This window comes from Mus caroli, unplaced genomic scaffold (genome assembly GCF_978045245.1).
Source record: "Mus caroli unplaced genomic scaffold, Mus_caroli_1 scaffold_11, whole genome shotgun sequence".
Classification (NCBI taxonomy): domain Eukaryota; kingdom Metazoa; phylum Chordata; class Mammalia; order Rodentia; family Muridae; genus Mus; species Mus caroli.
This window is the reverse complement of record NW_028227266.1, coordinates 42,785,152-42,924,045: the sequence shown is the minus strand read 5'-3', so window position 1 is coordinate 42,924,045 and position 138,894 is coordinate 42,785,152. Positions and strand designations below refer to the sequence as shown.

The 138,894-nt window shown below is 44.3% G+C and overlaps 5 protein-coding genes and 1 pseudogene across 10 annotated transcripts; 4 read left to right on the top strand and 2 right to left on the bottom strand.

Moving 5' to 3' along the window:
* Window positions 1-33,007: 33,007 nt before the first annotated feature.
* Window positions 33,008-43,775, top strand: Cd3e (CD3 epsilon subunit of T-cell receptor complex). 2 transcript variants are annotated; one of them, XM_029481790.2, is made up of 9 exons: window positions 33,008-33,057; window positions 33,174-33,275; window positions 35,409-35,426; window positions 37,076-37,090; window positions 40,101-40,118; window positions 40,538-40,753; window positions 41,755-41,922; window positions 42,419-42,465; window positions 43,302-43,775. In XM_029481790.2, exons 2-9 carry the CDS (start codon window positions 33,227-33,229, stop codon window positions 43,356-43,358), a joined length of 588 nt encoding a protein of 195 aa, XP_029337650.1. In that variant the 5' UTR covers window positions 33,008-33,057; window positions 33,174-33,226; the 3' UTR covers window positions 43,359-43,775. The 2 variants fall into 2 exon arrangements, with proteins under 2 accessions (XP_029337650.1, XP_085684385.1); XM_085828259.1 differs by having other exon boundaries at window positions 33,013-33,057; window positions 33,177-33,275.
* Window positions 43,776-55,620: 11,845 nt separating this feature from the next.
* Cd3d (CD3 delta subunit of T-cell receptor complex) lies at window positions 55,621-60,247 on the bottom strand. Its single transcript, XM_021173099.2, has 5 exons — window positions 60,137-60,247; window positions 56,874-57,092; window positions 56,321-56,452; window positions 55,939-55,982; window positions 55,621-55,768 (listed from the first exon to the last, which is right to left on the bottom strand). The coding sequence occupies exons 1-5, from the start codon at window positions 60,189-60,191 to the stop codon at window positions 55,697-55,699; spliced, it is 522 nt and encodes a 173-aa protein (XP_021028758.1). The 5' UTR covers window positions 60,192-60,247; the 3' UTR covers window positions 55,621-55,696.
* Window positions 60,248-61,671: 1,424 nt separating this feature from the next.
* On the top strand, window positions 61,672-72,819 carry Cd3g (CD3 gamma subunit of T-cell receptor complex). Its single transcript, XM_021172988.2, has 7 exons — window positions 61,672-61,815; window positions 67,082-67,105; window positions 67,945-68,172; window positions 68,698-68,829; window positions 71,009-71,052; window positions 71,516-71,598; window positions 72,482-72,819. Exons 1-6 carry the CDS (start codon window positions 61,761-61,763, stop codon window positions 71,579-71,581), a joined length of 549 nt encoding a protein of 182 aa, XP_021028647.1. The 5' UTR covers window positions 61,672-61,760; the 3' UTR covers window positions 71,582-71,598; window positions 72,482-72,819.
* A 7,257-nt stretch (window positions 72,820-80,076) lies between these two features.
* Ube4a (ubiquitination factor E4A) lies at window positions 80,077-122,383 on the top strand. 5 transcript variants are annotated; one of them, XM_021171814.2, is made up of 21 exons: window positions 80,077-80,194; window positions 82,229-82,324; window positions 85,653-85,813; window positions 92,897-93,070; window positions 93,912-94,024; window positions 95,068-95,220; window positions 96,062-96,221; window positions 96,918-97,120; window positions 97,662-97,853; window positions 99,546-99,879; window positions 101,118-101,238; window positions 103,202-103,506; window positions 104,997-105,129; window positions 106,144-106,331; window positions 108,129-108,229; window positions 108,332-108,445; window positions 110,559-110,733; window positions 112,510-112,690; window positions 113,535-113,682; window positions 115,792-115,949; window positions 119,517-122,383. In XM_021171814.2, the coding sequence occupies exons 3-21, from the start codon at window positions 85,693-85,695 to the stop codon at window positions 119,641-119,643; spliced, it is 3,201 nt and encodes a 1,066-aa protein (XP_021027473.1). In that variant the 5' UTR covers window positions 80,077-80,194; window positions 82,229-82,324; window positions 85,653-85,692; the 3' UTR covers window positions 119,644-122,383. The 5 variants fall into 5 exon arrangements, with proteins under 5 accessions (XP_021027473.1, XP_021027472.1, XP_021027471.1 ...); XM_021171813.2 differs by having other exon boundaries at window positions 92,897-93,091; XM_021171812.2 differs by having other exon boundaries at window positions 92,840-93,070.
* On the bottom strand, window positions 89,223-91,023 carry LOC110301378 (phosphatidylinositol N-acetylglucosaminyltransferase subunit A pseudogene; annotated as a pseudogene).
* A 2,399-nt stretch (window positions 122,384-124,782) lies between the features above and the next one.
* Atp5mg (ATP synthase membrane subunit g) lies at window positions 124,783-132,279 on the top strand. Its single transcript, XM_085844599.1, has 3 exons — window positions 124,783-124,935; window positions 130,730-130,890; window positions 132,060-132,279. The coding sequence occupies exons 1-3, from the start codon at window positions 124,884-124,886 to the stop codon at window positions 132,156-132,158; spliced, it is 312 nt and encodes a 103-aa protein (XP_085700725.1). The 5' UTR covers window positions 124,783-124,883; the 3' UTR covers window positions 132,159-132,279.
* The last annotated feature ends 6,615 nt before the right edge of the window (window positions 132,280-138,894 follow it).

The window sequence follows — 138,894 nt, the reverse complement described above, 5'->3', positions numbered from 1 at the left end:
CCAAACCTACTCATTACTCTGGAGAGCGCAGGGGCTGCCCCAGAGGGAGGTCAGCTGCGTGCTGGCACCAAAGCGCTCCTGTAATGAGTGTCTGGCTCCTTCGCCAGCCTCTAGGACCTAGAGTCTAGGTCATTCTGAGCAGCCCAAACTGAAAATTCTGGGTTGCTGAGTGGCACTTACATGGTGGGCAGATGTAGCCTTCCCTGTATGTAGGTCAGAAAAGGGTCGGCTCCAGGAACCCCGGGAGTAGGGAGGGGGGCGAGTTAAAGAAAACTTCATCTTGGTTGGCTTTCGACTTTGCAGAGAAACGCAGTTCCAAACAGAGAGACAGAGCCAGGGAAAGGTTAAGTTGACAGCAAATTGCAAAATTCAGTGAGAGGTGGAGTTAACTGAAGAACACACTGAAACAGCAGGTGAGGAATCAGGGCAGGAGGCAGTGAACAGAATAGAAAGCCTGTTATCCAAGCAGAGGAATTCCTCCCCAGTCAACAGATGCCCTGAAAGCTGGCAGCCAGCCTTGCTCTGAGGGGCACAGCTGCCCGGATCCCATTCCTCAGCCCAGGTCAAGTTTTTGGCTTTGTGCTCAGCAACGCCCAGTTCCTTCCAGTTAACAGGAGAGGCTCCAACTATCTCACTGTTCCCACCCTGGGCGAAGAAGGAGACTGAGGGTTGAACCTGTTAAGAGAAAATGACAAATAAAAAAAGAGCATTCATTGCCCCCTTGGTATTCCAAAGATGCCAGTGTGCGGAACTTCAATCAAAACAAGAGACATCTGAAGCTAGCCGAAGAAATAGTTTATATCTGGGCAAATGAAAAAGAAACAAAGAGAGAGAAAAGGAAAGGACATTCTGATGATTAAAAGGAAGTGTTCAAAGACACTGCTTTTCCCTTTAACTTGCCAGAGAAGAGTCCTGGTCATCATTAAAATTTGTAACATTGTAACATTGCCTCAGTCCTAAAGGAAGCAAGAACATCTGTTCCAACTGTCTTCCCAGTAGCTGCAGGATATTTAGATCTTCGAAGGTAGGAAGCTCACTGGAGGTTCAAAAGGCATAAAGACACTCTCTGCACCAATTACTGGTAAAAACTTATATTTCTCAGAATCCTAGGCAAAAACAAAACAAAACAAAACAAGAAAGCCCCAAAACAAAAACACCTGCTCCTTTCAACATCAGATGACGTCAGCACTCTGTGAATAAGGAAAAACGTGTAATTTAGCTTTTAGGATTGTTCAAGTGAAGTCTTTGTTTACTCAAAGGTTTCTGTCAGGGTCCTACTAAGAGGAAAAAAGGTATTAGAAGGAATGTCTAGGTAAATAATTACATTGTGACTTTTGAATTTGGTCCTCAAAAGATAGGGAAGAATTCTGAAAGGAAGAAGAAGAAACAGAGCTTTCCTGTTGAGGCAGATGGATGGTCTGCAGCAACTCAGGGACCAGGGGCTAGCACCTCTCAAACCTCAAATACTGGGAGGAGCAGCAGACCAGGTGAAAAGCCAGGCTGCTTGGGTAGTAGCATCCTCACTGGCCATTCAAGGGGTGTGGGCTTGGTCCCCACAATTGTCCCAACTGAAAGTGGCTAACATGTAACTTAGTAGCACAGTCAGACAGAATATGGAAGCTCCCCGGACCTTCCATTCATCTTGCCATATGCATCTCTTCATCTACAACCTTTATAGCATCCTTCACTCTAAGCCAGGTGTGTGTGTGTGTGTGTGTGTGTGTGTGTGTGTGTGTGTGTGTGTGTGTAGGAGTCTCTCTAGGGTAGAATTACTTTGCTCTTTCTCAGAATAATAAGAATATTGAGAGCTGGAGAGATGGGTCAGTGGTTAGGAATGTTTGCTGCTCGTTCAGAGGACCAGAGTTCTGGTCCTAGCTCCCCCACCAAGTAGCTCACACCTACCTGCAACTCCATCTGTAGGGCATCCAACATCTTCTTCTGGCTTCTTCAGGCTCTGTACTCACATGCACAAAGCCACACAGAGACATATGTAGATATGTATGTCACAAATTTAAAAGAAGAATTTTTTATATCTTTTTTAAAATGAAATGAAAAAATAAGATCCAGGCTTAGGCTATAGCTCAGTGGTAGAGTACATGCCACAATGCTTGACATCCTGGTTCCAATCTCAGCTCAGAGGAAGTGAGAAAGGAAGAAAAAATGGACTGAGGTGGGCAAGGAAGGAGGAAACTTAGGTGCCAGCCAACACTTGGTCTCTCGGCTTTGTCCAGAATGAAAATGTGTACTTTCAGAAGACTGGAGGATTCCCAGCCTTCTCTGACCAACAGCTGATGACTGCAGCATCCTTGTCAATACTCCATTGCTTCAAAGAGCATGTGCAAGATAAGGAAGGGAACCTGAGATGGCAGAGTTCTAGCTGAGAAGTGGCCTCTGTGCCCCAAAGAATAGGTATGTTTCCTTCCATCCTCTTCCTTGCCTTGGGTATCCTAGACAAAATCTAAATAAAGTCTGTGTCTTAGTCAGGGTTTCTATTCCTGCACAAAACATCATGACCAAGAAGCAAATTGGTACCAACACAGTGGGGTATTCCTGTGACAACCTGGATGTTTTGGGGAGGAGTGTGGAAGGACTTTGGAACTCTGGGCTAGAAGATCCATTTGGTGTTAAGAGCTCTGTGAGATGTTGTGTAGGAACTTGGAAGATGATCTTGAGAACAGTGCAGAAGATGGAGGCCTCGATTGTGAAATTTCAGAGGGAAAATTAAGACTCTTATCTGGGCTGTGGCTATTTTGATTGTGAAGATTCTGTGGTTGTAGTTAGCTGGGGCTGAAAAATCAGCTGTGATTAACAAGATACCAGAACTACTAAGATGAAAACTTTGCATTACTAGGACTATTGATGCTGGTTAGCTGGAGTTAAGAAATTAGCAGTGATTAAGAAGAGACCAGCATCATTGAGGTGACAGCTTCTGGAAGTGTTTTCTGAGTACACAGAGGCTGTGTTTCAGAGATTGTACCTTGTGCTCTGGCTACACTTGGTAATGTGTAAGAGTCACCCAAGTGGTACTGGATTTGAAGGCATGAAAGGGTCATGAAGAGCAGCTGAGGCTCTGCACTTTGAGAGGACACAGAAGGCCACTGATGAAGGTGTAGCCTCAGTAGCAATTGATGGCCCAGGACTGAAGGGGTCATGCAAAGGAGTTGAGGCTTGGCACCATGAAGAGAGCCTATGAGAGGATATTAGTGAAGCCTAGTTGCAGTGGAAGACAGAAATGTTTTGGAGATGCCAGTACCATGGGATGACCACCAAGAACAGCAGCAGCAGTGGAGTACAGGCAGCTGGAGCCTAGAAGACAAGGTGTTTGCTACAAAGAGCAGAGCTAGAGAAGTGACCCAAGCCATTGGAGGAACCCAAAAGATTGTGAGTGGATCCCAGACATTGGACAGTTGGAGTTTCATTTTGCTTTTGATTGTGACTGTGCCCTGATATTTTCCCTCTTGAAGGAAGAAAGTATTTTAGTGGAGTCCACATTTAAAAGACTTTTAATTGTAAAAAGACTTTGAATTTTAAAAGAGATTGAATCTTTTAAAGGGATTTAAATTTTAAGAATCTGCAAATACTGTGGAACGTTTAAAGTTATTTAGACCTTGGGAATAAATAAGAAAGTAAGGGTTGAGGCTTAATAGTGATGTGTTTGTGTGTCAAGATGACAAGGGGTCAATTGTACTGGCTGGTTTTGTGTCAACTTGACACAAGCTGGAGTTATAGAGAAAGGAGCTTCAGTTGAGGAAATACTTCCATGAGATGCAGCTGCAAGGCATTTTCTCAATTAGTCATCAGTGGGGAGGGCCTCTTATGGGTGGTACCATCTCTGGACTGGTTGTCCTGAGTTCTATAAGAAAGCAAGCTGAGCAAGCCAGGGGAAGCAAGCCAGTAAGTAACATCCCTCCATGGTCTCTGCATCAGCTCCTGCTTCCTGACCTGCTTGAGTTCCAGACCTGACTTCTTTTGGTGATAAACAGCAACATGGAAGTGTAAGCTGAATAAACCCTTTCTTCCCCAACTTGCTTCTTGGCCGGTCATGATGTTTGTGCAGGAATAGAAACCCTCACTAAGACAGTCTAGTCTGAGGCTAGACTTTATGTGTCCATGGACAGCAGAAGGAGGGAACTCTATCCTACATTCTTGTAGCCCATAGTTTACAGTCTCTCTGGTAAAGCCTTGGGCTCCTCTTTTAATTACAGAGTAGAGACACCGTTCCCTTACTATTCAGCTCAAGGAAGAGACTTGGAGATTTAACCTTTCACTTACTCCTGAAGGAAGTTAGACGGATGCACAGGGTGGAGAGATAGGTCGTCTTTGAAGATAACTTGATAACTTGGAAGAAGCTCTCTGAGCGTTTGTCCACGCACTGACAGCCATCCATCCATACTGCAGTGAAATGGCCAGTACTGTCATTACGCCTTCACTATTTCTATTCTTGTTAGTTACTGTATATTGGTTATGGTGACCAGCTTTGATTCTTAGGAAATCCATTCATTTCCCAAAGAAAGCAAGAACTGCTTCCCTCCCCCTCCCCCCACCACACTGAACTGTAGGAGGCCTGAGCCAGCAAAGCTGGGGTTGGATCTACAGGGGTCCAGATAGAAGCTCATTTATTCGCTGTGTGACTTCAAGCATTTACTTAATTCTCTGATCCTCATTTACCTTAGGTATAAAACGGAAAAAGACAATATGTGCCCACATAGGCAGGTCTAAGGATAAAGTGACATATGTTCTATGCTCAGAGAACACAGAAAATGTTCCAAAAATTTCAGCCATTTATGGTTTTACTTAGGGAAGATGCTGAGAAACGTCCCTGTGGCCTCTTTGGGGAAACACCTAACATGGTATTATAGAGCTAGACCTACAACCACTGCAGCAATCTTATCCCAAAGTGTTTACCCAAGAGACACGTGGGAATCTTTTATCAGAAGGAGACTTTCCAGAATATTCATGGCAGCTTTGTTCATTAATATTCCAAACCAGAAACATCCCAGGGGACCATCAACACAAGGATGGATGAGTATATTATCAGATATTCCTACAGTAAATGCAATTTGACAATAAAAATGGACAGACTGATGATACCACAATCATTTGGATGAATCTAAAAAAATATGCTGAGCAAAATTAGTAAGATGCACAGAGCTCTGGTGCCACTTATAGGAGGTTATAAAATGATTCTAGAACTTTTGGTAAAAGCCGAAGTTGGTGATACAGGCTTATAATGCCAGCATTGTGGAAAACAGAGGCAGGAGGATCAAAGTTGGCAGCCTGCTTGGACTATAGAGAGTTCAAGGCCAACCTGGGGTACATAGTAAGTTCAAGGTTAGACCAGATATGTAAAAGATAAAAAAAAGAAAAGAAAGCCTTTTTGGTGGGAAAAAAACTCATGTGTTAAATGTTTGTTCTTGGAGGAATGTGAGGCACATATTGATCGGAGAGGCTCTGAAGGCGTGAGGACTTTCTAGGGCAATCTCAGTCTTCTAGATTTTGATTAGCCTTTCAGTTACTACACTGGTCATTTCTTATTACTTTTAGAAAGCATCAGGATGGTGGCTCAGCCAGTAAAAGCACTTGCGGCACAAGCTTGGTGAAATAATTTCGAGCCCTGGAACCCACATAAAAAGCAGGATGCTGTACTGCAAATCCATGATCTCAGCTCACCAGCAAAGACAGGGTCAGAAGCCCCCAGGCCAGGTAATCAGGAGTGTGCTACAGAGCAGCAGAAACAGGATCGATCGTGCCTCAAAAGAAAGGTAGACAGTAAGAACTCACTCCCAAAAGCTGTCCTCTAACTCCACATGCATGGATGGATGGATGGATGGATGGATGGATGGATGGATGGATAGATGGATAACTTTTTTCAAAAACTGAGGAACCAAAAGAAGGTTTTCTTAGGCTTGCAGTTTTTTGGCCATAGTCACATAGGTTCCTTGCAATCAGGCCGGTAACAGCCAAACATTATGGATGGTGAGCGGGCCTGGGAAGCTGCTGGGCTCAAGGAAGTTGTCGGCTCTCCCAGAGCGTGCCCTTTTTCCTCTAACTGAATGCCTCCTCCTGCTCTCTACGACCTCCTAACAGCAGTATCCCCCTATGAATGCACACTGGGAATGATCCACTGAGTAGGCTGGAGGCTTCATGAACCTGTCATCTCTCCTGGTACTGCCAGGTGAGGGCCATGCCTCTAACACAGATGCCTCTGTGGGGGAGGGGAGCACTTCCTATCAAAAACCATAGTAGTTTTACAGCATTAGACACTGGTCAGAACACTTTAAAAATTATACATTTGGTTGACTGTAAGTTTTACTCTAACATTCAGAAACAGATTATAGCTGGGTATGGTAGCACACACCCTCAGTTCTCGTACTCACGAGGCAGAGGCAGGAGGATCTCTGCATGTTCAAAGGTCGGTCTGGTTGGTCTTCACAGTAAGTTTCAGGCCAGCCAGCACTACATAGTAAGACTGTGTTAAAACAAACAAAACAGGATTGTAAACAAATTCCAAGTCTTGTTAATTCTCAATTATCTAGGAGAAAACATGGTTACTTCTGAGTTAGTTTTAAAATTCATTCAAAAGATGAGATGGATGGGTAAATAAGTTTGTAGCAAAGAAAGCACAGTAGAATGTTCACTGTAAAATTCTTTTTTTTTTTAAAGATTTATTTATTATATGTAAGTACACTGTAGCTGTCTTCAGACACTCCAGAAGAGGGCGCCAGATCTCGTTACGGATGGTTGTTAGCCACCATGTGGTCGCTGGGATTTGAACTCTGGACCTTTGGAAGAGCAGTCGGGTGCTCTTACCCACTGAGCCATCTCACCAGCCCTCTTTTTTTTTTTTATGCAGGTTTTTAAATCTTTTCCATAATAAAATGTTGATGGGCAATCTCCTTCACTCACTAAGCCTTTTAGCGTTAAGTAAATGCTTGAGGTTCGTTATCTTACAGCTGATAAAAAATTATCACTCCTAAGTGAAAACTACCAGTTAGAAAGCACCTACTATGCACCCAGCACCCAGTGGGAAACATTTTACAAACACTGTGTCTTGTGTTCTAAACTGTGAGGTGAGCAGGTCCTCTCTATTTTATTAGACAAGGCTAAGAGAGATTTATCCCATTATTCTCTATTGCTAGGCCTTACACTGGGTGTTGTACAAGAAATTGGACTTCCCTTCAAGTTGATATCTGTTGGAAAGCGCAGTCAAATAAATAGGTGATTATAACACAATGAGACTAATGAGTTGTGGTGACAAAACTGCAGAAGAGACATCCTTAAGCCTCAGAGGCCCAAGGAAGCTTTCCCAGGAGAGGAAGCACCCAGTATAGTTGGCTAGGAGCCATGGAGTCTGCAGTCAGGTCAACACAGCTGGGAACCACAGCCTGTACCATTCACTCATTCATTCAACAATCACTCTTTGACCACTATGACACGTCAGGCATTTTTCGTGGTACAAGAAACACAGCCCCAAGCAAAGGAACATGGGGTGCTCGTGGAAGACCCATTGAACATAATGGCATTTGAGAAAGGTCTGAAGAAAATGAGGAGGAAGTATTCTGGGAAGAGGAACCCATGAGCAGAAAAGATCAGAGGATGCTTAGAGTGTTTAAAAAGTACAGAGGCCACTGAAGCTTGGACAGAGAAGAACAGTGGCCAGGACAGAGGACAAGGGAGAAGCAGTCCACACGGGACCCTGTGGACCTCACAAAAAGATCGTCTTAAACTGGGCATGGCAGCACAAGCCTGGAACCCTGACCCTCCAGGGACAGAGGCAGGCAGATCTCTGTGAGTCTGAGGCCAGCCTGGTCTGTATAGTGGGTAAGTTCCAGGCCAACAAAGCCTGCACAGCAAGACCCTGTTCAAAAAAAACAGACTTTGCTTTCTCTTAAGCAACCATTAAAAGACCATGAGAAATGTGTACAAGCCACATTAGATAAATTACAAACCACAACGAGTCCAAAATATGCCAAAAAAATCCTCTTATAATGCACAACAAAAGTGACTTGAAAATAGAAGTAAAATAGACAATTCTCTGAATAATATATAAAATAACTCATAAGCATAGGAAATCATCAGAGATATGAAAACCAGAGTCTCAAATAAATACCACATCCATTTAGATGGCTCTTATTTTAAAAACAAAGAAATTATTATTAACAAAAAGGTGAAGAGATGGGGCTGGAGAGATGGCTCAGAGGTTAAGAGCACTGACTGCTCTCCCAGAGGTCCTGAGTTCAATTCCCAGCAACCACATGGTGGCTCACAACCATCTGTAATGTGATCTGACCTCCTCTTCTGGAGTGTCTGAAGACTGTACTTACATAATAAATAAATAAATAAATAAATAAATAAATAAATAAATAAATAAATAAATGGTGAAGAGATTGGAATTCTTGTCCATATCTGACAGAAATGTAAAAATTAGTTTATCACTATGGAAAGCAGTTTGGTAGTTCCTCAAAAAAACAAACAAACAACAACAGAAAAGAGTCACACAGTGGTCTGGAGGGGTGGTTCAGTTAGCAAGAGCCTGTCGTGCCCACATGAAGACTGAGCTTCAGTCTTCAGAACCTATATACAAAGTGAGGACCTATGGTATGTGTGCCTGTGATTGCAGCTCTCGGCAGAAGCAGTCAGATCCGAGGCTCACTGGCCAGCTGGCTAGCTCAGCTGTGAGTTCCGGGTTTATGGGGAGTCTCTATCTAAAAAAAAACAAAGGTGGAGAATGTCTGAGGGAAACACACAGTGTTGACCTCTGGCTTACACACACACACACACACACACACACACCACATGCTGACTTCTGCAAGCCCATCACAGAAGGACCGACTCTATATTTGATTCTGCCTGTGAAGAAGGCAGATCAAAAATAGCCAACTTCACTGAGTAGACTGGAGCCTCCAGAAGCTTCGAGGAGAGGGAAGTACACAGTGGGTGTTTAATGCTTACAGAACTTCCATTTGGAAGGGTGGCACAGCTCAGGGGAGGGTGAAGAGTCCAGACGGTGGCGGTTGCCTAGCAGCGTGATTGTGTTTACTGCAATTTAAATAATCATGCTATTTGATTGTTGTTGATGTTGCCATCAATTTACTTATTTGGGGGCTGGGAGGCTGAGGGCATGACACATGTCACAGTGCACATGCGGAGGTCAGAGGACAACTTCTAGGAGTCAGTTCTCTCCTTCAACCATGTGAGTCCTAGGTCATCAGGCTGGGTGGCAAGCACTTTTACCTGCTGAGCCATGCTATAGATTTTTACTCCTCCCCCCCCCCAAAGAAAAGGAAAGAAGGAAAACAAGTGGGCAAGGTAGTTATAAGGCAAAGTAAAAACAAGCAAACTCAGGTGTACACCTTAGTCCCTGCACTTGGGAGGCAGAGGCAGGCGAATCTCTGTGAGTTCCAAACCAGCCTGGTCTACTCAAATCCAGGACAGCCAGGGCTGTTTATACTGAGACATCCTGACTCAAAAACACCAAAAGAAGGAAGAGGAGGAAGAGGAGGAGAAGGAGGAGGAGGAGGGAGGAGGAAGAGGAGGGAGGAGGAGGGAGGGAGGAGGAGGAGGGAGGAGGAGGGAGGGAGGAGGAGGAGGGAGGAAGGAGAAGGAGGAGAGAGGAGGAGGAGGAAAGGAGAAGAAAAGAAGAAACAGACAAAAACCAAGCAAACTCATGTATAAAACAATGGCTCTGGCTGCTACCAGAGTCTCTGTGTCTCTGTGTCTTCTCCAGTAGTTAATGAGAGTAATGAAGGCCTCCCATGGAGTAAAGACCAAGGAAGACATCATTAAGTCACTTAACACATAATCACCAACTAGTTGTCTTGGAATCCAGTCTGAAGAGATGCACAAGGCCAGCGGTGGAGGTGGGGATTTGAGAGGAGATCCCAGGTACAACACAGGCAGGAAGGGAAGCAATTGGGAAGGTTGGATACAGGGGGAGGGAAAAGAGATAAAGGCCAGAGATGAGGCTGGAAATCTTATAAGAAGTCCATTCTAAAGTCCTCTGCCTCTGATAAGGGTCAGGAAGTTGAGCTTTATCCAGGAGCAGTGGAATGCAAAGAAACTGTTTAGGGGGTCAGATTTGTACATTAGAAGATCACTCAGCTGTGACTGGAGGAAGACATTGGAAAAGACAAGGTGAAGCAAGAGGCCACTTCCAGCAGACAGGGAGTGATTCTACCTCAACGGAGGACACTAAGAAATTCCAAGATCCTAAGGACCTAGGATGGAAGGGATTGGTACACAGGATTGAGAGTGCACGGCTATGGAAGGCAAGTGCCAGGGGCTGAGCCCTCAGTTTCAAGTGCAGGTCAAAGGGGAAAGGCCTTCTGCAAAATAAAGAATCTCAAGGGTAGTTGTATTCAGATGTTCCCAAGGGACCACCAGGCAGAGACGGTCAAACGAAGCTTATGAGAGGCCGGTACTTTGAACTCGCCTCTTCCACCAGGCCTGGCAGAACAGCAGACCAGACCAGACCAGACCAGAGCAGCCACTTAGTCAATCTCAGATAGGCAGTGGGCCAAATTTAAACCACTGCAACAGTCAGAAGTCTCCAGAATCAATTAGAAGAAATGCAACCAACCTGGGCCTGACACACCAGGACATCCCCTTCAGCCCTGCCCCATAAGGAAAGTACCTTTGAGCTAAACACTTTGGCTTTCCTGTTTCTAGTTCCTTCTGCCACTTTCTGCCTGTAAAGCCCCCTCTCCTGTGTGAAAGCCTCCAAAAACTGACTTCCACATAGACTAGTGATTACTACAAATGATGCAAGGAAGGTGCCCGATAGATCTTGAAATTGGTGGGCTGGGGAGAAGCCATTTCAACCAAAATGTCAGGCTGGCAGCTAGGTCACCTGGAGGCGGATTGGGAGGGACTGTTTACTGAGGAGATAACGTTTTGGTTCAAAGGACAGACCTTACAGAGCAGCTGGAAGGGAATGTGAGCTAGAGAGGAGGAGAAAGGAGGAGGTGGGAGCACTTGTCCAAAGGGACTTTAGCTTGTCCCAATGATCACAGGGACAGTCCAACAGCAAGAGACAGTGTGGCCCTTCCATTAGAAGCAGTAAAGACTGCTCTGGTTGCTTAAGCTGTTCCTGACTTAGAACTGTGGTTCCGATGTAATGTCTGACCGTATCCCGTTCACGGCTCAGCATGTGGTTCATATGGTCGGTGTAGATGAGAGAAAATCCAGAGTGGCTGTGAACATGGATAACTTAGAAAGCAGGGAGGTCAGGGCAGAAAAGTATGTGTGCTCATTTGGGAGCGGGGTGGGATGTGTGCATCTCCTAAATGTAGACGCTCCCATTTAATGGTTTCTATAGTGTTTTGTTTGTATCACGGGGAAGAAAGGTCACTGTAGTAAACTGAGGGGAGGAGACAGGGACAGACAAACAAACTCTTCAGGACAGAGTCTCACACGATTGTTAACTGGAAAGTGAGCAGAAGCTGACCAAAGTAGGAACTTGGAGATCAAGTAGTATAACCATGATAATGTAACTAATGACCCAGTCAGATTCAAAACCAGGTCTGCCTGACAGGCAAGTCAGCTCCTGAGTCACCTTTGCTTTCTACTACACCAGTCTCCCTTCTCCATAGAGTCTACCAGTCCTGTGTGCCAAGGAGTTCCCCTCATCCTACCCCCTACCTCCTCTGCTCTCTGGGGGCTCTTCAGAGCTAAGTGAAATAAAGATTAGGCTCCCTCTTCTCAGCATCTCTCCTAAAAGAACAAAAAAGGATGATGGGAAACTCTTGGGAAATTGTGTTCATTCTTCCTGTTACAGAAAACAAACAACAGCCGGGCGTGGTGGCGCACGCCTTTAATCCCAGCACTTGGGAGGCAGAGGCAGGCGGATTTCTGAGTTCGAGGCCAGCCTGGTCTACAAAGTGAGTGCCAGGACAGCCAGGGCTACACAGAGAAACCCTGTCTCGAAAAACCAAAAAAAAAAAAAAAAAAAAAGAAAACAAACAACAAAAACAGCTTCAAGCAGTTGCCAGGTGTCCTGCACTGGCCTCAGAATTCCAGGAGGAAGATGATACAGTCAGCCCCATGAGGGGTTCTCCAGCAGAAGGGGGAGGGGAGAAAGAGAGACAGAGACAGAGAGAGACAGAGACAAGAGAGAGACAGAGAGAAAGCCCCATTTCCAGGTGATCTGCATAAAGTGCACAGACAGGGGACAGACAACACAAGAATGTGGTACTCTGGAAAGGCTAGATACCTGGGAGTCCTGGGAAATAAAGAGGAGTTTACAAAAGAGCAGGGCCCCAAGGGCCAAGGCGCTCGATTAAAGAGGAAGGCAGTCAGGCCCTGTGGGATCCCTGTCGTGGACAAGATCATGGGAACAGTTATAACAACCAGCTGTCCCATAAATGCCGCTCAGTGTCTTCATATCTCACAGCCTTCTGAAGCACTTTATCAATCCTTTTACAGGTAAGGAAGTGAAGAGAGGGGCTGTAATGATCTGCCTGTGATCACCTTGTGGTCACGGAGTCCAACAGCCAAGCTTTAAGTCTGAGTCCCAGGACTCCTCTATGAAGGCAGCTTAGGGCTGGGGACACAGCCTAGTGGTAGAGCACTTGTCTAAGCGAAAGCCAGGCTCTGGGTTCAACCGCAGCACCACAAACAAACAAACTGAAACTAAACCCCAGAGTTTAAGATACAAGATGCAGAACAGCAAGGACACAGTGAAGAGAGCCTCTGATCCCATGGTGTTCAAAATTTCTCATCAAATCCTAGTAATTTTGAGGGCAGTGTAATAAGTAATAGGGTCCATTTAGATGGTAGATGCACATGAAAGAGAAAAGGAGTAGCAACTTATCAGGGGGGACCTAAGAGAGGTGAGGGACATCAGCACGGCGCCTCGCACACAGAAGGATTCAAGCAGAGCCAAGCAAACACCACTCCAACTTATGAAGCATTCAGAGACTCCAAACAATAGGCAAGGTGGAGGAGAATGTCTGTGGATGGAAAGATGGACCCTCCCTAGGCACCTTCCCTGGCTAGGCAAAACGGAACAAACATCTTGCTTCGTATACAACCCCCCTGGAACAGGGCATTTGCCTTTGAAAACAGACATCAGCTTTTGGAAGAAAGCTGAACTTGAAATTAGAGGGCGTACAGAATCACAGCAAGCCAAGGGAACTAAAGAAGCTCACAGCAAGTCGGGTCTTGCCCATCTCATCAGCAAGCTGGTGATGAGGTTCATCATCCTTCCCACCCCGGCCTCAGCCTCAACAGCCTTCTGCCCTGGGTCCTCCGTGTATGGGAACTCCTCTGATGGTGTAGTCATTTCTGGCAAGAAGGGGCTGCAGACACACTGGATGACAAGTGTCCCAGGCAAGTGAAGTGGATCATAGGTGGGAGACATAGGTATCTGTAATTCAAACCATAAGAAAGGGCCTGTTTCCAGGGCAGAGTTGGACGTTGGACGGGAGAGCCAGCATCCATGGTCATTCCTACGAAGTTCAGGAAGCCTAGGAGACTGATGCTACACTCGGACTTCTCAGGCATGAGTAAGATTACAGGGAAGAGTGGGCCTTATAGCATCTTCCTTATATCCAGGAACCAGTTTCTTAACACCTCGCTGTAACTGGCTTGGCAGGAATGAAGACATTCTGAAGAGACACTTGAGTCCCTCCCTCTAGCTATCTGACTAAGAAACAATGGCCTCCAAGAAGCTGGAATTTCCCCAGGAATCTCCTCTGAGGAGAAGGCTGAAGTCCTCTGCCAGCCAAAGTGGGAGCTGCTACCAAGAACGAGATTGCACATGTTTCTGACCACGTGTCAGAATAATTTACAAGAAAGACAGGAGCCAAGGAAATGCTGTGGTGGGCAAGACCGCATCTCTACCATGTTCCTCTGACCCTCTTCTTAAACCTAAACCTCATGGCAGGACACAAAGACAGACTTGGGTGATGAAGTGTAGGTGTGGGGTAGACCCCATCTCTGTCCCTCCTCCCACAGAGGTCACATTGAATAGATCTCCTTTTCCTGATTTTCTCTGTGAATTTACCTTTTTCATTGGCTTATTGAGGAAGGGTGCCGATGTCTGGCTTTGTTGGAGTGCCAGGGCACAGGGTCTGATCCAAATAACTCTGATGGCATTACCTCTAGATCGTCCCAGAACTCGTGTGTGTGTGTGTGTGTGTGTGTGTGTGTGTGTGTGTTGTTTGTCTCTTTGTTTGTTTGTAGGTGGAAATGGGACACACTTCTTGGAGGTCAGAGCACAACTTTCAAAAGTTGGTTCTTTCCCACCACGTGGGTCCCAGGGATTGAACTCAGGTTGCCAGCCTTGGTGGCAAGAGCCTTTACCCTCATCTTGCCAGCCCAATTTGTGATGTAAAAACCCTATGAATATTAACTGTGCTAGACCAAGTACATTGGATTTGGTGCAAGCAAAACTTATCAAAAGGTAAGATAAGAACTATCTTTTGTAGTGCATTGGTCTGGTGTTGCGTATATTCTCATGCTAAATACTGGCTCTCAAGATCTGTTTGCCCCTGGGGAACAGATCCTCACATTACAGCAAGTGATGCCATGTGAACCTTGCTCCCCAATTTAACTGGTCAATAAAGGCTAGAGACCATGGTTGGGCAGTGGAGGGAGACAGGTGGAACTTGAAGATGGAGTGAGGGAGTTGCAGGTAGAGGGAGACGGAGGTGGAGGAGGCTGCCCTGAGAGGAAATGGACCATGAGCACGTGGTCAGGGGAAACAGCAAGTGACAAGGGACTTTGCAGCTGAGAAATACGTTAAAATAGATCCAAAGCTGCCCAAAGCTAGGCTTATAGCTTATAAATAAAATACCTGGATTGTAGCCGGGCGTGGTAGCGCACGCCTTTAGTCCCAGCACTCGGGAGGCAGAGGCAGGCGGATTTCTGAGTTCGAGGCCAGCCTGGTCTACAAAGTGAGTGGCAGGACAGCCAGGGCTACACAGAGAAACCCTGTCTCGAAAAAACCAAAAAAAAAAAAAAAAAAAAAAAAAAAAAAAAAAAAAAAACCTGGATTGTGTGTCTGTTTTATGGGCCAGCTAGGATTATAAATTGAGAACAAGGACTCAAGGGAGACACACAGGAAGCTGCTTGATTCTGGAACTGTGCGTATTGATCTTAGTGCCTCCCACATGATAGGACTCCCTTTGTAGAAATGTGTTAGAGAGGCAGAGGCAGAGGCAGAGGCAGAGGCAGAGGCAGAGGCAGAGGCAGAGGCAGAGGCAGAGGCAGAGGCAGAGGCAGAGGCAGAGGCAGAGGCAGAGGCAGAGGCAGAGGCAGAGGCAGAGGCAGAGGCAGAGGCAGAGGCAGAGGCAGAGGCAGAGGCAGAGAGGATGTGTGCAAATAAAGGCAGGTGTCCTAGGAGGCCAGAGACATCAGAGCTCCCTGAAGCAGGACTTACAGGTGGTTATGAGCTGCTGTTTTGGTGCTGGGAACCAAACTCACATTCCCCAGCAAGAGCAGTATGTATTTTATGTGTGGGGGTGTTTTGTTTGCATGTATGCCTGTGCACCACGTGCATTCTTGGCACCCACAGAGGCCAGAGAGGGCATCAGATCTACTAGGACAGGAGTTACAGATGCTTGGGAGCCATTGCGGAGCTGCTAGCAATCACACCTGGGTCCTATGGAAGAGCAGCTGGAGCTCTTAACAGCTGAGCCACCTCTCTAGCCCCCAGCATGTAACTGTCTTGTAAAAAGACTGAAGTCATTCATGAAAGCAATTGGAGAGACTGTTCCTCTCCCATGGACTGAACACAGTACCCAGCTGAGAGCGCTAAGTGTTCAGTGAGCGTCTCTGAATGAGAACGCGGAGTACCATGACTTTTTGATAGCAGTGTAATCAACCCCCTCAAAAAAAAAAAAAAAGTCAAACCCCTCACTGCAAAGCTGCTACCGTCCTCTTGCTCTCCTGGCCATGCTACCTCCCCATCTCCACGTTCGTTCATGCTCTGTCCATCTGCTCCAAACAGCCAGACAGAATTTAAGCATGGCACCAGAAATTAATGACATTTTTTTATTGTTGTTTTAATGAACCAAGACTTTAAAATGTATTGCCTCCTACCCTCCTACAACAAAAACCTGAGAAACAAAAATGGAGTTTAGTAACAGAATCATTAGAAAGGAAGCCTGGCGTGTGAGAGCCCTGCTGGTTTTCACTTTTTTCCCGTTGTGTTGTTGTTGTGTTGTGGTGTTGTTGTGTTGAGGTGTTGTTTTGTTGTTCTTCTGTTCTCTACAATCCATATCTCAGGATTCTTACCACTTCCATTCTCGATTTCCCCTTAAGATAGGGTGTGAATGACCATATAATTTTACTGTCCAACCCAGGACACTTTGAAGACTAAAGTGGCATTTCTGGTATTTACACTGGAAAAACAAGTGTGACCAGACCTGTCCCAGGGAGGATGCAAGGTTACCTCATTTAAACTCTTAGGTCCCAGATTCCATTTTTGTGAACTAATGCGATTGAACTAAGCAACTTCTATGACCCTGCCGGCCCTTTACTTTCCAAGAGTTCACTGTTCTGAATAAAAGTGTGTCTCAGCCGGGAGTGGTGGCGCACGCCTTTAATCCCGGAACTCAGGAGGCAGAGGCAGGCCTTTTTCTGAGTTCAAGGCCAGCCTGGTCTACAAAGTGAGTTCCAGGACAGCCAGGGCTACACAGAGAAACCCTATCTCGAAAAAAAAAAAAAAAAGTGTGTCTCAGAGTAGGAACCCTTAAATCCTTATCATCCTTTTAAAATTATTTTTAAATGTATTTACTTATTGTGTATATGTGGGGGGCTGCTCACGTGACACTGTACACATGCCTACATCAGAGGACCACTTGTGGGGATTGCATCTCTACTTCCATCACGTGGATCCTGGGTGTTGAACTCAGGTTCAGCAACAGGCACTGAGCCATCTCGCCTACACCCCACCCCACCCCCACTGTCCTTAACAGCCGGTCTTGGTGAGGCTTTTTGGTTGGGCTTCACTGTGGATCTGCTGAAGGCAGCAGGAAGCACACTGGTGTTGTCTCAGGCAAGGTGTTCTGGCCTGGCAGGCTCCCCTCCACTTCCCTTGGATACCTGATGCCTTCCGGGGAGCAAGCAGGTTGGACTGGTCAGCTCAGAAGTGCTTCTGTGTGGAAAGGGAGCCAGATGTTTGTCCAAGCAGAGGGGATGAATCTTCTAGAGTGAATCAGACAGGGTGAAAGTGTTCCTGCCAACTCAGGCAGGAGCCACCCAGAGGCGCAGCTCATCTCAGTAGTAGCACTCTGTTGATCCTGGTGGCACATCTCCTCCAAGCACTGGTGTCTGCCTAGGTATGACGATGGTAGCCAATGGTAGCCGAGGGGGCTGAGTTAGGTAAGGACGCCGACTACCAAGCTAAGGGCCTGAGCTCCATCTCAGGGACCCACCTAGTGGAAGGCAAAACACAGACCTGCAAAGTTGTCCTCTGACCTACACACTCACAAGGTCACACACACACACACACAAAATAAATACAAATGGATTTTTAATCATCCATCAAGGGTAAGAAACGTTATTTAAGTGGCCACTTTTGGTCCATACTTGGTTCATTCTAACAAGGCTGAGTCATTTCAAACATCTCTAAAGTGATTCTGTTAGAATTGACTAAAAAGCCTGAATCATCTTTCTCTTTTTGTTTTAATCTTCACATCAGCAAATGTTCATGTTTATGTGGGGAAGAGCTTGATTTGTGGACATTTAAAGGTACATGGCTGAAATCCAATAGAGATAGAAAAGAGAAGGCCTTAACCAGGTACCGGCTCCGAAGACTTTGAAGTGTATAAATGGTCCCTAGGGGAACCTATGAAAGACAAAAGTCCCTTAAAGCCAAAGTGATGGCGACTGGTGCCTATACCCAGCACGTGAAAGACTGTGCCTGCAGGGCTGCCATGAGTTTAAAGATGGCTGGAGCTATATCTTGAGACCCTATTTCTAAAAGGAAACACACACACACACACACACACACACCTTGTATGTGAGCCAACTATAAAGGCCCTCCGCCCCAGAGTGACTTTAAGACCTCTTGCTGTAGTAAGTAGGACTTGCGGCTCTTTTCATTTTAAAGATTAAGGCCTTTCATGTTGCGGCTCCTGTTGGCTCTCAGCCCCTTTCCCACGTTCCGGTTGTGCTCACCTCCTTGTGCCTGCGCTTCCTCTGCTTTGTCTGTCTGATAAACCTTTATTCTCTTTCACGGTGTTCACTGAAGTCTTCCCTGATCCCTGGAGCCAGGGTTAATAGTCCCTTAGCACCTTGGGACATTTTATTACAGCCACTACACAGTCATTATTGTTTATATCTCGGCCTGTACGCTAGGCTGAGTTCCTTAAGGACAGAGACTGCGTCTTGTCCCTTTCTATATCGCCAGCACCAAACAGAATAAGGTACTTGCGAGTGAATGTGTAGGTTCTGAATCACTGGTCTCCACCAAACACCCACGGTAGAGAGCTCCCTCTGGTGGACCTTAAAGGAGCTGCAAGGATGAAGACTTCAGCGCCTGATCTCAAAAGGCTGAGATACTCAGGTTGAACAAGAGGCTAATGTTCAAATGTTTTCAGACTAGGAGCAAACACTGAAGTAAAGACTAAGTGAACTCTATAAGCTCTATACCTAATAAATTATATTTGAGCATGTTAACTAGTTAGTGTGATAATAATATAGTGCATACTATTAATTAGATAACTTAGCATCTATCTCTTTTTAGGATAGTCCTTGGCTCTTCCTTTTTCTTTTTTCAATTATTTATTTTATTTATATGAGTACACTGTCGCTGTCTTCAGACACACCAGAAGAGGGCATCGGATCCCATTACAGATGGTTGTGAACCACCATGTGGTTGCTGGGAATTGAACTCAGGACCTCTGGAAGAACAGTCGGTGCTCTTAACCGCTGAGCCATCTCTCCAGCCCAACATCTATCTCTTTCACTCATTCATTCATTATAAATTTTAATTATTGAGTGAATGATCAATAAGCCTAGAATTTGGGACATGCCTTCCACATATTTAATAAATACTGTTCTAATTAGACAAGAATACTGTGGCTAAACGCTTAAAGAACACCTGCTACATACTGAAAGTTTTTCCATCTTTTCTAAAATACCAAATTTGATTACAAGAAACTTGAGTCTGAATGCCCGAGTCTTCTAACTGCAAAGCATCCTAATACATGGTCTTTTTTAATTCTTGGTGTCTTGCAGAGGGGGAAACAAGGGTGGCAGAGACAGAGCAGGTACCCAGTTCATTCCGGTTCAACCCCCAGAGCCTGCTTCTAGATCCAAACTTTCTGTGTGAGTTGACACAGGTCCTCACAAAGGGAAGACAGCTTGGTCTGAGCTTTTAACTATGGAAAATTATGAACAAGCACAGACAGATAAAACAGGCACTGCTTTGGTCTGGCCCTCCTTGACCTCTGACTCTTAAAAACCTCTCTGTGTTCCCACTTTCTGCACTGGTCCCTGAGCTTTGTGGAGGCAACATAGATATTTATCAAATATAATATACATAGTTATTATTCTAGGATATGTCATCCACTGACTGGGACAACTTGGTTTTGGAGGAACAAGGATTCTAGCTAACTGGAGGCCTGAGAAAGAAATATGAAAGATAGAAAAAGCCAGAGAGTGTGTCCACATGTGCATGCTAAAATCCATGTGAGTTATGTTCATACTTCCTTGGAAATCAGTGTTGGTTTTATCCATCCTTTTCTCTGAAAATACTTATCTTTATTTTTATATAAGTAATACATATTCATTGTGGAAATTTTTAAACGTGTAGAAAAATATAGGATGAAAATCTAGACTGCGCTATTTATACTCACAGGCCATCTTTGGAGGCATTTGCTAGATTTTCTCCAATCAATTTTCCTAAATATGTATTTATAACTCACACAGTAAACATTAATTATACTGTGAAATTCAAGCTCAATATGTTTATTTTTTAATTTATAAGGCATGTCTATGTCTTGCTTTTCTTTAGGTAATATTTTTGCAGGATTACATTTTCAAGGAATCATCCCTTAAAACATATATAAACTTTCAAAAAAAAAAAATAAAGTAAAGCCGGGCGTGGTGGCGCACGCCTTTAATCCCAGCACTCGGGAGGCAGAGGCAGGCGGATTTCTCTGTTCGAGGCCAGCCTGGTCTACAAAGTGAGTTCCAGGACAGCCAGGGCTACACAGAGAAACCCTGTCTCGGAAAACCAAAAAAAAAAAAAAAAAAAAAAGTAAAACTCAGATCCAGATTCTGAAAACTGGCTATCCCCCGGGCCAGCCAGCCAGCACTCTCCCTCTCTCTTTCATTGTCAAATTGGTCTGACTTGGATGTTTCCTTTACAGTTAACTTATAAATTCCCTCTGCTTCTGTAATCAGACAAAAGGGTAAGCACAATAAGCTTATGCCTGATTTTATGTGTTTATCATCTTAAAAAGAATTCCCATGATGTCATGTCCTTCCTAGGGCTAGCCTGTGCTCTTCTTCACTCCTCAGCAGATCTCGCCTCCCAACTCCTACCTATAACCCAGTAATGCTTCTTGTTCTTCAGTGAAGAAACAGAAAGACAACACTCTGTTTAGATTTATTTACTTTTATATTATGGGTATGAGGACTTCCCTGCATGTATGTGTGTAAACCACATATGAGTAGAGCCCACAGAGGTCAGATCCCCTGAAACTGGAGATACATACAGTCATTAGTGACTGGGGATGTGAGAACCAAACCCAGGTCATCTGCAAAAGCAAGCGCTCTTAAGGGCTCTTCCTTCCAGCCCCAAAACATCAGTGTGAAGTGATCAGTGATCAAAACATCAGTGAGTGTGTGTGTGTGTGTGTGTGTGTGAGAGAGAGAGAGAGAGAGAGAGAGAGAGAGAGAGAGAGAGAGAGAGAGAGAGAGACCTCACTCTGCATCCCTGGCAGGCCTTAAATTTATTATGTAGACCAGAGGCAGGCCTCAAACTCACAGAGATCTGCCTACCTCTGCCTCCCAAATCCTGGGATTAAACACATGCACTCCCACATCTGGCCTTTTTTTCTTAATGTGTATGTGTTCCTAGGGCTAGCCTGTGCTCTTCTTCACTCCTCAGCAGAGCTCGCCTCCCAACTCCTACCTGCATGAGTGTCTGTATGTGCACCATGTGCAGGTACCCAAGGGAACTAGAAGTAGATGTCAGATCCTGCAGAACTGGAGTTACAGGTGGCTGTGAACGGTCTGTTATGGGTACTGGAAACTGAACCTAGGTTTTTCTTAAGGGTAGTAAGTGCTTTTAACCCCTGAGCCATGTCTGAAGCCCAAGGACAGCTTTTTAAAATCAACTGAATGACAGCTCAGTACTACAAAATCTAAACAACTAAAAACCTACCCTCTTTGGTCTGCCATTTACTTCAATATTGTTGGATAGTTTCCTGTGCATATATTTGACTGTGTTTGTACATGTCGTTCATGAAGCATATTTTGCTTAGAAGAAAATACACCCATTTCAAAGATTTGCTGGAATTTTGACAAATAATATACACCACCACAGTTAAGATGTTAGACATTCCCATTACACATAAAGTCCCCTCAAGACTGCTGTGATGACAGTTACCTGGCAACAGCCAGGTAGGCCTGGCCCACTATAAAAGGGGCTGCTTGCCCCTCCTCACTCTCTTGCCTCTCTTGTCTCTCTTACTCTTGCCTCTTGTCCCATTCCCTTTCCCCCTCTCTCCAGGTGCTCATGGCCGGCCTCTATTTCTCTACTCTTTCCTTCTCTCTGCCTCTACTACCCTCTTAACTCCCTTCCTCATGCCCTAAATAAACTCTATTCTATACAAAAGAAAAAAAGAAAGAAAGAAAGAAAGAAAGAAAGAAAGAAAGAAAGAAAGAAAGAAAGAAAGAAAGAAAGAAAGAAAGGAAGAAAGAGACTGCTGTGACAAGGCAACACCTTGATCCAGCCCCAAGCAACTAAAAACCCCTGCGTGCTGCAATAAAACCAATTAGTGTTGCAGAATTCCACCTACCCCAAAGCGCAGAGCATGGACTCTCAAGTCAGCCTCCTTTCGCCTAAAGCAGTCCTTGCCTTGTTACTGTATCTGTAGCTCCTTTTGTATGAGTGTGCTACAATTTAGTCTGTTGTTGGGGTTTGGGTTTGTTTGTTTCTTTCTTCAGGTTTAGGCAATTGTAATAAATGCTGAGTCAACCCCCCCCCCAGCCCATGTTATTAAGTTTTAAGAGTTCTATATTTAGAATATAAGTCCTTTGTCATCTTTGTGTGTTATGAATCCCACTCTATGACTCACCTTTTCACTTCATAGTAACTCCAGAACAGCACTAAAGCGGAAGATGCTGATGAAGTCTAGCTCATTCCTCTTTGCTTTTATGCTGCTAGCGTTGCGTCCTAAGGACGCTTCACTTACGCCAGTGTCACACAGTGTCACACTACCTTATGTTTTCTTCGGAAAGTTTCACAACTTTAGCCTCCACGTTTACCTTTGACTCATTGCAAGTTAGTTTTTGTTTATGGTTTGAGAGATATATTTAGTTTGTTTTGAAGACTTACTTAGTTTTGTTTTACGTCTGTGGGTGCTTTGCCTAGTATGTCTGGGCGTCACTTGCAAACAGAAGCCTGCAGAGACTGGAAGAGGGCATGGATCTCTAGGAACTGAAGTTAAGAGAGTAGTGAACTGCCGTACAGGTGCCGCAGGAACTGAACCTGGGTCTTCGGTGAAAGGCCAGTGCTGGGATTAAAGGCATGCACCACAGTGCCCCGCTTCCCTTTCATTTCTCCGAGGCCGTTTTTAGGACTACCGCCCTTCCTCTTCTGTGTTGTCCCGTCCCCTTCACTAAACATCAGCTAACTCTATTTTGGGGTGTATTTCTGAACCCTTTGTTCTGTTTCACTGACTTAAATATCTTTTCTTATGCTAACCCCAGCCATACATTTCAAAGTATCCCATAGGTCAAAGATAAATCGGCAGAAATGATAATATATTGTAACTGAATAAGTAAAATATGGCATGTTTAAATGCATGGAATGCAGCCAAGGGAATCTTTATTTATAGGTGTAAATACTCATACAGATGCCTCTCAACTTAGGTCCAAATAAGCTCGCTCTAATTTTAAATACTGTTCACTAAGCGAGCGTTTAAAATATCCGAGCCACTGAATGTGCTAGTCTGGCCTTGCTTACCGTAACCATGCTCAGAGCGCGTACACCCACCTGCGTACAGTTGGTCATAAATCATCCCAACACAAAGCCTCTGCTAAAGTGATGTGTTAGACATCTCGCATGCACGCACAGATGGGGATTTTAGAGGCATGATGGGATGTAAAAACAAAGCAGTCTCCCCAAACGCTGACAGCACGGTCCACAGTAGAGCATCAGTTCCTTACTTCATTATCATGGGGCTGCCACTGCCTCCTGCCAGCTCAGGAAAAGACCAAAACTGAGAACTAAAGTACGGTTTCTACTAAATATGGGTGGCTTTCGTTACCAGCAGATTTCTTCGTGGTGACTCTCTTCCCAATGGAAAGGGACACTTTAGCGGGACAAAACGAAGAAGAGCGTGGAAACTCCCTGCAGTAACTGGAGCACGCTGATCAAAGTGGGCGTGGCCGATCTATCTATGATCATCTTGAAAATCCCATGAGGATGGGTTGGGGGCCGGGGGTGACTCAGAACGGCAGTTCTATAGTGAAGCAGTGGGGGCTGGAGAGATGGCTCAGTAACAGAGTACCCAACATCCCTTGTGAAGGTCTAGAGTTCGGCTCCCAGCACCCAAATCAAGAGGCTGACAATCGCCTCTACCTCCAGCTCCAAGTGACCTGGCGCCCTCTACTGGACACCGAAGGTCTCTGCACTCGCACATAGTCTTACCCATCCCCCAACACATGCACATATAATTTGAAAAGATAAAAGAAATCCTTTTTTAATTAAAATAATGAATCCGGGGACTTTTGAGGATGCAGAGCATCGCTAGCATGTGCACGTGACAAGTGCTAAGTTCCCTGACACTTTACTTTCTGACATAGTTGGAAAGACCTAATGCAGCTTCAAGGATGTTTAACCACAAAGGGACATTCTATCAAGAGTCCGTGGAACTCCTTTCACATTACCAGAAGATAAAGACTCGAAGTTGGAGCCTGTGACTGCTGTTCCTGGTTGTCAACTTGACTACATCTGGAATGAACTACAACCCAGAAATGGAAGGCACACCTGTGATCCAGATCTTGAGGCTGGAAGATACAGGGCTTCTGTCCTGGATCTTGACATGGAGATCTTGAGACACAGTGACAGTGAAAAGCTTAGACCCAAGCAAAGAAGTGTGTGCCTTTAATCCCAGGAGACGGAGGCAAGCAGATCTCTGCGTTCAAGGTCAGCCCAGGTCAAAGCAAGTTCTAGATCCAGGCGTGGCGGTACATATCTTTATTCTGGACCACACCTTCTGCTGGAGGCGTATGTAAGGACATTTGAAGAAGGAAGATTCACTCTTCTTCCCCTGCTTGCACTTACTTGCCAGCACATCTGTTGCAACCTTACTTCTTCAGGATTTTAGCTTCTACAGAAGCCTGGCTGAAGCAACTAGCCTCGTGGGACTGAGCAACTGCTAGATTCCTGGACTTTCCATTCACAGCTGCCCACTGTTGGGTTAGATGAACCGCAGACTGTAAGTCATTATGATAAATTCCCTTAATATAGAGAGTGATTCCATAAGCTCCATGATTCTAGAGAACCCTGCCTGATACAGAGACCATCTATATTAGGGAAGAAGAGCCATCACAAGAAGAAATCTCAGGGGCCAAGCATAAGGGCAGACACTGTGATCCTAGTACTTAGGAGGCTGAGGCAGCAGGATGAAGAGTTCAGGGCCAGTCTGAGGCGAGTATCATCCATGAGGAGATTCCATAACTCCTCCCATGACAGTGGGGGGTGGGGCAAGGCGTTTACCAAAGTTATTTGCTGTAAGGAGGAATAGCAGTTGTTCAAAGAATCAGAGCCACAGAAATTATATAAAGTAAAGGGTTTATTTTGGAAGTTTGACCTTATGTAATTGAGAACTTGTAAGCTAGTGTCACTTTGTTAGTCCTGCAAGCCTTGTGAGGCTGTATGCACAGAGCAGGTGGCAAGGAAGGAGAGGTGAATGTCAGGAGGGCTGGAGAAAGGAGCACTGAGACCCCTAAAGCTTAGCCTGGGTCCTCAGCCCCTAGACCTCACGTTGACCTTTATCACCAGCCCCCAGGCTCCAGCCTCTCCTGCACAGGCATGCCAGGAAACACAGTACTGTTCTGGGCCCAGTTCCCAAAGAAGCAAAGGCAAGGACCCCATGAGGACTCAAGGAGCTGTAAGTCTATCTCTACCCAGACCCACAAGTCCAGCCTGTAAATCTGCTAAGCTTTGTGTGAGCTATGTTGAAAAGACCTGACCTACATCTGCCTTTGAGGTAAACAGCAATTGCTCTGCCTTCTGGGCCTTCCACCTCTGGGCAAGTGTTCTCCCGTGGTTTACCCTATTCAGCATACCCAATTTCAGCTTTTTTCTGCATGCTTGTATCAAGCAGGAAATAGACAGTTTAAGTATCATTTATAATAACATCAAAAACATAGTAGGGGGCTAGTGAGGTGGCTCACCAGGTGAAGGAGCTTGCTGCCAAGCTCAACAGCCTGAGTTCAGGACTGGGGACCCATGTGGTGGAAGGAGAGGACTGAGCTCAGAAATCATTCACTAGCCATTAGAGATTTGAAGTGGCATATATGCAACAGCACACATAAACAAACACAATAGAGAGATAGATTGATTAAGAGATGATAGATAGATTGATAGAGCTAAAGATAGATGAGAGAGAGAGATCTAATAAAACACACAATCTAACCTGATTCTAACTAAAGGAAATCTATACAAAGGGCTATAAAATATTGAGAAAGACATGAAAGAAATCCTAAATAAATGGAGGTACTAAATAATATGTTCCTAAAGTAGAGGATACAGTGTTTGGAACTTGTCCATTTTTACCAAGTCGATGGCCAGACTCACTGTAATGGTGTACTAATAAAATTTCAGTGTTTCTTTCACTAATAGAATTTGATTGTTCTAGACTTAAATGGAAACGCAGAGGAGGAAGAGGAGAAGAAGTGTTGTGTCTGGCCAGTAGATCACAACCTGGGTTCTAGCCTGGAAAGGCATTTTGGAAACCTGGAAGAGAAGAGGGGCTGGGCTGCGCGAGATAAGGAAGGAACCAAGACAAAGCTCTCTGCTCAAGGTTCAATTTTTACTATTCCGGCACTCCGTTATGAAGGAAGGGGGAGGGGGAGGGGCCCAATTCCCGCCAAATAATCTTGGGGTCCAGTAGCAGGGTGATCACGTGATGGCTTCAGAACAGCAAAGCGGCAGGTTCCAGCAGTGGGCGTGGCAGAACGATTGAGCGGGAAGCTCCACCCCTGAGCAAGCAGGTTTCAGGTTGGGGGAGGGGAGACTACAAAGAAGGAAAGAGAGAGGAGGGAAAACAAGATGAGGAGGTGGAAATAACGGGTTCTGGGTGGTTTATCACCAGTTACAAGAAGGGTGGAGACTCGGGGGAGCACCTCAGCAACACATGGAGGCTTTCCTCCTCTGCAGCCAGAGGGCAGACTGACTTCAGTCACAGGTCTTAATGTACACGGTGAATTTCAGGGAAACAAGGCATGATGACATCTGCCTATAATACTTGGACTCAGACAGAGACAGGAGGATCACCTCAAGTTCAAGGCCAACTTGTACTTGATCTAAGAAGTTACTTCCAGGTCAACCAGAGCTACACAGTGAGACTCTACCACGGTCCCCTCCCCCTACAAACCATCCCCCACCTCCAAAATAGGAATTTCAGAAGACATTATGGGGGTTGGATGAAAATGGCTCCCATGTTTGAATACTTAGTTCCTGGCTAGTGGAACTGTTTGGAAAGGATTAGGAGGTGTGGCCTTGTTGGAAGGTGTGTCACCGAGGGCAGGTTTTGAGGTTTCAAAAGACTCCTTGCCCTTCCTAGTGTTCTCTAACTCCACCCCTACCTTTAGATCAAGATATGAGCTCTCAGATGTTCCTGCAGTCATGCCTTTGCTCTGCCACCATGGACTCTGGCTCTAAAACTGTGAGCCCTAGGTTAAGGGCTTTCTTTTATAAATTGCCTTCATTGTGATATTATCACAGTGATAGGAAAGTGACTAACACAGACAGTAAATTCTGAGATAGGACAGTTGTTTATGCAGGAGCTGGGGCCATGGTAAGAAAAACCTGGACCCCTGAAACTGATGGGATGGCATAGGATGGGATGGCATGAGACAGGATAACATGAGATGGGATAGAAGGGATGAGAGGAGAAAGGGTAGGATGAGAGAGGAAGGGAGAGGAGGGGAAGAATGGGAAGGGAGGGGATGGAATAGGATGAGAGAGGAGAAAGAAGAGGAGAGGGGAGGGGAATGGAGGGGAGGGATTGGATGAGAAGGGATGGGATGCGAATCTTGATTTTCCAGATCGTCCTTGAACCACTAAGCCTACAGAATTGGACCACACATTTAAAGGCCTCACATGATGTGTCCTACAAGGCACCACTAACCCCATTCCCCTCCTGGCCATCAAATCCGTTACTAGAGCCAAATCTCAAGGTGACTCAACTGGGTAAGTGCTGAGGCTACTAGAGAGGTTAATGTGCCAAATACCACAGGCTCATGCTTTGAAGGCTCAGTCCCCAGTTAATGATATTGCTTTAGGTGGCTGTGGAATTGTTAGGGGGTGTGGCTAAGCTGTCAGATCCAGGAAGTCACAGGTTGGAGGGGGTACAGCAATAATCCACTGTGAGATAGAATGAATGAACTCTATGTGGGAGATGAATGCGGGGAGACACGCCACTGCTACTAGAGTTTATACCCAAGACTCTCAAGCTGTGGTGGTTTGTATATGCTCAGCCCAGGGACTGGCACTATTAGAGGGTATGACCCTGTTGAGTAGGTGTGTCATTGTGGGCACGGGCTTTAAGACCTCATCCTAGCTGCCTGGAAGCCAGTCTTCCACTAGCAGCCTTCAGATGAAAAGGTAGAACTCCCAGCTCCTTTGGCACCATGCCTGCCTGGATGCTGACATTCCCTTGCCTTGACGATAATGGACTAAACCTCTGAACCTGTACACCAGCCCCAATTGAATGTCCTTATAAGAGTTGCCTTGAGGGCTGGAGAGATGGCTCAGTGGTTAAGAGTATTGACTGCACTTCCAAAGGTCCTAAGTTCAATTCCCAGAAACCACATGATGGCTCACAATCATCTGTAATGGGATCTGATGCCCCCTCTTCTGGTGTGTCTGAAGACACCTACAGTGTACTCATATACATAAAATAAATCTTTAAAAACAACAAACAAACAAAAAAAAGTTGCCTTGGTCATGGTATCTGTTCACAGCAGTAAAACCCTAACTAAGACAGAAGTCATCTATCACTTCTTCACCCTCAGATCAGACTGTGGCTGGCTACATAACAGGCTACTCTCTGAGCAACGGCTGGAAGAGGAGGGTGAAGCTGAGCTTTGTTGTCAAATCTCACCTGAACACGTGAGTGAAAGTCAAAGATGAAAAGCTGCAAATGTGCAGCCCCACTCATGACTGAAGACAGCTGTGAGAGGAGACCCTCCCACTGGCAGGGACCCGGCATTGTACCTGATCATCTACTTTATATGGGAAGGGAAATGGCCTAACATCACAATAGGCAAAGGTTTGTGGGCAGCAATAAATGACAAGTGATAACAAAAGACTGGGGACAGAGAAGCCTGGGAAAGAGGGATGTGTATGACAGAGGGCACAACACAGAACAGAAAAAAATGACTTACCCAGTTAATGACAACTAGTTCTGCTGTGGCCATCTCAACACTGAATCAACCAAGCTTGTAAACAAAGGGTGGCGGCAATGCTGGAGCTATGTGTATATAGCAGTATAGCCTCTTACTCATCAAGTCTATCATAGCTCCTGCCACCACTGGAAAGTCCCTGTACCATCTAAGAATTCCTATAGCGTCCGATCCACAGCCATTGTATCCTACAAAGCATCATAACCAGGTACACTTCAGCACAAAAGGTATGTCAATGGACAGATGAACAAAGGCTTCACTGGTCCTATAATATGCCACATCATGCTGGAGCTGCTAGCCTGGTGGATTAAGAAAAGATCCTCTGCTCCTCACCTCCAAACCCCATCTAAGGCTCAGGGAGCATTGCAGAAGACTGGGCAGGAAGAATATAAGAGCTGGAGGTGGGAAGGGAAGCTGTGTAATGCTGTCTTCTGGAAGGGCATGGCTGGTGCACACACCCACTAAGTGAAGCTATGGTTACCTGCATAAGGGCTGCACAGGATCAAGCCCTGGGATTCCGGAGACCCTACTCCTTTTTTTTTTTTCTTTTCTTTTCTTTCTTTTAATTTTTTGTGTGTAAGCACACCATCACTGTCCTCAGACACACCAGAAGAGGGCATCGGTTTCCATTACAGATGGTTGTGAGCCACCATGTGGTTCCTGGGAATTGAACTCAGGACCTCTGGAAGAGCAGCCAGTGCTCTTAACCACTGAGCCATCTCTCCAGCCCCCCACCCCCACCCTGAGACCTCACTCCTAACTAAGGAGCTATTGACCAGTAAGAGAGGAAGAACCACTTTTCTTTGGGGGTGCCTGCTTGTAGGTTGGCCTTGCCCCAGTGGATGACTCTACACTCACTCACTTCCACACTCCTGCACACCTGATTAGGATTTATTGGACTCAGAGGACTAATAATAATAATTTATATAATAATATTAATAATATTTTTAAAGGAGGACATGAAATCCTAAGCAGGTTGGTAGGCCCTAGGGAAAATTGGGGAAGACAATTTAGGTGGATAAAATCTAAATACATTATATTCATGTTCAAAATTTTCAAAGACAAAATAAAAATTTTAAAATAAAACTTCTGGAGGGCTGGAGAGATGACTGACTGCTCTTCCAGAGGTCTAGAGTTCAATTCCCAGCAATCACATGGTGGCTCACAACCACCTGTAATGGGGTGTCTGAAGACAGCGACAGTGTACTCACATACATAAAATAAATAAATAAATCTTTAAACAAAAACAAAAAAAAAAGAAAGAAAGGAAGGAAGGAAGGAAGGAAGGAAGGAAGGAAGGAAGGAAGGAAGGAAGAAAGAAAGAAAGAAAGAAAGAAAGAAAGAAAGAAAGAAAGAAAGAAAGAAAGGAAGAAAGGAAGGAAGAAAGAAAAGGAAAATTCTGGTTAGAGAGATGCCTCAGAGGTTAAGAGCACTCGATGCTCATGTAGAAGCCCCAAGTTCAGACCCTAGCACCCACCTGGCAGCTAACAGCAGTCTGTAACTCCATCTTCCAGGATCTGATGTCCTGTCCTGGCTTCCTCAGGTACTGCACACACATGATATACATACAATGCATGCTGGCAAAGCACTCATGCATATAAAACATCTTTTTTATAAAAAGGGGTTGATCAATATCCTGAAGGGACTGTTTGAGGATGAGGGAAGCAGGTGATGGGGCACTGTCACCTGAACTGGATCTGTGTGACACTGCCTAGGACCCCCCAGCTGATAGGGTTGCTGCCCCCTGAGAGTGGCAAACAGCCAGACCATAGGTATCACCCTGGGGAGAGCCTATTGCCTCACCCAAGTCCACACCACCTCCCGGGAACAGCTTCCATCCAACTACTGGGTAACGTGCCCCTTGCCATGCCATAACTCAAGAAATCAGACACAGTGCTTTACTGCTCTCCTCCCTCCTGGTGGCTCTCATGCTCTTCCTGACCTCTCTTCCTCAATGTCTTTAAGGTTTTTAGAAGGAAAAGGTTTAATTATGGAAGTGATACACCATTGCTTCTCAGATGTTTGGCTAACATCAAGTGTGCATGTATTAAAACCAATGAAGAGCATAGGAGAGGTGTATAATAAAAACGCCACGCCCCACTCATCCCACCCCTATGCCTTTTCTCGGGAGCAGAACCACCTCAACGGACCCCTTCCTCTGGGCTTATCTTCACATCCCACAAAGTGCACAGACATCCTTTGAGTTCTCTGGGAAACAAACCTTGAGGTGGAGATTTGTGTGCAGGTGGCTCATGAGAATGCAGGACACCTGCAGGACACCTGCAAAGGAGGGAGGGAAGCCACATGGCAGACAGAGAAAGTCAACTTCAGGGAGCGGCAGCTCAGAGGTCTCTGCTTGGGCCTCTGTGCTCATGAGCTCAGCAGGCAGCAGGTAACTGCACTCAGAGGGTGACTTGGGGGGGGGGAGATTGGGGAGGGGAGAGATGTACCGATGTACCGGAGATGTCTGAGGGCAGGGAAAGGGAGAAATCGAGGTGGGTATGATCAAAATACATTGCATACATGTATGGAATTGTCGGAGAATAAATAAATCTTTTTTGAAAAAAGGGGAGAGAGAGCCAGAGAGTGAGACAGCAAGGCAGAAAGCAAACCCCAACTCAAAAACAAGGCGGAAAGGGGACTCCGACTCCAAACTAAGGTAGAAAGGGATGGAGAAAGAGCGCTTAGTATCCATCTCTGGCCTCCACAAGCATCTCACACGTCTGCACATTCAAACTCCATACATATATACATGAAAAGATTTTTAAATTTCCATTAATTAATTTATTTACTCATTTTACATCCCAATCTCAGCCCCCCTCCTCCAAGCCCCCCCTCCAAGTCCCCGCCCCTCAGATAGCCGCTCCCCCCACCCCTCCTTCCCCTTCCCATCTGAGAAGAGGGAGGTCCCTCTGGGCACTGAGTCTGATACTATCCCTTATCTGGAGATGTGGGTGGGCAAAAAGAATGTAAGAGTAGGAACTAGGGAGAAGGGCTGTGAAACACTGCCTTCTACGCCCCGCACAGCCCACGCAGGCATGACCTTATAGTAGCTGTGGCAGCCAGCCTTGGATCCACACGCAACTGGGCTTATCAACAGTCAATCATGCATTGGGGCGGGACTTCTGGGGCCCTGAGCCTTTCTACTGAACTATAGGTTATAGATGGATTCAGAAAGAAAGGCAGCCGTTTTCTTCAGTCCTGTACCCACTGAGGAGCTCTTCAGGCTCCAGTAGTTAGTTCCAAATCCACTGTCACACAGCTAACCCTCGTTAAACCCAGTAGATATATCAAGAAGCGGAGCCAGAGAGATTCCTCAACAGATAAAGTTGTTTGTGGTTAAAAACCTAAAGACCTGAATTGAAACCTGGGACTCACACGTTAGAGAGAATCCCTCAAGTTACCCTCTGACTTCCACACATGCTGTGGCAAGTCTATGCCCACACATATACACATATAATAAATAGGTAAATAAACAACGTAAAACTTTTTAATAGAAGAAGAACGTAGGAAGACTTGTCGAGAAAGGGAGATTAATCATCAGAAAGTGTGTTACACTTGTATGAAATTATCAAAGAGCAAAGTCAATAAACGTTTTTTACAAAGAAAACGATGGTTGCTTATAACTCAGGAAGTACTTCTGCTAGATTTTAAATAATAATGCTAAAAGCTACCCTAGTGGGTGCTTGAGTAAAGCCCCTAGCATAGCGGCAGGACAAAGACAGGAAGGAGCTGTGTGGCTCTCTCATTGTCCAGCAACTGCCCAGCATGTGCAATCAAAGGCCAGGACGGCTACATGCTAAGATTCTGTCTCAAAGAAAGAAAGAAAAGAAAAGCAAGCCCCTCGAAGATTATTAATGAGACGGCTCCACTCCATCCTGCTGCTCAGACCCAAGGGCACCCTAACAGAAGGCAGATACTGAGTGCTTCAACGTCTTCCTGCCTCCACTGGAGGGGTTATGCATAAGGAAGGCGCCCTCAGTGTGGAGGTGCTTTGCACAGGGCACAGGTAGGTGTTTTTCACAGCACTCTCGGGGGCTTTCTAGAGCCCCCCTTGTTCATCCTTATGGGAAGGCTGTGAGGCCCGGATTTCCTCAGTTAACCAAGGCGGAGGCCTCTGCCTCAAACATTTCCAAGTGACGTGGAGCAGGCGGGCCCTGAGTCCCCTCTACACTTCCTGTGTGGGGTTCAGACACCTGCCTCCCCTGCCTGCTTCTGGTGCCTTCTTCAGAAATGGTAAGTCTCTCCTTCTGAAGTGCCCCCCACTCTCCTTCATCCTACTATGGCAACCAATGATCCAGGGTCTTTGCATGCAGCCAGTGTGTTGAAAACCTCATCTGTTTCTTTTTCAGAAGTAATGAGCTGGCTGCGTCCGCCATCTTAGTAGAGAGAGCATTCTGAGAGGATGCGGTGGAACGCTTTCTGGGGCATCTTGGGCTTCAGCCTCCTAGCAGGTGAGTAGGGGAATGAAAGGGCGGTGCTTTCCCAGGCCATTGCAAGGTTCACCGTCTTGCCCAGTGCAGCTGGTGCCTCAGTGACTAGAAGATTCAAGGAACTGTTGGTGATACCGTTAGGAAGGGGGGACAAGGGCTGGGGACAGGAAAGAAATGTGACCCAGGTGCAGGGAGACAGTTCAGGAGACAAGCAAAGGAAATCAGTTGGGTTGATCTCATCAACTGAGAGAAGAGGTCTGTCTGTCGTGGAAAATGAGCCCATCTGTCTGTAAACGTAGCAATGCTAAGAACTAACACAAGGAATAAGCAGAGATAGTGCCTCTCTTGGTTTGGGGGAGACGGGAGGGTTAGACTCAGGCTCATCCCAGCTTAGTATCTTTGAGACACTTTGTAATTTCCAGTCTTTTGGAAGTGACCAAGAGATTCCAACTAGTTCATCCTTTTGGGGAAGTAAAGTGGGATAGAATTGGTAAATAATTGAGATCACATAAACAACATGCATGCGCGCGCACACACACACACACACACACACACACACACACACACACACACACGGCCTTTTGCTAAGTGCATGTGCTGCATGAAGAAACAAGGGTTAATCAGTTTGATTCTTGCTTCTTCCATGGAAGAAAAGTGGTACAGCTCCTGTCTTACGGATGAAGTTGTCATGCACGACTGAATAATTGTTCATTGTTAAACAGCAATTCTAGCAGTTGATCTGGGAAGCCAGAGATGTCCGTCGACAGGGTCTGTGCTCAGGAGGGCTGCATGCACTTTGTGAGGCAAATGGCTCATGAGAGTTTTATGTCAAAGACCTAGAAAATTGCCACAGCCTGGCTCCTCTCTCAGAACCACAGCCGTGTGCCTCCACTTCCTGCTTCACCTTGGGTTTCTCAAACTTGACTGTGCACACACCTTCACTGAGGGTCCTGAGAGAGTTGGCTGGCTGCTTGTGAGACAGAGGTTCATAAGACAGTCTAAGTTGACTGGTCTTAAACGCTGTGCCCTTCTGCCTTAGCCCCGTGAATGCTGGGATTCTAAGCTTGGGCCAGCACCTCCTTCAACATCCTGTATTTCTAACAAGCTTTGGGTTTATTTATATGGGACTGGTCCAAGGAACACACTTTGAGTCTCAAGGGGCAGACTATGACTCCTGCAAGAAGCAGTCATTAATTGTACTACCCCTTAAATTAAATAAATAAGTAAACAAATAATGAAAACATAACTTAAAAGAGAAAAGAGGAGAGGCTATGGGATAGTTGAGTGGCTGAAGTGCCTCCCATCAAGGTCGACAACAACCTGCATTCCCTCCCCAGGCCCTACACGTGAAAGGAGAGAAGCAGTTCCTACAGGTTGCCCTCTGACCTCCCAATCCCGTAGCACACATGCACACACACGCACACACTAAGTAAATGTAAACAAACATAATAAAGGGAAAGATAAAGACGGGGGAGGGAGGTAAGGAGAATGTTGAAGACTCAAGCACCGTAGATATGTGCTTTGTCTGCTCTGGGGATGCAGAACATCTCACCCTGCACTGAGACTGTTCATAAGCAAAACGCTCGCTGGGGCAGTGCAGGGGAACTGGCCACTGTGACAGAGCCAAGTCAGTGTTGATGAGGGGACCCAGGATAGTCCGATGCACAGGCTCTAGTTGCTGAGTCGTCAGGCTTTCAAATATCCCCACCTCTGTCTCAAGCAGAAAACAAGTGGAAATTTTGAGCTCAGCAAAGACAGAATGAGAAAGAATCCTAACACCTGCACCCACCAAGGGCTTGTTTTCTGTCTGAAGTCAGAGAGCAGTTTTGAAAATGGAGGGGCAGCTGCAAAGCTCTGTGGCTCTGTCTTGAGATGAGCCTCGGCTTTCTTGACCTCTGTTTGTTAAACACCGTGCATTCACATCGAATGCTAGAAGTTTCCTCGTCCCACTTCCTCCTGAATTGCCTGGGATCCTCTGCTTGATGCCCTGTAGGAAATGTCCTTTCCTGTGGTATAGAAATGACTGTTATGTGACAATGGGTGAAAAGGACTTGAGATACCAGTTCTGATCAGACAGGAGCACAGTTCTTTTTGTTTGGAATTTCAGGCATTCACAGCACGTACTAACTCATGTCTCTTCTGTTTGTTTTCCAGTTGGCACTTGCCAGGACGGTAAGATATGATTTCTTTCTTTGCTATGAAAGTTATGCCAGGACTCTGGACTTAGCCGACACACTAAATAACAGTGATCCAGTCTATAACTGATGGACAGCAGTGATCCCATGCAATTACAGTGGAGCTGGAAAGCTCCCATCACCTGGTATTTCACTGTATCTGTTTTGTGTGCGCATACACAGACACCATTTGTGTTGTGAGCGTCTGAGCATCTAATTACATGCTGCAGAGCTTTGTGGGCTGGACATAAATAACACTTTACACTGTATAGTCTAGGTGAATAGTGGATACAACAGTGGACACTCTATAGTCTAGGTGAACAGTGGGCACAACACGCTACACCATATGATTGAGTGAACAGTGGCCTCTGCCATGTAGGTTTGTGTACATGTGTGCCGTGGTGTTTATTCAATGACCAAATCACTTAAGAACACCTTTCTCAGAACTGACCGTATTTGGAGAACAGTCTGGTCAAGGCTTCCCTTAGACATTCCACGGGCAGCAGTGAAAGATTTTTTTCCCTCCTTTCTATTATAGATGTACCCCAGGTTAGAGAACCAAGAGAACCAGAAAATAATGTGTATGAACAATTTAAAGTTGTTTAAAAGTTTAAAGTAGAGCTGGGAAGGTGACTCAGTTGGTAAAATGTTTGCCTGGCAAGAATCAGGCACAATCCAAGCACTGGGAAGGCAGAGACAGGAGGATCCCTGGGGCTTCCAAGCAGCCAGTATAGCCTAGTCTTCAAGGTCCAGGTTCAGTGAGACACCTTGTCTCAAAAGCAGTAAGATGGAGAGCTATTGCAGAAGACACCTAATGTCTACCTCTACACGCGCACTCTCTCTCTCTCTCTCTCTCTCTCTCTCTCTCTCTCTCTCTCTCACACACACACACACACACACACACACACACACACACACACACACGCATGCACTCACAGGAATGCTAACATACACATATAAACAAAAAGTTAAAAGCATCAGACACGGTGGCTCATGCCTTTAATCCCAGCACTTAGGAGGCAAAGGCAGGCAGATCTCTGTGAGTTCAAGGCCAGTCTGGTCTACAAAGTGAGTCCAGGACAACCAGGGCTTGTTACACAGAAAAATCGAGTCTCAAAAAAAAAAAAAGTAATTATCAGTGGTTTTCATTCTTCTGCTTTTCCTGTTTGATATGAGGTTGGTAGAGGATGTGAGATTGGCCAGAATGCATGCATAGGGTGACCCTGGTTAAGCTTTGGAATGGCATCTGGGTGCACACTCATAATCACGTGCTCGAGTGGTCTGAATGTGGGTGTCTACCTGTGTACTAGCCCAAACTTTACTTTCTCAGGTAGGGAAATAGAGTCAAGGCCATCCCAAACCTGGAAGCCTCTCTGTCCAGTCATCACCTCCAAACAGAGAAGCAACATTGTGTTCAAAAGCAGCAACTGTGACAGGCTCCTTCCCCTTCACTGTATACCTGGTGCATAGCCAACAGATATAGAATAAAGATGTAAGGCTCCGAACAGTTTGTCATATGCAGTCAGAGGAACTTCAAGATCCACTGTGCTCTTAAGATTGAGGGGAGGGTCCTAACTCATGGAAGTAGGGTGGGTCTTAGTCACTGATAAGAATATTACTAACGGCTTCGTACTGCTTCCCTTTCAGATACCGAGGACATTGGTAAGAAGATTTGCTCTATACGGCCCCTCTCGGATGTAGAATAAACTAATGAGAAGGACCACCACAATGGGAACCACAGCTAAGAGAGGGAGACTGGGATGGTCTGTCTGAGATGTTTCTGATTGTGTTGCTAGTGTCCATGTCTGCTTGTGTGCTTCCCTGAGCATACTGTTAGGGAAAGGCACATAGACTTGTTTTTGTATGAACCATAAGTTCCTTGAAAGCCAAGACAGCATTTCATTTGCCTGACCTTGGTTCCTGGCCCACGGTGCGATGCTCTATGAAGTATTTGAGTGAGTAAATGAACAGAATATTAACATTTTGCTCCTTCTTTGTCCTCAAGAAGCCAACTGTCTTGTAAGAGACACTGGTATTTGATGCTGCAGTGTACTGCACACAATGAGTAGGTGCGGAAGGAAAAATGAAATATGAAAAGAATGGCAAACTCTGCAAAGCGTAACTGAGGCAGGCAGCAAGGGGCAGGTGGTTCTTGAACTCGGTTTTAAAGGTTTCAATTATACTTTAGGGCAGAAGGATGCTTGAGGCAGAGGAGATAAATCCTCCTCCCCTGAGGCTCGACTGCCAAGTTTGAATCCTGACTCAGTTTCCTATTTGTTGAGTGATAATAGATAGCTTACTTATATCTGTGCTGTTCGATCATTGTGTGGAAATGCAAACACCCTACAGCCTTGTTGTGAAGGCTTAATGATTCATCCAAGACTCTCACACAGTACCATAGAAGTCAGTAGATGGCATTTGGCAGTTCTATAGAAGTTTGCTGATTATAGGGAATAGACATGGGGGTGGGGGTATGTGGAGAGATGGCTCAACGGTTAAGACCCCTTGCTACTTTTTCAGAGAACCAAAGGTCAGTTCTCAGTACCCATTTCCATCCTCTTCTGGACTCTAGGAGCACCCACACATCTCTGTGCATACAAACAAGCAAACATACACATAAAATTTCTTTTAAATCTCTTTTTAAAAAGGGATTAAATGGGTGTGGTGGTACATGAACTTTAATCTCAGCACTCTGGAGGCAGAGGCAGCTAGAACTCTGAGCCGGAGGCCAGCCTAGTCTACATAGTAAGTTCCAGGTCAACCAAAGCTACATAGTGAAGCCTCTCTCTCAGGGAGAGAGGGGGTGTGAAGAGATGTATATCTTAGAAGCTGAGCACAGTCAGACCTCGTTAGTATTTGAATAGAAGAATGAGTGTTAAAATTTTGTTGAGCATATATGTTCTAACTATTGCCCTAAATAAGGGAGGAGAGGCTTAGAAATGACAGTCCAATCAATGAGGGGTAAAGAGTTTATAAGAAGCTCAATTTCTTAACCATTGTGAAATGCCATGGATGTTTGTAAAGGGGGATGTGTACAAACTTCACGAACACATCTGTTTCTATGCATGGGTATCCTGTTTTTGTATGAGCATGTGTAAACACTCTGGCATTGAACTTGGACCAATAGGGCCGTAAGCTCTTTTTTTTTTTTTTTTAAACATGCTTTCAAACTAACCTCCTAAACATAATATCACTTTATCTTATTTATGATTTTTGATTCACATAAGCTTTCTAGGAAACATCAATGGTAAAAATTAAGTCAAAGTAACCCTCTATTTTCATTGTACCCAGCTCCCAGCTGGCAGCTGGTAGAGCAGGATCTGTATGTACAAAGGCCCAGCCGAGTGGCTGCTGAATGGCTGAGTGTGAGCCCAGCACTGGTCTCCATGGTAGCAGGATCCCAGGGAGAAAGAGAGGCAAGAAAGCAGCACTTTTCATGAGCATCTGCTACATGAATCCATGTTCGACTTCAGGGTCCATTCGATTCTCTCAGATATCTCTGAGGCAGTCATTTGACCTCCATTCCCCTGATGAGGAAGAAGCTGGGAGCCATGGTATGCACCTGTAATCCCAGCACTCAAGAGACCAAGGCAGGAAGGTGGCATGTGAGGCCAAACCAGGTGACATAGCAAGACTCCTTCTTAATAAAGACTTTTTAAAAGAAACGAACAAACCGAGGCTCAGAGAGGTTCGGTGACTTGTTCTTCACACGGCCTAGTCTCTGTCTCTTTGTGTCTGAGCCACCCACCTCCATTTTCTCCCTTCCAGCTCAGATCCTGTCATAACAGGGCTCTGGTATATCCCAGTAGTGTCCAAGATCCAGCCATAACTCCTGGAAGGACCACCAGCCCACCTCAAAAACAACGCCTGCTATTGCCCACAGCCCTGGTTCCTCCTACCAACCAAAAAAGAGAATCCATTATACTCAGAGACAATGCAATGTCAGGTCATTCTTTACAGAAAGAGCCATCCTCTTAAACTGTGCACTTAAAAAGTGTCTTGGGTCATTCAGAGTCAATGTAGACATATATTGGACATATATCGAATAAGACATTTGATCTTGGTTACAAGCAGCTTCAAGCACTTTAAAGGAAAAAAACCAGAGGCTGGGGATGTGGCTCAGACAGCAGAACACTTGCCTGGCCTGCACAAAGCCCTGGGTTCGGTCCTCAGCACCACATGAACTGGGCATAATGGTGTGTACCTAGAACCCCAGAACTCAGGAGTTAGAGGCAGCGGGGTCAGAAGTTGAAGACTGCTCTCAGCTTCATAGCAAATTTGAGACTAGCCTTGACTCCATGAGACCTTGTCTCAAAACAAAAAGAAAAAAAATTATGAAAAATCTATAGACCTGAGAGTCAGTGATTCAAATTCACAGAAGACCCTGTGACAGCTGTGGAAAATGGTTCTGGCTGAAGCAGGGGAAACGTCCTCGAGTTTTCTGTCTGATGACTCTAGTTTCCGTAGTTCTGCCTTATGGGCACATGCTCCTGTATGTTGAATTTGAAGTATGTGGATTATACAAAAGCATATCTCCGGAGGCTGAATCCAGACGTCACCTCGGGGGCTTATGGTTCTTGATGGGTTGTTATCTATTCTGTCTAGAAGACGTTTACCTCAAATTGAAGTGTAAACCATTGTTCTTTTCTTACTGTTTCTTTTTCATTTGCAGATGATGGGGCATCGGCACGTGAGTTTACAATGTTTTATTTACACCCTGTCAGAAGATAGAAACCAATGGGTCTTGGGGAGAAAACAGATTGAGAGAGATCAGCCCCAAGAGCTGAGAAGTTCCTGTTATACTCTCATCATCTATTTTAGAAAGATTTCAAATAAGGAAGGACTCTTGTGGGGTTTTTCTTTACTTTCACCCTCCCTTCCCAAGTCCCTGTCTACTGCTTATATGCTAAAGCCAACTTCCAGAATGTTCTCTGTCCCTCCTCTTTTCACACATTCCCTCTCCCACCTTCTCCAGTCAGTCGGGACCACTCTCTACCAAGCAAATCTCGACACCCTGTATCTAGTTGCCTCTCACAGCACTAATTTGACATTTGTGAAATTTCCCTAGAGTTTCCCCTTCAATCCCCTTCCCTTTTCTTCTTTTCCCAGAATATAAAGTCTCCATCTCAGGAACCAGTGTAGAGTTGACATGCCCTCTAAACAGTGACGAGAACTTAAAATGGGAAAAAAATGACCAAGTACTGCCTCAGCAGCATGATAAGCACCTGCTGCTCCAGGATTTCTCGGAAGTCGAGGACAGTGGCTACTACGTCTGCTACACATCAGCCTCAAGGAAAAACACGTACTTGTACCTGAAAGCCAGAGGTAACTCGGGCTCCTCCCAAATCAGCCTTCTCAAGAACCCTATCATCTCTCAGCTCCTCCTGCACTCCACCCCAGGTTCTCCGGGGCCACACATTCAGTATTTTCTGAAAAATAGACGGCATGGTGTGGCCTGGAGTTGTCTAGGTAATTCCATTGGTACCAGTGTAAAACAGTAACTTCCCACAGATGAAGACTTGGGACACCTGCCTTGTAACGTACCCAGAATCAAGGCTTACTACTATCATGAGTTGATGGGGTCGCTTATTCAGAGACCCATTTTATTACAAGGACATCCAGAGAGACTCAGGGCCACTACCTACAAGTCCCAAACGCTGGCATCACAATAGACAATAGGAGCTCCATCTGTCGGGTACTGTATTTGTCTTTGGGTTGAGGTTTTGCTTTGGTGTTTGGTGTTTGTTTGTTGGATTAGGTTTTTTCTTTTGTAATAGTCCTGGTTATCCTGAAACTCACTCTATAGACCAGGCTGGCCTCAAACTCTCAGAGATCTGCCTCCAGAGTGCTGGGATTAAAGGCATGTACCACCACCTCCAGCCTAAGTACTGTATTTGTAATCCCTACACATGCCTCAGCTACTCAAGGGCCTGGGGAACACTAGGCAAGCCTTATACCTCTGAGCTCCACCCCGAAGGACCATACGATGGGATCCTTTCCTGCCATCCCCACATCAGTCATATAGGTTTAGCCCATTTTTATTCCCACTTTGTTGATATGAAAGCAGAGGCTTTGTGGCCTAAAAAATCCCCACAACTAATGAGTAATAGAGCTGAGACACCAGAGGCAATAATCATAATCACCCATATTGCTTCTTACTATCCTCCTCATTGGACACCACTGCAGGGAAGACTCTGGTGCTGGCTAGCATGCAGGTGTCTAAGGAAGACTTGTCTTCATTTGTTTCTTCCTCTTCTCCCACATCCTGGTATTTATTATCCTTTTTTGGGTCATTTCTCTCCCTCCCCCACCCCTGTGTCCTGCAGTGTGTGAGTACTGTGTGGAGGTGGACCTGACAGCAGTAACCATAATCATCATTGTTGACATCTGTATCACTCTGGGCTTGCTGATGGTCATTTATTACTGGAGCAAGAATAAGAAGGCCAAGGCCAAGCCTGTGACCCGAGGAACCGGTGCTGGTAGCAGGCCCAGAGGTAAAACCATCGAACTGGGTCAGGAGACATCTAGCCTGGACCAGGATGGGCACCAAGTCTACAGCAGATTCCAAATAGCTTCTTAAGCACATTCTAGATCCCTATCAAAGGTCCCCCATTCAAAATCATTCCTCTCCTCCCACCCTGAAAACCTCTGAAGACCAACCCTGACCAACCAAGCCAGCGGGCTTCCTCCAACGCCTGGAGTGCTCAGTAGTAAACAGATTCAGTCCCCAAGCTCAGGATTTTAGCTGGTACCTCCTCCTCTCCCTTCCCCTTGCAGAGATAATGGAAGAGTCACACGTGATGAGAAAGTGTGGGAGGCCTTAGGGATTGGGTGAAGGAAAGAGAAGGAAGAGTGGCTGGGTGGGAAAGGGGATTAGCAGAAAGAAAAGAAAGGATTGCCCTCCCTTGGGTTGGATCTCCTAGCAGCCATCTTTCCTGCAAGACTGGCATTCAGCATGGATACAGCACTTTCCCCCTCTGTCCTCTGCAGGGCAAAACAAGGAGCGGCCACCACCTGTTCCCAACCCAGACTATGAGGTAACCGGATATGGTGGGTGGCACGTTGGAGGGGGCTCCTCCTAGAGAAACCAGCAGGGACTGTCCATCTTATCTGCCAGACACTTCAAGCTGCTCTCTCAGGGCTCTCAGGACAGGCTCCCCATGTGCCTGCCTTCTCTGCCTTCTTCATGTTATAACGGGACTATCTCAAAGGCTGTTTGGCTCCCACAAGCATGTAGAGGAAAGGAGACATGCTTCTTTCTCTTACTTGCTGGGCTGAGATTCAGCCATGGAGGATACCACATTTGCAAATGTTAACCAGATAGATAGGAAAAGGATGGTGTCCCACTAGCATGCCCCAGGACAGTCAGACAGTTGTTAGGACGGCGCTGTGCTGGATTAATAATAGCCCCTAGTTTCCCTCCATCATGGCACACACAAGCACATGCACACAGCCAGGCACCACAGCCCCTCTCCACCAGGCTGCCATTTGGTTTGGCAGTTGAAGAGTTACTGCCTGGCACCAGGGTTTCCCTTGGTGTGGCTGTGCACCAGCAGTCCTTGAAGATTTTTTATCACATTGAATGAACCGTACAAAATTTAGAGCACCAGGAACGAGGTATTTAAAGATCACAGTAACTCCAGTGACCCTTAACAAAAGTCAGTGTTTGCAGCCTCCATGGCTGAGTTAGGGAAGCTGAGGCTGCCAGAAGGAAGAGACTGGCTTAAGTGTGCCAAGTTACAACTGGGCTCCTCCTGACTCCAAGCCCAGAGGTCTCACCTTGCGCTGCAGCCAACCAAAGCTCCAATGCCTATTCTCCCTTCATATCTCCTTCCTCCCACCGTCCTAACCACGCTTCCTGTTCCACCCTCAGCCCATCCGCAAAGGCCAGCGGGACCTGTATTCTGGCCTGAATCAGAGAGCAGTCTGACAGATTGGAGAGACATCGCCTTCTGTGGACCCAGATCCAGCCCTCTGAGCACCCTGCTACTCCTTGTTCTCTGGACAGACTGCAGACTCCACAGCTTGCTCTTCAGCCTCCCCGTGAACACATGTCCTAGAACCTTGCTCTCCTGCCTCCTCTGCTAGTAGCCAGTACTGGGACATTGCTGACTCAACAGCCTTTGAAAGATCATGGCTGCTCAGATTGTCTGCCAGCCACCTTGTGGGGATACTTTTTTCAGCTGCCCTGCTGCCATTCCCTGCCACCTCCCCGCTGCCTCACCAGTGTCCTCTCTGCCTTCAGTCCCTTTCCTCTCCTAACTGGCCTTTCCTACAGCTTTTTGTTTTTTTCTTTTTCCTTCTTTTTAGGTTTTCTTTTCTTTTCTTTTTTTATTCCTTTTTATTTAAGGAATTTTATTCTTTTTTTTTTTTTTTTTTTTTTTTACTTCCCGGCTCATCATCCTCCGACTGTTACACACCCCATACCTCCTCCCCGCCCCCCTGTCTCTACGAGGATGTCCCCCACCCCCATCCCCCACCTGCTTTCTGATTTTTGGGTTGTTTTTTTTTTTAACTCTGTGTTTTACACTCTTCTCTGGGATGGATTCTGTAATCATTGGCACAGGTCCTGCCCCATTTATAGATCCTGGCCCAGCCCCTGCCACAGGTGCCTCTCCAGATTTCCCCTTAGATCCTTGGATGGTCATCTCCATCTCCATGAATACACCAGCCCCCTCTCTGTAATGCAAAAGGCAATAAAGTGTATTGGCTAGGAAAGTTATGTCTCTTTTCTTCTGGAAGGTCCTTCAAAGCAGCCTGTGTCCTAAGGCAGTTCAGACCCTGCCCAGGCACTCAATGCAGTGTTTCCTGTTAGAGGAGGTGGACACTAGCAATCCTTCCACATGTATCGCAACATCAAAGGTGCAGAGAGTGATGGATGGGTCCCTGTGGAGTGCTTGGTCCTTAAGATGATTGAGACACACAGGGCACCTGAACGGCAGGTGGAGATACAAGAAGAGACGGGACGGTGAGGAAGGAATTGGGGCTGAGAAGCTGGTTTCCATCAGCTGCCAGGAAGTGCTGCTGAACAGAGCTAGGGAAGACGAGAAAAGCCGTGCGTGCGTGCGTGCGTGCGTGCGTGCGTGCGTGCGTGCGTGCGTGTATGCATGCATGTGGTTCCCTCCTGCCCTGGAGGCAGCTTCCTGAAGCCCCAAGTAGTAGTGGTTATACAACAGGATGTGGGCTGTGCTGGGAGTGAGGATGAGAGAGGTGTGGTGGTAGCCAGGGACCAGACACTGGAGGCTATCGATGAGAGAATGTGGTCCTTGGTCTCCCACACACTCTGCTTGCAGGAGAGAGGAATCCAGAGCCCAAGCAAGCCATCGGATCTCTTCTCCACCTTTCTGACCTCAGACACATTCCTGCTGACTTAAGGGCTATTTGTTATGTGACTTTAGCTTCTGTGCCTAGCAGCGGTCCACACACTGTCCATACTCTCTGCCTTGGACTTGTAACTACAGTTCCTGCTAGTTGGTCTCCACTAAACTGTCACCTTTTCCTCTCTAGGCATCGATGCTTATGTTAAAATGAGTCTTGATGATTTTGCCTATCACCAAACACTAATAAGCAGGTGGCAGATTTTGTCCTGCATATATTTGATGTGTCCAGTCAAGGACATTCATAGCTCAACATGATAAAAAGCATTAACATTTGGTGTTTACTGAGCATTTACCATGCTTCAGAAGTTGTTATAGCCCTATATGTGCTGTCTCATTTAATCCTTATAGAGACTCCACAAATATATGTTGTCATCTTCTATATAGTGGGCTCAGAGAAGTAGCATCATTTATCCATGTGAAGTGAAATGCAGGGCTACAATTAGCAGCTAGAGATGTCTAATTCTGGGGCACCTTTTTTTTTTTTTTTTGATACAGAGTCTCACTATGTAGCTCTGGCTGTCCTAGAACTATGTATGTATGAACTAAGCATGTAGACTAGAAACTATGTAGACCAGACTTGTCCTCAAACTCACAGAGATCCTCCTGCCTGTGCCTCTGCTTCCTGAGTGCCAGGAGTAAAAGTGTGCACTAGTAATGCTCTGCTTCTAACTCCAGCACTCTGGCACCTACCCACTATGACCGTGACCATGGCAATGTTCTTCCTCCTACCATATGCCTCTGGAAAAATGGAGGAGAGATGGAGCAGAAATCTAGAGTCTGTTTTCTATATGGGTCGGAGGCAGGATAAGATAGGATGAAGGCAGATGCTGAGTCAAGGAAAGTGGGGGTCATGCAAAGCACAGCTCTTACTCCAAATAGAATAGCGGTTAGTTTATTCTGGAGCCAGCAAGATGGCTTAGCAGGTGACAGTGCTTACCACCAAGCCTGAAGACCCGAGTTTGATTCCCAGAACCTACATGGTAGAAGAAAACCAACTCTTATAAATTATCCTCTGACTGCTAACCCCACCAAGCTAGAAGAGCACTACCATAATTTTTGAGCCAAATTTGAAGCAAGCTTTTTACTGGCCAAGATCCATACGCACTATCTATCCCCAGAGCTCCGGCCCTTTATAAGGCAGGGGCTATAAAGGCAAAGCCCATAAGACTACCAACTTCTTTCCACCTTCATCTAGTCAGGGACAAGCATACACCCTGACACACTTTCTGCCTGTGAACCTGCTGGCAATGGGTGACCAAGCACATCCTGTGCAGCTGGGGCAACCCAGCTTGTTTATAGAAGCAAAAACTCACGGCTTGTTATCTTCCATGATCAACAGCCCCCAGCATTCCAGGAAGTTGGCTGTCCTTGAGCAAGTGGGGCTTACAGGTTAGAGGCATTTTGTTTAATAGTTAGATCTCTTAAGCACAGTAATTTATACTTAAACATAATGTTAGCCATCATATTTCCTTCTTGAGTTGTGTATCCTGAGTCAAATCCTTGACTCTAAAGTAGGTAGCGGCTCAAATTAAGATCTAATAACCATCAGCTAAATGGCACCCAGACGGCAATTTACATATCTAGTTAGGATATTAATGATGCAAGGTTATTAGTAACTAGCAGAAACAGAAGGGCAAAGGCCTTGTGATGGCTGACAGCAGAACTACGACCTAGGTGGAGCCCAAAAATGAGAATGGGAGCCAGTCATTTGTCTCATCTTGGGGCCTGTTTTTCTGTAGGTTTGGGTTTGCTTTGTTTTGTTTTGTTTTGGAGGGGTTGTTTGTTTTTTTAGTAGATTCAGACTATCTCTTATGATTTCCTGAGTGGTTTGCAGAGAAGCAACAATTTTTTTAAAGCCAAGCAATAACCTCATTTTACATAGAGCAGGTCGAGTGTCCTATCATGTTCTATCATATTTCAGCTAATAAGTCTACTTGTTAATAGATCTGGGTCTATTTGGCTTTAGCAAGTATCTATCCTCATATGCCAATAGGCTCTATAGGTGCCTTTTGTCCTATATACCGTGGAGTTTCCTTTTAACCTAACCTTCCAGCCTTTTGTAGAGGGTAAAGGGTAATGTACTCTCTTCTCTAACTACTTCCTGTTGAAATTAGGACATCACTGCCAGGGCTCAGGAAGGCTGGAATGCTAGTCAAAGGCCAGGAGGGGATTCAGCAGAAGCATCGGGTTAGCTGGCCCACCTGAAGAGACAGGGAGCAACCACATCTGCGGGACTGTTTTGTCCATGTCAGCTCTCAACAAGTCCAGGGCTCTTAGTCACTTGGAACAGGTTGTGTAGTCCACTGCTGATTCCTGGATGGTGTTTGTCAGCCAAGTGGAAATTCAGCTGGGACAGATATAGACCACGGACAGAAGTTTACCAGTGTTTGTAATTTGTGCTAAAAATCCATGTTGTAGAAAGGGCAGCTGGCAGGTGTCTGCAAAACACCTGGAGTGGACTCATGCCTTTGAATCATAGAGAAAGCTTTCACTTAAAAAGCTTGAACGTTCTTTTCTCTGTCCAGGAGGTCTAGGTATAGAGATTGGACAGAGATAGTTTTAGCCTGATGCGAACGAAGTACCTCTAAATCTACACTTAGAAGACAACCAAAGGAATTTAAAATCTTGAGCTCGTGACTGATAATGGCGGTCAGTGCGTTTGCAGCTTATCAGAAGTCCACTGATCAATGTTAAAACTCTGAACGTTCGGAACCTCAGCATGATGACAACATAGCAAGAAGGGAAGGCACCTGAAACATTTCTCGTTCTTCGTACCCCTTGAGTCACTTCCTCGGACCTGCAGAACTTATTTAAGCTCGAAACCTTTTTACTTCTTCCTAATCGTTTCCCATGACAACGAGAAGTGGGTTACTGAGAGGAGCCCTTGAAAACCAAAGCATCTAAAATAAAGAAACAGTAAAAAGTTACATCGGAAACCTGTTTATCCTCTAACACGAAGCCTTAGCAAGGCAAACCTGGCTGCCTTTCTCAGCAGAAGGGCCTAGGAACTCTAGAAAGTGCAAGGCCTGGTGTTTACAGATGGAACAAACAAGGCAGCTGCAGCCTTGGGGAGAAGCTGGGTGCCTCCTGCTGCCACACTGACAAAGCCAGTCAGTCCTCAACACCATCAGAGATCAGAGAAAGATAAATTATAACAAGAAGTAGGAACCAAATGGCCTCTCTAACAATTAAAATGATAAAGACTTACTTGGACAATCACCCTACTAGGCTCCCGTGGTCTCAATAGCTTCGTTGGGCATCTGAGATTATAGGTCTTTGACTAGCACATCAAATGGCATTATGTTTTCAGCTGCTACACAGGACAGCATAGGCCTTCAGCGATCAAAGTCAGGAGGTCTGAGAGCTATTCCTGTGGATGAGGATTTGGGGGAAATTGGCCTGCCTTGACCTAGGCAGAGTAGAGCAGTCAACCCAACAGCGTCCACACTTTGTGCAGGGCTTTGGCATCAGGCAAGGTGTGGGGCAGTTTTTCCAAGTGTTTAGCATCACCACAACTCAGGTCTGTGCTCCATTCATCTCCTTTGGAGATCTTAGGGTTGCTTCTAAGAAGAGGCATTTCTGTCTGTCACAGAAAGGATTTTCTATGAAATATTTAAATGCCATACTCAACAGATCTCTAAAGAAGACCAGGATCTATTAAGTATACATGATTTTAAACAAACTTTATTTGTTTTCAGTTATTTGCTCTAGGCTTAATCTAGAAAACACACACAAGAAGCTAAATAAAAGTTATTCCTGTAATAAACTTCATTAGTACTTAGCATGGCTACAAGTATAGTTCTGAACATATTAAAGAATTTAATCGTTTATAAGGTGACTATTAACATGCATGTCTTAATAATCTTTAGCAGTTTATGATACCTTAGTAGCTTTTACAAGATTAGGATTATAAGGCTTTATTCCTGTTAGGTTTAGCCTTAAAAATAACAGTTTCTGAATCTAAGGGGTTTTTTGGTATCAAAATAAAACTTTAAATGATAAAAACAGCCCATAGGGGCACTGGTCCTTTCATAGCACACCATTACAGAATATCACAGCTTCTTGTAAGACTCAGCCTATCAAAATATCTAAAGCTTAACAAAGTTAGCAAAAACAAGATTTTCTTAAAGCAGCCTCTGTCAGCCTGGATAGACCTGCGGTAAGAAGAGACAGTCTGTGGGCTCTATGCCAGACTGCTTAGTCACTGTCTTGCTTTATCATAGGTAGGAATATCCAAGTTTCTAATGTTTAGTGTTTAGTGCTAATAGCTGTGGGCCTAACTCTTTAGCCTTTTGTTTATTTTGTTAAGATTACATATTAATAAAAGACATGATAACGTAACGCGTTTTATAAACAGTGCCAAGCCTCAGCTGCTCTCCATGACCTCGCCATGCCTTTTAAACCATTACCACCTGGATGACTTGTGTGTTGCAAAGTTTGGCTGCCAGCAGGAGGTACGTTATTGTATACAGAATACATGGAGGCACAGCTCTAATACCTTATCAAACAAGCATTGTTTTTTAATCCTATCTCTTAGAAACCTTGTTTTTAATAACTTTGTTTTCAGGATAAAACTTATCATATAAAAACCCATCCTAACCCAAAAATATCTTGAAGACCAGTTGTTCCCTCCTTGATTGGGTTATGCCATGTGGTCACCTTGGTCAAGATGATGGTGAAGTCACATGTCACTCACCCTTGCCAATCTTAACAAAATTATGGCTGCCAGCCATGTGGCAGCCTCCATCCCAATGGGGGACAGCAGTTAAGATGGCAGCAAGCCACATGTTGCTTATATTCCAAGATAACATCCTGCAACATGGTTCCTTTATGATTAGCTATGTATACATTTTTAACTGCCAACTTCTTGTATTATGAATTTTAATTAACTTTTTTGTTACAAAATTTACAGACTTTTAACCATACCCAATAAACTTACAAATCTTGAGGGCTGTCCTGCTTTGTTCTCTTTCCCCTGTCACAAAATCATGTGGCTTACCTGACATAGGACAGAGAGGAGATTTATAACCATGCTTGGGTCTGAAGAAGGGAAAACCACAACCCAACTCTAGAGCCAGCTTTTCAATAAAATAAGACAATATGAAACAAGTTCAATATTACTCACACCCAAAGATATTTGAATCCCTACTGTGGTGATTTGAATATGCTCAGGCCCATGGGAAGTGTCACTGTTAGGAGGTGTGGCTTTGTTAGAGTGGGTGTGGCCTTGATGGAGAAAGTGCCTGACTGTTGGGGGGTGGGCTTTAATGTCCTATGCTCAAGCTCCACCTGGGACAGAAGACAGACCCTCTTCCTGGTTGCCTGCAGAAGACAGTCTCCTGTTATTTACTGCCTTTGGACCAAGATGTACAACTCTAGGCTCTTCCAGCACCATGTCTGCCTGGATGCTGCTATGCTTCACACGATGGTGATAATGGACTTGAAGCTCTGAAACTGTAAACCAGAGCCCCAGTGAAATGTTTTCTTTTATAAGAGTTACCTTGGTCATAGTGTCTCTTCACAGTAATAAAACCCTAACTAAGACACCCTCTAAACTGAATCCAGTGACCAGAAGGTTCCGAGATTTAAAGAAAAAAAAATCTGAGCACTGTCCATGGAAGCAGCCATGGTAAACAGCAGCAGAGGTTGGCATCTGGAGGTGACAGGGACAACAAAAACAAAACCAATAAACACAGAACACAGAAGGTACAAGAGACAGAGACAGTAAAAATAAAACCAAAAACACAGAAACAGAAAGCTCACACACTCAATGGAGACAAGTCAGAAACAAAACATGTGCTGGCTGCCATCATTCATACATTCAATTAAACCTGGTCCATTTCCATCTTGATTCCCATGCTTGCAACAAAACTTCTGCAAAGACAAGACACAAAACCAGACCAAGAAACTCAGGTTGGCAGGTGCAACATCTCAGTTTTTTGCCTTGGATGGGAGAATATTTGGGTCCTACAGAATGCCTCCTAATCCCAGATGGGATCCCAACAGAACCAGATGTCGCAGAAAATTTGTTTTCAGGGGAGGCCTCCATAGATGCTTGCTGGCTTTCTCCACATGGTAGTTCACTCTAATAGTCCAGGAAACTGAAAGTACACTTCGGAGCCTTGGAACTTATCAAAGTGGGCACCTCCTGAGGTGGCCCATCATCCCCAGAGTCCCAGAGTAAGAGGCAGGCTTTAGAATTTGGATGAGTGGTCTGATCTTGCTGGGGCCTCCTGAAAACATTAATCCTATCAAGTGAGAATAAGACCACTACCACAAAATCTGAGCCAAATATGAAGCAAGCTTTATTAAATACTTAATAAAGCCAGGTTGATGGATAGTGGTCAGGTCCATACCCAGTATTCTCAGACTATGGCCCCAAGTTACATTAGTCAGGGGCTTATAAAAGCAAAATCCACACAAGGCTACATCCTTCCTACCTTTGTCCAATCAGGAGCAAGCATACATCCTGACATAATTGCTACCTATAGTTTTGCCATCTACATGTGATTAAGCATCTCCTGTGCAGTTGGGGTAACCATCTTGTTTACCAAAGCAAAATTTCATGGCTTATTATCTTACATGAACAACAAGCCCCAACATTTCAGGAAGTTATCTGTCCTTGAACAATTGGGACTTACAGGTTAGCACAGTAATTTAAATTTAAAACATAACATTAGCCTTCACATGACCCCCACATGTGCACTATGAAGTGTGTGATCGTGTGCCCATGTACACACACTTTTAAAATATGAAAAAAAGGGGGAACAGGATCTGGAAAGATAAGGTCAGGAGATACAAGTACTCGCTGCTCTGTCAGAGTATTTGAATCCTATTCCAGCATCCATGTGAGGCACCCATAACTGCCTGTAACTCGCTCCATAGAATCTGAAACCCTCTTCTGCCTCCTTGGGTACCTATACACATGCAACTCACACACACAAAGATACAAGTAAAAAATAAACCTTTTGACAGATGGTGGTGGTGCACACATTCAGGAGGCAGAAGCAGGTGGACCGCTGAGTTCAAGACCATCCTAGTCTACACAGTGAATTCCAGGATAGCCAGGGATATAGAAGGAAACTCTGTCTCAAAAAACAGATACTTGATGGCTCACAGCCATCCTTAATGAGATCTGATGTCCTCTTCTGGGGTGTCTGAAGACAGCTACAGTGAGCGAGTGGGAAGAAAAAGTGTCTGAAGGCAGCTGCAGTGTACATAATGTATTATAAATATAATAAATAAGTAAATATATAATAAGTAATATAATAAATACATCTTTTTAAAAAAACAAAAATAATAAAATGAAATAATAAGTCTTTTTTTAATGGAAAAAATAGAGAATTAACTCTCCCGAGTTAAATATGAATGCCACACCCTTGAACGTTGATCTGGGTTGCCCTGTTCCCCTAAGGAAACTGTGTGCAGGGAGGTGTGCTCACGTGTGCCATTAAGTCCAGAGCAGGACATCAAGTGTCCCCCTCTCTCATCTACCAGCTAATTGCCTTAAGACACTCTGGGGATCCACCTGTCTCTGCTGTAGCCATTCTCAGCTTTTCAAATGGGTGCTGGGGATATCAACTCAGGCTCTCATGCTTGCACACAAAGTACTGTTAACCACCAAGCCGCTGGCCGTCATTATTATCCCTTTGTAGTCATAAAACAAACCCCTAAATGCATGCATTCACCAAATGCATTGGTGGGAACAGCAGGTCGGCAAATTACAACAAAGAATCTCCAGATCTCAGATCCACTCTGATGACTTGCTTAGCGATGGGATTGGCGGAAGCATCTGGACCATGGATGGCCCAAGATAACGGTGGCTCTAGTTCTGCAACATTCCAGCTCTCCCCAACCACAGAGCTCTAATCAGTCTTCAGATTCTTCCACACAGATGCAGCTTCTTCAAGGAATGTGTTCATTCACAAAGATAGCAGGCTGTAGATTCGAAGGTTTTAGGAGAGCATGCGAGTCTATAGATCTGAAGAGGAGCCTCTCTCATCTTCAGCTGAAGACTAAGCATCAGCTTGAAAGGATAGGGAGAAAGCTTTGCAGCCATCGGGGCTGGAAATAGCTGCTCCAACTCCATAATACAAGGCACTGGAAAGAGCTGAAGGTTACAATGCAGAAGAGGCAACCACTCACTTAGAAACCTCTTTGGCAAAGGCACTAATCCCATTTGGAAGGGTTCTGTCCTCAGGATCTAGCCTCTCACAGTGGATCTGCCTGCTAATACCATCAACATATGTATTAGGAGAAGGCAAAGATAAAATAAAGCTGGGTGTGGCAGTACATTCCAGTAATCTCAGTACTTGGGAGGGAGGGGAAGGAAGATAGCCAAGAGTTCAAGACCAGCTTAGACCTTGTAGCAAGTTCCAAACCATCCAGGGCTATATAATGAAAGCTTGTCTCAAAAATAAATAGATAGATAATGAGAGAGGCAAAAATGATGCAAGTCCATGACAGTACGACAACTTGAAGGTCAATACATTTCACAGCCTAGATTAAACTAATACATTCCTTGAATAACATGATAAAGAAAATATTTCAGGGCTTCTAACATTTTCTTTTCTACTCAAGACACATGCCTTTTTGCCTAGGTAAATTTTACACAACCCTACATATAAAGGTATACAAATCAACTATTTACCAATGATAAATCATTACATTTCTATTTTAAACAATCTTGGGGACCAGCAGGATGGCTCAGCTTATGAAGATGTACACTGCCAATTCTGAAGATAGAGTCCCCCAAAACCCACATGGTGGAAGGAAAGAATCAACTCCTGCAAGCTGTCCTCTGACCTCCACATGTGTGTGTGGCACCTGCAAATATTTTTTTTAATTACAAAAATTAAAACAACTATTTGGTGTGGGTGTGTGTGTATGTGTGTATGTGTATCTCTGTGTGTGTATCTCTGTGTGTGTATGTGTGTGTGTATCTTTGTGTGTGTGTGTATCTATGTGTGTGTGTGTGTGTGTGTGTATGTATGTATGTATGTATGTTACCATTTATTACAGGTAAAAGATGAGGGGCTGGAGACCTGGGTCAGTGATTAACAGCACTTACTGCTCTTACACAGGAACTGAGTTTGGTTCCCAGCACCCTCTTCAAGAAATTCACAATCACCTATAACTCCAGCTCTGGAGCAATCTGACATCTTCTCCTGGCCTCTGATGGCATTGCATTCACATGCACAAACACACACACATACATAATTTAAAATAAAGATAAATCTTTATGTTTAGCATGGAAGATGAATATGCTTATTTACTTCTGAATAAAGAACTAAGTCTTGGCTAAATATTTTATTCAAAGGGCATATAGCATCATCAGTGTTTTTAAGAGTTGATTGATATTTTTGGCTTTTAGGGCTGAAAATATACTCGGTTGGTAGAGTGCTTGCCTAGTATACATGAGGTTTGATCCACACCATTGCACAAGCCAGGAATGGTGGTACGTGCTTGTAATCCTAACACTGTGAAAGTAACAACTCTCAGTCATTCTTAGCTACATGATATGTTTGAGGCTACCTGGGCTACACAAAACTCAATCTCCAATTTTTTTTATTTTATTATTGTCAATTCTGAGAACACTAATCTATATAAATATGTACTACAAAATAGCAATGTTTAGGGTCATTTCAAAATGACCCATTTGTTGGAACTTCTGTCCTGATCTCAAGCAAAAATCCATTTAATGTTTCTCTTTGAAACTCAACCAACAGCTCAAAGCAATTTGAAAATCAAGCATTCTAACACAGCACCAGGGTGTACTAATTTGATACTTACATGCCGAGGGAGGATGGGAAAATATTAGAAGTCTTTGTTTCCATACGAAACCACTGTGTTTCCACACCAACAGGAAACTGTACAATAAGAACAGTGCAGTTCATAGCACAGCACACAAGCCTCAAGCCTGAGCCGAGGCGGTTCTGAGCTGCCTCAGGCGGTTCTGAGCTGCCTCAGGCGGTTCTGAGCTGCCTCAGGCGGTTCTGAGCTGCCTCAGGCGGTTCTGAGCTGCCTCAGGCGGTTCTGAGCTGCCTCAGGCGGTTCTGAGCTGCCTCAGGCGGTTCTGAGCTGCTGCTGTGTGGTCTGGCCGTGGACAAGCACCTAGAGCAAGCACTGTTGGAGACTAAAGCTGAATGAATTCCCACCGTGCGAGTCAGGCAACACTGCCAGAAACACCTGGAATTCATCATGTTCATTATTTTTAATTAATTTGAGGATGAGCGCAGGCAAGATGGCTCAGTGGGTAAGGGTGCTTGCCACACAAGCCTCATGACCTTAGTACAACCCCCAGAACCCAAGAAGAGAGAAGAAAATCCTTGACAGCTCTGTCTCTGTCTGTCTGTCTCTCTGTCTCTCTCTGTCTCTCTGTCTCTCTCTCTCTCTGTCTCTCTCTCTCTCTCTCTCTCTCTCTCTCTCTCTCACACACACACACACACACACACCCTCTGAGCCCCAATATTCTTCTCTGCCACCCCCATTCATGATGTCATGGAAACTTCTTTGTGGCTCAGCTTCTAAACACCACAGCCTGCTTTGGGCTGTGGTAAGGCAGCAAAACCCCGGAAGTTGTTATGATAGGGACTGGAACCAACAGACAATGAAGCAGAGTGGCTGGGCTGACCCTGCCCACAGGAAACCCACAGGGTTAGAAATGCCAAGGGGCCAGGATGGGAAGCTGTCCCGCGTACTGCCTGTCTGGGTCTGAGGAGAGGAAGCCTGAAGTGAGGGGCCACAGGTGGGCAGAACTCAGCCAAGTTAGGACAACTCTCAATCCATGCTTTGGAAAACACAGGCGCCTGCTGACTGAAGGACACGTCTTTATTGGTTGATCACAGGGGAAGGCGCCGTTGCTATGGCATTCTGAGAAACCTCCATCTCAAGATCTCTTGTTTCGGGGCCAGTTCCCTCCAAGACGGCTGTACTGGGCATCTTCACGATCTCGAAGAGGCTGAGATGAGAGGCAAGATACCAAGTCACATCTGAACTGTTCTCCAGACATCCTCCTCCCTCCATCGCCCCCACCCCTAAGGACTACCCCCGCACATCTCACAACCCTTACAGTCAGGTCTCTTAGTCCTCACTCCCTCTCCTGTTCTTGCCTCCTCCCTCAGGGCTTACCTGATACAGCTGCTCATTCTTCAGCAGTGCTTGAACCTCAGCAGCTAGAAGCAAGGACAGAGAGTCATTGGGAGCTAGGAAAGGTGAGACATTGAGACCTAGGAACACTGCAGGGGTGGGTAGGTTCAAAAGTCAGTCACATCCTCTCTCACCCTCGGAAGTCTGCGTGAGCATCACAGGCATACCTGTTCTTTCAGCACCCTATAGTGAGTCCCTAAGACATTATCAGAGAAACTTCCAGATGATGTCAGCCCTACCACCATCCCACATCTTTCAGCCAGTTTATGAGTTCACACACACACACACACACACACACACACACACACACACACACGGGGGGGTGGGAGAGGGAGAGAAAGAGAGAGTCCTTCTGCTAACTAACCCCCAGAAGGCCTTCCGGTCTCATGTCCTGCAAAGCAGTAGACTCCCAAAGCCAGGAGCAGAGTTGCGATGAGGTCAATGATGATGACACCAGCCATGGTGCCTGAGTCTAGCTCCACACAGTTCTGGCACACTGGTGGGGAGAGGAAGAAGAGAGTGTTTAAGGTCACGGAACCATCTCTGGTCCTAGAAAGACCCTAGGCTCCTCCCGTTCCAAGACACACTTTAGTGAGACTGTAAAGATCTTGCTACTTCCATCTCCACCCTTATCCCAAGGAACTGCTGAAGAGAGACATGACACACTTCAGCTTTGTGGGGTTTTAACCAAAGAGTAGACTAAGTCCCTCCCCGGACTAGCAGTAACAAGCCAGGCCCTGCTGTTCTGCCTCACTTAGTTAAACTCTCCCCCAGTTCTGAAGCACTCCCCGACACATCTGGTTCACACCACCACGAGTGCCCTTTGTAAACTGGTTCAGCCCAGTCTGCTTTTAGCCAGAATGTTTTCACATGCACAGGGCCAGGGATTTCACCCCAGTGGGTCCAGGAGCACATACTTCGGTAATGGACTTGCACAGTAGACACCTCCTTCGCCAGCTGCTCTGTCCCATTACACAGATACATCCCTCGTGGGTCCAGAATGCCTTTGCCCAAGTTGAGTGTTTTATTCTTTGCAAACCATCCTTCCACTGTTCCATCTAGATGCATGACGCTGGTATTGCAGCTCACAAATACTTTGTCCTCATATTCTGTCACTGGTATCTTGAAGGGGCTCCCTGAGGTGGAAGACACTGTAGTCAGAGGCAGCTCTCTGGAGCGTAGGCAGCTCATTGCTCTGCATACTTACAGACCATTTGTGTAGTAAGGGACATGATGCCTAGTGAAAGGGACAGGAGCAACCAGAGAGAGATTTCAGGAAGTTCTCCAGGGACTCGAGGTTCATGAGAGATGTGGGGATATAGTCCAAACAGAAAACAGACTGTCCACAGTAGCTTTGTCAGCCTAGAGTCACCTAAGAAGAGAGTCTCTAATTGAGAGATCACCTACATTAGATAGGCCTTGCAGACATGTCTATAAGGGATTGTTTTAATTGCCTTAGTTGATGCAGGAGGAGCCCAGACCACTGTGGATGGCATCAATCCCTGGCAGGGGATCTGGGCTGGACAAGAAAGTTAACAGTGTAAGAATGAGACAGGAAGGGAGCCAGAAAGAGCGGTCTTCTGCAGTTGCTGCTTTGTGCTGCTGGTTGAGTTTCTGCCCTGACTTCCCTGAACCATAGGCTGACCTGAAACTATAACCAAATAAATCCTCTCTTCCCTTAAGTTCCTTCTGATCAAAGTGTTTTATTACAACCACAGAATTCAAACTAGGACATAGATCCTGAAGGATCTGGGGGCAAACGCAAAAACTATGAAGCTGTGTTGATCCAAGAACCTTCCAGAAATTAACTTTAGACCACCAGGTAGACTGCTGGGGTCCCCAAGAGACCTGAGAAGGCAGAGGATATTCTTAGCCTGGAGACTGTGCCTCTTATACTAGAGGCTCCTAATTCCTCTTCCTGGCCAATAACTCTCTCACTGTAACTTCTTGTCCTCGTCTCTGTTGTCTCTGTCCCGGTATCTGCCAGAGTAATGAGATGCTCACTATAAAAGAGTTTTCCAGAGCCAAATACCCCTGTGGCAGAGAGGAGTTGTAATGAATTACCAGCCCAGTGATCCAGATTTCCCAGAGTAAATCCTATGTAAGAAGATTCATTGGGAACATAGCCCAATGGTAGAGACATATGAAATGCCCTAGATTTGATCTCCAGCTCTGCATATATATATACATACATACACACACATATATATGCATGTATGTATATGTACATATGTGTGTATATATGTGTGTGTGTGTATATATATATATGTGTGTGTGTGTATATATATGTGTGTGTGTGTGTGTGTGTGTGTGTGTGTGTGTGTGTGTGTGTGTGTATACACAGTGACTTGGATCTGGAATCTCATAACTTGGAAGGCTGAGACAGGAGAAGGCCTGAGATAGCCAAACCAACCTAGGCTACGTAATGAGTTCCAAGACAACCTGGGCTATGGTGTGAGTGAGATTCCCATCTCAAAAAAAAAAAAAGTAGTTTGGTAATTCTGTCAGAGCAGAGGCATCTGGGACACAGATACTGTCACCACAAATAGCCTGAGGAGTTCCTTTAATCTTTGAGGAAACTTAACTCAAGTAAAACCCGATCTCCTCAAACAGAAAACTTTAACTTTATCTTAATATATTTATATTATATTAATACCAGGATATTTTAAAGCCCATTTTAAGCATGAGTGTTAAGAAAGACACTCCAGGATGGCTTCCCAGAGGGAGATGCACCATCTCCTTTACAACAGCCGCATACACCGCTTGGGTGGGTCTTGAAGTTCGTGTCCCCAGAGTTGCTAAGAAACCTAAATGAGTTCACAGAATAGTATGGGCATCAAACAGAATTACAATGGATGGAACAAATGTTTAGAGTTGGGGATGCCAGATGCAGGAGCTCTTCACAGTAAACAAAGAAAGTAGTCGTATTTATGAGGCTCTTAGAGAATGTTCTAGAGAGGAATGAGGCCCTGCCCAAGGTCATACACAGTCCAGCCTTACTTAAGCCTGGCTTAAATAGCAACATAGTAAAATACCCATATCAGAAAAGAGCAGCGTGTAGACAACTTATGCAGCGAACATTAATTGTGCTGAAATTCTCAAACCTTAGCTAGTGAGAGGCTGCAACTAGTTTCTGGGTTGAGCAGTTCCTGTCCCTCCTGCGCCCCTATAATTTTTACTGTCTTTGCCATGCTTGCTTAAGGAGAAAAGGCCACCAATATGTATCAAATCTGCTCCTGAGGCTCCAAGTACATCAAGTCTGGTGGGAGAGGTGGAAGGCTGTGGGCACAGTGAGCCTTCCTAGCCCAGAGGGCACTGCCATGCCTCATGTCTACAGCCAGCCTTCCCTGGAGTCTGTGTGTCTCTGAGCTTCATTACTTAGTCACTGATCTGAACATAAGAGCACCCTCCAGAAAACTCCAAAATGGCTGCCCCTGCCTCTGAAGCAGGAACATATATGAGCATGCTGGAGAAGAGAGGTGTATATAATTCTTCTCCTCTTAAAGTCCCGCCTCCTTTGGAGTTACGTCCAGTAGAAATCTCCGGTGACCAGGACAGCTCTTAGAGTAACCATTTGACCCAGTTTTCCTGGAACCGCTGAGCTCTGAGATGTGAGCTTCTCAGGGTTATTTTGGAGTTTGTTTGGTTTGGGTTTTTGCACTCCTTGAGTCCTACCCCTGTGTTATCTACCCAGCCTGCTTTTCTGTTTTAAAAGCAAACAAACTGAGAAGGAGTTGGCACTTAGGACTTACAGACTTTAATATAACATACCCTCTGCCTGTCCTTCCCATTCAGCTAAAGCTAACTTTTCTCTTAAAGATCACTTCTAAATTCTGAGCCGTGGCTCCGAGTGGTCATATGACCAAGAATCCTACTCCAAGAGGCCATTTGCCTTAGACGATGCAATGGGTATAACTTCTTTACTAGTTTTAGGCCTAGGGACACATGATATGGAACCATTTCCTACAAATGTCTGGTCCAAGGAGTTTGGGGACACCATCACGACCAATGTGAGTCTTGACTAGAGCAGATCAAAGCCGAATGCTTGTTTCCTATGCCCTAGCCTTGCCCTTCTATCCTCCCCAGCCTGGTAAACGAGATGCACTATCCAGTGGACTTCTCCCAGTGACAATGCCCCTCGAGGGTCCATCCTCCACACAGCTGAAGATGCCTCCCTTACCTTGGGGGAGAACAGTAGCCAGTATCAGACTAGCCAGAATCCCGCCGTGTTCCATCTTCCAGAGGGAATCATGCAACAAATAGAGGCAAGCCACAGGACGATCAGCCAGGGTTAGCACTATCCTCCGCCAACAGACTCATGGGTATTCAGAAAAAGGAAGAGTGGGGGAGGAACTAGAAGAAATCTGCCTCTCTACCTTCTGCCTTTGATGGTGTAAGACTGTCAAAGCAACAGTGGGCTAGGTGTGGGGTAAGACACAAACAGGTGCAAACTGCTCTTTCTGGAGCAAAGAGTTTGGGATGATTGACACAAAGCGGAGACTATGAGGAAAGTTTGTTCAGAATTCTAGCAAGTGTAAGGGAATTTAGAATAGCCTTTCCTGGTAACAAAAAACAAATAGCAATAGTCACTGGTAACAAATAAAGAAGATTTTGGGCTTCCTATGAACAATACAACTACATTTACTCACAAACAAGGAAGTGCCACCTCTTTAGATCCACTGAGAGAAGCTATTACACAAGCCACATTAGCAGATCCTCTTGTTTCTGATCAGTCTCAGGACCCTTCACAGGACACTCTGGGACACCACATCAAGCTGCTTCTAGCCAGTGGGAAGATGGACTTGAGAAGCCCTCAGCCAGACATCTGAATCCTAGGTCCAGCACATAGTGTACCCATGCATGGAGTGTCTCAGAGCTTGTCTCCCTCAGCATCACTCTAAGGATTGGGGGAGGAGTGTTTGCATGGTGCCACCCACATCAAGCCATCTCAGTATGAGAGTCTTCTTAACAATACAATCAATCCACTCATTTGTAGAATCGATCCTCCCCAGGAGACAATAGACTTTTCTACCATGTGCTGTGGGGATCTGACTTTCTACACTGCTATAGTCAGAAGGTCATCTGTCTGGGGACAAAATTATCCTTTGTGCCTGGTATCACATAGGAATTCTGTGAATTTCTGTTATGCAATGACTGGCTAAAGGAGACAATAGCCTGAGACCCTGGAACTAGCCCAGGGCCATGCACCAAGAAATAAGCTAGTTGTCCTGTTGGGATGTTCTCTTCTAGGTGGGTACCACTTAGATGTTCTCAAAAGAACAGTGTCAAAAATCTCTTAAGGAAGGTCTACTCTAAGATGCTTTTCCATTCAGAACTCCAGTCTCATACATGTAAAAGCCCTGCCTAAACCCATGAGTTCTGCGATCAAGTGACAAACAAGTCCAGACCTAGCAAGAAGAACAGGCAGGGACATTCATCACCGTCATCAAGAAAAAGGCTCAGCGGAGTCTTCAACCTATTGCGCATAGAGGTTCTAGGGGTAAAGGGGTTTCCAAGTGGGAATCTAGAACCTCACCCCCTGCCACCTGCTATCCTGCAAGCCTTAACAACAACAAAAGAGAAAACAAGAGATAAGTCAGGGTGTCAGCACCCCTGCCGGGGCCCCTGCTGCCCACACTCTACAGGAGAGGGTGGAGACACCTGGTATTGCCTCTACTCAGAGTCCCAGCTCAATGCATGCTGGGTGGAGCCAGGCCAGCTGCTACACAGACTGTCTGGGTGGCTGGGTGTCTGGGTGGCTAAGGGACTCTCAATACTTCTACTGGAGAAGCAAAGAGACTGACATGGAGCAGAGGAGGGGTCTGGTTGGCCTCTTCCTGGTGATCTCTCTTCTTCAAGGTAAGAGTTTACTCGAGTCTCTGACCACATTGGGAAGGCTCATGAGAAGAAGCCATGAGCAGGGAGGCAGGGTTATTGGAATCCTTATCAACCTTGAGCTATCATCTTAGAATTAAAAGAAGGAGAGTCAAAAGTGAAGCCTCCACCAGCTCTGTGCTGGGAAGAACCACAGGTCCAGAGAGCTAAACTGGCTGGAGAGAGGATTTCATTGCCGCCATCTTAGGCTTGAAAGCAGCTAAAAAGAGCTGGTGCAGCTGGAGTAACGGCTCAGGCAAGAGTTTGCTATGCAAGAGTTCAGTCGCCAGAACCTACTGCAAATGAGGGTGTGTGGCAAATTTTTATCGTCTCAGTGGTAGGACGGCAGAGGCTGATGATGGCTTCCTGGGCTTTCTTGTAGGCCTGCCAGCCTCAAGAAATCACCACATTCAAGTCATTTGGACACCATGCTCACACACACACACACACACACACACACACACGCGCGCATACACACACACACAGCCCAGATAAGGAAATTGGGAGAAAAGGGTGTTGTATACAGTGGACCTATGGGACATTTGTCTCCAAAGCTGCTTAGCTGCTCAACAAGCCGGGTGAGATCCAGATATCTGAGACTCCAGGGTAAAAAGATGAACAAAGACCTTCTGTTCTCAAGAGTCCGGAGTCTGGAGAGGTCAGTTTCAATGCTGACACACTGGGTACAGATGCAGCATAGGAAGGCCTGTTTGACATAGTCAACAGGAAGGAGGAGAACTAGGCTGACACCTGGGTACCCTGGGAGAAGCCAAAGTCAAGAAAATTCTTCTGTGCATTAGTTTGTCTGTTTCGAGTTTGAGTATGAAGGTGTGTGTGTATGCCATGGTGCGTATGTGGAGGACAGAGGACAATCTGAAGAAACTGGTTCTCTCCTTGGCCCATCATCAAACTCAGGTCACAAGGCTTGGCAGCAAGCACATTTACCTACAGAGTCATCACAGTGTTCTTCCCTCCCCTCCTTCCTAACAGGCTCTGACTGTGTAGCCCAGGTTGGCCTCCAACTCATGGGCAATCCATTTGCCTGATCCTCCAAGTACTGGTGTTATAGGCATAAGCCACTGCACCCAACTAAAGGCAAATTCTTGAAACTACAAAACTATTTTGTGATGCATTGGGAACAAGGAGCTGAGAAGGACTGAGAGTGTGAATGAGAATGAAACTGATAATGTTTGCTGGGTATACAAGCATCTAAACTCAGTACTCTGGAGATGGAAGCAGAAAGATCAGGAGTTCCAGAGCAACCTGGGCTGTATACCAAATTCTAGCAGCCTAGATTATATGAAACCCTGCCTCAAAACAACAACAACAACAAAAAAAAACAGGATATAAAATGTTGAATATAATCCACTAAGATAAGAATATATTTAAATTTTACATTTGTGGAACATGCTAAGCTGAAGCCCACGGGTGATTAGGACAGTTTCGGTGGCGTGGTGTGAGTGGATGCCAGACATGGGGAAAATAAACATGAAGGGTGAGTGGGAAGCATTGAGGGAGAGGCAGAAGAGATGGGGTAAGAGAGAACTAGAGTATAAGAATTTTAAAAATGGGTGAACATGTTCTTTAGCTAAAGGAGACAGCGATACATAGAACAAAGATCTGATCTGGAGTAGATGCTGGAAAGAGAGCTAGGGGCAGAGTCAAGAGATGAAGGCAACATCACCTTAACATAACAGAAAACAGAGTCAGGGGCTCTCACCATGGACAAGCTTGTAACCAGACAGGAAATGGAAGGATGGGGCCACAACAGCACCTCTACTCTCAAAACAGGGAGGGGAGAGGCAGGAGCCTCAGAAACTACACGGGTGACAGTCAGATGGGAGACTTGAACAAGATGGCAAGAGTGGGGAAGTCTCTGAGAGAAAATGGAGAAAGCTAGACAGCACAGGCTAGAGGGCAATACTGAAAGCCAGTGGGAGGCATCTGAAAACAGCACCAGGTTTGAGCAACAGAAAAGCCGAGCCTGGAGTAAGTTGTGAGCACTTGAACACGACTGCCCTCCGAGCTCAAGCCCCACGCCAGGCAATGGGATATTTGACCACCTGGGCTCTTGGGTCTCGAGAGACCACACTCAGATATCCAAACAGCAACAATGTTGCCACTGCTGCTTCTTTTCCTATTGACTCTAAGGAGAACAAAGTGTCTCCTGTTCTTTTTACACGACAGCCAGGTGATTAGAGATAAGGGCCAGTAAAAGTAATTTGTTTTGGGAACAGAAAGATGGCTCAGCATTTAAGAGCACCAGCTGCTTTTGCAGAAGACCCAGGTTCAAGTCCTAGCACCCACAAGGTGACTCACAATTGTATGTAACTCCATTTGCAGGAGATTGGGATGCTCTCTTCTGGCTTTCAGGTACCGGGCATGCACACAATACATATATACACGTGCAAGCTCTCATACATAAAATAATTTGTTTTGGTCTTGGTTTTTTTCGAGGGTTTCTTTGTGTAGCCCTGGCCATTCTGGAACTAGCTCTTAGACCAGGCTGACCTCAAACTCACAGAGATCATCCCAGGTGCTGGGATTAAAGACATACATTCCCACCGCCAGGCTCATGTAAAATAAATCTTTAAAATAATAATAATGATTTAACTGTTAGCTGTGACCATTTACCCATTCACTTCTGTAACCATTCTTCTGGCAAATTAAGCTCTTCCCAGGTTCTAGGCACTGGACTGCTGTCATCGGTGAACAGCATCAACCTGCAGACATTCTAAACTAATACTTCCAACTACTTCTATCAGACTGGGACTAATGACTAGCTCCCCCATCACTAACAGCTAGCCACACCACTTCCCCATCCTCTTCCAAATCTGTGTCTTTTTTTTTTTTGAAGATTTTGTAGCTTTATTTATTTTTTTTTAATTTTTAATATTTTTATTACGTATTTTCCTCAATTACATTTCCAATGCTATCCCAAAAGTCCCCCATAACCCCCCCACACTTCCCTACCCACCCATTCCCATTCTTTTGGCCCTGGCATTCCCCTGTATTGGGGCATATAAAGTTTGCAAGTCCAATGGGCCTCTCTTTCCAGTGATGGCCTACTAGGCCATCTTTCGATACATATGCAGCTAGAGACAAGAGCTCCGGGGTACTGGTTAGTTCATCATGTTGTTCCCCCTATAGGGTTACATATCCCTTTAACTCCAAATCTGTGTCTTTAATTAGATATTTTTTTTTTCAAGACAGGGTTTCTCTGTATAGCCCTGGCTGTCCTGGAACTCTCTTTGTAGATGAGGCTGGCCTTAAATGCAGAAATCTGCCTGCCTCTGCCTCCCAAGTGATGGGATTAAAAGTGTGCGCCACCACTTCCTGGCGTTAATTAGATCTTTTTTTCCCCTACCCAAACTGCCTTTCCCTATCTGGCAAGTTTTTATTTGTTCTTCAAAGATAGCCAAATGTCATTTTCTCTACTAAGCTATTTTCGTGGGCAGAGTCAATTATTTCTCTTCTCCTCTCCTCCCTCCTCCCCGCTCCTTCTCTCTCTCTCTCTCTCTCTCTCTATATATATATATATATATATATATATATATATATATATATATCTGTCCTCCCTCCCTCTTATTTCTTGTATCCTGGCTATCCTGAAACTCAATATGTAGACCAAGCTGACCATGAACTTTCAGAGGTCTGCATACCTTTCTTCCCAAGTGTTGGGGCCAAAGGTGTGTGCCACCATGACCAGCCTCTCTTTCATATTTATGAGTTTTATTAAATTTGTAAGACAGCCATCTCAAGACCTCCTCCATAGACAGTTTACCTCCTGATGATCTAGCCTTAGTTATATCTTACGACCTGTAGTAAGGCCCATACAACTATCACCATAGCAAAAAGGCACATCACTACATTCCATATGAGGAGGGGTAGCCATATTGGAATTGCTTCTGTAATGTTCCCACACTCAGATGGCCCAACATCAGTTGCATACCTTGCTACCCAAAGCAACAGCCATGAAACTGTTCCTCCCAAGCCCTAGGAGTCTATTATGCCCATGTTTAAGCACCAATGTGTTATGCTAACTTTTCCTGGAGAAGTGAGAGCATCTATTCACTTCAAGTAGGCCACTGATACAGATCGAAATAATAATTCCACCGAAGTCCAGCCTAGTGAATCAATGAATTTAGTTGTCTTATTTACAGAAAAGGGGTGAGGGGTTAGTTGCAGGAATGTGGGTAGTCTCAAACAGCTGTATCACTGCCAAGTCTCACCCTATTACAGATGACAAATTTATAAAGGCTGCATTGTGGAGTCTTCTATTATCTTTCATATGCATTTGTGTGAGCACCAGGGTTAATAGCAGCTTCAAAAATCCAAATCCTCCAGGTGGTTCTCAACCTGTGGGTTGTAAGCCCTTTGGAGGTCAAACAACCCTTTCAAAGGGGTCACTTATCAAATATCCTGAATTTTATGGTTCAGGGTCACCACAACATAAAGAGCTGTATTAAAGGATCACAGCATTAGGAAGATTGAGAACCACTGATCTCGATAACTTGACTAGCCCCATTCCAAACCATCTCCTTAGCATAAAGTCCGGGTAGCCAAGAGTCTACTATGAACAGCAAAGCTACATTCATCCCAAAGGGCTAGAGACTCCTACCCAAAGGGCTAGGGAGATGCTAAGTGTTTAAGGCACATACTGCTCTCGCAGAGGACCAGAGTTTAGTTCCTTTGCAAAGGAGGTGGTGTAGACCAGCATCTACACCAGGAAACTCCAGCTCCAGGGGCTCTTATGCCTCTGGCATCACAAGCAGCTGAACTCTCATGCACACGTGGACTTGTTCTGATGTCTATGCACAGATACACACAACTAAAAACAAGATAAATCTTAAGAAAGAGAGGAAGGAAGGAACAAAGGAAGGGAGGGAGGAAGAGAGGGAGGGAAGGAAAGAGGGAGAGAGGGAAGGAGGAAGAAAGAAAGGAAGGAAGGAGGAAAGGAAGGAAGAAAGGTAGGAAGAAAGGAAGGAAGGAAGGAAGGAAGGAAGGAAGGAAGGAAGGATGGATGGAAAGAAGGAAGGAAGGAAGGCCCACCCAGAAAGGTAGGACAAAGATCATAGTCATGTTTACTTCAGTTTGGTAGTTTGGACTCCATCCAGGAGAGAAACACAGACACAGCCATTGCCTTGACCATCATCTCTCTCCATCTTGACCTCACGTGATCATGAAAATACCTTGGCCCATCAGAACCAGTCCATGCCCGGCTGATCCTTTCTCTTTCTCTGTTTTCCAGGCACTGTAGCCCAGACAAATAAAGGTAAGAGAGATGGTTTCTTTCTATTCTCAAATTCTGAGTAATGCCACAGAAGTATGGCATCCCACAACGGTGGTCTCAGGGACAGAGGAGCTGGCCCTTAGGTGTCAGGAGCACTTCCTACTCTTCTAGAGGACCTAAGTTCAGTTTCTAGCACCCACATAGGATGGCTCACAACTGTCTGTTACTCCAACTCTAGAATATCCAGCACCTTCTTCTGTCCTCTGTGAGCACCTGTACATATGTTACACACACACACACATTCATTTTTGTAAAAAAAAAAAAAAAAAAAAAAAGCAATAGTCTCATGATTTAGAAAGGGAACAATTTTGAAAAGATGAGGTAGTAAGAGGTGAAGAGCTGACATTTCCATTATCAACCAAATCAATGTCCTACTAGGACCCATTCAGGGCAGCTTTCCTAGACCTAAGCAATGCATTATCTGGTTCTTGCAGTAGAAACAGGACCCTAGGAATGAGGCATGTCTCAAAATATGACTGAACCTGCAGCATTAACATCATCCAGGAACACATTCATAACAGATCTCACTCCCCAGGATTACTAAATAAGACCTGAAATTCTAACATGATTTGTGATTTGCGTGCACAATAAAAGCTGGAGAAGCCAACAGTGATGGCGCATAATCCCATCACTTTAATCCCAGCAGTGGGAGGCAGTGGCAGGAGGATCTCTGTGAGTTCAAGGCCAGCCTGGTCTACAAAGTGAGTTCCAGGACAGCAGAGCTATACAGAGAAACCCTGTCTTTAAAAGGGGGGAAGGGGGGAACAGTGTCCTGACGATTACAAAGACCCGTAACGGAGCCATGACTTTTCCCTTTTCAGCAAAGAATTTGGTACAAGTGGATGGCAGCCGAGAAGACGGTTCTGTACTTCTGACTTGTGGCTTGACTGGCAAGACTATCAAGTGGCTTAAAGACGGGAGCATAATAAGTCCTCTAAATGCAACTAAAAACACATGGAATCTGGGCAACAATGCCAAAGACCCTCGAGGCACGTATCAGTGTCAAGGAGCAAAAGAGACGTCAAACGCCCTGCAAGTGTATTACAGAAGTATGTAACCTCTTCACTGTGTCTGTCGGGAATCCAGCCGTACTTACTGTTCTGGTGGGCTTACCATCCAGGATGAGGTGGGAATTGGTGCTAAGCAGTTTGTGGGAAGAGTAGCTAGACCTCTTCATCTGGGGCTACTGTGGTTTAACTCAACATGTCTACAGCTTCTTGAGGAATCACGTCCCTGTACAACCTGCTTAACCTTTGGGTGCACCTCATGGATAAGAGCAGTTCAGTAGATAAATCAGTTAGGAGGAGGGGATCCGGGGTTGATGGGAAGCATAGAGGAGAGCAGGGTTATAGAAAGTGAAGACCAGGTCTCCCTTCTTCACCTAGTTCCTGAATGTAGGACTGTTTAGACTTCCTGGGACTTCCCAAAGATGAGAATGGGAGGGAGGGGCCTGCTGCCCAGAAGAGAAGCATTAGTGCTGGGGGACGGGGGACGGGGGTGGGGGGAGAAAAACATGCAAGAATACCTTCCATCCTGAAAGAGGTTTGTCCCTGCCTGTGCCTCGTTCCCCACAGTGTGTGAGAACTGCATTGAGCTAAACATAGGCACCATATCCGGCTTTATCTTCGCTGAGATCATCAGCATCTTCTTCCTTGCTCTTGGTGTATATCTCATTGCTGGACAGGATGGAGTTCGCCAGTCAAGAGGTAAAAGAATCGAGATGTGGTGGTACTTGCAAGGCAATAGAGCAATACCCTGTCTTAAAATGAAATTTGTAAAGGGCTAGGGCCTGGAGATATAATTCAGTTAGTAAAGTCCTTTCCCAGTTTGCAAAATGCCTAAGGTTCAGCGCCTCAAAACCACATAAACTAGATGTGGCAGCATATGCCCACAGTCTCAAACCTCACAACAAGAGAGCTGGAGAATCAGAAATTCAAGGTTATCTTCAGCTACATACAGAGTTTGAGGCCAGCCTGTCTGAAGAAGCAGAGGCAGGAGCTGGAGCTGCGACTTTGCTAGAAGAACACCTGCTTAGCTTGCCCGAGCTCTGGATTCAGACCTTAGCATTGAATAAATCTGGGCATGGTGTCACAACCCTGGAATCCCAGGATTTGAGAGGTAGAGACTGGAAGATTCAAAGCTCAAGGTCATACAAGAGTTCAAGCAGTGAGTTCAAAGTCAGTCTAGGCTACATGAGAACCTGTCTCAATAAACAAACAAACAGAGAAACAAATATGCTAAGGATATAGCTCAGTGTTACATGGCATATGTGTGAAGCCCTGAGATCACGTCTATGTACTGGAAAATACATGAAGTAAAAGAATGTCCTTTGCTAAGAGATAGGACCAACTAAAACCTTTGCCTTCCTTCTTATCAAAATAGAGCCAGTGGGGAGACTGAGTTGGTGTATATTGCTAATGTGAATAATCTCTGTGTGTCTGTGGGACAGGAAGGAAAGACATTTCTTATTGTCCCAGCATATTTGCCTGGCCTAAGATATGGCCTCTTTTTCTTTTTCTTTTCCTTTCCTTTCCTTTTCCCTTTTTCTTTTCCTTTTCTGTTGCCGCTGTTATTTTATTGAGACAGGATCTCATAAGATAGGCCTGGCTGGAACACATTGTATAGCTCAGGCTGATCTGTGGTGTTCCTTCCAAGGACTGAGATTACAGGCATGAGTTACCATGGTCTTCCTCTCTGTCTATCTGTATCTGTATGTATATATGTATATGTGTGTGTATATATATACACACACACACATGTTTTAATGCTATGTTGAAGACAGGCATCATGGAACACACCTTTTATCCCAGCACTCCAGAGGTAGGGGCAGGGAAATCTCTGAGAGTTTAAGGCCAGTGTTGTCTAAATATCAAGTTCCAGCCCATATCAGTGTTACATAGTGAAACCCTGTCTCAAAAAACCAAACTTCACAAAAAAAAAAAAAAAAAAAAAAGAATACCAGCCAGGCATGGTGACACACTCCTTTAATCCCAGCACTCAGAAGGCAGGGGCAGGCGAATTTCTGAGTTGGAGGCCAGCCTGATCTACAAATTGAGTTCCAGGACAGCCAGGGCTATACAGAGAAACCCTGTCTCGAAAAACCAAACAAACAAACAAAAAAACTTCTTTATTGAAGGCAGTCCACAATCCTAACACTCAGGCTCACATCTGCAATCCTAGCACCTGGGAAACTGAGACAGGAGGATTACTTTAATTTTGAGGCTAACCTGGTCTACAGAGAGAGCTCCAGGTCAACCAGAGCTACATTGTGGGGTCCTGTCCCCCAAAGAATAAAGAAGAAAGTAAAACATTCTTTAAAAAGAGAGGGAGAGTTTCATGTAGCTGAAGATGATCTCAAGCTTCCAGTTCATGTGCTATAACACCTGGTATATATGCAGTGTTGGGCATCAAACTCATGACCTCACACACGATAAACACTCAACCAACTGATTTATACCCCCAGTCCCTTAGGAAGAAGCCTTTTTATTGAAGTAAAACCTACATATAGAAAAGTGAACCAGAAGAACACAGCTAAAAAAATTAACAAAGCAAACATATTCATGGATCTGACACTCAGTTTAAGATCCAGAATACTCCCAACACCATAGATGGCCCACGGATGGTCACTTCCAGCCACCACCTGTCCCCAAGAAGAAGCACTGTCCTGACTTCTGACCACAGAGATGTTTTGCTTGGTTCTTGTTTTGCAGAAGTGGACTTTTGCAATACATATTCTTGTGTGTAGTTTCTTTTGACTTTTGGAAGTGGTCCGTATTCTTGTGCTCAGAGGATCCTTATACTACTTAGAATTCTATTTTGTGAATAATTCAATTTATTATCATTCTGTCTTTGAATATATATTTTGTCTGCTTTTTTTTTGTGCAGCTTCAGACAAGCAGACTCTGTTGCAAAATGAACAGCTGTACCAGGTAAAGACTCGGGGTGAGAAAAAGAGTGCTGTAGTCAGGTGATTTGAGGTGGACCTTTGGGATTGGAGGCAAGTTATTTGGAGAGCTGCTGTAGTGAGAAAGAACTACTTAAGGCATGCCGAACAATGCAATGGCTGCTGTGTGGGATTGCCTGGGAGAGAGGAAGACTAAGAGACAGGAATGAGGATCTCCAGGGGGGAAAAGCTGAGGACACACTGACTGAGAGAGCCACTCGAAGAAACGCCATGTGGTCTCCCTCTCCTCGTTCTTTTTTTGGCTCCTGGGGCTGTGAAGCAGCCATTCTAAGGTTTTCTTCATAAAAATATTCAGTGACTATATTCATTATATATAATAATATATAGAATAATAATATTATAGAATGATATTCAATATATAATAATAATACACAATGACATTAATTAATGACAGAACAATAAGTTGATGCTGCTACTGTCCTCTTTAGCCCCTCAAGGACCGGGAATATGACCAGTACAGCCATCTCCAAGGAAATCAACTGAGGAAGAAGTGAACTCAGCAGGACTCAGGGTACGTGCAATCCTCACCGCTGACCCTGGGCAGTGCCCCTGCAGGCTCTGCACCGCTGATCCCCTGCAGGCTCCACATGCTTCCTAGCTGCTGCCAAACCTCTTCTTCCAATAGGGATGAGAAGGGCCAGGGAGTTGACTGTGGTGTCTCTTTTTTAAAGACACTGGTACCAGGACTGACTGCCTTGACCTAAGAATGCACGGGTGCTGTGTGCATCTGTGAGTCATCTGAGAGCCGGGCCTCAAGCCCACAAATGCTGAACATTGTTCTTGACTTCATTAAGTTCTCTCAAACATTCATAGATTTTCTTTGTGATGAAGGACTGCCCTGCCCATTATAGCAACGTCCTTGGCCATTATCTACCTGATGGCACTGGTACTCACTCCCCATCCCCCCAGTGTGATAAACAAATGTGTTAGACACTACCTAGTGTCTAAGACAAAATGGCCATTAAGAACCAAAGACTGAAATGTAGGTGTGGTGGAACACACCTTTAATTACAGTCCTCTGAAAGCAGAGTTCTGTGAGTTCCTGGCTAGCTTCAGTAAAAAGTTCCAGACTCTCCCCACACCCACCCACATCCACCCACATCCACCCACACCCACCCACACCCACCCACACCCACCCACACCCACCCACACCCACCCACAACCACCCACAACCACCCACACCCACCCACACCCACCCACACCCACCCACACCCAAAAAAAGGGACAGAAGGAGAGGGAAAGAGAAAACTAAAACTAAAAACCTTTATTAACTTTTTAAGCAACCGATCAGAATTTCTTATTCTGTCAGTTCATCCCAAGTTTCAGTCAGGAAGACAGAATTGAAAACGTTAATGGGCTTTTTGGCCATTTGCAAATTTTCTTTCTCATTCTAGGTGTCCCCCCTTCTATCCAGCACCCAGAATCAAAGCAATGCATTTTGGAGAGAGCCCAGTAGAGAGATTTTTCAACCCTACAGGTTGACTGCAAGCAGAGAGGAAGAGCTGTCAAAGAAATTTTGGTCTTTTTTTTTTTTTTCCAAAATAAAATAAAAGCTTGGGGGAGCCAGTGGTGTGACTCAGAAGTCGAGCACTTGTCAACCTTGCTTGGGGCTCTAGGTGAGCTTCTCAGCACCCCCCTCCCTGCCCCCCAAAAACTGTGAAGGAAAACAAGCACAGCGTGGTGTTTGCAGAGTGCCCCCTACTGGGAAAATTGTAAATGACAAAATTAAAAGATCAAGTATAACCTACCTCTCTGTCCAAAGAGACATGTCTTTCTTTAATGTTTGCTGGGTTCTTACACAGGTCATAATTCAGTGGGCCAGTACGGCAGTGAGGTGGCACATCAGGAAAAAGTATCTGCCACACAAATGTGACAACCTGAGCCCAATCCCCTGAGAAGCAGAAAAAGAGAACCCACTCCACCACATTGTTCTCTTACCTCCACATACACTTGAAGAATATGCACACCCCATACATACGCATCACACACACACTATAATAATAACAATAAGTAAAAGCATAACAATGGTAATAATAACAACAACAAACAACTACTACTACTCAGTGAGTCACATATGCAGTGAAAGGTCTCCTTCCACCTGAGTGTCCAGCCACAGAGTAGCCTTCCCCACAGGCAAGTGAGTTTCCTACATATGCTCTTAGGTGTATCCTAAGCACATAAGAAAAGTTCTCAAGTACACTTTATTCTCCCTTCCCCTATGTCTCACACTATGATATAACACTATATATCTTGAACTTTCTCCTAATCCAACCTGAAGATTATGAAGGATAAAGTAGACAAGACCAATTACTGGCTAAGGATTGATTGATTGATGATTGGTTGATTGATTGATTGATTGATTGATTGATTGATTGTAGCGTTTTACTTAAAGCACAGTTTGTGCTGCCTGTTTGCCAGGCATGACTTCACTTGCTACCTGGAACAAAATGATGTGGAGACGTAGCTGAAACAACAAATCGTGTGTGGAGAACTCCCTTTGGAGGGCTGGAGCGAAAGCTCAGTGCTTAAGAGTGCTGGCTGCTCTTCCAAGAGACCTGGGTTCAATCCCCAGCACCTGCAAAAGTAACTTTTATTCATGTGATGTGATTGTTGTCTCTAAGCCTTACTGCCTCTGTCTGCTATCCTAGGCCTAGTCCTGGAAGCTTCCAGCCTCTGTACAACATTATCTAGGCCTAGAATGTTTTCAGCCTCTGAGACTTACCCCTGAAAAAGCTCACCCTTTCTTCTTTCTGAACTCTGGTGGGCTGGTTTAACTCAGCTGTTCTGGCTCAAACCCCTCTCCTAACTGACTGATTCAATCTTCTCCCTCCCTCTTTCCCTCTCTCTCCTCTCTTCCCCCTCTCCTCTTCCCCCTTTTCCCACTTCCCTCTCTCCCCCTTTCCCTCCCCTACTTTCTGTCCTCCCATCCCTCCTCTCCCACCTCTACCACTGTCCCTCTCTACCATCATCCCTCCTCTATCCAGTCTTCCCCCTCTCTCCTCTCTTCTCTCTCTTCGGTTGTTCTTCTTGGCCTCAAACTATCTTTGGCAATATGTTCTAATCTTCTAGTTCCTTCTTATTCTCTGTCTCCTTCTGCCTTCACCTGTGTCTAGCTTGTTCTCTCTTCAACCTGTCTCTGTAAAACTCTCCCAGTAAAACTGGCTCTTTCTCTTCTCTCTGCACTGCCCCTTAAGTAGTTCTCCTTTCCTCTCTCTATGCCTGAGAGTTGGACATATCCTATTCTGTTAAATCTTTCTCTGATTCATCACTTTGTCTTCTACTTAATTAGACATCGCTTTCAAACATGGCTGCTTTCTTCTACAAACTAACTTAATTTTCATTGTTTGGGATTAAAGGTGTGTACAAAGGGCATGTCTGTATTGCAGCCAGAGGCATTAAAGGTGTATGCTAAGGGCTGAGCCACACCACAACTAGAAACAGAGTTTTTTCAGTAAATAACACAATCTCAGGGTTCACAGTGTGATCAAGTATCTTGTATAAACACCCATAGGACAGCTCCCAACTGTCTGTAACTCTAGTCCTATGGGATCTGACACCCTCACACAGATATAATTGTAGATTAAACACCAGTGCACATAAAATAAGAATAAATAAACATTTTTAAAATATTTAAGAAAAAACCCTTCTTTTGTATGCAACCACACTATAAATTACTTAACCAGTCGTGTGTTGCTGATCCTTTACCTTGCCTCTTATCTTTCTCTCTTAAAACAAGGCTGAAAAGATTGATATTGTTAAGACCTAGGTAAAATATTAAGTCCTAGATGGAATGTTAAGGCCTAGGTAAAAATCTTTTTTTTTTTAATTGCAAAGCTTCTGCAAGGCAAAAGACACCGTCAATAAGACAAAAAGGCCACCAACAGATTGGGAAAGGATCTTTACCTATCCTAAATCAGATAGGGGACTAATATCCAATATATATAAAGAACTCAAGAAGGTGGACTCAAGAAAATCAAATAACCCCATTAAAAAATGGAGCTCAGAGCTAAACAAAGAATTCTCACCTGAGGAATACCGAATGGCTGAGAAGCACCTGAAAAAAATGTTCAGCATCCTTAATCATCAGAGAAATGCAAATCAAAACAACCCTGAGATTTCATCTCACACCAGTCAGAATGGCTAAGATCAAAATTTCAGGTGACAGCAGATGCTGGCGAGGATGTGGAGAAAGAGGAACACTCCTCCATTGTTGGTGGGATTGCAAGCTTGTACAACCACTCTGGAAATCAGTCTGGCAGTTCCTCAGAAAATTGGACATAGTACTACCGGAGGATCCCGCAATACCTCTCCTGGGCATATATCCAGAGGATGTCCCAACCGGTAAGAAGGACACATGCTCCACTATGTTCATAGCAGCCTTATTTATAATAGCCAGAAGCTGGAAAGAACCCAGATGCCCCTCAACAGAGGAATGGATACAAAAAAATGTGGTACATTTACACAATGGAGTACTACTCAGCTATTAAAAGGAATGACTTTATGAAATTCCTAGGCAAATGGTTGGACCGCATCATCCTGAGTGAGGTAACACAATCACAAAAGAACTCAAATGATATGTACTCACTGATAAGTGGATATTAGCCCAGAAACTTAGTATACCCGAGATATAAGATACAATTTGCAAAACACATGAAACTGAAGAAGAACGAAGACCAAAGTGTGAACACTTTGCTCATTCTTAGAATTGGAAACAATCACCCACGGAAGGAATTACAGAGACAAACTTTGGAGTTGAGACAAAAGGATGGACCATCTAGAGACTGCCATATCCAGGGATCCATCCCATAATTAGCCTCCAAACGATGACACCATTGAATACACTAGCAAGCGTTTGCTGAAAGGACCCTGATATAGCTGTCTCTTGTGAGACTAGGCTGGGGCCTAGCAAACACTGAAGTGGATGCTCACAGTCAGCTATTGGATGGATCACAGGGCCCCCAGTGGAGGAGCTAGAGAAAGTATCCAAGGAGCTAAAGAGATCTGCAACCCTGTAGGTGCAACAACATTATGAACTAACCAGTATCCTGGAGCTCTTGACTCTAGCTGCATATGTATCAAAAGATGGCCTAGTCGGCCATCACTGGAAAGAGAGGCCCATTGGACATGCAAACTTTATATGCCCCAGTACAGGGGAATGCCAGGGCCAAAAAGTGGGAATTGGTGGGTAGGGGAGTCAGGGGGAGGGTATGGGGGACTTTTGGGATAGCATTGGAAATGTAATTGAGGAAAATACGTAATAAAAAAATATTTTAAAAAAAGATTTATTTATTGATTATATGTAAGTACACCGTAGCTGTCTTCAGACACTCCAGAAGAGGGAGTCAGATCTCATTACAGATGGTTGTGAGCCACCATGTGGTTGCTGGGATTTGAACTCCAGACCTTCAGAAGAGCAGTCAGGTGCTCTTACCCACTGAGCCATCTCATCAGCCAGGTAAAAAAATCTTAAAGCCTAGCTAATTGTTACCTGGCTAGCATGCCATTTTGTGCTGTTGCTAATATTATAAGGAAACTTTCTCATATGCTGTCTTGGCTGTTGCGAGGAAACTTTCTAATGGCCAAGTTGGTTACATACTCTGTTGTGATTTTGTGCCCTTGGGAACAAACCACAATGGCAGTCAGTAGAACTGCTTTGTATGGTTAGCCACAAGAAGCTTAGACCCAAACCAACCACCCAGCAGAACTGCTTGCACCTTTATAGTATTTGTCTTTATAAGCTGCCCCTGGGATGGACCCAACATAAAAGAGAAACCTGCAATTATTTGGAATAAGGCTTCCATTTTGACTAGGGGTGGAGTAAAGTTTAAGTTCTCAAGACCTCCCTGGGAACTGACGTCCTACTTGGCAGAACAGACACATATGTGGGTAACTGACATCCTGGTTAACAAGTTAAGACATGAATGTTCGACAAGTCCCATTCTAGTTGACAAGTTAGGACATGAATGTTAGACAAGTCCCCTCCCACAATTGAATATCCCAACCAATGGGATATTCAACAACAACGTGCCTAAGGAAATCCCATACCCCTAAGTCTTGATTGGCTGCCTGTGAATCTCAGACTTAAGAAGCCCTAGAGGATCTTGAGTCAATGCAACAGTCAGCTCTTGGTCTGATTTGTGTCCCCGATGCATCAGTCTTAGGATGTGGTGTTCAATAAATCATCTCTATTTGACTGAGATCAGTGTTTGAGTGGTTTGTTCAGCGATTCCCAGACCCCACAGATATTGTATGTCTTTAAAATTTGCATTGAGCTGGACAAATGACTCAGCAGTTAAGAGCACCCCCATGTTGGCTTACAATAGTGTATAAGTCCAGTTCCAGGGATCTAACTCCTCTTCTGGCCTCATAAAGCACCAGGCATACATGTGATACACATACATGCTGGCAAACACCAAAACCATAAAATAAAACGTCAAGAATAAAGCCTGTATGATATATAATTAGCCTATAATATTTGCCAATTTTGAAGTGATTTCACCTGTTCTCAGTAGTTTTTAGTAATTTGCCCCATCAAAATTCAGGTTGAAAACATCACCACCACTGTTTTAATAGCCCTTATGCTGACTCTCAACCCCAAGCAGCCACAAATCTCTGTCTCTTCAAGTTTTCTTTTTCTTTATTCTATATGAAACTATATAATTTGAAGCAGCTGTATCTTTTAGCAAGTTTCCAGGGCTCAGCTATGTTGTGAGATTATCTTTATAAATCTTTTTTTTTTTTTTTTTTTTTTTTGGTTTTTTCGAGACAGGGTTTCTCTGTATAGCCCTGGCTGTCCTGGAACTCACTTTGTAGACCAGGCTGGCCTCGAACTCAGAAATCCGCCTGCCTCTGCCTGCCTCCCGAGTGCTGGGATTAAAGGCGTGCGCCACCACGCCCGGCTTATCTTTATAAATCTTTAGCTTGTTTTCCACCTTTAAAGCAGGGTCCTGCTATCTATCTAGCCTTGAACTCCTAGTATATGTGTATTTTGTTTCTTCCAGCTGAAAAGCCATTTCACTGCTTGTCCATTCCCCAGTCAAAGGACACATGATGGTTTCACTTCTCGGCTATTATAAGCACTGCTGCAATGAGGATTCTTTTGAAATGTTCTATTTTGTTTTTATTTTGGTTTTTTCAAGACTCAGTTTCTCTGTGTAGCCCTAGCTGTCCTGGAACTCTCTCTGTATATGAGGCTGGCCCCAAACTCACAGAGATCCATCTGCCCTGTCTCCAAGTGCTGGAATTAAAGGCTTACACCACCACAGCCCAGCTTGCAAGGCTCTTTATGCAACTATAATTTCATTTCTCTGGAATGAAGACCATATAGCAAATTCACTTTTAGCTCTTAAAGAAACAGCTAAATTCTTTTCTAAACTAACAGCATCATTTTACATCCCTACTGACATGACAGCTTTTTGTTTTTATGAATCTTGAATTTTCAACAATATTTGTCACTAGTTCAATATAGTCACGTTAACATTTATTTTGTATTATTTTTATTTTGTGTATATGAGTGTTAGGGCTGTAGGTCTATCTTTGCACAATGGGCATGCAGAGCCAATGGAGGCCAGAAGAGGGCATTGTATCCCTGAGAGTAGAGTTAGTGATTCGAGCAGCTAGGTGCATGCTGGAATCTGAACCCTGCCTCCTTTGGAAAGTAAGGCGGTGCTCTTAACCGCTGAGTCATTCATCTCTTCAGCTCAGAGCAATGGCTTTTTACACAACATATAATATTAATCTTTGCCCCAACCTCACTTTCTTAATGGTGACTTTTGAAATGCAAAAGTCTTTTTGATAAATTCCATTTTATAGGTTTTGTTGCATTTGGGAGGTCATGTCTGAGACAAGATTGTCTCCTGTCTCATTATTTGTAGGTCATTGTTAGGGATTTGGTCTAGCTTTAACAATAAATGTCACTTTGAATATATGTAAAGTATTAGTAACAAATAAGAATAAAAGGTATCATTGGAAAATATCTGAACATGTAATTTTATTAAACTAAATCTCACTTCATAGCAGTTATATAGATATACACTAACAAGTACAGCAAAGAAGTGCCTGTTACTCCCATGCATGTATGCTACCAATCTCTTGCTGAGGTTTTGAGCTGTGCCAATATAATTTTTTTAAAGGGGGGTATCTCAGAATAGGGTAGCGTTTTGGTTGGTTGGATGGTTGGTTTGAAGTAACCCTAGGTTAGTCCAAACTCACTGAATAGCAGAGGATGACTTCGGATGCTCAATTCTCCTGTCTCTATGTCCCAAATGCTAGAATTACAGCATGCCCCACGGTGTCCCACTCACTACAGTTTTAATTTTCGTTTTCCTTACTAAAACTAAGAACCAAGGCTGGAGAAATGGCTCAGACGACCAGATTCAATTCCCAGCACCCACATGGCAGCTCACAACTGTCTGTAACTCCATATCCAGGGAATCTGACATCTTCACAGACATACATACAGGCAAAACACCAATCAATGCTCATATTTTTCAAAATTAAAAACTAAAAATTAACCAGACTTGTAGGCTGTATACTGTTAGCATTGTATAAATAAATCTAAGACCAACCCAAAATAGCGCGCTGCCTGGCACCTAATACCTGCTCAAAACGTCTTATACATTGTCCTTGTTGGTATTGTTACTGCTTCTAAGCCACAACGAGTGAAACGGCTCCAAAAAGCCATAGGACAGGAGGGAGAGTAAAAAGCAAAAGGTCACAGTCTGTGCAGAGCCCGACACCACAATATTGTATCTGCCCTCAAGAGATGGATTTCCAAGGTCTAGCTTCATATTCCACAAAACTTCAAAACACGCAGTCATCGCTAACCCTGCCCCGCCCCGCCCTGCTGCCTAGCCCAATCCCAAAGCCACTTCCGGCCCGCCCCCCAACCAACGCTAGCTGCCAGCAAGCGTGCGCATGCGCCTCCTCGGTGTTTTCGCTGTCATTAGTGAAGCCCGACAACGCCCTACTTCCGGCGCGGAGTAAAGACACAACAGGCTCGGCGCTCAGCAATGATGTCAGCTCCGGTTGCCTTGCTGAGTCGGAAGTGAGAACCTTTTGGTCGTTGTAGCTGTGAGGTGTCGTCGTCCCTGCCCTTTCAGGCTCCGGTAAGAGGCAAGGTATAAAAGGAGGAGAGTGTTGAGGCTGCGACCCGGGTTTTCTCCTAAGCAATTGCCAGTCAAGGCCCCTGCATGCCTGCTGTTCTCCACTGCTTGCCTGACCTGGGTCCGTCTTGAACTTCGACCCTGTCTAATCTGGAAACACGGTGCTCCGGCGTCCGGTGGCTCTGCTCATTCCCTTCTTCTTTGCCAAGTCCCTGCTAGGAAAGGCCCGAGTGTGGGCTGTGGCTGTCTTTTGACTTATTTTATCTAGGACCTGCGCAGGGTGGGTGGGTCTCCCTGCTGCCTATGAATCTCTTACTGAACCCCAAAGGATAAAATACGAAGAGTGAACGACAGTGCCAGATGCCAAGGAGACAAAATGAAGCTCGACTCATAGCAATCAAACCAGTAGGGCGCGTGTAGCAAGAGGTTGACTTTTAAAGCAAGTGACGGCTTCCCAGCTGTAGCTCTTTGGATTCTGCTCGAGTTTTTCTTGGGTCGAGAAAACATTTCTCAGATTGAGTGACCATAGAGTCAGACGTTTTGTCTTTAGTATTTGTTCCTTTTAGGATTCATTTTTGTCTCCTAGAGCAAGAATGGGTTAAGTCTCAATGTCATTGACTTTTTTGGTCCCAGAGAGAAGACTATGTGACATAAAATGAGACCCAAGATGAAATGCCAGGGTTTGTTAGAGACGGTTTTGTTTGTTTTGTTGTGTTCTTTTTTTGTTTTTGGACGTGTATGTGCCTCACTTGATGAGATCCTAGCTTTCACATAAACGTATTGCAAGGATTTTTGTTACGACACCTAATGTAACACTGAAGGTATTTCCAGGTAGACATGTTACTTTGGGAACATTTTTAAATTCCAAAATAGAGACCTTTTGGAGTACGGTTTAATACAGCGTAATTTGGGCTTGGGGTATGGAGTTCCTGGGGTTATAAACTAAGCCCTGGTGCATACTAAGTGTTCTAGAACAGAGCTACACCCAACCCCACCTTAGCCATAGAACTTGGCTTTAGCAATCTGTTTTTCAGTGTTACCGATAGTTCTGCTTTAAAACTGGATTGGACATGATCTTAAAATATCTGTATGCTCACAGGAGCCAGTAGTGGCCTTAAAGGGTTAGCAGCACTCTATATAAGTAGAAGCTTGAATCAGGAGAGAATGAGAGAATTTTATGGGTCCAATGGTAGACACTTCCTAGAGATGTAGACTTTTGCAGCAGGTATGTAAAGTGAAGTTACTTACTAAAAATGAATCAAATCCAAAAGCCTTGGGGGGCTGGTAGTTATACCATCCCAAAAGCTATCAAGAAAGTGGATGTGTTTCTGTGTGACAACTGAAAACAAGGAATTTGGGTTTATTATTATTATTATTATTACTGTTTCTTTTTAAAGATAACTTTTTTAGTTTTACTTATGTCTCCATGTGTGTAGATGCCCACAAAAGTAAAGGGTATTGGATCCCCAAGAGCTGTAGTTACAGAAAGTTGTAAGCTGCCTGACATGGGTGCTGGAGTCTAAACTGTGGTCCTCTAAAAGAACAGCAAGTGCTCTTAACCACTGAGCCATTTCTCTTCCTTTCTCTCTCTCTCCCTACCATCCTTCTCTTCCTCTCTCTCTTTCTCTTTCTTTCTTCCTCTCTCTCTCTCTCTTTCCTACTAAAGAATCTATTTATTTATGGATGTGTACCTGTAAGAGTGTGTGGATGCCCACAGAGAGCAGGAGTTGTCAGGTCCCTTGGAATTGGAGTTGCAGGCATTTGTGAGCTGCCCTGTTTCAGGTACTGGGATCCAGACTCTGGTCCTCTGGTAGAGTCATTTCTTCAACCTCTTACTTATTTATTTCTGAGTCAGGGTCTCACTGTGTAGCTCAGGCTTGCCTTGACATCAAGATCCTCCCTTTTCATTTCCCAAGGGCAAGGATTACAGGTATGCACTACTCTACTCAAGCTGGGAAACTTAAAATAGGTAGAGTAAGTATTAAGCCAAACCAGGTATCGAGGGTCCATTTCACCAGACCTTTCTTTTCTTTCTAGGTACTTTTATTTTCATGTGTAAGCTCAATGACTAAGTCTAACCTGGATCTCCACCGAGGTTCTCAACAGCTGATCTGTGGGCCCTCATTTTTTCCTGTAAGTTGTCACATGATTTAGCCTTGCTTCTAAAGAAGGAAGTTCTCTATACCTATTTTAAGTAGATACGAGAACGATGACTTCAGTGGGGTAGGCAAAACCTTGTTTTGTTTGTAACGTTCTTTCTAGTCTTCTCTCTGTTGTCATTATAAACCACTATGACCAAAAGCAACTCGAAGGAGGAAAAGAATTATTTGTGCACTTGCAAGTCACATCCCATCACTGAGGCGAGTCAGGGCAAGAATTCAAGCAAGACCTTGAAGTACAACCTATGGAGGAATGCTGCTTGCCGGCTGATGCTTTGCTTGCTTGCTTTCTTGCTTGCTTTTTTTTTTTTTTTTAAAGATTTATTTACTTATATATATAAGTACATTGTCACTGTCTTCAGACACCAGAAGAGGTTGTGAGCCACCTTGTGGTTGCTGGGAATTGAACTCAGGACCTCTGGAAGAGCAGTCAGTGCTCTTACCAGTGAGCCATCTCTCCAGCCCCATTAGCTAGCCAGTCAAGACAATTCCCCCAAAGAAATGTCTGATCTGGGCAATCTCAAACCAGGCTTTCCCCTAAGATGACTCTAGGCCATGTCAAGTTGACAGTTAAAGCTGACTAGGGCAGCATTTGAGGTGATAGCAGGCTTATTTTCATTCTCTGTTCTACACATGCATAGGTACTGAAGAGCCACAGTGTCTGGCCTGGGAGCTTGGCCTGCTGCTGCATCTCCAGATGTAATAAGTCTGTACCTTGAAGTAGATCTCGAGGAATGGTGTAGTTACATGCCGCTCAGGAGTAATCACTTGGAAGACTGAGACTGTCCGTGAACATTTGCTTAAGCGTTGTGGTTTGGAGGATAGTTTCAGACACAGAAGAAAGAATAATCAGATATGAACTTGTACTTGAGGGTCCCAGAGGCTAGCACAGTTGATCTGCCAGGAGTGCTCTGTGGAAATTTTAAAATTCCATTATAAGCAGGGAAAAGATGTAATAGAAAGTTAGCTTGTGTATATAATGGAAGAGAATAGAATTTAAAAGGAAGTGATGAGTTGGGCGTGGTGGCGCATGCCTTTAATCCCAGCACTTGGGAGGCAGAGGCAGGCGGATTTCTGAGTTCGAGGACAAAGAGAAACCCTGTATCGAAAAACCAAAAAAAAAAAAAAAAAGAAAGTGATGCCATTTGTGGTGCTAAGCCCTCTCTCTTGATAGTTTTGAGAATATGTCCTGTTCTTCCTGCTTTCAGCTTTCTTTTTATATATATGCTGTAGATCATTGTCTCCTATCTAATGAGCTGGATCATTCAGTTGTATTTTTTTAAATATAAAATAACTCAAGCCAGGCATTGCGTTACATGCCTGTAATCTTAGCACTTGGAGACTGAGGCAGAAGAATCACTGTACATTCAAGGATAGCCTGAGCTACACAGTGAGGCTCGACTTTTAAAAAAACAAAAAAGGTCTGGAGATGACTTAGTGGGTGGGTAAGAGTTATTGGTGCACAAACAGAACCCGAGTTAAATCCTCAACACCCACATAAAAGAGCTAGATGTGTCCACAAGTATACCTGTAACCCTAGCACTATGGGGAGTAAAGACAGGAGGATTGGTAGTGCTGGCTGGCTGTCTTCTTGGCTCTAGGCTCAGTAAGCCCCCATCTCAAGGGAATAAGGAAAGTAACAGTATGAGATCCCTAGCATCCTCCGTCGGCCTCCATACTTCATGCATGTACGCCATATACCTGTATCACACACGCATACACCCTTCACACTGGCTCACGTAGTTTCAGACTTTGTCTGTACACATGGGTGCCACACGCTTATATCACTGTACACACATGTACATGTTTACAGACTTCACAGTGGCTCCTGTAGTTATGCAGTTAGCCTGCATACATGTGTGCTACACACTTATGCATGCACATCACACTGGCTCATGTGGTTATGGAATTTGCCTATATACACATGTGCTACAAACTTTTATTGTTGACTTTTATAACTGAAAAGTCTAAAATATTCCGTTTTCCTGTCTGGTTGCTTAATTTGGGGGTAGGGATTTTGTAGATGGTGTAACGGTGGCAACTCTGGGCTTGTGCTTTGCTAACCTAGCAACTAAGAGAAAAAGAGTTCTCCATAGAGTCAGCCCAAAGACATTGTTCCTGGTTCCCATAAGCCTGAGAGAGGGGTTGCCCACTCTCGGATCCATCCCTCTGTCCTCTCCGGCCCTCCTGGAGCTCATAGGTGAGATCAGCATCTGGACATATGTCTTGACTGGACTTGGTACTCAGAGAAAAACTAAGTGTGTCATATTAAGGGAGAAGGTGGTGATATTCCGAAGCCAAAGTGACAAGCATGCACTATACTTCTGCCGTCTTCTAGATCTCAGGATACTGTGGGGTGTCGAGAACAGCAGTAGCTTGCCGACAGTGAGACAGCTCAGGATGGTATCACATGCATTGGGGCGAATTAAACTACCCTCTGGTTGCATAGGCAAAAGCCCTCTCAAGAACTGTTAATTCCAACATAAAATATGATAATTTTTGTTAAATGCGATTAAATATACATAGCAAAAAAAGAAAGAAAAAGTCGCTGAGTCATCTCTCCAGTCCCAGATCTGTAGTTTTAAACCTATAAGTAGAGTTAGGTAACTTAATATGGATGAAAGACGCACATACCTAACAGCTAATCGGATTCTGGCCTTGATTCATTATTCCAAATCTGAGTATCAGGCCAGGCATGGTAGTACATGTTTGTAATCCTAGCATTAGGTGGAGGCAGAAGGATTAGGAGTTCAAGGTCCTCCCCACCTACAGAATGAATTTGTGGCCCACCTAATAATATGAAAACCTGCCTTTTAGAAAAGAGAAGAAAAAGGAGAGAGAAGGGGGAGGAAGTGGAAGGGAGGGAGAAGAAATCGTCATCATCATCGGGGTTTCTGTGCGGCTGAGGAAGCCCAGCTTCCACCTGAGCTGTAGCCGGCTGAGCAGGTGTCACTTTGTTTTCCCATGTGAGTGGAAATTAGTCTGCCAGCTTAAAAACGTATGGTAAATCCATAACTTTTGTCATGTCACAGTGCTACAGTAGTGCACTAGTCAAGGTATAGGCAATGGAAACATGACAGCCAGTCGGTGCAGTCAGTGTCTGTTAAGCCTTGTGAGTTTTAGCTGTGTCCAGTTGGTAAGCTGGTAACCATCTTGCCAAATATGTCTTGAGTTTGGGAACATGAATTGACATGTGTTACTCCAAAGCATGGTATTCGAGGATGGGAAAAGGAAAGATGGTGGGGATATTACAGTGATGGTGTTATCTGCCCCTCTGAGTCTAATGCCTGTCTTTTGCATAGCCGCTCCCCTAGGGCTGGATGGAGGATACCTTAAAGTGAAATGACAGACCAGGAGAATAACAACAACATCTCAAGTAACCCCTTTGCTGCTCTTTTTGGCTCCCTGGCTGATGCCAAGCAGTTTGCAGCAATCCAGAAAGAGCAGCTGAAGCAGCAGTCCGGTAAGTAGAGGAGCCAGTAGCAGCAGATGTCACTCCTAGAACCGGGTCTGCCCGGATCTTCCCAGAGGAAGGGTTCTTTAGGAAATGAACCACAATTAGAACTTAAGTTTGGTGCTGAAGTTGTTTTGCTTTTATTGTCTGTCTCTGTTGGTGAAAGCAAAAGTTGGCTTGATGTTAGTTGTGGCTCATTTTGTTTAGGGTCTTCCCCTCTGCTGTCCTCTCACATAAAGAGAGACTGGCTATCAGGTGAGTCCACAGGGCTCGTAGCCAGTTGTGATCCCAAAGCTGTCAAGTTGTTTAGTCAAAGGGGAAAAAGGGTCTGTTAGTAGCTTTTTAACATGGAAGACCAAGGTGATGTGGTAAACAGGCTGCATGCAGCTATAGAAACTAGAGATTTTTCTGACCAAAAAAAGAGTTATTAATTCCAGCACTTTAAAAGACCTCTCAGCCAGGTGTGGTGGTGCACACCTTTAGTCCCAACACTCAGGAGGCAGAGGCAGGCAGATTTCTGAGTTCGAGGCCAGCCTGGTCTACAAAGTGATTTCCAGGACAGCCAGGGCTATACAGAGAAACCCTGTCTCGAAAAACCAAAAAAGAGGGGCAAGTGTCCTTATTTGGACAGACACACACAAACACAAATAAAGTCAGTAAACAATTTAGGCCTGGCGTGGTGGCACACTCCTTTAATCCCAGCACTCGGGAGGTAGAGCCAGGCAGGTTTCTGAGTTCGAGGCCAGCTTGGTCTGCAAAGTGAGTTCCAGGACAGCCAGGGCTACACAAAGAAACCCTGCCTCGAAAAACCAAAAAAAAAAAAAAAAAAAGTGTATCTTTGGTTCTGCTGAGTGGCCCCCTTTGTAGCTCACTGCTGTTAGGACAGATTGCTGAGAATTGAATCCTTTGCCTTAACATGAAAAAAAGAAAGACAAAAAAAAAAAAAAAAGCCGGGCGTGGTGGCGCACACCTTTAATCCCAGCACTCGGGAGGCAGAGGCAGGCGGATTTCTGAGTTCGAGGCCAGCCTGGTCTACAAAGTGAGTGCCAGGACAGCCAGGGCTACACAGAGAAACCCTGTCTCGAAAAACCAAAAAAAAAAAAAAAAAAAGAAAAAAAGAAAGACAAAACTCAGAATAATCTCTCACTAGCCAGAAAAATGGCTTTCCTCGTGTGGAACTGAATTTAACATCGAGTACAGCTTCTTTCTGTGGATGTATTAGAATACATTTCTAGCACACATTGTCCCTGGGGATAGTCATAATCTTTTTTTTTTTAAGATTTATTTTATTGTAAATGAGTACGTACTCTATCTACATGTACACCTGCATACCAGAAGAAGGCATTGGATCCCATTACAGATAGTTGTGAGCTACCATATGGTTGCTGGGAATTGAACTCAGGACCTCTGGAAGAACAGCTAGTGTTCCTGACCACTGAGCCATCTCTCCAGCCTGAGTTATAATCTTTCAAGCCAGAAATGACCACCTCCTCCCAAAAAGTAGTGGTTTTTATTTTAATAAAAGGAAAAATAATTTGTCTTTGCTTCATTTATTTACAAAGTATATAGTTCAGGGGCATTGCTCGGCTTTGGTCTTGCTTTATGATTGGGATTGGATAAACAGAAGAAAAGCAAGACAGAGAAGAAAGGTTATAGATAAAGCAAAAGACAGTAAGTGCAGGGCTTTTTAACTGGCTGTAAGCAGGCTCGAAAGACTGGAGCTGAGAGCATTACTATCAGCAGGCAGTGGGAATGAGGCAGGCACACGCCCATCTGTTACTGTTTCCTACCTCGTCACCTTAGTTTGTCTACACTGAGTTCCTCATGCCACCAGGTCCAACCTGTTTGTCAACAGCAATTAGTATTCTGCCAGAACCTTTGGCCTCCTATTCTGAGCTCAACTCACACATAGAAGCATCTCTTACTTCTGAGAGTCTGGTCCAGATTTTCAGAAAAACATTTTGCCAAGAAAGAAAAGCAGTTGTAGACCCATGTAGTTCCTAGGGGCTAGCATTACACTTACCAGAGCATTCTTGCAAGTGCCCTCCTGAGAGGCAGTCTTTGAGGTGTTCTATAGAACACTAAAGGAATTCAGTTGATAAGGAAATGGGGGCTGGAAGACAAATGTAATAACCAACTTAAATATCAAATGATGAAAGTTTCAGTCTTACTAGTCTATAGAAAAGTGCCCGTTAAGGCTACAGTTAGGGGCTGGTGAGATCGTTCAGCGGCTAAAGGCACCTGCTCCCAAGCCTGAGGTCCTGAGTTCAGTCCCTGGGACCCCCGTGGTGGAAAGAAAGAAAAGACTCCAACAAGTTGTCCTCTGACCTTGTGTGTGCTCAGTAGCAAGCATGCAACCCCACATACACTCTCTAAATAAAAGTAATTTTTAAAAAATTAGATTTTTGTTTGTTTGTTTAAAATGTCATTCTCATCTTTATTTTTGGTCATAAACATGTTTTAACAGCCCCAGTCTATGTGTATAACTATAACATCAAAAGCAATACAATCTTTCTAAAAATTACTCAATGGTCACTTCACCTTCAAATAATTATAAGTAGCAGGGTAGAACAGTGTGTTTCCATGTGCACTAGAGGTAACAATCAAGATCAGGACACAGAAAACGTTGCTCTAACCTACATGCCATACATCACAACAGTAATCCGTAATTGTTTAAGTGGAGGTTTGTCTACACCTGCATCAACAGTAGTACCAGCCCCTAGAACTTAAAAAGCAAAATCTCTTCATATGCACATGATGATGGAATGTCCACCTAGGAAAATGCACGTAGCAGGATTCGAGTGGTACTTGGAGCATGTGACCAGGGCATTTTTCTCAGATTAAGTAGTTTGAACATTTGGGGCACTTTACAGTAACTAGCATTAGTGGCAGGCATCACCCAGTGCAACATTTCAAACAGAGAAGATGCTCAAAACATGCTGGCAGTTTACTCAGATTGGATGGTATGGTTACTGAGTGGACCCATGTGTGAAAGTATGATTTCAGGATCCAGTTCAGGTACATGAACCAAGAACTTGACTTAAAGTAGTTCATGTAACTATACCTCCTTAAAGAAAGCTTGTAAGTGCCTGGTGGATGTCAGATTGCTGGTATAATGTTAAGAGTGACCAACAGCAACCCAAGGCTTCCAAAATGTAATGTTAAAACGCCTCCCCTGGAAGGGTTTCAGTAATCTGAAACATTCACACCCCAGTGGTCAAACTCCTCCCTAAAGTCTAAAGCAGTATGAGGCGCTTCCACACTCAGGAATTGTGTGACTGTTTAGCTTTCCTCAGATGAAGCCGTGATTGCTACAGAGGTGCCATAACTTAACAAGTTAGCCTGGAAGCCCCAAAAGAGAAGAACAGGATAATTGTCAACTATATAAATAGAACTGTCTAACGTTTACAGTCCTGGCTCACTTCAGCCTGCTTTCGAATACCTTATCAACCTCATCTTTTGTATCAAGAGGACATCCTTGTGTCCAGACTCCCTTTTGGCCCAGTGGCACCTATTGCCACATCAGTGACAGAATCAGGAGTCACCCATCTCAGCATCATGAGGAAGAGATAGATGGGCACAGCCTATAAAGCAAAACTGGCCTGTAACTGGACCACAGTGAGAGGTGAGCTGGTTCAGCCTCCTGTGCATCGGCAGCATCCACCATCCTCTCAAACACCTCAGTTCCCTCGGCCACGTCCGGCCAGATGGAAAGCACCTTTACTGCATTGTGGATGTTTTCAGGAGCTGGCAATGTCCCCGACTTCACTTGGAAAATAGCTTTTTCTAGCCCTTCACACCAAGACTTTACTGAAGATTCACATAAAATAGAAAGGTTCTCGGATGCTAACAACTTGTAGACCACAACTGGTGGCTTCCAGGATCACCATGCAGAAGGCTTCAGACAGGAAGGTGTTAAGAAAAGTATGTCCTTGAATTAAGACATTTCTGATATCCTTGTGTTCTAAAGCTCCCAAAAGCTACACCCTGCATCTTTCCCATACTTCTAAACATTACTCTTCGATCCTTCTCCAATTAAACAAGTTAACTGGAGACATTTCTGGCAGAATTCAGGAATCATGCCACTGAGCAGTCCGATCCCTTTTCTATAAATGAATCTGCTGATGACAGCACTAGTTATTGCACTGCTGCACCTCCTAAGAGGTCCTGGGGTGAAGTCAGTAGGATCTGTAGCGTCAGGAGTGACGGACACTCTAGTGCTGCTTATAGTTCAGTGTTTTCCTTACTAGTGTAAGACACACAAATGCTGTGCTTTATGTCACCAGGAGACACAGAAGCCTCGTTTGTAAGCATAGAGCTGATGTCAGCAAACTCGAAGAGGGAGTAGTCTGTGAAGGTTGTTTGGAGTCTTGGCATGGAAGAGAGAGAGCATTATGGGCTATGGCAGAAAATGAACTGTGAGAATAGACAATTGTAATTCTCTCCCAAACACTTGGAGTTCATTCTACAGTCAGCTTTCTCCTTAGTGAAGGGTAGTAATGCTCAAATGCTTCCCTTTACTTTTTTTTTTTTTTTTTTTTTTTTTTTAACCTTCCTGTGGTTAGGTAGGCCTCTCCTCCATTGGTGCCCTCCTTTCAGTGTAGACTCCTCTATATCCTATACTGCCTCTGGAATTCTTTTTTTTTCTTTCTTTTTTTTTTTTTTTTTTTTTTTTTTTTTGGTTTTTCGAGACAGGGTTTCTCTGTGTAGCCCTGGCTGTCCTGGAACTCACTCTGTAGACCAGGCTGGCCTCGAACTCAGAAATCCGCCTGCCTCTGCCTCCCGAGTGCTGGGATTAAAGGCATGTGCCACCACCGCCCAGCTCTGCCTCTGTAATTAGATCAAATTTTATTAATAAGAGGGGCATTTTCTCATACAGCTAAGTGTAGATAAAAGCAGTCTCTCTGAGAATAACTTATGTTAACTTTCAAAATACTTAAGCTCTTTTAAAATGTTTAAATTACATTCAGTGTGTATGTGTGTGTGTGTGTAAGTCAGAGCATAACTTGCCGTGTTCAGTTCTCTCCTTCTACCATGTGGGTTCCAAGGACTGAACTCCAGGCACCAAGCTTGGCAGCGAACACCTTTATCCTCTAAGTGATCTCATCCACCCAGAAGATCTCAGGCTCTTTGAGCCAGTAGTTCTACTTTATGAATTTGTCTTACAGAAATACTCAGCTAATTGAACAAAAACAATTAGATTACACTCAGTACTGCATTACTTAAGATCATGAAACCCTGGAACAGTTCTCATGTTCATCTGATGAATGAACAGGGAGTATAAGTGGCTACATAAGTCATAATAAAGGCAAGAAATGCATGACAATGTAACTATTAAAAGGAATAAGGTGGGTGGGCCTGCTAGTACAGGCCTGGACTCTCAGCTCCTCAGAAGACGCAAGCAGGAGGATAAGAAGTTCAGGCCTTCTTTACCCACATAGTTAGTTTCAGGCTAGCCTGGGCAATATGAGACACTTTCTGAAAAACAAAAACTAGGGCCGGAAATACAGTTCAGTTGGTGATGTTCTTGCCTAGCAAGCACAAACCCACATAAAAACAGGTGTGGAGTGCATCCCTTTGATTCTAGTAACTTGGTAGTAGAGACGAGGGTTAGAAAGATAAGATCAACCTTATGGGGAGTTTGAAAAAAACAGGAGCCCATGTTTCTTTTTGTTGTTGTTTTTGGTTTTTGGAGACAGGGTTTCTCTGTATAGCCCTGGCTATCCTGAAACTCACTCTGTAGACCAGGCTGGCCTCGAACTCAGAAATCCACCTGCCTCTGCCTCCTGAGTGCTGGGATTAAAGGCGTGCGCCACCACGCCCGGCTTAGGAGCCCCTGTTTCAAAGAACACAAAACACACAAAGATCTAATAAACAGAATGAAGAAGGTTTCTGAATTACAGGAAAAATTGTTGGTGTTGATAAGTTAAAACTAAATCTAGTTGAGAGGCTTAAGAGATGATCCTGTGGCTAAGAGCACTGGTTGCTCTTCCAGAAGTCCTGAGTTCAATTCCCAGCACCCACATGGTGTCTCACAATGATCTATAACTGTAGTCTTGTGGGACTGATGCCCTCTTCAGTGTCCATACATGTAGACACAACACCCATGTACATAAAAATAAATCAGTACATCTTTAAAGCTAGTTGAGGGATGGTAAGATATGTCAGTGGTGAAGACATGGCTTCCAGTCCTGATGACCTGAGTGCAGTCCTCTGCTCTCACGTGGTGGAAGGAGAGAAAGGACTCCCCCAAACTGTTCTGTGATCTCCAAATGCATGTCATAGCACATAAACATCCATGCACATACAAAATATAGGGGAAATGTCTTAAAGTATGGTACTGATCTGTCATTAAAAAGATGGACAATGGCTCAGCGTGTAGATCCCCATACACAGAATGCATATGCACACATCATTTAAAAAATGCATCTTACTCCTGAGGAGGTGGCTCAGCAGGTAAAGGTGCCTGAGTAAAAGCCCCAGGACCCATATGGAAGGAAAAATCTGGCTGCTACAGGCTTGTGTGTCATCTGACCTCCACAAGTATACAAACACGTACTGCCCGCGCACAAAATAAGTGTCAGAGAGGGAGGGGCAGCTGAGAAGCACAACAGGGTTTTTGATAAAAAGCAATGGTAATGAATATGAGCACAGGAGTGTGGAACACTGCAGAATTAAGCAGTTATCTGTAGGGAACTGGTTCAGGGAGCACTTCTACAGGATATATTCCTGAGTGCCAAGTTACCAAAACAAACGTATTCTTTAGGGAGAGGCCATACATTTAAAATAGTTAGAGTCATTTGATCTACTTGGTAACTCTTTTTTTCTCTAAGGTTTGGGGTTAGGTAATTTGCTAATTTTGGCAGGGAGGGGTACAATTACGGGTCAAAGTGATAAAGTTTACTGTACAGAAGGCAAGATTTACAGCCGGGATTTCCAAATCCTAGAATACACTTGCCTTGGCTTGAGTTGCTCACTAATGAGATGAATAATTTGTTTCACATCTACAATTGTCCTTCTTGTGATTCATTCTAGGTAGTGTATTTGGTTCTGAGGAAGGAGCATTGTGTAACAGCTTACATGTTCCAGCAGATGAGCTCCCAGCAAGCCCAGATGACTCGGATAATAGTGTGTCAGAGAGCCTGGATGAGTTCGACTACTCCGTGTCTGAGATTAGCCGCTCCTTCCGGACACACCAAGAAATGTGTGAGCAACTCAACATCAATCACATGATCCAGAGGATCTTCCTCATCACCCTGGACAACAGTGAGTTGCAGGCTTGCACCAGTCAGTATCTAGTCTTCCCTCTTGGCTTGGGCTAGGGACTATATTCGGTTCTTAAAAACTGCTATGTCAGGCTGAAGAGATGGCTCAATGCTTAAGAGCACTGACTGCTCTTCCAGAGGTCATAAGATCAATTCCCAGCAACCACATGATAGCTCACAACCATCTGCAATAGGATCTGATGCCCTCTTTGGGTGTGTCTGAAGATATCCACAGTGTATTCATATACATAAAATAATTCTTTACAAAAAAAAAAAAAGAAAAGAAAACAGAAAACTGCTATGTCTAATGGTTAAACCGACTCCTGTATCCCCAAAACACAGGGTTTACCTTAGTAAGGCTTTAATTACTTAAAAACAGTATTTCAGTAGATGGAACTTCTGCTGCCATGTTGATGTCTGTTCTTCCTTAAAAGAGGAGGAGAAAGAGTAGCTAAACCCATTTTCCTCTTGGATGGATGCTGAAAGGTCAGAAGGGTTTTACCTCTGTGCCCTATCTGTAATTCAACCCTAAACTTAATGCTGGTGTCTGGAATTTTTTCCTAAATGTCCTACTGAGAATCCGCACAGTCTATGCTTTGTAACTACTTTGTGTATCAAGATCACTGTGGTTATTTCTGAATTCAAGAGACTTACTATCAAGATCAGTTGTTGGAAGCTGAGCACAGCAGTATATGCCTTTAGTCTCCAGGACTGGGGAGGCAGAGGCAGAAGGGACCACTTGAGCCTAAGTGTTGACTACCAAGCTAGGCGACATAGAAACAAAACCAGTGTCATGAGAGCAGGAGCGTTGTCCATAACCTGTCAGATGGAAACTTTCACAGGTGATCCAAGCTTGAAAAGCGGGAATGGCATCCCCAGCCGTTGTGTGTACTTGGAAGAAATGGCAGTAGAGCTGGAAGATCAAGACTGGCTTGATATGAGCAATGTTGAGCAGGTACCTCCTGATAATGTGCCCTCAGCAGAACAGCCACGCTGAATCCTGTTCATTCTCCGGAGAGACTTTGCCTCTGCCTCTCCATTGTCTGTGGCATTGCCTTTTGAACTCTTCCTATCCACCCTGGCCACACATCCAAATTCACCCATTGTTTAAGAACCAGTTCAGATGTCATCGGAGTTGCCAGAAAAGAGCTGTCATTCCCTCCTCTGAGTTCCTATTCATGTACATTTTATTATGTGAACTGTCACTGTCTCTTGTGGCTTTTTAATGAACCTGTCTTATCACTCCTGTTAGAGTCTTAAGTTCCTAAGACAAGGCCCACCTCTTTTTTACATACTTTCAAAAACCCAAAACTGGTCTGGGAGATGGTGCACAAGTTAGGATGCCCATCACCCACTGAAGCTAATGGTACCACGTGGGACAACAATCTCAGTGCTAGCAGGGAGCGGGAGGAGGGAGCAGAGTGTCTCTGCGGACTTGCTGATCATCCAGCCTGGATGGGAAATAGTGAGCTCCAGGGTTAATCAGAGTTCAGGGGCATGAGGCAGAGAGTGACAGAGCAGGACGCTCCATGTCCTCTGGCCTCATTCAAGTCCTCAGAAGATCAACTACAGAAGACAACATCTGTCAAGTACAAGTGTTTCTAGGGTATCAGAGCCCACAATAATCAGACTGGGTGTTTAATTAAAAATAATGAAGGTTTTAAAATATCGAGAGGAGAGACAGATCACTTGGCATTTCACTTTCACACTTCAAGTGTCTTTGCGTCCAGCAGGCACATGGCAGCGTAGATTTTACATGTAGGTTTCTCACCCATTCAGCACGGAACTGTTTGGTGCCTGCTCTGCTGTGACTATCCCAGACACTGGAGTCTTAATTACAGTAACGATGGATATAATTAGTTTCTAACATTCCTGAATAAGATTCACCCCACCCCATTCCAAACTACATCTGATTCTTGCCAAAGCATGTGTCGGACTTCTTATATGTGAGTGCTCTAGGATTTACCTTGTGAGCATTTTGTTTATTTTTGTTAATAGGCCATCTTTGCTCGGTTATTGCTTCAAGATCCAGGAAACCACTTGATCAGCATGACTTCCTCCACAACTTTAAATCTCTCTGCTGATCGTGATGCAGGAGAGAGGCACATCTTCTGTTACCTTTACTCCTGCTTCCAGAGAGCCAAGGAAGAGGTAAATGAATAAGCCCCATGGGATTTTAAATTATCTTAAGTGATGTTAGCATGTGTGTGTGAGAGAGAGAGAGTTGGCTCTCATGCCATAATGTGTATTTTATGGTATACCTGGCACTATTAGGTTGCCAAAACTCTTTGTCTCCTTTTTGTGGCTTGGAGTCCATCTCTCTTTGCAGCTAACTAATGTCTCCTGTTCTCTATACAAACTTCTCTAGAAATCACACCTTTAAAAAAGGGAAAAAAAACCAACAACAACAAAAAAGAAAACCAAACATCAGGTCAGCTGTGTGGTAGCACATGTCTGTGAACCATGAGGATTGCTACTCATGAGGCACAGACAAAGGATTGCTACAAGTTCAGAGCTAGCTGGTCTACATATTTACACAGTGAGTTCCAGGCCAGCCTACACTTTGTAGTGAGACCAAAATAAAACAACAGGAACCAAACAAATTCCAAATCTTCTAACATTTCCCATGAGGTGGAGATACTTAATTGGGCTTCAGGATTAGAATTTTAGCATGTGAGCCTGAAAGCCAAACTAAAAATCTGTCAGGAATTTTCAGTTCTCAAGAAACCAATACTGCCAAGTGGGGGCGGCGGCACACACATTTAATCCCAGCACTCAGGAGGCAGAGGCAGGCAGATCTCTGAGTTTGAGGCCAGCCTGGTCTATAGAATGAGTTCCAGGACAGCCAGGGCTACACAGACAGACCCTGTCTGGAAAAACCAAAAGAAAAGCAACCGATACGGTTTGGGATATGATGTCTTTCTATCCTGTGTACTGTACCTACCCTTGCTCCATGTTATAAAAGTCACATGCTTTTCTCTCTTGGTTGCAGATTACCAAAGTTCCAGAAAACCTGCTCCCCTTTGCAGTGCAGTGCAGAAACCTCACTGTGTCCAACACTCGAACAGTTCTCCTCACCCCAGAGATCTATGTTGACCAAAACATCCATGAGCAACTGGTAGATTTGATGTTGGAAGCTATTCAGGGAGCCCGTGAGTATAGAAGCAAGGTCTTTGACTGTCTGAATTTAGAATACCAATTTAAAACTCCTCTAATGGCATTAGAGGGTCTCAGAGGCATTATGATTCTGACAGAAGTTAAGGAGGGAAGCTTACACCTTGATCTTTAAGCCTCAATACTGCAGAATTCTCAAAGATAACATAGAGGGCTGGAGAGACAACCCAGCAGTTAAGAGCACTTTTAGCTGCCCTTCCAGAGGACCCCAGTTCAGTTCTCATCACCTACATGAAGGCTCACAGCTGCGTGTAACTTCAGTTCCAGGGGATCCACTGCACTCTTCTGGCCCCAAAGGCACTGCCTGCACTTGGTACACGCATGCAGGCAAAGCACCTATCCACATAAAATAAAAGTAAATAAATCTTGGGAGGTAGAGGCAGGCAGATTTCTGAGTTCAAGGCCAGCCAGGGCTACACAGAGAAACCCTGTCTCGAAAAACAAAAACAAAACAAAACAAAACAAAAAAAGTAAATAAATCTCAAAGAACCATTGTTGGGAAGTGGGTATCTAGTTCACTGGTCAGCAGTAGTGGAACATTGCCTAGCATTGAGCTGAACAAGTCTTCAGTTCAGTTGCTACATCACAGCAGAGGCAGACAGACAGAAAGCATGGAAGTGTAAACGCATAAAAACTGTCATGGCCTCCTTCTTTTCTCGTCTGTCTACTATTAGATTTTGAAGATGTAACTGAATTTTTAGAAGAGGTCATTGAAGCCTTGCTGTTGGATGAGGAGGTTCGAACATTTCCTGAAGTCATGATTCCAGTGTTTGATATTTTACTCAGCCGAATAAAAGATCTGGAACTCTGCCAGATCCTCCTGTATGCATATCTGGACATTCTTGTCTATTTCACTAGGCAGAAGGATATGGCCAAGGTAGGTCTCAAAGCATTGGATTCTCCTGGTGCTGACATCTTAATAAGTTGATGCTTCCTATCCTGAGGGCACTAGAACATTGCCTATTGAAAGCCAAGTGTGGTATCACATGCCTAAAATCCTAGCATTTGGGAAGTGGCAGATCAGTGTTATCCTCAGCTACACAGTGAAGTTGATGCCAATAGGCCAGGGCTGGTGAGCTGGTCCAGTGGGTAAAGGCCATAAAGTCTGAAGAGCTAAATTTGATCCCCAGAACCCATGTGGTGGAAGGAGAGGACCAACCCTACATACATACAAGTTGTCTTCTGACCTCCACACTACACTCATGGTGTACGTGTGTACACACACACACACACACACACTAAAGGAGTAGATAAATAAATGTTTAAAAGTTTTCTGTAATTTGAGGCCAGCCTGGATTCTACAAAACCTGGCCTTTAAAGGGGGTGGGGATTGTATAAGACTAAATTCTTTGAGACCCCTGCATCTTATCGCCTTTCTGTCATCATACAGTTGAGTAAATAGGATTTTTCTCTTGCAGGTGTTTTTAGAATACATTCAGCCCAAAGATCCCAGCAATGGGCAGATGTATCAGAAGACCTTGCTGGGAGTCATCCTGAATATCTCGTGCTTGTTAAAGACTCCGGGTGTGGTAGAGAACCATGGCTTCTTCCTGAATCCATCCCGTTCCAGTCCTCAGGAGATCAAAGTACAGGAGGCCAACATCCATCAGGTGGAACCGCCTCCCAGGGTGTCTGTCACAGCCCCTGCTTTGAGATGACCAAGGAACCATGTGGGGATAAGGCTGCTTCAACCTGTTTAGGAAAGCTAATTAGTCTGGTTGGCGTTTGTCATAAGAACATAACAAAATTGCCCCCTTATTGAGGGGGTGGGGTGGCACATGCTTGTAATCCTAGCACTTAAGAAGTAAGAGTCAGCCGGGCGTGGTGGCGCACGCCTTTAATCCCAGCATTCAGGAGGCAGAGGCAGGCGAATTTCTGAGTTCGAGACCAGCCTGGTCTACAAAGTGAGTTCCAGGACAGCCAGGGCTATACAGAGAAACCCTGTCTTGACCCCCCCCCCCAAAAAAAAAGTAAGAGTCAGGGGGTCATCCTGAGCTACATAGCCAGTACTAGGCAAACCTACACTATAGGAGAGAGGGTCTCAAAAATAATGGAAGGGCAGGGGTGGGGGGTGGTACACTTCTTAAACCCAGCACTTGGGGGCAGAGGCAGGTGGATCTTTGAGTTCCAGGACAGCCAGGGCTACACAGAGAAACCCTGTCTCAAAAAAAAAAAAAAGTGGAGGGGTGGGGGGAGGGGCGCTTGCAGGGGGAAGCAGCAAAGAAATCAGCCTTGACACATACCTATTATAATCTCAGCAGACAGAGACAAAGGCAGGCTTAGTCTACATGGTGAGTTCCATGACATGTGGAAAAATCCTGTCTCAAAAAAAGAAAAGAACAGTGTCACTGTCTTCAGGTCCTTCACTAAAAAGGGGATGATGGTTGGCGTGGGTGAGATCTGCCCAGTGTGACAGTGCTGCACACCCCTTCAGTCCTTGCCCTTCTCGCCAAGACACTGTTGTCACTCAGCTCATAATCCTTATGACTAGAGCCATCTATCTTATAAATCTTCCCTTTCCTCCCCTTTATGCATAGGCCTCTTAACAGAATTTAGCAGTAGTCTGATGAAGAGGCATAGATGGCCAAACAGGGCACAGTTAAGTGTCCCGTTACTGTTAAGTCATCACGGTGCTGTCAAGCAGGTGTTTAGCAGACTACAACAGTGGCCAAACTAACTGCCCTTGGTGTGTGTTTGTTTCTTATAAAGAAGGATTTACTGGGCCCATGGAGCTGGCTCAGTGAGTAAAGATCTTATCATCCAGTCTGCTGCCTCAAGGCTGTTCCCCAGGGCCACACAGCAGAGAATCTGCTCCCATACGTGCTCATACATGCTTCCTAGCGTGTTACTCCCACATACAACTACACTGACACTGAATAAATGTAATATAAAAACTAAAAACACTTACTGACTATAGCTATGTCTATCTGTTCCATTTATGGCTCAGTGTCATACTACAGTGGTAGAGGTGAGTAATGCTATGACAACCATTTGAAAAACTGAGCCAAAGGATTTATCACCTAACACTGTACCAAAAATCCCTACTGTGAAACCTATTAAATCTGTGCAATTTGGCAGCTGACCAGAAAATGTCTCCTCAGTATCCAGTAATACATATAATATCTATGACATGTAAATAAACATATATCAGAATCAGAAAATAAGGTACAAAGGGGGAAAAGGGAAAGGTTAAGATTAGCATTTATTTAAAAACCTGTATTTGCTGGGGCTTAGGAGTAAAAAAGAAAATACCAGGATTGTGAAATTGGAATGTTCTGTGGTTGTGTTTTCTGGCTAAACAGTTCATGGCTCAGTTCCATGAAAAGATCTACCAGATGCTGAAGAACTTGCTCCAGCTCTCTCCAGAAACCAAGCACTGTATCTTGTTCTGGCTTGGAAACTGTTTGCATGCAAATGCAGGCCGCACCAAGATCTGGGCCAATCAGATGCCCGAAATCTTCTTCCAAATGTATGCCTCGGATGCCTTCTTTCTGAATCTGGGTGCTGCCCTCCTGAAGCTGTGCCAGCCATTCTGCAAGCCCAGATCCTCCCGGCTCCTCACCTTTAACCCCACGTACTGTGTCCTCAAGGACTTGAATGATGAAGAACGAAAAATTAAGAATGTGCATATGAGAGGTAGGTGGGGAACTGGGCTCTTCAAAACAGTGAGTGTGTCTCACCTCTGAAGCATTTGCTCCCTTGGCCTTTGAGAAAGTGCCCCTTGTTCAAAACAGATGAGAACAAGTTAAATAACATGGAATTTTGAAAAACAGCACCTGTTACCTTTTAAATGCTAGGCCTTGTTGAGACCTTCTGTCTGATTCTGGCAACCTTGGATCTTCATTTCCTCGTCTTTTATAAAGTGCAGTCAGATACAGCTGCTGTCCTTCTTGAACTCAGAGGTTCCAGAAGAGGGCAGACGGGTAGGTTATCCAAGTAGAAACAGCAGTATGGTTGAACAACCAGTTCTGCAGAGCTGTTGTCTTCATGTCTCAACAGACAAGTCAGAGTTTACCAGGCAAAGGAGCAGGAGTGTAGAGACTAGCGGATGTAGAGGTGGCAGCCTGTGGAAGCAGCAGCGTGCACTTACTTGACAGGCAGAGGCAGGTGGTCTTGGAGTTTGAGGCTATCTAGAAAAAAAAAAATCTATGGAAAGAATTGATTGAGGAATAGTGAGAAGTTCCTTGTAGTTAGAGCAAGGGACGGGATTGGGCTGTGAAGAGTGTGGGGTGGGAGGAAGAAAGCTGGCACCAGACTGGAGAAAACGTGAATATGGAGAAGTGAAAAGGAATGGGCCCTGATCTGTCACTCAGAACAAATCTCTTGTTGGTTTTGATTGATTTCCTTCTAGGTTTTGGGGCATTTTTTTAGCCTCTTATAAATTAACAAAACCAATATCTGCACAAAGATAATTTATCTTAAACACTGAAAAAAGTTGACATAGCCAAGTGATAGTAGCCCATGCCTTTAATCTCAGCCATCAAGACACAGAGGCAGGTGAATCTTTGAGAGTTTGAGGCCTGCCTGGTTGACAGAGCAAGTTCCTTGAAAACCAGAGCTACACAGAAACCCTGTCTCGAATGAATGAATGAATGAATGAATGAAAGAGGAAAATGCCCCATTGCCTACCACTTGGAAAGTACATAGTATTATCACTCATTTTAGGTTTTTTGCTGATTTCATTGGTTCAGCAAAAGAGATTTAACTGTTTCTGTAGATATCAGGAGGCCAGAAAGTGTTTTTAGACAAGGAAGTCATTGGAGATATGTTACAAGGAAGATATCATTGTAGCAGTATGGAGGCTGAGGGAGAGTGGAGGCCAAGACTGATGTCTGCGGAGAGCAGTACATCACCATTCCTTTTGCTTCTTCAAGGTTTGGACAAGGAGACCTGTCTGATCCCAGCTGTGCAGGAGCCAATGTTCCCCCAGAGCTACAACCTTGTGACGGAGAACCTGGCCCTGACAGAGTATACCTTGTACTTGGGATTTCACAGGTAACTCCTTTGATGTCTTGGAAAAGAACGGACCCGTTAGTTGTGTTGACAGCTTGAAGGTGGGCAGTGAGTCTGAAGAGCCCTGTTAGGATGGCACAGGGAAAGTCACATGCACTGGTTTAAATTTACCTGAGTCCACTTTGTACAGTTTACTTACAGGTTTTTTTTTTTTAATCTCTCTTTAAAATTAACATTGTACTAATATTTTCTCCACATTTTGCCAACTTTTCAATCCCTGCCGTTTTGTTATTATCTAGGAAAATCTAATTACTGTCATTTTACATTTCACTCTTTACCATTGGGTTATTATTTCTGATGTCCAAAGAGACAAAACTTTCACAAGTTGAGAGACTGGTGTAAGGGACTCCAGATAGACAATCCGAGCACATAGGAGCTGCAGACCTGAGAGGACTGCTTCTAAAGACAAGAAGGCTGAGAGCTTGTGTAGACGTCCGGAAGTGTCCATTTCTAGCAAACCAGCCATATGCCACTCCACAGTTTTCCCCTTTGTTGAGCAGAAAATGATTTCCAGGATAAGGAGGAGAAATAACTCCTACGTCTCATCTGTAGAAAGAGTATTATGAATACTGGGTTTTTTTTTAATTGGTAGGAACAGGGCACCCATGCTCAGGTGTGATTTCGAAGCCAGAGATTGGGGTCAGGTGGCTTTCTCAGATGATCCCCCACCGTATCTTTTGAGAGAGGATCTTTCACTGAACCTGGAGCTCACTGATTGAGCAAGACTCCAGGATCCTCCTGTTTCTGTGTCCCAGCATTAGGACCGCAGGGCACACCAGCACACTCGTGTTTACATGGCATTAGGACTGTAGGAGCACACCAACACACTCGTGTTTTACATGGGTGCTGGGGATCTAAACACAGGCCCCCTTGCTCGCATATGCAAGCAGTTTATCAGTTGAGCCATCGCCCCAGACCCAGGAATACTTATAGTTTTTTGTTTGTTTGTTTGTTCAAGACAGGGTTTCTCTGTGTAGCTTTGGCTATCCTGGAACTCACTCTGTAGACCAGGCTGCCTCTACCTCTTGAGTGCTGAGATTAACAATGTGTATCACATGCCTGGCCTGAAATACTAATTTTTTTTTAATGCATTCTCAGGATACTTTAATGTAAGGTTTTGGTTTTTTTTTTTTTTTTTTTTTTTTTTTTTTTTTTTTTTTTTTTAACTCCTCCAGCAGAAAATTCATGGGGGAGGGGGATGAAAATGTCTTTATTAGACAGTGTTTCTACCGTTGTTGACATTTTAAATGTCACAGAAGTTCAACATGTGCTTGATCTGCTCAACAATCTAAATTCAGATCTAGGAATGCCTGGCATCTAGTTTCCTACTGTCACCCTAGTAGCTGTCTGCAAGATCCAAGGGAGTGATTTAGGATTGTACATGTAGAACCAGTTATCAGTAGCTTTTAGTTCTAGGTCTTCTTTTCAATATTAGAGTGAAATTTTGTGAAGAATAATTATCTTATTCTTCAGAAGGCTGGACGCTGCTCTTAGGTTGTGTGCCTCATGGTGGCTGCTTTAGGTGTGGTTGTTAGAATCAAGTCTTTTTCACCTGCTTAGTTTTCTCACTGTGCACAGATTATCCTCTGACCCCACCAGTGCACTCTAAAGCTTGTACTGGGCTGCTCATACTCTGCATCATTGAAATGTCTGTTTTCCATAATAACCACGCACTCTGCACCCTGCTCCTGTGAGCGGCCACTGACTCCCCATAATTAGCTGCAGATTTGTTGTGCACGTGGTAACGTTTTCTGAGAACAGTGCACCTCGCGTCTGGCCAGCTGGTAACTTTTGTGGGTACCTTCTGTGTCATTGACCCTGCAACTTTCTACAAGTATAGAACACTAGAAAAAACAAACAAGGATTTGCTTTTCAGTGTGGTCTATACTACACTGCCCCCACATGGGCCTCCCTGACCTAGTCTCTTCTGCTTTCTTGGGGGCAGGTTGCATGATCAGATGGTAAAAATCAACCAAAATCTGCATCGGCTGCAGGTTGCCTGGCGGGATGCTCAGCAGAGTTCTAGCCCTGCTGCTGACAATCTCCGAGAGCAGTTCGAACGCCTGATGACCATCTATCTCTCTACCAAGACTGCTATGACTGAACCCCAGATGCTGCAAAACTGCCTGAATTTGCAGGTGTCCATGGCTGTTCTGCTGGTTCAACTGGCCATAGGCAATGAGGGCTCCCAGCCAATAGAGCTAAGTTTCCCTTTGCCAGATGGCTACAGCTCTTTGGCTTATGTGCCAGGTAAGCAGCCTGTCCCTTGGAAACATCCTATTAATAGCCACCTAAGTTTAACTGGGTCACCTTGGAAGCTTAATTCTCAAAATAGCCTTCCTTAGTTATCATTTCATTGTTTTTAGAGAAGCTACTCAAACTTACAAGAATCTCCTGGCCAAATTATGGGGTCCCAGTAGTTGCTTCTCCAGCTTTGTGTCCCTGATACTGGGACTGTCAGAAAACAGCCTGCCAGAGATGAACTGCAGTCAGGGTTTTCACAGCTCTTAGTGTCTGTTGTTAATATTGTTTGACTTTCAAAGATTCAACTGCCTGTCTAACTCTCCCTGAGGGTTTTGGGTTTTTTTAGGAAAAAAAATCCCCTCTTACTAACTCAGAAGGGAAATTGTGTGTATGTATGTCAGTGAGGGGTCAGTAGATGTTGTTCACTAATCAGATTAAATGTTCTTGAACACTGTGCTGGTCTCGTATTGCTATGTAACAAGTTACTCCCCACACACAGCAGCTTAAAACAGCAAACACTATCTCACGCAGTCCTCTGCGTCAGAAACCCTGGAGCATTTGGCCATGTGATTCTATCTCAGAGTACTAATGAGGTTATGGTCAAGCTGTCGGTCAGAGCCATAGGATTCTGAGGACTCAACAAGGGCTCGAGGATCTACTTACAAGCCCAGTTGACTAGTTGTCAACAGGCCTCAGCTGCTTGCCAATAGCCTAACACATCTCTTAGTGCCTGCCACTCACGATGTGGCAGCACAGGTGACCAAAATGAAAACTGCAAACTCTCTCAACTAACCTTGAAAATGATGTCTCTACTGCATACACCCGGGTATGTCCCAGTCTAGAATGATGATGTCCTCCGCTGCATACAGCAGGGGTCTTCCTAGTCTAGAATGATGCAGAAAGAGACTTTGCAAAGATCTGAGTGCCAAAAGGGAGAGCAGTTAGAGGACCATCCTGGAGGTCCTTACTGCAGTCACCTAGTGTGACTAGCCACACCTAAAGGGTGGCTTAAACTGTGGCCAACCTATGGAGGCACACAGTGCTAGTGTAAAGAGTTCTGTGTCAGGCTGGTGAGATGGCTCAGTGGGTAAGAGCACCCAACTGCTCTTCCGAAGGTCTAGAGTTCAAATCCCAGCAACCACATGGTGGCTCACAACCATCCGTAACGAGATCTGGCGCCCTCTTCTGGAGTGTCTGAAGACAGCTACAGTGTACTTACATATAAATAAATAAATCTAAAAAAAAAAAAAAAAAAGAAAAAAAGGCAAGAGTCAATATTCAAAAAAAAAAAAAGAGTTCTGTGTCACTGCTGTCCATGCACTTCCTCAGATAAGAACAGAGCTTGATACGCATGTAAGAGATCCTACTGGCTTATCACCATCCCTGGTACATAAAAGAGTTAGACTTTTTTTAACCTTTGTTAATTTATGTGAAGGAGGTACTGGGATTGAGACAAATGAACAGATGTTTGGCTAATTCCAGTGAATCTTTTTCAGAATTTTTTGCAGATAACTTGGGTGATTTCCTCATTTTCCTCCGACGCTTTGCTGAGGACATCTTGGAGACGTCAGCAGACTCCCTGGAGCATGTCCTTCATTTTATCACCATTTTCACTGGAAGCATAGAAAGGTGATGTGCGGGACGCTTGCCCCAGTCACTGGCTAGAGCCACAAACATTCTGCCTGCTGTGGTGAGGTTTAATAAGCAGAGGACTTTGCTCACAGAATTTGAACCTGCATATAAGGTACCTAATAGGATTCCATTGCTGGTCCCTGGTTAAAATAGTTAACCAGAATACCAGAAGCTGGACCAGTGGCTGACAGATGCTGAACTTTTACTAATTATGTCAACCAAAGCTTGTTCCTGCAGCCGGAGTTGGGTAAGCAGTAAACCTGGGTTTATGTTACTTCTAGCCTGGTGGTTTGACTATGTTTACGATGTACTATGGTTTTTAAATTTGCTTTTGGGTGGGGGGGAGTGGAGGGTGTTATGTGTGGGGGCTAAAGGAAACAATTTTTATGCACAAAAGGGCACATTTGCTGCAAAATGAAAGTCCACAATTCTGCCATACATATCAATGAGAAGCCAACACTTCACTGAGCTGAGCAGACCTAAGGGGAAGTTGGCCACAAGCCAACAGGCATTGATTAGACTCATAGGACAGGGATCATGGAGCTATCAGATAATTATAACCTAATTATTTGCATTCAGAAAGTGTAGGAAGGCAAGTTTATTCAAAATGAACCTGTCAGAGAAGAGTACATAGTAACTAGTGCCTTTTTATAGAGAAAATTGAATGTCCTAAGCATTCCATGGGAACTAAAGTACTCCCTCATACATGGTTAGCTGTCCTCTCGAGAGTTAAGAAGACAGGCATAGTAGTGTACATCTATAATTCCAGCACTCAGGAGGCAGAGACAGGAAGAATGCTGCAGATTCAAAGCCAGCCTGGTCTGCATAGGGAGTTCTAGGAGAGCCAGGACTATGTAATAAAACCATCTCAAAACATGTTACATGGTATCTCCTGCACTGGAGTACTGACTTTACTATAGTGTGACTATTCTATATTTAGCTCCTCATGTAGAGTAGAATCACATCGGGGAGTTATGTCTTCCTGCTCATCATGCTTTCTGCCCTCTGCAGAATGAAGAATCCTCACCTGAGGGCCAAACTAGCAGAGGTGTTAGAAGCAGTGATGCCTCACCTAGACCAGACCCCAAGCCCCTTGGTGTCCAGTGTGTTCCACCGGAAACGTGTGTTCTGCAACTTTCCATACGCTCCCCAACTTGCAGAAGCTTTGATCAAGGTTTTTGTGGACATTGAATTTACAGGTAAAAGAGTCACGCAGCCTGCTCTAGAGCTGAGAACTAAGAGTTTCACAGCTTGGTCACTGTCGAGTGTCACAGAAACTCCAACCAGCATTACTTGAGTACTCACTGTGTGCCAGGCTTAATGGTGGGGGCTTTATTTTTACTATGTCACTAAACTTGTTTATCTGTATTGTTTTCACTTTATATGTAAGAATATAGATGCTAAAAATGTTTTGTTTGTATATATCATACACCTAAAAGTGCTAAAACCAGCTCTGTCTCACAAAATACAAACAACAACTAGAACAAAAAACATCCCACCTGCATACATTCTGGAAAGGCAAGCATGAGGACCTGAGATGGAACCTTAAAATTCAGGTTTTAAAAAGCCAGGTGCAGCAATGCCTACCCCTAATTCAGTTCTAGGGAGGCAGAGACAAGAACGGTGCCTAGGAATCTATGGTCAACAGTCCAGGCAAATCATTGACTTCTGCTTTAATGAGAGACTGTCTCTGAAACATAAAGTGGAAGCAAGGTGGTAGTGGCAGAGGCAGGAGGATTTCTCTGAGTTTAGGGCCAGTCTCATCTCTTGAGTGAGTTCCAGGACAGCCAGAGCTACACAGAGAAACCCTGTCCCAAACAAATAACAACAAAAGAGAGAACATTTGAAGAAGGCACTTGGTGTAGACTTTCAGCCTCCATGTGAGTGTACATGTGCAAGCCCACACACAAACATGTATGAACACATACCCACAACATATGTATACATTAAAATAAAAAAGAAAGAAAGAAAAGAGTACCAGTAGACAGCATTGTCTCCCTCTTCTGTCCTGATCACCTGAGTTTCAATTAAGCAGAGCTTTATCTGAGCTAGTAGTCAAGACATGTTAAGCAGATGCATAAGAGTCTTTTTAAAGGAGATTTCTGCTATTTGGTAACTTGGACAATTAACATTTAAAGAGGCATTTAGCATTTTATTAGCTGTCCACATTTCTGTTCTGCCTTTGTCTCTTACTTAACCTCTGGGTCTCGATTTCTCCCATATAAAATGAGTCAGAATGAGGAGTCACTGACATAGTATGTGCTAACCTGCTCCTAAGAAGCTGCCCAGCAGTCATGGTGACAATGTCACTGTATGGCTATACAGCCAGAGAATTGCAATGGAATACATTCCATGAATCTAAAAGTGAAGGTTGGAAAAGGCTTGGAGAGCCAAGCACAGTGATACCACATTCCTGCGTAATCTTAACATCTAAGAGGCAGAGGCAAAAAGACTTAATTGGAAACCCTCCTGGAGCCAGGTGTGGTGGCACTCGACTCTAATCCCAACAATACTCACGAGGCAGTCATAGGTGAAGCTCTGACAGCCTGGTCTGTATAGCAAGTTCCAGGACAGCCAGGGTTTCTCAAAACAAAACAAAACAAAAAACAAAGCAAAACAAAATAATTTCATGCGTGTAAAAAATGTTTGATCATATCCACCCCCAACTCCCCTTCCTACTTCCTCTGGAAACTCTCAACATGTTCCCTTTCCCTTCCCCCATTCACATCTGCTCCTTCTTTTGCCCACAAGCCACTGAACCTAGTTGGTGCTGCCTGTTGGAATGTTGGCTGGTCTTGTTTTGTTTACATGATCATATGCAGATAGTTGTAGCTACAGCTTGGGTTTTATCCCACACACCCCAAGGAGTGTGAGCTGGAGGTGCTCCTAGGGAAGACTTGGCAACAGCCTTGACATTCAGAGTAAAAAATGCACACACATGAGCTCGTTCTCTATTAGACCACCTCAGCTGATTTCTCATTCTCACCTTACTTTAGGGGACCCCCATCAATTTGAACAGAAGTTTAATTACCGCCGCCCTATGTATCCCATCCTAAGATACATGTGGGGGACAGATTGCTATCGGGAGAGCATTAAGGTAAGAGGGTTTTTCATGGTACTATTTGCTTCAGGTCAGCCTCAGTACCATTGGTACATGATTTTGCACTAAAATATCTTCTTCTTGGGCTGGGACTTACAGGATTTGGCTGACTATGCCTCTAAGAATTTAGAAGCTATGAATCCCCCACTGTTCCTCCGATTTCTTAACCTGTTAATGAATGATGCTATCTTCCTTTTGGATGAAGCTATACAGGTAAAAAAGGGAATATTGCGTGTGTTCCTATACCATTTGCAGTGATCTCAATGAAAAAGGCTTCAGACCATCAACATTGGTGGCAGTGGGGTGGTGGTGGCAGTGGGGTGGTGGTGGCAGTGTTTGTGTTTTGTTTGATTTCGTTGGTGTGTGTTTGCTTAAATAAGTTCTCTCTCACTCTTTATCCTCAGCTGACCTCAAACCCATAGGGATCCTTTCACCTTAGCCTCCCAGAGCTTTAGGGTTGCAAACATGAACCACTACACCTGGCAAAGAATATATTGTTTTGACCTTTTAATTATAATAGAATAATCCTTGCTCTAGAACATTCTTGCACACCACCAGTGTATGTGTTATAATAGTGTGCCCAACACTTTGTACACAGCTTTCTAGGTTCATCATTTCACTATATCATGGGTCACTGTTGCACTTGGGTGGTTCTTTGGATGAGAGTTTAAAAGATGATCCCAGGAGAAATCCCTTAGTGGTTAAGAACACTTATGACTTTTGTAGAGAACCTGGATTCAATGCCCAGCACCTAAATGACCTCTCACAAACACCTGTGACTCTAGTTCTGACACTCTTCTGACCTCTTGCAGACATGTGGTGCACAGACATACACATATTTTTTAAGTGTGATAAAGCCAAACTAAGGTGTATCAATGGGCCAACAATACAGGAAAGAATTATAGGATCTTCATTGTGGCCAGTGACTGTGAGACTTTCATTATTACAATAGAGTACCTGAGAAAAACCACCTAAAGGAAGGAAGGATTGTTTCAGCTCCAAGTTGCATAGGTTTTGGTCCAGGCTTAGCTGTGTGCTGTGCGTTGGGCCTGCAGCAGGGCAGGAGCTCGGAGTGACCAGCAGTGAGCCTCAGGAAGATGATGCAGGTTAGTTTGAAGGTCGCCTACCGGGCAGTCAGAGCTCTCGTGGATAACCCACTAAGTAACTTGTGCTTGCTTTGTGAGAGGGGTCTACCTCCTGTTCTTTTCATAATCCTGCACTCTGAGGAAGTGAGAACAATTCCTATTATAAACATCTCTGTTAAGTGAGGACAGTATGATTCCGGGCGTGAAGCAGATCATTATTTGCTGCAGCCGTAAGGTGATGAGAGGTGAGGGTTTTAAGTATTTATGATTCCCTCTGGAGAGCAGGCATATTTGTAGAACTTTAGTTTTGAACCTTGCGTGTTGTTTTATGTTTTAGGAAGGACTCCTTTTCCTGTCATCCTGGTGCTTTAGCTTGGCTTCCACACATTGCTCCACTGATGCTCCTTTCCATCTGGATCCCATCCTAGCTCAGGCAGTTAGCTAGCAGTTTGCTCAAGCTAAGACAAAGCTGAATGAGGACACTATTACTCTTTCCCAAAGTCCCTTAGAGTTTAATTTTACATTCTGTGTGTCCACTTGCTACAGTGTACGTGAGGAGGTCAGAGGACAGCTTAGGGGAGTCTGTGTTCTCCTTTCACCATGAGGGTTCTGGGGCCAACTGCAGGTCATCAACTTTGGTAACAAGTACCTTAGCCCACTGAGCCATCTCGCTGCTCTTCCCCGGGTTCTTGAGTGTCAGCCCTGCACTGACAGAGGCTTCGTATCGTCTCAATTTCCCAGCTGGCTGACTGGGTTTGTTTTTTGCTTTTTAAGATTTATGTATGTGAGTGTTTTGTTCCATGTATGTAACTACACTACATGCATGCAGATACTTGGGCAGGCTAAAAAAGTTCATTGTATTTCTTGAAGCTAGAGTTATAGGTTTTTGTGAGCTGCCATGTGCTAGAACAAGTGCTCTTAAACTCTGAGCCACTTCTCCAGCTCTGGATTTTTTTTTTTGTGTTTGTATTGTTTTGTTTGAATTATGTAGGTACATATAATGCCTACAAAGGCCAAAAGAGGATATCAGATCCCCTGGAACTGGAGTTAACAGGTGGTTGTGAGCCACAGTGTTGGTGCTAGCAATCAAGCCTTGCCCTTTACAAGAGCAGCAAGAGCTTGTAACCATTGAGCCTCCTTTCCAAACCCAGATGACTAGATTTTAATTAAGCCCTCTTAAATGTCTTGGCCCTTCAGTTGCATTTCTCTTATCTGGTGTATCACATTTCTGGTTTCCATAGTATTTGAGCAAGATAAAGATTCAGCAGATTGAGAAAGACCGAGGAGAATGGGAGAGTCTGACACCAGAAGCCCGCCGAGAGAAAGAGGCAGGTCTACAGATGTTTGGGCAGCTGGCACGGTTCCATAACATCATGTCCAATGAAACAATTGGTACCCTTTCCTTCCTGACATCAGGTAAGAACGTAAGGCATGCCATCCCCCAAAATGTAGAAATCAAGGTCTCTTTCACTGAGGGATCAGCCCAGCTCAAAACTAAGAGTGTAGAATCTGCGACAGGATGCAGCTCAGTCTGTAGAGTGCTTGCCTCACCTGCATGAAAGCCTGCATGGTGGCCCACACCAGGAATGCCAGCACTCTGGAGACTGAGGCAGGGAGATCTGAAGTTCCAGGACATCCTCATCTACAGAGAAAGGTCCAGGACACCTTAGGATGCATGAGACCCTGTCCAAAAGAAAATTGGACTCTGGTGATTGTAACTTCTACATCTGAGACCAAAAAAAATCAGAGAAACTTCAAAAACATGATGGTGTTCATTATTGACATGCCAAAAAATATAAGCTGGTTTCCTGAAGATGCTGGGAGTATAGATTAGTGATAGAGCATATACAGAGCATATACAAAACCCTGAGTACAGCCCGGCGGTGGTGGCGCACGCCTTTAATCCCAGAACTCGGGAGGCAGAGGCAGGCGGATTTCTGAGTTTGAGACCAGCCAGCTTGGTCTACAGAGTGAGTTCCAGGACAGCCAGAGCTGTTACACAGAGAAACCCTGTCTCGAAAAACCAAAAAACAAACAAACAAAAAAAACACTGAGTACAATCCCTACTACCCAAAAAAACTCTGTAAAGACCAGATAGCCATTAACTCTGTGTTTTGGTGTATGTGTGTTTGTGCGCGCACATGCACGCATGCTATAAAAACATAAATCCAAGCATGGTATGATATCCTCTTGGGAGATGAAGACAGAGGACTCTGAGTCCCAGGCTAGCCTGAGCTACATAGTTCCAGGGTGTGGCAGATAATGACAGATGAGGGAGGGAGGAGGATAAGTAATTTGCATTCAATGAATACATTTAGTGTGCTAGAGCAGCCAGAGAGCAGGTGTGAAAGGAAACCATCTAATGAGAAATGCAGAAATTGACTTTTAAACTTTTAAAGCTTTTTAAAAACTTTATCACTTCAGAGAAATCAGAGAAGATAAGGTGGCCACAAACCAAGAGCAAAAGCCACAAAGGACAGAAGAAACATTTTAAATATTGAAAATGTGACTTTAAAACTTTAAATATTTAGTGAAAGGGTTAAAAAAAAAAACTCAAGGAACACTCCCATTGAAGTGGAACAGAAAAAAAAGAGAGATAGAAAGTAGGGAAGGATAAGAAAATGAAAACGAAGTCTTAAGTCCAAGTCAAATGTGGGACTTGTGGGTAAAGGCCTTTGCCACCTAGTCTGGCAACCTAGGTTTGATCCCTGAGACCCACATGGTGACAGGAGAGAATTGACTCCCATAAGTTGTCCTCTGACCCACATACACTTGCTGTAACACATGTAGGTGCACACAATAATGTAGTTTTTAAATATTTTAACAGTGTCTGTGACTGGGTAGTAGCTTTTCGTTTGTTTGTTTGTTTGTTTTTCGAGACAGGGTTTCTCTGTGTAGCCCTGGCTGTCCTGGAACTCACTCTGTAGACCAGGCTGGCCTCGAACTCAGAAATCCGCCTGCCTCTGCCTCCCAAGTGCTGGAATTAAAGGTATGCTACTACCACCACCCGGCTGGTAGTAGCTTTTCTTTCCTTTTTGTTTATTTGGTTTTTGGTTTTTGTTTGTCTGTATTTTTTTTTTTTTTACTGAAAATGCATTATGTAATTAAAAATCCTCAAAGGTCTCCAATAAAATGAGATGTAAGGAGAAAATTAGAGTTGTGTTGAGCTTTAAGACTCTGGCTTTCTTCCAGAGATCAAGTCGCTGTTCGTGCATCCGTTCCTGGCCGAGCGCATCATCTCCATGCTCAACTACTTCCTGCAGCACCTGGTGGGCCCCAAGATGGGTGCCCTCAAAGTCAAGGACTTCAGTGAATTTGACTTCAAACCTCAGCAGCTCGTATCAGACATCTGCACTATCTACTTAAATCTTGGGTATTTGAGATTGGTGTTGAGAAAGCCATGGGGATGCTAGTATTTTGATAGCAGAATAACTGGTTAGGTCTTGTGTGAAAATAGTGGGGGAAGGCAGGCTCATTTCTAGCTGATAGATGAAGGACTCCTCCATAGTTCTAAATAGATTTTATCTGGCCCATTGGACATTGTTCAGTATTTCCAACATTCTGCCTTGAGCTGTGCAAAGATAAATATTACTGGTTATACTACTGTTTGTGGAAATATTTTTATGGCCATGGAATACTTTATAGTACAGAAAATTAGATGTGATACTGTATGCCTTTAGTCCCAGTATTTGGGAGCCAAAGGCATGTGGATCTCTGAGTTTAATGCTAGCCAAAGAAAGAAAGGAAATTAGATGTCAAAGCAGGGAGATGGCTCAGTTAGTAAAATGCTTGCCACCCAGACATGAGTGTCTGTCTGAGTTCAGATCCCTAGGACCCACCTAAAAAGCTACATGGGGTAGCATGGACAGTAATCCCAGTACTGGGACAGCAAAAACCAGTAAGATTCCTGAAGTATACTGGACATTCAGCCTCACAAAACTGATGAATTCTAGGATCAGTGAGAGACCATGTCTCAAACACAAAGTCTTGAGAGTAACTGAGGAAGACACCCAGCGTTGATCTCTGCCCTTCACACATATACAGACATACTTATGCATGTGCATACACACACACACACACACCCCACAGAGAGATACACATAGTTCACAAGCGCACTGGTGGCTTGGAAGTGCTGGGATGATTGTCTGTAGCCCATCTGCTATCTGCACATTGACTGTGGTCTGATGCTCAGTTTCTTTCTAACACTGACCTTTCAGGGATGAGGAGAACTTCTGTGCCACTGTGCCCAAAGACGGACGTTCCTATTCTCCGACTCTCTTTGCACAGACAGTCCGAGTCCTGAAGAAAATCAATAAGCCTGGGAATATGATCGTGGCTTTCAGTAACTTGGCAGAGAGAATCAAGGTGAGGAAGAGGACAGCTTGTTTTCTCAGATATTCAGTAAGAAACGCCACAGAGACGCCGAGCAGCCTTTAATCCCAGCACTCCGGAGGCAGAGGCAGGTGGATTTCTGAGTTCGAGGCCAGCCTGGTCTACAGAGTGAGTTCCAGGACAGCCAGGGCTACACAGAGAAACCCTGTCTCAAAAAAAAAAGAAAAGAAAAAAAAAAAAAAAAAAAGAAATGCCACACAGTCACTTCAACTCTGCTGCTTCTGCCCCATTTCCAGGAGCAAGGGGTACTGCCTAGAGGCATTAGAAACAGACACTTCCTCTTGGTCAGTCAATGACTAGAGCAGCCATCTTATTAAATGTTACCCCTGCCTAGGAAGAATAATTGAAGATGTTTCTACCAGGTGAAAAGAATGTGTATTTGTGAAGGCTTTCTTTTCGTCTCATCTCATCATCCATCTTTTCGTCTCAGCTCCAAACTTTGTTTCTGTAACTCCTTCCTTATGAAGGCTTTCTTTAGATTAACTTTTATGTCCCAGTGTTATGAAAGATTTGAAAACCTAGTGTAAATGCAAAAGAACTTTATGGAATAAAATTCAGGAGGAAGGGCAAGGCTTGCTGGTACACAGCCATAACCTTGCACTCACCCAGCTGAGGCAAGAGGATTCCAAGTTCAAGACTAGCGTGGGCAACATAATGAGTTCCTAACTCAAAATAAGTAAAAACTGAGCAATGACGAGTATCTTACAGACACTGGTTCCTATGGCTTTTCTCTGTTCCTTACATTTCTACTGATGGTTGGTTTATACTGAATGCATTTTAGAGATTAAAATACTCAGTTGTGCTCAGCTAATCCCTCCAGTTGGACAATGGAAAAATTCCATTAGGAGTGGTGGAAAGAAAAAATACACGGCACAGACGTCTAATAAAAAAACCTTCCAGGCTGGGCAGTAGTGGCACACACCTTTACTCCCAGCCCTTGGAATGCAGAGGCAGGAAGATCTCTTGAGTTCCAGGGTCAGCCAGGGCTACACACACACACACACACACACACACACACACACAAAACAGCTCCAAAAACAAAACAAAACAAAAAAAGAAAAAGATCAATACCTTCTTTACAGCTGTCAGTTGTTCCTCAGTGAATTTCTTCTTACAGGATTTTTTGTGTAGCCTTGGCTGTCCTGGACTCACTCTGTAGACCAGGCTGGCCTTGACCACAGAGATCTGCCTGCCTCTGACTCCCAAGTGCTGGTATGTGCCACCACTGCCAGGCTGAGTTTGTTTTTTGTTTTTATTGAGCTGAGCTTATGGTTGGCCTACAGCTTAGCCAGATCAAGCTGTAAGGAAGTATACCAGAGTCAAATGTCAGAGCCCTTTAAATGTATAACCTGCTTGTATTTATCAGAAACTGTTTGCAGGCACAGGCTATGTGATTATTCGACTAACAGCCCTCCCACCCTTTCCCCTTTCAAATGCCAGCAGTCACACCAGAATGCTTAAAGACATTCCCTTCAGCCATGATGCCCAGCAGCTGAGCTCTACAGCGTGGTCATGGGCTTATCTTTAAAAAGACAAAGTGGCCGGGCAGTGGTGGCCATGCCTTTAATCCCAGCACTTGGGAGGCAGAGGCAGGTGGATTTCTGAGTTCAAGGCCAGCCTGGTCTACAAAGTGAGTTCCAGGACAGCTAGGGTTACACAGAAAAATCCTGTCTCAAAAAACCAAAAAAAAAAAAAAAAAAAAAACTAAAAAAAGAAAAAAAGGAAAGAAAGAAAGAAAAGAAAGGAAAAAAGAGGGGCTGGTGGGATAGCTCATTGGTTAAGAGCACTGACTGCTCTTCCAAAGGTCCCAAGTTCAAGTCCCAGAAACCACATGGTGGCTCACAACCATTTGTGACGAGATTTGCCGCCCTCTTCTGGTGTGTCTGAGGACAACTACAGTGTACTTAGATATAATAGACCTTTTTAAAAAAAAAAAAAAAAGGAAGGAAGGAAGGAAAAAAGACAAAGTGATCTGCCTCACTGGGAGGGTTATTGATGACCAAGATTAAGGTGTAGTAGTTACTAAGCAGTCTGAGAGCTGCACAGTGAGCTCACTTTAGAAACAAGCTATGGTTGCCTCAGTCTCTTGCAGACCTCCAACAACAAGAGGAGGAGACATATGCAGATGCCTGTGATGAGTTCCTGGATCCCATCATGAGCACACTGATGTCTGACCCTGTGGTGCTTCCATCTTCCAGAGTCACTGTGGACAGATCCACCATTGCTAGGCATTTACTCAGGTATGCCCACCCACAGAGCCACCTCAGAACTACATCTGTGTTGGCTTCCTATGTCTGCACTCTGCACAGTGGGTACCCCATACGGTAGACTCATTGGTGGAGCATTTTGATATCACCTGTTTATAACTTTAAAGATTAAGGGAATAGCTCTTACCTCTTCCCTCCTTGAGTAATCTTAGCCAAGCATGATGACAGGAGCTTGGAATTGCACTTGAAGACAGAGGCAGGAGGATTGCCATAACTTTAAAGCTATCATGGTTTATATAGCAAGTTGTAAGCAGCCAGAGCTACATAGTGAGACCCTGTCTCAAAAAACAGAAGAAAATAATTTTATCCACATTGTGAAATATCTCAACATGAAATATGCTCTGACCTGAAATTATTTTAATTGTAAAAATATCAGACTTTACACTCCCTTCAGTTACTATATTTCTATTTTTTGGGGGGTAGTTTGTGTAAGATAAACTCACCAAGCTGAATGCTGTTTGGACAGTCATCCTGCAGATGTCCAGAGAAAAGGCAGGAAGGCAAAGGTAAGTGGAAATTAGTCAGCACCCAAGCAGCCTTCCCTTCACTTTAGAAGAGTATTCTGCAGCCTGAGGAAGGGACACTGCTAACTGGAGTTTCATGCTTGCGGCCCACTACAGCCAACTGTTTGTTTCTTAATGTGTTTGAGCCGCACATGCATACTTAGTGTCTGCAGATGTCCGAAGAAGATGTGGAATCCCCTGCAACTGGAATTATAGATGGTTGTGTCACCATGTGGGTGTTAGGAACCAAACCCAGGTCCCCTACAAGAGCACACATGTCCTCCCAACTGCTGACCCAACTTTGCAGTCCCCAACTTTGTTACTTATTTATCTTTGCGATAGGATCATGCTGTTACACAGGCTGGCCTCAAACTCCACTCAAGCAACCTTACTGCTTCAGCTTCCTAAACAACTTAGGACTACAGTTAAACACCACTACACCCAGCTAGCTACCCTGCCCCCAGTTTTGGGTTTTTTTGTTTTTTGTTTTTGTTTGTTTGTTTGCTTGTTTTTCTTGATTTTTCAAGACAGGGTTTCTCTGTGTAGCCCTGGCTGTCCTGGAATTCACTTTGTAGACCAGGCTGGCCTCAAACTCAGAAATCCACCTGCCTCTGCCTCCCAAGTGCTGGGATTAAAGGCGTGTGCACCACCACTGCCTGGCCCCAGTTTTTTAAAGACAGGATGTCATGTAGCTCAGGCTGTCTTCAAATTCCCTTGGTAGCTGGAGTGACCTTGAAGTCCTGCCCCTCCTGCTGATCAAGCAAGTGCCAGGTTACAGGCAAATGCACCACTGCTTGACTTTACCCCTTACCTCTCTAAAAACAGATAGAGAAGGTGCTGAGAGACATGGTGCCTGTTTACAATATACGTGAGGTGACTGGAATTTAAAAATGAATTTTCTGTTTCATTTGGTATTCTTACACTTTCACTATGATATTGTGCTGAAATGTCAGTGAAAAGCTTGGTGATCGCAGACCTTAGACAGTCTTTGAGTAAGTATATCATGATCTTGTTTTGTTTTGGAATCAGGGTTTCATGTAGCCCAGGCTTGAGCTTTACTCTGTAGCTGAGGAAGACTCGGCTTTTGATCATGCTATCTCCCCCTCCTAAGCACTGAAATCACAGACATGTATCACCATCCCCGGTTGATGTGGTACTGGGGGTCACAACTTAGGGCTATGTGCATGCTAGACAAGCACACTACTGTAAAATATCTTTTATTCACCTAATGAAATTGTCATCTCCGAGGCTTACTGCAGGGGAAAAAAAAAAAAGCTCACCTTTTCTAGCTCTCTGATCTCTGGCTGGCTGACTAGCTCTACTCAGCTGTTCAGGCTCAAAGGCCTCTCCAAGCTGACTGATTCAATCTGGCTTCTCTCAGCTTCTCACTGAATTGCTCTGCTTGGCCTTACTTACTTGGGCAATATGCCCTAATACTCTGGCTCATACTTACTCTCTGACTTCAGCTGCCTCTGCTGACCTGCACTGAACTACATGAATTCATGAACAAACTCAATTCCACTGCACTGCACCGCACTGCACTGACTCCCAACTGACTCCCAACTGACTGACCAAGTTCGGAGATCTGCATGCCTCAGTCTCCTTGGATTAAAGGAGTATCTGTTTCCCAGTTAGATGACACAGGCTTAGAAGGTCTGTGATCTCTTGCCAGAGCAGCCCTGCTGCTGTATTAAAATTCCTCTGCACTCTGAGCTATCTCAGGCAGTCTTGAGTCTTTCTTTGTTGGTTTTGCAACAATTTTTAAATTACATTCAATTATTTATGTGTTCATTTGTTTGGTGTGTGTGTGTGTGTGTGTATACACATGAACGCATGTGTACTCGCAAGTGTGGAGGTAAGGCAACTTGCAGGAATTAGTTCTCCAACTTTGTGGGTCCTGGAGATCAAACTTGGATCTTCAGCCTTGCCAGCAAACATCATTACACATTGAGCCATATTGCTGGTCCCAGCTTTGTGTTTTTGTAGTGCTTGGAATCAGACCTTGTGCATGCTGAGCCAGCACTGTGCTACTGATCTGTACTCTCAGCACTGAACCATAATCTGCATTTACTTGCATAGCAGTCAGCTACTTTAATCAAATGTCTGTTACAAGGCATTTTCTCTTAACAATTTATACTGTTCCAAGACTCTGTCACTAAAATGACAAGTAGTGAACCTTGTTCAGTGATGTTCATCTGCAGCACCAACTGTATGGGAGGTTTACATGGGGGGTTATTAGTGCCTAGGAGTTTGGGCAGTATAACAAAATCCCATTTCAAAAGGGGGAAACCCTACAAATGGTGATTTGTGATAACATAGGTGTCTGTGATTTAGAGAAATCTAAAGGCTGTTAACAAAGATAACATTTAGTTATTTTACTTATACATGTGTTTTGTCTGTATGTATGTAGGTGTACCATGTATGTGCCTAGTGCTCACAGTGGTCAGAAAAAAGACATTGACTCCCCTGTAACTAGAATTACAGATGGTTATGAAACTCCATATAGGTACTAGAAATTGAATCCAGGTTATCAAGAAGAGCATCCAATGCTTTTATGACTGAGCTATTCCCCCCACCACCACCACCTCCCGCTCGCAAAACCACTAGGATCAATATCTGAATGACAGCCGGGAGGTGGTGGCGCATGCCTTTAGTCTCAGCACTTGGGAGGCAGAAGCAGGTGGATCTCTGAGTTCGAGGCCAGCTTGGTCTACAGAGTGAGTTCCAGGACAGCCAAGGCTACCCAGAGAAACATTGTGTAAACACTGAAGAAAAAAAAAAAAAAGACAACAGAAATAAAACAAAAACCTGAATACAGTTGAATAAGGTTTATTATGAGGTAGAGACGGTAACTGAAGAAGACTCAAATCGCACCCTTTCCATTTCCTTCTTCCTAACCCAGGAGTCATCTTTGGACTCAGTTACAGTGCATCATGTCTTGGGTCACAGCGCATGTGGGGTGTTCAGATGCTCTGCTCGGCCCTAGGGTCTTAGAACTTTCAGAAGTAACTCACTTTTCATTCTTTTCTTGTCCTAGTGACCAAACAGATCCTTTTAACCGTAGTCCCCTTACCATGGACCAGATCCGGCCCAACACAGAACTGAAAGAAAAAATCCAACGGTGGCTCGCAGAAAGGAAGCAACAAAAGGAGCAGCCTGAATAAATACTGTGAACTGCACATGCGTGCCCGGGCGTGAGCTGGTGCTTGTGCTCGCTCGCGCTCTCTCTCCCCCTCTCTCTCTCCCTCTTTCTCTCTCCCCCTCTCTCTCTCTCTCCCTCTCTCTCCCTCTCTCTCCCTCTCTGGCTCTGAGCCTCTTCTTTTTCTTTTCTGATTTGTTTTGATTTGTTTTGTTGGGGTTTGGTTTGGTTTGTTTTTGTTTTTTATTTTGTTTTATTTCATTCTTTGTTGTTTAAATTAGAAAAATTGTTCTTGTGCAAATTATGATAATTATGATTCTTAAGACCTTGTTGTTTCCCTGGCTTACAGAAAATTCTCTTCCTCACAGCATCTTTATAAATCATCACTAATTTTAGCCTCGGTTTTCCTATTCTCCTTGTTTCTTTTTCTATCCTAAATTATATTAAGTCCAACAACAAAAATGTCCTGCCATTTTTTTCTTTCCCTTCCCAAGTACTGTTCAGACATTTTTTTTTAGTGAGCACTCGTCTATGATGTCAGCTATTTCAGTGACAGTGATAACATCCAAAAATCCTACTGTCCTGTGTATTTACTAGCCCATAAGGTCTGGACTTAAGCACCTGGCCTTACTATAGCTCTGTAATATTACAGAGTAACTTTCCAGATAAATGCAAATACCTTAGTGTGTGTATAGATTTTTTGGCTGGTGGAGATGAGGAAATCTTATACAACTTTTGTATTATTTTGTCACTTAAAGATACGATCACAACAAACACTCCTATGAGGATCTCACCACCAAAAACATAGCTGCACAATCTTTCAATGAGTGACAGTAAAGTGTGGAACTTGCAGTAAAAAGGATAAATGAGAAGCTGATGGGCCCCTTCTCTTTTGTGCTCCAAGGACTAGGCCTAGGTAAAATAGGCAATAAATATTCTATCTACATGAAAATGTCATTTTAGGACACTTAATACAGTATATCTCAGTGTATATGTGTTAAACACAGATACTGTGTCCTTTTTTTATTAGTCTCACTTAATTGAGTGCCACGTTATATCGTGTCTTCCCAGGTAAGATTTGTGTAGTTGGTGGCAGTGTTTTCTCACTTGTTCTAGTCAGGTAAAACCCTAAGACTACAATGTACATAGCTAGTGTTTGGGCTGTGACCTGGCTTCTAAGAGCTGCTTCTTATCTAACCTTAGTTTATCAATTAACAAAGTAGAGATTAAAGCAACAAGCCATTTTAAATACATACTTCTTTCTGGGTAGTTACTAAGTGGTTCTGCCCACTTCTCCCAACTGTTTGCTCTAAGAGGCCCAGTCCTTTGTGAGATGTTTTTATATCAGTATCAGCCCAGAGGTGTAAAGGACAAGAAAATGTGGCCGTGGCTTCTTTTACAGAACATTACTGTTACAAAAGAATACACATATACAAATGCGGTGTGTCAGTATTCCAACACAAGTTGCTATAAGCAGTCCTTTGTGTGTTTTTTGTTGTTGGTGTCAACTGGAAAACTTGTGATTAGAGAGCATCTCACTCTGGCTATTGAAGAATGTACCTGTTGTGAACAGGGAAGCCTCGGGCATATCTATAAATGCCAGAAGGTTAAGACGGTCTCAGTGTGCCCCTGGGCATTTAGCTAGATGTTGACAGGATTTCTTTCCTTCAAATGAACTTCATTTCCTGTATGCAGCATTCTCCTCTCCTCTCCCTCTCTGGGAATGGACTGCATATGAAATAAGCTTCTACTTGCTGCTCTTACTTTCCAGAGTGAATGCGGGAGTATGTTTTTACGCTCTTATTTGAAAATGAGGGAAGACCCAAGTTTCACAAGTGAAAAATGGAGGAAGATGGGTACAAACCCTTGAGAAGACAGCTGTTGCCAGCAGCTTTCTAGAGAATGGGCTCCGTGCTGCCTCCAGTGTCTGTATTCTGCTTCTGAACTGAACCTTCAGATTGTTAGCCTGTTTTGGCAAGCTTGTGTTTTGTTTTGTTTTTTAAGCTCTTCTGATACTTTTCTATGAATGGCCGTGACGCCACGAAGATGCTGAACTCCTTTAATCACAAAAGCACGTGTGTAGCTTAAGGCCACTGTGGTGAGCAAACCAAGTGTCCTCTGTGCCTTCTTTCTTTCTGTGAACTAATTTAAAGACATCCAGAAAAAGAAACTCTAAAGACTCCATCCTGGTACACTGAGAGGCATATGTGCATTGCAAAGGTCAAAGGGTGTCTTGTCTGGAACTCTGCGGCGGCTGTAAATCTGTGAAGACTTCTGACGACGAGTTTTATATGACGGCTTTGCTGGAGTACTAAAGGAAAGTGAAGACTTGAGTTGGCTCACAACTCACCAAGAGGCTAATACTAAACTTGGAAAATTGTTTAGAGTTCAAGCAGTTGTTTGTTTAATATAGCTTTCCGTGGGTGTGTGAAAATTGAGGGACACGTGAGAAGTAGCATAACGGTGCAGGTGAAAGTGCCAGTTGCTGCTCAGTACCACACTCTAAACGCTTCATTACTTTATTTGGTTCTGGTTGCTAAGCAGCCACTGGGCAAAGCCAAAGCCTACTGGGTACTGTGACAAGCCAGACTGATGCTAGAGACAGAAAATGAAGAACAAAACAGCAAAAAAGGTTAAACTGAAATCAAACTCAATAGACAACTGTATTTGAGACATTCCAGGAAAGTTACTTTTTGTCAGACTTGTCTGGGGGGGGGGGGGAATGCTCAAAACTTGTATTTAATAAATGAGCACCTGACTTACCACCCTTGTTAGTTCTTCATTACCATACTGAAAGCTAGTGACAGCCTGGTGTGGTGTTTGCCTGGAATTCCCACTACTGGTGACAGAGGATTGAAGGGCAAGGGTACCTAGTGAGTTCAAAGCCAGTCCAGGCATCTCATCAAGACATTTCAAAGGAAAGTCTGGTAGAGCTTGCCTAGCACATACATTGCTAAATCCAATCCCAGTACCACTACCACAAAAGAAAAGGCGAGTGACAGTTTCACAAGTCCTTCTGAAAACATAGTGGGTTTTGCCAGTTTCTCAAAGGCAGGGTGCCAGCAAATGTGTATCACCTGGCTGACCTAACACCTCACTAAAGACCTTCAGAGCAGTGCCTCTCTACTTGTGAGTCACCTAAGACCATCAGAAAACACACGTTTAAAAAAAAAAAAAAAAGAAGAAAACACATTTACAGTTCATAACAGCAGCAACATTACATTATGAAGGAGCAACAAAAAATCATTTCGTGGTTGGGGTCATCATAACATGAGGAACTGTATTAAAGGGTGGCAGCGTTAGGAAGGTTGAGAGCCACTGCTCTAGAGGCACCCTGCGGCTGTCCTCAGGAGAAAGTCTCAGGAGCTTAGTCTCTAATTAGCTCCTTTATGGCTCCACTATCCAACCTAAATAACAGACCTTTTAATACTTTGTCACCATGTCCTTATTCTGTTCCCATGCCTGTGGTGTGTAGGATCTCAGCTTAGGTTAATTTAACCATTACCCCCTGCTACCTAAACTACAGGCAACTGTACAGCCCACAGACCAGTAGGCTCCACCACTGCCCTTCTCTGTGTCCTTCAGACACTCTGAAATGTAGCCTTGCTCACCACTTCCTTTTCACACAGGTGGCATGTGTCAGACTCCTCACGTGGAAACTTTTCTCCCTTCACCCCATTTAAGGAAGAGGTCCCACCATTCCCAAACAATCTTTGCCATCTTTGCTGTCTTCCTGTCCTGGACTCTTTGTCTCCTGAGTTCCACCTTCCTCTTGGGTTGTCTGACTTATATTCTCTTGCTTCCATATTTCTTCATTGCTGCAATCTGGTTTCTAAGGGTTTGAAACCTTTTCTAGTTAATGGCATAGATGTTCACACTCATAATTAGCTGACCTGTCTTACCTCGGCCCAGGCTGACCTGTAACTTCCAATCTTCAGGCTCCTGTATGCTGGTATAACGTGGGTTTCAGGTTATCTTTCCTGCTTTAATTTGACTTCACTATCTAAGGCAGCATGTCTCTCCCTCACTGATTCCTTGATCCCACTTCTAACTTTTCTAACCACCCCATGAATTTTACTTCAGGTTTTTTGTTTTGTTTTTAGAGATGTATTTATTATTATATGTAAGTACACTGCTGCTGTCTTCAGACACACCAGAAGAGGGCATCAGATCTCATCACAGATGGTTGTGAGCCACCATGTGGTTGCTGGAATTTGAACTCCTAACCTCTGGAAGAGCAGTCAGTGCTCATAACGCTGAGCCATCTCTCCAGCCCCTCAGTTTTTCTTCTAAAGATTGGGCTCTTCCAGAACTTGTTCTCCTCATCAAATGTTACTTTCCTACATAGTTTTTGGGTTTTCTGGTTTGTTTTTGTTGTTTTCATTCATAATGTCAAAGTTACCGCCTTTGGAATTTGTATATTTTCTTATACACCAAGAATCTCTACGCCTTCCCAGATCAGCACCACGCTTAACCTTATGTTCCTTTGTGTATTTATCTTGCAACTGATACTCCTTCTATGACTACTTAGGAATCTTGGTCTCTAAGGGGATAATACCCAAAGCATGCTTCCACCAAATTACAAAATGCCTGGCACAGTGCAACACCCTCAACACACATGACTTTCTTCCTCTTGTCCGCACAGCGCCTACTGGCTTGTTTGAAAAACCGGATTGGATCCCAATTCTGATACTGGCTGCGGAGGAAAACGGAATTATAAAAAGTCAATTAAAGAAGTCGGTGAATGGGTGAGTCACATAATGTAACGCCTATGTGGCCCCTTAAAGCTCCTATTTGACCTCAGACCTGCTATGCCTTTAAAGCGAACGTATCGGTCCACAAGCATTTTATGAAGCCCTCCAGCCTCGATTTCCATGTTTTCTGAAAAGCTATAAAACTGCCGCAAGCTAATGTGGCGTTCAAGCCAAGAAAACCAATAACGCATGCGCATTTCCCCCCCACTTCAACGATCTTCCGGACCAACATGAATAGCTGTCCCAAGTAATGCCTGCTCCCTGAGGAATCTCAGTATTCTTCACGTGTTATCGTGCCTCAGTTTTTTTATATCTAGGTTTTTACTTGGAGTGAACAAAGTAAACTGACTAATGAGATGCCACAAACAGGGAATCAATACCTATATGTTTTGAACAGGCACAGAGAGGGGCAGCCTGACCTTGGAAATGGGGGAAGGGGGTCCTGCCGCGGGTCCTTCCGGGGGTGACATTCAGCCGGTGGTTCGGGGAGACGTACCTTCCACCTTAGACCATGGCCAAGTTCATCCGTAACTTCGCGGAGAAGGCACCGTCGATGGTAGCCGGTGAGCGCAGCCCGGGAGAGGCTCGCGAGGGGAGGAAGTGTGCTGCGGCACCAAGGGGCCGTGGGCGTCGGGAGGGCTTCCAGGAGGCCACTGTAAGGCCGCAGCCTCGCCTGGCCTGCCCGCGGCAGCTTAGGGCTCACAAGCTGCAGGACCCTAGCCGCGGCCGGGGAGCGAGTGGGTGGTGTAACTCTGCCCGGCCTCACTCCGCCGCGAACGCCGTGATGCCCCCTTACCGTGCCGGGAGAGTTGGGAAGGGAGGTCGGTAACAGGGGAGAGGTCACACATCAGACCTCATAGCTGGTCTGCGTCTCAGCGAAGTATTTGAAAGCCATCAGAAATTTTAAAGACGGGTGAGAGATCTTTGAAAGTTATGTCTGCTTACCATCCTGGTTAGATCCTAGAGAATTCTGCGTCCGATGAAGGGAATTTGGAACGTAGGGGTGAATATCCCCTCCTCCCCAGTCAGCATAGAAAGCGACGCCTATCAGCAGTCGTCTTCAGAACCTTGGCTTGGCATTCCTGGGGTTGTTTTGTTTGAAAATTCTGATAGGCCGCGGCCTCTCAGATAAACACTGAGTAGTTATAAGCCTGAGCAGTATGTTCAATCGATACAGTTCTCTTCTGAGTAGAAAATTATTGTATTTTTGAAGCAGGAGATTAAGTTTACAATTTCTTCTTTTCTGTATTGTATTAAGTGGTTGAAGGCCCGATTTCCAAATGTTCAAATTTGGTTATGAAATGTGAATTGAAGGTAGAATTTTTTTTCAAAGATTAATTATTTTATTTATGTGAGTACACTAGCTGTTTTCAGACACACCAGAAAAGGGCATTGGATCCCATTACAGATGGTTGTGAGCCACCATGTGGTTGCTGGGAATTGAACTCAGCACCTCTGGAAGAGCAGCCAGTGCTCTTATCCGCTAAGCCATCTCTCCAGCCCTCTGAGGTGGAATTTTAAAAACTTGTAATTTTGAGCTTTCCAACCTGTTTGCATATTTAGTAATTCATTTTTTTCCTCCCCTTCATCACCAGCTAGATAATAGTGAGCTGTTTAAACCCTTAAAGTGTCAGAGTCTATAAATACTGGATTCCTTCCTATGGAACCTGAGGCTGCCAATAGCTGTTTAACAAAGAATTTCCTTAGTAAAATCATTAGGTGATCTGAAGCAATGTACTACAATTTTTACACCAATACAACCAAAAGGCTTTGACATTTGGACTTTGATGGTTTGAGGTGCTATTTTTAGTATTTCATAGAGAATATTTTCCCAGCTGTATGACTTTTGCATCTTTTAGGTAGCTTGTATTCAGAAATTTAAAACTGATTTTATTGATGAAATCCAAAACGAAAGACATTATCAAGGTAAACTTTGGTGAGGAAACAGCATAGAACCTTTCCACTGTTGTAACTGTAAGATAACTTGTTCTCCCAGAAGTACTGAGACCTGAGGGCTCTGACGGAACAGAAGGTTACGTAGATTGTGCTCTGCAGCATAGGCTGGGGCATATTTTTTTTTTTTTAAGATTTATTTATTTATGTATGTGAGTACACTGTAGCTGTCTCCAGACACACCAGAAGAGGACATCAGATCCCATTACGGATGGTTGTGAGCCACCATGTGATTGTGATTGCTGGGAATTGAACTCAGGCCCTTTGGAAGAGCAGCCATCTCTCCAGCCCAGGCTGGTGTATTAAGTGTGAATGTTAAAGTGTTTGATACTGACTACTGACTAGATCTTTCAGTTCCCTAGGGCATGCAGCTAGAGAAGGAAGAAAGAAGTCAGTAATTATTATCATAGTTCCCTCAGAAAGGTGAAAGTCTATTTTTCTGTTTTGTTTTTCTTTCCCCTTAACTAAGCTATAAATTTTACTTATGTTTCACCCGCTTTTCCATTCATATATTTTGAGTCTACGAATCTAGGATATTACCTTAGAACTAGTTTCTTGTGTCTGCAGTCTCCCCTTTCTTATTTATGATCTCTACTTTCATGATTTGGCCACTTGAAGGTGTCTGCCTAGATATTTTGAAGAATGTTCTCCAAACTGGTTATCTTGGGTTTCTCTAATGATTAGCCTGGAATCAGGGATTTTAAGAACAAGAACCACAGGGGCTGGAGAGATGGCTCAGTGGTTAAGAGCACTGACTGCTCTTCCAGAAGTCCTGAGTTCAATTCCCAGCAGTGACATGGTGGCTCACAGTCATCTATAATAGGATCCTATGTGTATTCATAGAAAATAAATCAATCAATCTTTAAAAGAACCGCCAGGCGCACGCCTTTAATCCCAGCACTCGGGAGGCAGAGGCAGGCGGATTTCCGAGTTTGAGGCCAGCCTGATCTACAGAGTGAGTTCCAGGACAGCCAGGGCTACACAGAGAAACCCTGTCTCAAAAAAAAAAAAGAAAGAAAGAAAAGAAAAGAAAAAGAGCAAGAACCACAGAGACAGATGACCCTGATGACATATTAAGAGATCAGTGGTATTCATGCCATCTATTGAGCTGACAAGGTCTTCCACTATAAAACTACTGCTTGCACTTTCTGCACCTGTTTTTATTTTTTGGAGGTGTCATACATTTGTGTAACATTTTATAATCATTTTCATGTGCACACCTCCCTCTCCTGGAATTCTCAGCAAATCCACCTCTTACCTTTATCTCCCACCCCTCAGAAAAGATCATTATAGCGACATACTGGTAGTGACCAGCCTTATGTGTCTACCCCCATTCTTTACAAGCAAGTTACCAGAGCAGAAGGGGTGAGTCTGTTAGAGTGGGGGGTGAGTCCATTTTCTACATATAGTAAGTGGAATTTTGTGAGGAAGATCTGTCTTACTCAATCTCTCTCTCTCCTGTTTTTTTTTTTTGGTTTTTTTTTTTTTTTTTTTTTTTTTTTTTTGGTTTTTCGAGACAGGGTTTCTCTGTGTAGCCCTGGCTGTCCTGGAACTCACTTTGTAGACCAGGCTGGCCTCGAACTCAGAAATCCGCCTGCCTCTGCCTCCCGAGTGCTGGGATTAAAGGCGTGCGCCACCACGCCTGGCTTCCTGTTATTTTAATTGTACATTGCACTGGCTCTTTTACATTCACTTCATACTTGTATTTAATTCTGTGTCGTTTACTGCTGAGATTGTGCCCACCTTGGCAGTCTGTAGATCTTTTAAGTTGGTACCTCTGCCCCTTTGACATGTCTTCTTAGTTTTTGGTTCTACATGGTAAGTCATCTTTTTATCTTTTTTCTTTGCCCAGCCTTACTTAGCCTTGACCATTTATTTCTCCAAGGAGCCTTGGTTCCTTTTATTAAACAATGGAATTCACAAATTACCATCTAGGATCTGGGTTTGTTCCTTGCTGCTAGAGTCCATTTCAAAGTCCTCTCAGTGGACAGGTGTCTGAGTTTAGTTTCATTTGCTATGATAAAACACCATGACTGGGCTGGAGAGATGGCTCAGCAGTTAGGAGCACTGACTGCTCTTCCAGAGGTCCTGAGTTCAATTCCCAGCAACCACATGGTGGCTCACAAATGGGATCCGATGCCTTCTGGTGTGTCTGAGGACAGTGACGGTGTACCCACATATATATAAGATAAAGTCTTAAAACAAAAACAACAACAAAACCCACCATGACGAGAGGGAGGCAGTGTCGTGGGAGGAGTAGCATCCCCTGAGTGAGTTGGGTCCCCTCGCATCAGTCACAAAGGAAGAAAATGCACCACAGGCAGACCGGTAGGGCTTTTTCTCAATTCAGGTTCCTTTTTTGGTTTTTTGGTTTTTTGGTTTTGGTTGGTTGGTTTTCTGTGTGTGTGTGGTTTTTGTTTTGTTTTTGAAAGAGAATTTCTCTGTGTAGCATTGGCTGTCCTGGAATCACTCTGTAGACCAGGCTGGCCTTGAACTCAGAGATATGCCTGCCTGTCTCTGCCTCCTGGGCACCAGGATTAAAGATGAGCACCACCACTACCCAATCAGTTGAGTGAGGTTCCTTCTTACCAAGTGACTCTAGCTTTCATTAAGTTGACACAAAACTAGGGAGCACAGCAGGTATTCAGACATATATCTATAATTGCATGTTAGTCTATACATATAAATACTTGTTTCTAGGGCTGAAGAGATGGGTCAGTAGTTAAGAACTCTTGCTTAGGACCTAAATTCAGTTCTCTGCATGAGTGTGGTGGCTCACCACCACAGTTCAAGTTCCAGAGGATCTGGTGCCCTCTTCTGACTGCTGTGAGCACTACACACATACGGTGCATCAGACACAAAAGACAAAAATCTCTGTGAGTTTGTTTCTTTAAGATTTATTTTATATATGTGAGTGCACTGTTTCTGTCTTCAGACACACCAGAAGAGGGCATCCAATCCCATTACAGATGGTTGTGAGCCACCATGTGGTTGCTGGGGATTGAACTCAAAAAGACTTTTTCAGAGCAGTCAGACCTCCTTTTTTTCCCCTATATTTTATTTATTTGTGTTTAGAAGTTGCAGTTTTAGTACTATTAACGGAAAATACATAACAAAGCCTTCCTAAAAGTGAAAAAAATAATTATAAATGTTGGAAAAGTTGGCCTCATTAACATATTTGCAGAATTTTACTTACTACACACTCCTTTGGAACTCACTTATGACATTTTTACAGGTGTTATCACTCGAGTCTCTGCGTAGTGAGCACTTCAGCTCTTTACAGTCTCCCCGAGACTGTAAATAAATAAGCCAAATGGTGGCAGCAGAGGCAGGTAGATCTCTGTGAATTTAAGGCCAGCCTTGTCTACAGAATGAGTTCCAGGATGGACAGGGTTACAGAGAAACCTGTTTAGGAAAAAAAAAATGAATGCATGCATGCATTATTGTTTTTGTGCCCCCACTATATACATACATATAATTATAAAATCCAGCAGCATCCGATTCCTGCCCCCTCACCATACATCTCTGTTTCTATATTCGTTTCTGTCTCTGTCTGCTATAACTTCAGTCCAAGATCTTGTACATGTACTACCACTGAGCTACATCCCCAGACCCTGTGTTGAATTTGTTAATATATCTTCTGCTAAATTCATTGACTTAAAATAGTGACTACATCAAGGAATTTCAGTTTAAAAGCAATTCTTAAACTCACAGCCTCTGTCCTCAGTACTGGAGTTAAATTAAAGGCATGAGCCACCATAGTGCAGAATCTGATTTTGATTGTTCTTAACACTACATGTAAATTTTATTTGTATTGAGGGCACTGTTTGAAAGGGGAGCAGCTGTACTCTGGTAAGAGAGATTTAAGCCAGCACATATTGCTAAGGATACGAAAAAACGAACGGATACTAATTGGTGTAATTCCATCTGGACTTGTGGCCAATACTGTGATGAGCCTCAATCTTATTGTTAGAAGAATGCTATTCTACACAGCTTCTTCCCCTTTTGGACCCCTTCTCTTCAAAATCTGCTGTTTCTACAAAGGACAATACGCTTTTGTCTTTGTTTGCAAATCTAGCTATGAGTAACTTTACACTTAATTAGATTTGCCATTCAAAGGTGAATAACAGTACTAGCTGGCCACTAGTGAGTCCTGACATAATTAACAGCTTAGAGCTTCCTGCCTGGCTGAGTGTCCCTGTGACACAGGTGTTCTGCATCTTTAAAAGCTTCTTGTTACCAGGGAGCAGCAGCTCTGACTTTCACACTGGGTGCACATTCAGTCCATACAGTGAGTGGATGTGATACATGAATAAATATTTGTGTCCAGCCCACACATCTGCTTCTTTCCATCTCCAGTGAGTTCATCCTGGGGTTTCTGTTTTGTTTTGTTTTGTTTTCCAGCTGCCGTGACTTACTCGAAGCCTCGATTGGCCACATTTTGGCACTACGCCAAGGTTGAGCTGGTTCCCCCAACCCCTGGTGAAATCCCTACAGCTATTCAGAGTGTGAAAAAAATCATTCAAAGTGCTAAAACTGGTAGCTTCAAACACCTTACAGTTAAGGTAACTATGTGCTAAATGAAAAAGTATGTTTGTGATTGAAAAATATCTCCCTGGAAATATTTCCAGTTCTTTTGCTTAATATATATATTTTCCAATAAGGCAAAGTCCAACATAATGAGAGATTATCTTTTTTTGACTGCCAAGAAAAAATTTTCTTCTCTCATTTTGTCATCTGGATAGAAGTGATCCAGCTGTTGTTTGTCTTGGTCTAGTTGTGGTTGTAGAGCAAAAAGGTGAGTGAGAGCTGGGAACCTACCTCACTCTCCTTCCTGATGTCAGCAAGTATCTTATAATATGATACAGTTTTCCGGCTTTGTTTTCTTTTTAGTACTTGAATTATCTTCATTTCAGCTAATGACATCTAGAGTTATTAGGCAGAGCAAAAATGCCAAAATCTGGGTTTTCAGATTGCATGTAGATTAAATACCACAAGAGTTGAAACTTGACTTTTAAGTACACCGGATATCTAGTAACTGCTGTGGCCAGAGCCTTTGCCTGGGGAAGGGTAGCAGTCAGGAGACTTCATTAGCCTCTGGTCTACCTGAAGGAGGAAAATGACTTCCAAAAATGCTATTGTTGCTAGTAGTAAAAAGGTCCAGTTTGTTTATAGAAGGATTTTTTTTCCTAACTAGAATTTGTAATTCTGAGTTTGTGATTACATGAAACAGTGCTTCCTAGAACCATGTGTGGTTTGCTTTTGTTTTTCTTGTTGGTCAAGAATATGAAACGGATACTGAATATTTGGAAAAAATTAAACTAAATGATAGTGAAAGAGGGAAGAAGACAGAGCCCATCATCTTAGACAGAAGTATCTGTTCAGAGTGAAACCTTCCTATGAATGCCCCATCTAATATGTGAGCCACTTCCAGGATGTGGGGTGTTTTAGGACCCATAAAGTGTCTCATAAAATAATAATGAAAGGGTTAAGTCAGTTCAGGTCTTTAAAAAGCTCTTTGAAACAATTTATAAGCTCAGGTCCGTTTGCCTCACAAAATTGAAAGTTCAAGGCTCTCTGAATATCAGTAATTCCTAGCTTGGGCTAAAATTGTTCTGTAGTTTTAAATGGCCTCCTTACATTCTCTGAGAGAGAACAGTTTTAAATATGTGTTGGGTTTTTTGTTTGTTCATTTTTTAAAGTACCTTAAAGTTTCTGCTTTTTTCTTTTCCAGGAAGCTGTGCTGAATGGTTTGGTGGCCACTGAGGTGTGGATGTGGTTTTATATCGGAGAGATCATAGGCAAACGTGGCATTGTTGGCTATGATGTTTGAAGACCAATCTTAAACTTCTGATTTGAGTTCTTATTTGGATGTTCTTGGACCATGTGTAACGGGACTGCTGTCTGAATAAAATACTAGGTGTTGAAAACACTGCTGTGTTTTCTCTGTCAAATACTGCAGTCATAGTATTTCCTGAGAGTAAATTGAGTTGGCTTTGGCTTTGTTACATTGATACAGGTTTAAGTGTGTGTCTGTTTAACCTGCAGTTAGGAAAAACAGATGTGAATATATCAACCTGGTACATAAATACATGATGATTAAAATTTTAATTCAAAGGTTTAAATTCAAATCCAGGCAGTGGTCGTGGCATACACCTTTAATCCCAGCACTCAGGAAGCAGAGGCAGGTAATCTCTGAGTTTGAGGCCAGCCTGGTCAACAGAGCAAGTTCAGGACAGCTAGGGCTACACAGAGAAACTTTTGTCTCCTCCACCCACAAAACAAAACAAAAACAAAAACAAAATATGTCTGTAAGCCTAGAGGTTGGGAGGTAGAGTTGGAAGGCTCACTACATTTAAAGCTGACTTGATCTATCCACACAGTTTCAGGTCAGTAATGGTTTTACAATGGGAATACAAACTCTTATCTCTAAAAAAGAGAGAGAAGCCAAAACAGGTGTAGTGCATACACCCAGCAACAGAAAAGACTGATGGAAGATCACTTGAATCAAGGAGTTCAAGACCCGCCTGAATGTATAATGAATGGGACTTTGTCTCGAAAGGAAATATGGGGGAGGGGCAGGAGTTTAAGGCCAACTTGGGCTATGAGAGACCTTGTCTCATACACAGAAATTACAAAAAAAAGAAGATGGATTATTTTTCAGCAGTTGTGTAAAAATGTTGATGGTACGTCTCAAATTAAATATTTGCATCCTCAAGAAGGAAAGGGGTAGCATTCTCAGGTACATGATTATAACATCTTTGATAGTAGAGCAGGGTAAAAGAGCCATGTAACTGGCCCACACCTCTCATCCTAGCACTCAGGAGGCAGAGGAGAGGCAGGCAGGTCTCTGAGTTCAAAGCCATTCTGGTCTGCATATTCAGTTCCAGTATAGCCAGAACTACATAGACAGATCCTGTCTAATAATCTTGCCATTCGTCTGGTTTTGTGGTTCTTAGAGCTTTTCAAGATCCAGTAGCTAGTTAATGGTTACAGCGGTGTCATCCAAGGCTCTCACTGGGCTGAAATAAACAGTGATTAGCATCAGTTTGTCTTGTGGAGCGGCTCCTGAGGATGTTAGAAGAGGTACTGATCCAGTATTGCCACCGCCACAGACCCTGCAGTCTGGTTGGCTCAGGGGTGTGATTCTAACCATTCTTTATCTTTGCAGATGATGAGGTGGTTGTACATTTGTTAAAGTCATATGGTCCACAGTATAGTAGCGTTTAGTTTTTGTCCTTTTAATCCCACAATTGGAACACGGCTTCTATACCTTAATGAAGAAACTATAGCTCTTCTAGACATGAGCAGCAGGGTCTTTATGGAGACCGCTCCTCTTCTGAAATATAAAGAAGTGCTCAAAGGAGCACAAGTGATTAAGACTAAAACCTGTTTCTGGAAGTATACCACCATTTAAATTGCATAGCAAAGGACTGTAGAAATACTTCTATAACGATTTAGGTGGATTTCTTTTCCATGTAGTGCATGACTGTTAAAACTAACCAGGAGAAAAACATAACAGAGATAGGAATTTAGCCATGCCTGCTGTAACCTAAACTCCAGTGGTTTGTACTATGTAATGCTCCTTTTTAAAGCAACGGTCACACCAGAAGACAGTCTTCTCTACTATTTCCTCCTTCTCCACAACACCTCTGACTCACTGTGTCTGCGTTTTCCTAGATTACAGGAGCAGTGGGCTGCATGTAGTAATCCCTGCATTTCACCAGGCTTCTTGCCCCTGTAGCTTCCACACACCTTGCCTCCTAGTTTGGAGTTTCGTGGAATTTGTGAATACTGGTTGCTTGATTTTTGTTGTAGTTCAGGTGTTTATGTGAAGATCCAAGTATTTCCTAAGCATAGAAACCTGTTCAAGACTGTTCCCTGTTCTGAGAGCTCTGTCTGGTTTTAAGATGAGGACAGTGGAAGATAAAACTTGAAAGACGATAGCCCAGACTATGTTGAGAAGATGAATCAAAACAGGGTTTCTGGATATAACCCAAAGAAAACCTCAAGACTGAGGCCGGAGGTTCAAGAGTATGAGGCCAGTCTAGGTTACTTAGAGGATCCAAGAATGGAGTACGGTGTGGAACAACCACAAAGCTATTCTATGGAGGGAAAGACGTGTGCATGCCAGCAGGGAAAGTGAAACTGGATAGTCAAAGGTCAAGGCTTAAAGAGCAGGATCATCAGTTAAGAGCACTGGCTGTTCTTCCAGAGGACCCAGGTTCAATTCCCAACACCTACATAGCAGCTAACAATCATCTCTTTACAAGTTCCAGGGGATCTAATGCCCTCTTCTGGCCGCTGGACATAATGAACAGATACACAGGAAATGTAGGCAGAAACACTCATATACATTTAACTTAAGTATTGTGTGACAAACTTTTCATGGGGAGATGCAACACACATTTACTTACTGCAGATAGGAATTTCATGACAGACCCAAATAAAGATACCACTGAAGTCTAATAACTTAGTAAACCCCAAATTCTATTGGGGTTACTTATATGAGAAAAAAATGACTAAAAATGGCATCACCAAAGCCCACTGCATCATGGCTAACAGCTCAGAAAAGCTGGGGAACCTACAACATACTTTAACAGGTTGGTGTAAGTTGGTTGGTCTCATTTAGTCTGAAACTCTTCCAGGCAAGTGGTGGCCTGATCTAGGAGTCTTTGCAGTTCAGTTTCCTTCCCTCTGAGGGGCTCTCAGCTTTCATTATTATTAACTCTGGCAGGGAGAGGCCTAGTGAATCTGGTCAGTTTCAGGGACTTCCTGAAGCTATTTTAAGTTGTTTACCTTCCTGCATAAGGGGCTTCCCTGTAGGGTGCAGTGTTTCAATCTAGATAAAATTTCCACTACAAAAAAGCCAGGATCAGCCAGGCGTGGTGGCACAAGCCTTTAATCCCAGAGGCTGAGATAGGCAGATTTCTGAGTTTGAGGCTAGCCTGGTCTACAAAGTGAGTTCCAGGACAGCCAGGGCTACACAGAAAAACCCTGTCTCAAAAAACATTAAAAAAAAAAAAAGTCAGGATCATATTTGGTTATGTAGCAAGGAGACTGACATGAAAAGGTAACGCGCACACACACCTAAAATTTCTGTTATAGCGGGCATCCTGGAAGAACACTAGTATGTCTGAAGTGGTGGATAGGGGACACTGGTAAGATGATAGCCAGCATGTTGAGAAGAATATGAAGTATCTTTTATGCCATATTAAGAATTGCACTGCCTGGAACTGGGTATGATGGCTCACTTCTAATCCCAGCCCTCTCTAGGCAGAGGCAGGTAGATCTCTGAGTTTGAGGCCAGCCTGGTCTACAGAGTTTATTTCAAAACAACCAAAGCTACATAGTGAGACCCTGTCTCAAGAAAAAAAAAAAAAACAGAAAAGAGAGAAAGATTTGCACTGCTTGGTTATATACACTAGCAGGAAATGCTGAAGAGGCATAGGTGGCAGGATCATGACTTTGAAGCTAGCCTGGCTATACCATGGAGCCAGTAAGATGACTCTGTGAGTAAAGGTATTTGCCACCAAACCTGATGTCCAAGCCCTGAAATACACAGGGTTGAATGGGGAGAAGTAACTCCTGCAAGTTACCCCCTGACCTCATGTGCCCAGCCATACCCATCTGCCAACACGTTTTTGTTTTTTAAGAAAAAGGATTGAATAGGGACTAGAATGTAGCTCGGTTGATAGAATTCTTAACTAGCACACTCAAAGCCTTGGGCTCGATTCCCTGAATTGCATAAACCAGGCCTGTGGCCCATGGCCTGTAAATGTAGGCACTTGAGAGGTAGAGAGATCAGAAGTTTAAAGTCCTGCTTGGCTACATACAAAGTTTGAGACCAACCTGGGATGCATGACTCAAAACATTGAATTCAGTCAGGTGGGTGGCACTCTTGAGCCCATGGCTCAAGGCTGAGGGAGAAGGATCAAGAGCTGAAGGCCAGCTTAGGTTACCCAAGGGCTCAAGGCCAGTCTGAGCTACATGGTGAGACCCTTTTTCAGAGTGAAACTGTACTGTTGGGCTAAGAATGTAGTTTAGTGACAGTGCCTGCCTAGCAAACACAGCCGAGTTTGATCTCTAACACCAGAAAAAAGAAATCCCAGTATTTGAAGAACAGTAAAGACAAAATTATTAGAAGAAAGATTTTAACAAGCTGGAGTGGTGGTGCATGCCTCTTAGAAGACAGACATAAGTAGATCTCTGTGTGTTAAAGGCAGTCCTGGTCTATAAATTAAATTCCAGGGCTACATAGTGAGGCACTGTTTTTGTTTGTTTGGGGGTCTTGGTTTCTTGGGCTTTTTTATTTAAAAAAAAAAAAAGTAACAAGCAACACTGTGAGCAGGCAATTTCAGTTCTCTGTGACAAAAGGTAGGGTAGACAGCAGAGGGTGCGTGCCCCTTGTCTCCCAGTCTGTAAAGAGAAAACATGAGAGGGATGGTAGCTTCTGCAGTGCACACCAGTTACATCAGCAATGGTCACTCAGCAACACCTCCAAAAACAATGTCAGTAAACAGCAAAGGCTGTTTTGTTTTTGTTTTTTTTAAGTTGCCTTTTTTGGTTTTGCAGGCTTTTCTTTCATGTGTAGGAATGTTTTGCCTTCGTGTACTTATGTGCACCTAATGTGTGCCCCAGTGCTCAAGGAGGTTCAAAAGGAGCATCAGGTCTCCTGGAATTAGGGTTACAGATGGCTGGAGCCACCATCCTTGTGCATGGTACCAAATCCAGGTCCCCTATGGAATCAGCAAGTGATCTTTACTCCTGAGCCATCTCTCCATCCTCTGAACCTTTCATTATTTGAAGCTTAATATGAAGCCAGGCATGGTGCTGCACACATGTAATCCCAGCGGTTAGGAGGCAGAGGCCAGCCAGCTAGGAAATGAGACTGCTCGGACAGACGGACAAGGTTGGGTTACAGCTCAGTAGGAAAGAGCCTGCCTACTGTGAACCAGACCCTAGGTTTGATCGCCAGCACTCTCGAAAGAGACGGGGGGGGGGGGGGGGCGGGGGGGGAAGGGAGGGAGGGGTGTGAAGCTATTCGTGCTGTGTAGCCTCTACTTTGTGGTATCTCTTGTTTTCTTTGGGTAACAGACTGTTCTCACTTGGTCATCTCTTACACACCTATGTCTTCTGTGTATCCCTCACTCAATACATTCATTCATTTCTTCTTCTTGTTTTGTTATCATTTGGAGTTTTGTTTTCTTTTGTGGATGTTATTTTGTCTGTTAGATTATAGTCTCACTATATAGCCCAGGCTGGCATGGAGCTCACATTAATTCACCTCCCTCTGCTCCCGAGTGCTGGGATTAAAACTGTGTGCCACTGCTGCCCAGCTAGGGGTTTATTTTTTTTTTTTAAATACCCCCTTTGGGCAGTGGTAGCGCATGCCTTTTTTTTTTTTTTAAGATTTATTTATTGATTATATGTAAGTACACTGTAGCTGTCTTCAGACACTCCAGAAGAGGGAGTCAGATCTCTTTACGGATGGTTATGAGCCACCATGTGGTTGCTGGGATTTGAACTCTGGACCTTCGGAAGAGCAGTCGGGTGCTCTTACCCACTGAGCCATCTCACCAGCCCCCGGGATTTATATTTTTAAAGCACTTGTACTGGCCATCACAATTAGCCCTCCACTTTCTCTAAGGCATATCACATACAGGATTTACCCACCTAAAAGATCTAGTGCTGAGCAGGGGGAACAATGGGGGCTGGCTAGGACCTGTGGGGAAGGAGTGATGGAGCACACACAGGTGGAGTCCATGCAACAGTGCTGTGGTAGTCTGTGTCCCACCTTACCTCGGGATCCCCGTGCAGACAGCCCTGATGTGGATTCCCGCAGATCATCCTAAACTGCTTTCTTATAGTCTCAGCTCGGTTTGGTTCTACTCTCAAACCATGTTGATTTTCTCTTAGATAGTAACTTCCTAATCCTGAATACTGTAGAGCTTGGTGCGACTTCTTATTCCCTACTGTGTTGGCTTTTTACCTCTCCCAGGACTGTGATCACTCTTGCGATGCGTATCACCACAGCCTACCAGGGATAGGCTTTTCAGTGCGCCTACCTGCACCTGCTCCCCACACAAAAGGCTCCCACACTCATTAGAACACTCCATGCACGGCCCCTCACCATCCATCTGCGACCTTGCCTTAATCCCGTTTTGGCTACCAAATATCCTTTAGCCACACAGTTTCTAATCAGTTCTCATAAAAAAAAAAATCAGCTTTTAAATATCAGGTCTGTTACTCCCATGGTTGCCTACCAATCAGTCACCAGGTCACACTCCCTTTTATCTCTTGGCCATTTTTTCTCTTGGTTCACTGTCACTCTATAACACGGTGGTCCTCAACCTTCTAACACTGTGACGCTTTTATATACACAGTTCCCTCATGTGGTGACCCACAACCATAAAGTTCTTTTGTTGCCCCTTCATAACTGTAACTTTGCTTCTGGTATCAGTCATAATGTACATGTGATTGTGATATAGGATATCTGACCTGCGAGGCTCTGGGGGGCGAGACCCACAGGCTGAGAGCCACTGCTATAACACTACTCTGCAACATAC

What these genes read in the sequence shown, in the direction of transcription:
- Cd3d (XM_021173099.2), bottom strand. Translation starts at nt 60,191, where the DNA reads ATGGAACACGGCGGGATTCTGGCTAGTCTGATACTGGCTACTGTTCTC. An exon ending in GGCTACTGTTCTCCCCCAAG is followed by an intron (nt 57,093 to 60,136) that starts GTAAGGGAGGCA and finishes CTTCCACCTCAG; the next exon opens with GGAGCCCCTTCAAGATACCA. An exon ending in AGAATGAGCAGCTGTATCAG is followed by an intron (nt 55,769 to 55,938) that starts GTAAGCCCTGAG and finishes CTCTCATCTCAG; the next exon opens with CCTCTTCGAGATCGTGAAGA.
- Atp5mg (XM_085844599.1), top strand. Translation starts at nt 124,884, where the DNA reads ATGGCCAAGTTCATCCGTAACTTCGCGGAGAAGGCACCGTCGATGGTA. An exon ending in GGCACCGTCGATGGTAGCCG is followed by an intron (nt 124,936 to 130,729) that starts GTGAGCGCAGCC and finishes TTTGTTTTCCAG; the next exon opens with CTGCCGTGACTTACTCGAAG. An exon ending in TCAAACACCTTACAGTTAAG is followed by an intron (nt 130,891 to 132,059) that starts GTAACTATGTGC and finishes TTTCTTTTCCAG; the next exon opens with GAAGCTGTGCTGAATGGTTT.
- Ube4a (XM_021171810.3), top strand. Translation starts at nt 85,693, where the DNA reads ATGACAGACCAGGAGAATAACAACAACATCTCAAGTAACCCCTTTGCT. An exon ending in TGTGGACATTGAATTTACAG is followed by an intron (nt 106,332 to 108,128) that starts GTAAAAGAGTCA and finishes ACCTTACTTTAG; the next exon opens with GGGACCCCCATCAATTTGAA. An exon ending in ATTGCTAGGCATTTACTCAG is followed by an intron (nt 115,950 to 119,516) that starts GTATGCCCACCC and finishes TTCTTGTCCTAG; the next exon opens with TGACCAAACAGATCCTTTTA.
- Cd3g (XM_021172988.2), top strand. Translation starts at nt 61,761, where the DNA reads ATGGAGCAGAGGAGGGGTCTGGTTGGCCTCTTCCTGGTGATCTCTCTT. An exon ending in CCTGCAAGTGTATTACAGAA is followed by an intron (nt 68,173 to 68,697) that starts GTATGTAACCTC and finishes CGTTCCCCACAG; the next exon opens with TGTGTGAGAACTGCATTGAG. An exon ending in TGGAGTTCGCCAGTCAAGAG is followed by an intron (nt 68,830 to 71,008) that starts GTAAAAGAATCG and finishes TTTTTTGTGCAG; the next exon opens with CTTCAGACAAGCAGACTCTG.
- Cd3e (XM_029481790.2), top strand. Translation starts at nt 33,227, where the DNA reads ATGCGGTGGAACGCTTTCTGGGGCATCTTGGGCTTCAGCCTCCTAGCA. An exon ending in CTTGTACCTGAAAGCCAGAG is followed by an intron (nt 40,754 to 41,754) that starts GTAACTCGGGCT and finishes TGTGTCCTGCAG; the next exon opens with TGTGTGAGTACTGTGTGGAG. An exon ending in TGCTGGTAGCAGGCCCAGAG is followed by an intron (nt 41,923 to 42,418) that starts GTAAAACCATCG and finishes TGTCCTCTGCAG; the next exon opens with GGCAAAACAAGGAGCGGCCA.